This window comes from Pristiophorus japonicus, chromosome 13 (assembly GCF_044704955.1).
Source record: "Pristiophorus japonicus isolate sPriJap1 chromosome 13, sPriJap1.hap1, whole genome shotgun sequence".
Lineage (NCBI taxonomy): Eukaryota > Metazoa > Chordata > Chondrichthyes > Pristiophoridae > Pristiophorus > Pristiophorus japonicus.
Window position 1 is genome coordinate 116348200 of NC_091989.1, and position 105361 is coordinate 116453560.

At 45.0% G+C, this 105361-nt stretch overlaps 3 protein-coding genes and 1 non-coding gene across 6 annotated transcripts; 2 read left to right on the forward strand and 2 right to left on the reverse strand.

Moving 5' to 3' along the window:
- Positions 1-10699: 10699 nt before the first annotated feature.
- trnal-cag (transfer RNA leucine (anticodon CAG)) lies at positions 10700-10782 on the reverse strand. Its single transcript has one exon. It is a non-coding gene; the product is annotated as a tRNA-Leu (tRNA).
- Positions 10783-10824: 42 nt separating this feature from the next.
- tmppe (transmembrane protein with metallophosphoesterase domain) lies at positions 10825-45830 on the forward strand. Of its 3 annotated transcripts, none has more exons than XR_011596349.1 (6): positions 10825-12178; positions 20256-20366; positions 29077-29242; positions 33932-34071; positions 37095-37308; positions 43833-43920. XR_011596349.1 is itself a non-coding variant. In XM_070897915.1 (5 exons), the coding sequence occupies exons 1-5, from the start codon at positions 11470-11472 to the stop codon at positions 44021-44023; spliced, it is 1317 nt and encodes a 438-aa protein (XP_070754016.1). In that variant the 5' UTR covers positions 10825-11469; the 3' UTR covers positions 44024-45830. The 3 variants fall into 3 exon arrangements, 1 of the variants encoding a protein (XP_070754016.1); XR_011596348.1 differs by having other exon boundaries at positions 37095-37319; positions 43833-43907; XM_070897915.1 differs by lacking the exon at positions 37095-37308 and having other exon boundaries at positions 43833-45830.
- On the reverse strand, positions 13455-13983 carry LOC139278256 (small ribosomal subunit protein uS17-like). Its single transcript, XM_070896903.1, has one exon. It carries the CDS (start codon positions 13974-13976, stop codon positions 13500-13502), a length of 477 nt encoding a protein of 158 aa, XP_070753004.1. The 5' UTR covers positions 13977-13983; the 3' UTR covers positions 13455-13499.
- A 1550-nt stretch (positions 45831-47380) lies between the features above and the next one.
- Positions 47381-93446, forward strand: tgm2l (transglutaminase 2, like). Its single transcript, XM_070896904.1, has 13 exons — positions 47381-47393; positions 47623-47802; positions 48251-48493; positions 68357-68475; positions 68578-68706; positions 74816-74993; positions 77540-77681; positions 79768-79871; positions 82973-83215; positions 84823-85089; positions 87151-87311; positions 89631-89767; positions 92878-93446. Exons 1-13 carry the CDS (start codon positions 47381-47383, stop codon positions 93026-93028), a joined length of 2067 nt encoding a protein of 688 aa, XP_070753005.1. The 3' UTR covers positions 93029-93446.
- The last annotated feature ends 11915 nt before the right edge of the window (positions 93447-105361 follow it).

Here is a 105361-nt window from a genome sequence, read left to right on the forward strand (position 1 = left end):
ACAAAGAGCTAACCGATAATGATTGAAGTAAAATTGAACGGCGTGCCGGTATCTATGGAATTAGATATGGGTGCGAGTCAGTCAATTATGAGCCAGAGGACTTTCGAAAACCTGTGGGACACCAAGGCCGTGAAACCCAAGCTGAGTTCAGTAAATGCAAAATTGCGTACCTACACCAAAGTGTTCATACCAGTGATTGGCAGTGAAGCAGTCAAGGTGTCGTACGATTGGATGGTTCATGATCTATCGCTGTGGATCGCTCCAGGCAGTGGTCCAACGCTGTTCGGCAGGAGTTGACTCGAAAAAATTAAGTGGAACTGGAACGATATGAAAGCTTTGTCATCAGTGGATGACGCTTCGTGTGCTCAAGTGCTGAGCAAATTTCCCTCGTTGTTTGAACCGGGCATCGGTAACTTCACGGGAGCCAAGGTACAGATCCACCTGGACTCGGATGCAAGACCCGTCCATCACAAAGCCCAGGCGGTCCCGTACATGATGAGGGAGAAGGTCGAAATCAAACTGGACAGACTCCAAGGTGAGGGGGTCATTTCACCAGTCGAATTTAACGAATGGGCTAATCCCATTGTTTCTGTGCTAAAGAGTGATGGCACTGTCAAGATTTGTGGAGCCTACAAGGTTACGATCAACTGAATTTCGAAACAGGATTAGTACCCATTACCAAAGGCTGATGACCTATTTGCAATGCTAGCCGGGGGAAAGTTGTTCACCAAATTGGATCTGACATCGGCCCATATGACACAGGAGCTTGTTGAATCATCGAAGAAACTTACATGCACCAATACGCATAAAGGGCTGTTCATTTACAACAGCTGTCCTTTCGGAATTTGCTCGGCTACAACCATATTTCAGAGAAACATGGAGAGTTTACTGAAGTCCGTCCCTAGAACCATGTTGTTCCAAGACAACATTCTGGTCACAGGTTGTGACACTGCCAGACACCTGCACAACCTGGAAGAGGTTCTACGTTGTCTGGACAAAGTGGGGGTCAGGTTGAAATGTTCAAAGTGCGACTTTATGGCACTGGAAGTCAAATTCCTGGGAAGGAAGATTGCTGCAGACGGCATCAGGCCTACGGACTCAAAAACAGAGGCCATCAAAAATGCACCCAGACCCCAGAATGTGACAGAGCTGCGTTCATTCCTTGGTCTTCTCAACTACTTCGGTAATTTCTTACTTAAATTGAGCACATTATTAGAGCCACTGCGCATGCTGCTCAGAAAAGGTGACAACTGGGTTTGGGGTGTATCTCAAGATCACAAGTTAGGACCTGGACCAGCCAGGATCCGATCTTATTGGTTGTAAAACGTTGCGTCCTTAGTGGTGATTGGTCGGCCATTCCCAGGGAAGTGTGTGATGAGACCAAACCTTACAACCGTTGCAAAGATGAACTATACATTCAATCTGATTGTTTGCTATGGGGTAATCGTGTTGTTGTGCCCAGGGAGAGATTTGTACGGGATTTACACAGTATCTATCCCGGTATTGTGATGATGAAGATCATTGCCAGATCTCATATTTGGTGGCCTGGCATTGACTCTGATTTGGAGTCATGTGTGCATCAGTGCAACACTTGCATGCAGTTAAGCAATGCACCAGTGGAATCTCCGCTAAGTCTGTGGTCGTGGCCATCCAAACCGTGGTTGAGGATCCACATCGACTATGTGGGTCCTTTCCTGAGCAAAATGTTTTTGGTGGTGGTGGATGCGTATTCCAAATGGATAGAATGTGTAATCATGTCATCCAGCACATCCACAGCCATCATTGAGAGCCATCGTGCCATGTTCGCCACTCATGGTCTGCCTGACATCATTGTGAGCAACAACAGATCGTGCTTCACAAGTTTGGAGTTTCAAGCGTTTATGAGACTCAATGATATCAAGCATGTAAAATCAGCACCACTCAAATCCACTTCCAATGGGCAAGCGGAGCGGGCCGTCCAAACCATCAAGCAGAGCCTGAAACACGTAACTCACGGTTCTTTGCAGACTCGCTTGTCACGCATACTGCTTAGTTACAGGACGAGGCCTCACACGCTTACCAGGGTCCCCCCGCTGAACTGTTGATGAAGAGAAGTCTCAAGATCAGGCTCTCGCTTGTCCACCCTGATCTTAATGATCACGTTGAAAACAGCCGTCAACATCAGCAGTGGTATCATGATCGCACTGCCGTGTCACGCGACATCTCTATTAATGATCCTGTGGATGTGCCAAATTATGGTCAAGGCCCCAAGTGGGTCACTGACACTGTTACAGCCAAGGAGAGTAACAGGGTGCTTATTGTCAGGCTCACTAATGGGCAAACATGCAGGAGTCACATTGATCAGACAAAATTGCGGCACACAGACGAACCGGAACAGCTTGAAGAAGACACTATCAATGACCAACTGATTCATATTCAGCCATCAGAAGACCCTGCTGTTGTCAATGAATTTGGACCAGCAATCCCCGACATGGATACTGCCACTCCCATTAGATCGGCTATCCAGCCTCAAGTCATGAATGACTCGGAGAGCTCACCCAGATCTCGAATTGAACTGAGACGATCAACTAGGGAGCGGAAAGCCCCGGATCGTCTCAATTTGTAAATAGGACTGATACCAAGATCTTGAGGGGGGAATGATGTAATGTATGTATGCCTGGGTTTACCTGCCACCAGGGGGAGTGACCATCGGAGGTCATTGGGCCACAGACACATACGTGCAGCCCTTATATATAAAGAAAGCATCCATGTTTAATCCTCACTTTGAGAGCTAATAAACTAGAGTCAGGTCGCACCTGATTGAGTTCACGGTACTAAGCCTATTGAGTTATTGCATATGCAACAAAAACCTACCTCGTTGACCTGCCCTCATTTCTCCTTATGCTCGGTGTCAAATTGTGTTTTATAACGCTCCTGTGAAGCACCTTGGGACGTTTTACTACATTAAAGGCGCTATATAAATATAAGTTGTTTGTACTGAAGCCCACTGTGCAATTGCTTCTCCATTATAGTTGCTATCAACATAGCCCCACATTGTGTGGTGGCTCTTAAAGTCTCTGAGATGGATGTTGATGAGGAGAGAACGGTGTGTCAGGCCACTGTACGAGCAGTGGTTTGTAGATATTGGAGACTGTTAGTTCTCCTACATGTATTTCTGTGGTGAAAACTCTGGCAGTACTGGTATGGTTGAGTTCAGTGCAGCTTTCGATGCCTTATTTGACATAGCACGCCAGATCATATTTAGAATGGTTATTGCAAGCGATTAGGTCAAAACCTGTAATGCGCCCTCTTGTGTCAACTGGTGGATGTATTTAATGTGTGTGTTTTCCAAAACCAGGACATCAACGCTGTGTTTCTTGAGTAACATTTCGAGATTCTCATACTTTGAGCGAGAGATGCCTTCGATATTAAGCTGGCATATTCAGATGGTTGGGCCTACTTGTAGTTTTCTTTGGTCCTGAAGAAGACCGTTTGATTTGCTACTCTCGTCGGACGGTTGATTTAACAACAAGTTTGGTGTCCTTTGAGAAGATCACATAAAAGGGTGGGTGGTTATAATCCACCCGCATAATCCATAAGCTAGGCTTCTATTCCTTTGAATATAGAAGGTTAAGTAGTGATTTGATTGAGATTTTTAGGATTGTGAAAGTCATTGATAGGATAGAAACTTTATTCTGCTGGTGAGCGAGTTTGGAACAAGGGGACATAACCTTAAAATCAGAGCCAGGTTATTCAGGAGAGAAGTTAGGAAATTTAGGTACACAGAGCATAGTTTACAGATGACACAAAACTCAGAAATGTACTAAAAAGTGAGCAGGATAGCAACAGACTTCAGGAGAACATAGACAAACTGGTGAAATGGGCAGACATGGCAGATGAAATTTAACACAGAGAAATGTGAAGTGATTCACTTTGCTGGAAGAATGAGGAGAGGCAATATAAACAAAATGGTACAATTTTAAAGGGGTATAGGAACAGAGGTGTCGGTACACAAGTCTTTGAAAGTGGCAGGTCAAGTTGAGAAGGCTGTTAAAAAGGTATACAGGATCCTTGGCTTTATAAATAGAGGCATAGAGTACAAAAGGAAGAAAGCTATGCTAAATCTTTATAAAATACTGGTTAGGCCCTAGCTGGAGTATAGTGGCCAATTCTGCGCACCAACATTTAGGAAGGAAATCAAGGCCTTGGAGAGGGTGCAGAGGAGATTTACTAGAATGATACCAGGGATGAAACTCCTGAGAGTGGAGAAGGTTATGGAGAGATTTGATAGAGGTCTTCAAAATCATAATGGGTTTTGATAGAGTAAATAAGAAGCAACAATTTCCAGTGGCAGAAGGGTCAGTAACCAGAGGACACAGGTTTAAGGTGATTGGCAAAAGAACCAGAGGCGACATGGGGAAACATTTTTTAACAGTGAGTTGTTATGATGTGGAATGCACTGTCTGAAAGAGTATTGGAAGCAGGTTCAATAGTGACATTCAAAAGAGAATTGGATTAATACTCAAAAAGGAAAAATGTGCAGGGCTATGGGGAATGAGCAGGGAGTGGGACTAATTGGATAGCTCTTTCAAAGAGCTGGCACAGGTACGATGGGCTGAATGACTTCCTTCCGTGCTGTATCATTTTATGATTCTATATGACTTCTTCACGCAGTTCTGAAGAAAGGTCACTGACCTGAAACGTTAACTCTATTTTTCTCTCCACAGATGCTGCCTGACTTGCTGAGTATTTCCAGCATTTTCTGTTTATGTAGCCAGTCTAATATGTGAGGGCTTGTGCTGAGGGAGATGTCTCCAGGCAGCTGTGGAGCTGATTGGATCGTGGTGGTTAAAGACCAGGCTAGGAGCCAGCAGAGGTGCAGAGTTCAGTTCAGGAGCCAGAAAAGGAGTAGGGTTTGAACCAGGTGCTGTCAGAGAAACTGGTTATGGAGCAGGAGCCAATGGAAGTTGATCAGCATTTTCTGTTTTTATTTCAGATTTCCAGCACCTGATATATTTTGCTTTTGTAAGGAGTTATCAGGACAGTTTGGTCAAAGAGGCAGGTTTTAAAGAGGATAGAGCGGTGGGAGTAAATTCCAGAGTTTAGGGCCTTGGCACAGCCATCAAGGGAGGAATGCAAGAGGCTAGAATTGGTGGAGCTCAGAGAACCCAGAGGGTTAGAGCTGGAGGAGGTTACAGAGATAGCGAGTAGCGAGGTCATGGAGGGATTTGAAAACAAGAATGCGAATTAAAAAGGAGGTTCGTAGGGTCTTCTGTTGGGCCAGCTCATGAAAGGAAGAGGCACTCTTTCCTTGTCACAGGGGTCAGGAATCACTCCTGAACTCCAGTCCCAACACCTTGAGATAGCAGGCAATGGGGAGTGTCTCGGGTTCAGGGAATCCAAATCATGTTTGATGCGGTGCAGTCTGACTTCAAAGATCTACATAGTAACGTTGCATCTTTGCATCATATGATACCTTGACCGGAAGAGATGAGAATAAATGAATTCTCTTAAAACACTCTCGCATGCCTACCTTACGCTGCAGTTCAGTAATTGACATTCACAGGGATCCATGGTACGGGTGGATATAAAGGCAAGGCTTAAAGGTCTGCTAACCCACTTTACTGCCAAGTTCCTGTGTAGAATAAATGTTAAAATGATTTAAAAAACCTAAATATTCCTCAAATAGTGGTAGAAAAATTCCATATAGTTAAGGTAGAATTTCTGATAATTGATTGGAAATTTTAAATAAATTTACAGGAATGTCATAATTTTTAACGTTCACATAAGATTATCACACATCAAGGCCATAGAATATGTTCCCTAATGTTTCAGTAAACTACCTGATGTTGACTGAGCCATTCACACCCAGATTATCCTCAGTTCGATCCCTGACTTGCGCTGATCTCACGCAGGGTAGTGGGGCTGGGAGCACTGCAATCTGGTTGTGCCACTGGGTTAAGAAGGAAAATACATGGCTATGGTTCCCATCTTGATCGATACTACCAATTCCTGCTGGAGATATACTAAGTGCCTTTGTGAGAATATTGGCTGAGGACAAGATTAGGCTCAGCTGTGATGGCTTTCATGGTTCAATGCCTGGATTCACACAGAAATAATACAACTTGGATGAGGGCTGACTGCACCCTCAGAGTTTACCCAAGCAGCCAGTGAATTTGAAATATTATCTATTTTGAAATCAAATTGACGTGATGTAAAAAAGTATGATAGAAGAAAAGGCCACAGGCCCATTACACCTGTTTGTCCACAGACCATGTAAGAGCCCCTCGGCCATGGACTAAATTGGGGATGTTCAAGATGCAGAACATGGGCCACGAACACCTGTTAGCCAACCCATGGATCCTTTCAGCTTTATGCATTAGTATGCTCGGCTAGTAACACTGTGAGCTTGCTAATCTTTGCCCAGGTTTTGTTAACACTTTTTAAAAAAGGAGGGAAGAGAGAAAACAGGGAATTATAGACCGGTCAGCCTGACATCGGTAGTGGGTAAAATGATGGAATCAATTATTAAGGATGTCATAGCAGTGCATTTGAAAAGAGGTGATATGATAGGTCCAAGTCAGCATGGATTTGTGAAAGGGAAATCATGCTTGACAAATCTTCTGGAATTTTTTGAGAATGTTTCCAGTAAAGTGGACAAGGGAGAACCAGTTGATGTGGTATATTTGGACTTTCAGAAGGCTTTCGACAAGGTCCCACACAAGAGATTAATGTGCAAAGTTAAAGCACATGGGATTGGGGGTAGTGTGCTGACATGTATTGAGAACTGGTTGTCAGACAGGAAGCAAAGAGTAGGAGTAAATGGGGACTTTTCAGAATGGCAGGCAGTGACTAGTGGGGTACCGCAAGGTTCTGTGCTGGGGCCCCAGCTGTTTACACTGTACATTAATGATATAGACGAGGGGATTAAATGTAGTATCTCCAAATTTGCGGATGACACTAAGATGGGTGGCAGTGTGAGATGCGAGGAGGATGCTATGAGGCTGCAGAGCGACTTGGATAGGTTAGGTGAGTATAATGTGGATAAATGTGAGGTTATCCACTTTGGTGGTAAAAACAGAGAGACAATTATCTGAATGGTGACAGATTAGGAAAAGGGGAGGTGCAACGAGACCTGGGTGTCATGGTACATCAGTCATTGAAGGTTGGCATGCAGGTACAGCAGGCGGTTAAGAAAGCAAATGGCATGTTGGCCTTCATAGCGAGGGGATTTGAGTACAGGGACAGGGAGGTGTTGCTACAGTTGTACAGGGCCTTGGTGAGGCCACACCTGGAGTATTGTGTACAGTTTTGGTCTCCAAACCTGAGGAAGGACATTCTTGCTATTGAGGGAGTGCAGCGAAGGTTCACCAGACTGATTCCCGGGATGGTGGGACTGACCTATCAAGAAAGACTGGATCAACTGGGCTTGTATTCACTGGAGTTCAGAAGAATGAGAGGGGACCTCATAGAAACGTTTAAAATTCTGACGGGGTTAGACAGGTTAGATGCAGGAAGAATGTTCCCAATGTTGGGGAAGTCCAGAACCAGGGGACACAGTCTAAGGATAAGGGGTAAGCCATTTAGGACCGAGATGAGGAGAAACTTCTTCACCCAGAGAGTGGTGAACCTGTGGAATTCTCTACCACAGAAAGTTGTTGAGGCCAATTCACTAAATATATTCAAAAAGGAATTCGATGAAGTCCTTACTACTAGGGGGATCAAGGGGTATAGCGAGAAAGCAGGAATGGGGTACTGAAGTTGCATGTTCAGCCATGAACTCATTGAATGGCGGTGCAGGCTAGAAGGGCCGAATGGCCTACACCTGCACCTATTTTCTATGTTTCTATGTTTCTATAACCTAGAATTTATAACAGTCTGTTCGAATGGGTGTACAAGTTCAGTGCTACTGGCTCAGTTGAGCCCAGCTAAATTTTATATTAGCTGTTTGGCATGCTTAAAAACCTTTTGAAAAATAAGTAATTTTCTGAGCAATATTTCCACATTGTGTGTGTGTGTAGACCCTATGTGCCATTGCATGCCCTAGCCACTTTTGACTCTGGTTTTCTATGTATTCCTGCTCTCTGCCATTCCACTATGTGGCAGGAGCTTCAGCCACCAGAGACAAAATCCTGTCTGTGATTGAATGGGCCCTGCAACTTCATTAACGATGCAATCTGTGGTGTGAGTTTACTACTTTCAGAGGTATATTCCATATTCCTAGAGGTTTCACTCGGAGTGGTGAGAAATCATGGGCATAAACCTAAATTCTGCCATTCCAAGTGACTCTATTTTTATACTTATTTCAAAAATCTGTACCTAGTTGGTTATAAGAATAACAGGATAAGAGGGGAATTTATTTTATGCAGCAATTTGTTACGATCTGGAATGCACTGACTGAAAGAGTGAAGGAAGTAGATTCGATAGTAACTTTAAAAAGAGAATTGAATATATACTTGAAAAGGTGAATATTGTAAGGCTATGTGGAAAGAGCAGGGGAGTGGGATTAATTGGATAGCTCTTTCAAAGAACCGGCACAGGCACAATGGGCTGAATGGCCTCCATCTAAGAACATAACAAAATCAGGAGTAGGTCATATGGCCCTTCAAGCCTGCTCCGCCATTTAATACGATCAATGCTGATCCGATCATGGACTCAGGTCCACTTCCTGCCTGCACCCCAGAACCCTTTATTCCCTTATCGGTTAAGAAATCTGTGCTGTATGATTCTATATGAGCACTTCTTAATAAGAACATAAGAAATAGGAGCAGGAGTAGGATATGCAGCCCCTCGAGCCTGCTCCGCCATTTAATACGATCATGGCTGATCTGATCATGGACTCAGGTCCACTTCCCTGCCCGCTCTCCATAACCCCTTATTCCGTTATCATTTAAGAAACTGTCTATTTCTGTCTTAAATTTATTCAATGTCCCAGCTTCTACAGCTCTCTGAGGCAGCGAATTCCACAGATCCACATTCTCTGAGAGAAGAAATGTGTCCTCATTTCAGTTTTAAATGGGCGGCCCCTTATTCTAAGATCGTGACCACTAGTTCTAGTCTCCCCCATCAGTGGAAACATCCTCTCTGCATCCACCTTGTCAAGTCCCCTCATAATCTTATACATTTTGATAAGATCACCTCTCATTCTTCTGAATTCCAATGAGTAGAGGCCCAACCTACTCAACCTTTCCTCATAAGTCAACCCCCTCATCCCTGGAATCAATCTAGTGAACCTTCTCTGAACTGCCTCCAAAGCAAGTATATCCTTTCGTAAATATGGAAACCAAAACTGCACGCATATTCCAAGTGTGGCCTCACCAATACCCTGTACAACTGTAGCAAGACTTCACTGCTTTTATACTCCATCCCCTTTGCAATAAAGGCCAAGATTCCATTGGCCTTCCTAATCACTTGCTGTATCTGCACACTATCCTTTTGTGTTTCATGCACAAGTACCCCCAGGTCCCGCTGTACTGCAGCACTTTGCAATCATTCCCCATTAAAATAATAACTTGCTCTTTGATTTTTTTCTGCCAAAGTGCATGACCTCACACTTTCAAACATTATACTCCATCTGTCAAATTTTTGCCCACTCACTTATCCTTTTGCAGATTTTTTGTGGGTCCTCCTCACACATTGCTTTTCCTCCCATCTTTGTATCATCAGCAAACTTGGCTACGTTACACTCGGTCCCTTCTTCCAAGTTGTTAATATAGATTGTAAATAGTTGGGGTCCCAGCACTGATCCCTGAGGCACCCCACTGGTTACTGATTTCCAACCCGAGAATGAACCATTTATCCTGAATCTCTGTTTTCTGTTCGTTAGCCAATCCTCTATCCATGCTAATATATTATCCCTAACCCTATGAACTTTTGTCTTGTGCAGTAACCTTTTATGTGGCACCTTGTCAAATGCTTTCTGGAAATCCAAATACACCACATCCACTGGTTCCCCTTTATCCACCCTGTTCGTTACATCCTCAAAGAATTCCAGCAAATTTGTCAAACATGACTTCCCCTTCATAAATCCATGTTGACTCTGTCTGACCGAATTTTGCTTTTTCAAATGTCCTGCTACTGCTTCTTTAATAATGGACTGCAGCATTTTCCCAACCACAGATGTTAGGCTAACTGGTCTATAATTTCCTGCTTTTTGTCTGCCTCCTTTTTTAAATAGGGGCATTACATTTGCAGTTTTCCAATCTGCTGGGACCTCCCCAGAATCTAAGGAATTTTGGTAAATTACAACCAATGCATCCACAATCCCTGCCGCTACTTCTCTTAAAACCCTATGATGCATGCCATCAGGTCCAGGGGATTTATCCATCTTTAGTCCCATTATCTTACTGAGTACCACCTCCTTAGTGATTGTGATTGTGTTAAGTTCCTCCCCCGCTATAGCCCCTTGACTATCCACTATTGGAATATTGTTAGTGTCCTCTACTGTAAAGACTGATACAAAATATTTGTTCAGAGTTTCTGCCATCTCCATGTTCCCCATTACTAATTCCCCGGTCTCGTCCTCTAAAGGACCAACATTTGCTTTAGCCACTCTTTTCCTTTTTATATACTTAATATATTAACACGCATACAAAACCTGCTATTAATTTGTAATGTTTCTCATTATTTGTCAAATATTATCGATATATTCCCTATATTTAATATATGTTAATAATTGTGGGTTTATCAACTACATTTGAGTAACAAAAGAAAAATGTAATGTCAGAAGTGGGATTCGAACCCACGCCTCCAGAGGAGACTGCGACCTGAACGCAGCGCCTTAGACCGCTCGGCCATCCTGACTTACGATAACAACCTTTTTGGAAATCAATTGAGAAAAGCAAACCGGAACCATTTCACAGCGGGAGCTGAAGAATGAATTGTAAAACCATGACACATAGAAAGCAACGTGTAACCCACCATCTACCGCTGATTCTAGTTTATTAAAAAAAAATGCTACATTGGATATTGGTTGTTTGGCGGGCTTTAAAAAAAAAACTTTTGAAAATAAGTAATTTCCTGAGCAGTATTTCCACATTGTATGTGTGTGTTTATTTTTTAAAAATATAATGACGAGTCCTTTCTAACAGTGCAACGTATCTGTCATTGCAAATAATATGAGTTGCCTCGCCAGCTTTGTGTTTACAGGGCTATGAGGAAGGAAGGTGGAGCAGGACACATACGGTCGCCACCCACCGCGTTACTCTGCTGTCGGAACGCGGCGGCGCGGCCGGGCAACGTTCGAATGGAACGTCCCTCCATTGTCGCGAGTGAGCGTGGCCCGGGAATGGAACCCCGGCGCGCGGCCACTCCGTGTCCCTGAAGCGCTGTGGGGGATCTCCCGGGGGCAGTCAATGCACGCTGTCTCTTCTCGGTTGGCAGAAAACGAGCAAGTAGCGGATCTGGCGAATTTGTCCCTTGTGCAATCGGCGAAAGGGATTTAAAGAAATCCAAGACTGCAAAAAAAAAGGGAGGGAGCCAACAACAACAATGCTGGCATTCGGCAGGTTGTCCTGGGAGATCCGCGTGACATTGGGCGCTGCTGTGGTCTTTTTCTCCATGGTCATCTCCAGGAGCATGAGAGACTATTTCGATCAACCAACTCTGTTGAAGTTGTTCCGGGTCCAGTTTCTGCTCTTTATCAACACGCTCATGTCAATCGGATCGCGCTACATCTGGAAGCGGACAGTGTGGAACCTGCAGACTTTGTGCATCGTCTCCTGTAACAGCTCCAGGTGTTTCACCGGCTGGAAGATCATTATTGCCCTTTTTCTACTTCTGGCTCATTCCAGTTTCATTTCACTGCTGACTTTGGTGTCGGAAGAACCTCACATCTTTTCTTTGGTCTCCTACACCTGCCTAGGAATGTACATTTTCCTCATTTTCAGTCTTGTTGTTTTAGGGCTTGTGGAAAAGGCCCAGAAGCTGATCACCTGCAGCCGGGCGGCGGCATCCAATCACAATCGGAACGCGATCAAAGTTATCCTGGCCCTCCTGTTCACTCTCGCCTGCACAGTTGTGGGGCTCCTCAATGCACTGCAGCCTCCTCTGGTCAAACGGTTGGAAATCCCTATCCACAAGCTGCCACCGTCATTCCAAAATTTGAGGATGGTTTTATTGGCTGATATTCACTTAGGGCCTACAGTAGGAAGGACCAAACTTGAAATGGTTGTGAAGATAGTTACTGATCTAAACCCAGGTAGGTTACATGATTGACTCCAGCCTTAAGCGAGCCAAAGGGTGCAAAGCCCCACTTGTCAATCACCCGCCCCCGAAATCTGAGTCATGATGCTTAATATGACATGGTATGTGCCCTCTTGCTTCACCATAAACAAATAAGAACATAATGTTATGTATGGAGAAAGAGTCAGACTGAACACTGTGAGCTCACAGTAACGTGTGACCGTAGTCTTTTATTGCAGGTCTCAAACCTGTGAGGCCTCCTTAAATACCTCCCAAGGGATTATGGGATCCAGGAGATGAGCCCTCTGGTGGCTGTACAGAGTAAATACAAGTTAACATATATAACAACACTCCCCCGCCACCCTCCCCCAAGTTAATAGTGTAACTATTTACAATATGAGTCGATCTGAGGGCCTTCTTGCCCTGGTTGATCGTCTCGGTGTGAAAGCTGGCATTGTTGGATCATTTGTTGAGCCCTCGCTGGGCTGCTATGCAGCTGGCCTTGCTGGGCTGGCTGGTGTGGATGATGCGTTCTGCTTCGTAGTCAACTGTAGTGCCGGTTGCCACTGGTGTGTATGTTGGGGGATCAAAAAAGGTAGGGTCCAAGGTGGGTTGCTCAGGATAGTCTGTGAATCTGAGTTTGATTTGGTCCAAGTGTTTCCGGTGAATGAGTCCATTTGAAAGTTTGACCCGAAACACCCTGCTCCCCTCTTTGGCCACGACAGTGCCGGGAAGCCACTTGGGACCTTGTCTATAATTCAATACAAATACAGGATCATTGATTTCAATCTCGCGTGACACATTTGCGCTATCATGGTATGTACTTTGTTGAAGTCGCCTGCTCTCCACCTGTTCATGTAGATCAGGGTGAACTAACGAGAGCCTTGTCTTAACCCCTCTTTTCATGAGCAATTCAGCAGGTGGGATCCCAGTGAGCGAGTGGGGTCTCGTGCGGTAGCTAAGCAGGACTCGGGATAGGCGAGTCTGCAGTGAGCCTTCAGTTACCCTCTTCAAGTCTTGCTTGATGGTTTGTACTGCTCTCTCTGCCTGACCATTGGACGCTGGTTTAAACGGGGCCGATGTGACATGTTTGATCCCGTTACGGGTCATGAATTCTTTGAACTCAGCACTGGTAAAACATGGCCCGTTGTCGCTCACCAGGACATCGGGTAGGCCGTGTGTGGCAAACATGACCCGCAGGCTTTCAGTAGTGGCAGCGGACGTGCTAGCCGACATTATCTCACATTCAATCCACTTGGAGTACGCGTCTACAACCACAAGGAACATTTTTTTTTCCACAAAGGGTTTATTGTGGTTAATTCACCTTACAATCACACTTAGAATTTCTGGAACTGTTTCTTGGCTCCAGCAGCCTTGGTGACTTTGAGGACATTGAAGTGCACGGCCTTGCTGAGGGGCCAACACTCCCCCACAGCCACACTGTCTCCATTCTGCACATCCCTGAAGCAGGGGGACAGGTGCACAGACATGTTCTTGTGTCGCTTCTCAAAGTTGTTGTATTTCCTGATGTAATGCAGATAGTCCCTGCGGATCACGATGGTCCGCTGCATCTTCATCTTGGTCACAACACCTGACAGGATCCGTCCTCGGATCGACACGATCCCGGTGAACGGACACTTCTTGTCAATATAGGTTCCATCGATGGCCTCTCGCGGAGTCTTGAAGCCCAGGCCCACATTGTGATAGTAGCAAGGAAGCTTGTCCTTGCTGCCCTCCCCCACCAGTGCTCGCTTCTTGTTCTGGAAGATGGTGGGCTGCTTCTGGTAAGCTCGCTCGGTCTGGGTGTCCGCCATGTTGTTGTTACCCAAGAACGGGCCTGCATAGTCGACATGTACCCTAGAACACTGTTTGGAGGACCAAGACCATAAACTTAGCGGCGCCTCCCTGAGTACGTTGCTTAACTGCGAGCATGTATTACATCTGTGAACGCAGGACTCTAAGTCCGCATCGATACCGGGCCACCACACGTGGGATTGGCTATCACTTTCATCATTATGATGCCTGGGTGGGTATTGTGGAGGTCATTGATGAAGGTGTCTCTGCCCTTCTTGGGGACCACGACTCGATTGCCCCACAGAAGGCAGTCTGCCTGTAAAGACATTCATCTTTGCGTCGCTGGAACGGCTTGATCTCTTCCTGCATTTCCACTGGGACACGCGACCAGCTCCCGTGAAGGGGTCCTGGTTCGTCGAGGTTTTGATCTGCTGGGCAGTGACGGGTGATTGCTCACTCTCAAATGCTTCCATAACCATGGCTAAATCTGCGGGCTGCGCCATTTCCATTCCCGTGTGGGCAATCGCAGCCTACTGAGAGCAGTTTTCTGTGCCTGGCCTGTGGCGGATGGCGTAGTTATATGCGGACAACTTGAGTGACCATCTCTGGATGCGGGGCGATGCGTTGGTATTTATCCCTTTACTCTCGGAAAACAGGGATATAAGTGGCTTATGGTCAGTTTCCAATTCGAATTTTAGCCCAAACAGGTATTGATGCATTCTCTTTACCCCATAGACTCACACTAACGCTTCTTTTTCAATTATACTGTAGGCTCTCTCAGCCTGAGACAGACTCCTGGATGCATAAGCAACCGGTTGCAGTTTCCCCAAATCATTAGCTGTTGCAATACACACCCGACGCCATATGACGACGCATCACATGCTAGTACCAAACGCTTACATGGATCATACAACACAAGCAATTTGTTTGAGCATAACAGTTTTCTCGCTTTTACAAAGGCATTTTCTTGGCTTTTGCCCCAAACCCATTCGTCCCCTTTTCGTAGTAAGACATGCAGTGGTTCTAACAGTGTGCTGAGACCCAGTAAGAAGTTACCCAAAGTAGTTCAGGAGTCCCAGAAACGACCGCAGCTCCGTCACGTTCTGTGGCCTCAGTGCGTTCTCGATTGCCTCCGTCTTCGCGTTGGTGGGCCTGTTGCCGTCCGCCGCAATCCTCCTTCCCAAGAACTCCACTTCAGGCGCCAGCAAAATACGCTTTGAGCGTTTTAACCTGAGCCCCACGCAGTTGAGTTGACTCTGAACCTCCTCCATGTTCTGCAGATGCTCGACTGTGTTCCTACCTATGACCAAGATGTCGTCCTGGAAGACCACGGTGTGCGGGACCGACTTCAGTAAGCTTTCCATGTTTCTCTGGAATATCGCCGCCGCTGATCGAATTCCAAATGGGCATCTGTTATAAATAAAAAGACCTTTGTGCATTTGATGCAGGTGAGGCCCTGCGATGATTCCTCCAGTTCCTGCGTCATGTAGGCTGAAGTCAGATCCAGCTTCGTGAACGTCTTTCCTCCCGCCAGCGTTGCAAAGAGGTCGTTGGCCTTTGGTAGTGGGTCCTGGTCCTGCAGGGAGAAACGATTGATAGTTACTTTGTAATCGCCACAGATTCTGACGGTGCTGTAGGACTGGGGCAATAGGACTGGCCCACTCGTGAAATGATGCCCTCTCTTTGCAGCTGGTCTAGCTCGATCTCTACCCTTTCTCTCATCATGTACGGAACGGCTCTCGCCTTGTGATGGATGGGTCGCGCCCCCGGAATTAGGTGAATCTGCACTTTTGCTCCTTGGAATTTCCCGATGTCTGGTTCGAACAGCAAAGGAAATTTGTTTAAGACCTGGGCACACGAAGTGTCGTCAGCGGGCGATAGTGTTCGGACGTCGTCCCAGTTCCAGTGTATCTTTCCCAGCCAGCTCCTGCCAAGCATCGCCCGGTACCACCCAGAGTGGTAGCTTGTGCACCGCTCCATCATAGGAGACTTTTACAACAGCACTGACGATTACGGGAATCAGTTCTTTTGTGTAAGTTCTTAGTTTAGTGCGAACTGGAGTTAAGACTGGCCTTGAGGCCTTGTTGCACCACATTCTTTCAAAAGTCTTTTTGCCGATGATGGACTGGTTCGCGCCTGTGTCCAGCTCCATTGACACCGGGAGTCCATTGAGTTCAACATTCAGCATTATCAGGGGACAATTCGTGGTGAATGTGTGCACCCTATGTACCTCTGCCTCCTCGATCTGAGGCTCTGGTTCTTCATGATCCTCCGTGGATCGGTCCTCCTCTGCAACATGGTGGTTTGCAAGTTTAACAGGATTTGCAGCTCGTCTGCACATACGTTGGAGGTATCACATTGTTCCACAGTCCTTGCAAATGCATCCTTTGAATTGGCATGAATGGAAATGATGATCACCCCCGCAGCGTCAACAAGATGTTAATGGCCTTGCATTCATCACCCTTGATGGTGGACTCTGAGACATCTGTGGACGTGCAGCTGCAGGCATGTGTGACCTGCACTGTACGTTGCGATTCGAAAACAACATCACTTTGTTCACAGTACTTGTAGCAGCACTTGTGTGCTGAGAGATTTGCTTCATATTGTCACCGGTGGCAATGAATGCCTAGGCTATCGCTATGGCCTTACTCAAGGTTGGGGTCTCTACAGTCAAAAGTTTGCGAAGTATGGTTCCGTGGCTAATGCCAAGTACAAAAAAGTCTCTGAGCATGTGCTCCAAATGTTCTTCAAATTCGCAATGTCCTGCAAGGCGTCTTAGCTTGGTGACATAACTCGCCACTTCCTGGCCTTCAGACCTTTTGTAGGTGTAGAACCGGTACCTCGCCATCAGAACGCTTTCCTTCGGATCCAAATGCTCTCGGGCCACTGTGCACAAATCATCGTATGATTTCTCCGTGGGTTTCGCTGGAGTGAGCAGATTCTTCATGAGACCATACGTTGGTGCCCCACAGACGGTGAGGAGGATCGCCCTTCATTTGGCAGCATTCTCTTCCTCATCTCGCTCGTTGGCCATGAAGTATTGGTCGAGTCACTCCACAAAGGTTTCCCAATCATCTCCCTCCGAGAATTTCTCCAGGATGCCCACTGTTCTCTGCATCTTTGGGTTTGTTTTCTGTATCTCGTCGCCAGTTGTTATGTATGGAGAAAGAGTCAAGCCGAACACTGTGAGCTCAAAGTAAAGTGTGACCGTAGTCTTTTATTGCAGGTCTCCAGAGTGCCTCTCCAACCTGTAAGAACTCCTTAAATACCTGTGCTCCCATGGGATTGTGGGATCCCTTGAAACTCCAGGGGATGAGCCCTTTGGTGGCTGTACAGAGTAAATACAAGTTTACATATATAACACATAATATTTTGTATCTGTCTTGACAGTAGAAGATGCAAAAGCATATCTAAAATGGTGGAGAACCAAGGGTCTAATGAGGATGAGGAACTTAATGTATTTCATATAAGTAGAGAAAAAGTACTGGTGAAACTAATAGGACTAAAAGCCAACAAATCCCCTGGACCTGATGGCCTATAACTATTTTGTAAAAAACAAATAATCAAGTGCCCCCTGATTAAAGTGGGGGGGCGGGGGGAGCACACTCCAAAATCTTTTCAAGTGCCTCCCTTTTTTTGGTTTTCTATTTTTTTTTGAGGGCCTAAAGCACCGATTATACAAGTCTCCCTGGCTAAAAGGGGCGGTGGAGGGGGTGGCACTAAAACCGACAACTTAAACAAATTAAACTTTAGACGTTAAAATCAAATTAAAATTGCCGGGGGTGATGATGCACTCCTGTCCCTCCGGCGCCCATCTCTCGTGGAAAGCCGCAAGTGTACCGGTGGACACCGCGTGTTCCATCTCCAGGGACACCCTGGCTCGGATGTGACCGCAGAAGAGAGGCAGACAGTCGGGCTGAACGACCCCCTCGACCGCCCGCTGCCTGGGTCTGATGGCCCCTTGGCCATGCCCAGGAGCAGTCCTACGAGGAGGCCTTCCCCTGATGGCCTACATCCTAGGGTTCTAAAAGAGGTGGCTGCAGAGATAGTGGATGCATTGGTTTTGATCTTTCAAAGTTCCCTAGATTCTAGAACAATCCCAGTGGATTGGAAGGTAGCAAATGTAACACCGCTATTCAAGAAAGGAGGGAGAGAAAAAACAGGGAACTACAGGCCAGTTAGCCTGACATCAGTCGTTGGGAAAATGCTGGAATCCATTGTTAAGGAAGTGGTATCTGGGAACTTAGAAAATCATAACATGATTAGGCAGAGTAAACATGGTTTTATAAAAAGGAAATAGTGTTTGATAAATTTATTAAAGTTTTTTGAGGATGTAACTGGTAGAGTAGATAAAGGGGAACAAAATGTAGTATATTTGGATTTCCAAAAGGCATTTAATAAGGTGTCAAATAAAAGGTTATTATACAAGATAAGGGCTCATGGGATTGGAGGTAATGTATTAGCATGGATAGAGGATTGATTAAGGGACAGAAAACAGAGTAGGGATAAACGGGTCTTTTTCAGGTTGGCAGGCTGTAACTAGTGGGGTGCCGCTAGGATCAGTGCTGGGGCCTCAGCTATTTACAATCTATATTAATGATCTAGATAAAGGAACCGAGTGTAATGTATCCAAGTTTGCTGATGATACAAAGCTAGGTGGGACAGTAAGCTGTGAGGAGAACACAAAATGTCTGCAAAGGGAAATAGATAGACTAAGTGAGTGGGCAGTAAGGTGGCAGATGGAGTATAATTTAGGGAAATGTGAGGTTATTCACTTTGGTAGGAAGAATAGAAAAACAGAATATTTTTTAAATGGTGAGAAACTTTTAAATGTTGTGTTCAGAGAGATTTGGGTGTCCTTGTGCAAGAAACACAGAAAGCGAGCATGCAGGTACAGCAAACAATAAAGAAAGCAAATGGCATGTTGTTCTTTTATTGCAAGGGGGTTGGAGTATAAGAGTAAGGAAGTCTTGCTACAATTGTACAGGGCCTTGCTGAGACCACACCTGGAATACAATGCACAGTTTTGGTCTCCTTATCTAAGAAAGGATATACTTGCCTTGGAGGCGGTGCAGTGGGGGTTCACTAGATTGATTCCTGGGATGAGAGGGCTGTCTTATGATAAGAGATTGAATAGAATGGGCCTTTACTCTCTGGAGTTTAGAAGAATGAGAGGGGATCTTATTGAAACATACAAGATTCTGAAGGGGATTGACAGGGTAGATGCTGAGAGGTTGTTTCCCCTGGCTGGAGTGTCTAGAACTAGGGGGCACAGTCTCAGGATAAAGGGTAGGCCATTTATTACAGAGATGATGAGGAATTTCTTCACTCAGAGGGTTTTAAATCTTTGGAATTCTCTGCCCCAGAGGGCTGTGGACACTGAGTCTCTCAATATATTCAAGGCTGAGATGGATAGATTTTTGGGGTCTAGGAGAATCAAAAGATACAGAAATCGGGCAGGAAAGTAGAGTTGAGGTCAATGATCAGCCATGATCTTATTAAATGGCGGAGCAAGCTTAAGAGGCTGTATGGCCTACTCCTGCTCCTATTTCTTATGTTTTTATGTCTCTTGACCACTACTTCAAGTCCACCTGGCTGTGGGATGTTGGTCCAGTTACAATTTAAGGCTGCACTCTCTATATGTAATCCTAGATGGGAAGTAGGCCATTCAACACAGTTGGTGGGGGGGGTGGGTACAAGAAACTAAATAATCCCTGTCCACACCTGTCATCCACACACCTGCATTTTTGTGATGTTTTTGCCTTCCTCCATTGTTACGGTGCACTGCAGCCAATTGTAGTGCTTCTACAGTTGCCCTTGTTGAGATCAATTACTCAACTAACTCAGCACAGATCAGGGATCAAACCTGGGACCATCCTGGCCTGTATGACTCAGTTCTACTCTGATTTAGAATAGAGGGCAAGAGAAACTTCTTAGCACAGAGTTGTGAGGCTATGGAATTCACTTCTCGGGTTAGTTGTTGAGGTAGAAACCCATGTCAACATTCAATATCAGAGTGGATAGGTGAATGAAGGGATATGGGAACAGAGTGAGTAAATGTGATTGGGATTATTTTCTCATGGGGAGGTGGGTAAATGCCACCATGGACTGGTTGGGCTGAATGGCCTGTTTCATTGTTGTACTTTCCATATCTAACTGGGAAGTCAAGTAAAGTGAAAATAATGAAGGTGTTATCCAGTTCTCTTGACACATTTTGCAGTAAATAGAGTATTATTTAGATTGTCAATTTTACGCTTGTGATAAAGCAAACATTATCTAAATAATTTCATGATTTTCAGATATCATTGTGATTGTTGGTGACCTCACAGACTCTCAGGTGGTCAACCTCCAAACAGCCATAGAGCCACTAAGAGAGCTGACGCCAAAATTGGGGACATACTTTGTTACAGGTAAAAGTTCTCTTTATTTAATAAGTGACAGCCATGTAACCACATATGTGTAAACTTGATAAAGGCGAATCCTTGGTAATGTACGAATTAAGCATATGGATCATTATTTTCAATGTCATAGTACGCAAGATGAAAACTTGCAAAATCAGTTAGTCCTGGACAGCAGAACATTCCCTGAACCTGCCAGCAGTCTAAGGGTTAATCATACTCAAATCCCTACTCACCAATCAGTGAGTAATTTGTAAAACATTTTTCCATACAGGTGTGTTGTAACTATATAAAAACTCGAAGCATACGGTATGGATTCTACAATGTAAATCAAATAGCTAATGTTAATTACTACTAAGGAAGAATGATTACCAGTAAAAGGTGTTTGGCACTGGGAGGAAACTTTCATCCAGAAAAATAAAGCTGATGAAAACCCTACAGGCCTCTATGTTTCCACTGTTAGGGTAGCCATGGTTTAGCACTTTGCTGTTTGATTACTGCAACAACTGCGGCGAATGTGTCAAGTGACCCGGAAGTCAACATGCAAGCTTACAAATGCAATTTTGGGCTCTGTCTAGTTAACATTGACCTGCGTGAATTTGGAATTGCTTGCTACACTTGATGACCATCTAAACGAACCTATTTTCATGCAGCTAGCCCCAGGGGCCAGTGACCCGAAAAATGTTTGTCTTCCACTTAGAATCTTTCCTGACTGTTCCAAAATAAATAGAAGCTTATGGAATTAACATTCACAATAGCCTGTCTTTCGGAGTGTGTAATGTGCTCTTGGATGTCAGGCATCATGCCTGTTTCAGCTTTTGAGTTTTCTTCAACCTGTAGGATAGTATATAATATAACAAGTTAACAGTTTGATATGGGTAAGTGAGTATCATGGGTTAACTAGTATAGGGGGCTATAGTGAATGTGTAGACGGGGTTGGGAGGGGGCGAGAGAGAGAGAATGAATCAATCTGAAAGCCATAGATATATCTGTGCCAAAACAAACCACTTGAGCAAGGGTTAAATGCAGCTGTGTAGATGTAGGGAAATAAAGCGCTCACAAGGATCAAAAAAGACACTGCTTTTCATCTTACTATTTTACTAATAAATTCACAAAAAACTTAAACTCCACTTGGATATGTCAGGTAAATATGAGTATTGGATGATGCCTGTTACTCATTTTTTAAATTCACTAATCAGTGAGTAATTCGCCATATCTAGATTCCCAATGAGCCACATGTGGCTAATGTATTGGGCAACACTGCACTAGGTGGCTGTTCCGTCCTAGAACTCCAATTGCAGTAATTAACTTTTAGGCTGGATATATGCTGCAAGCTTTGAAAACTCCTGGAGGGGGTATCACAACTCCGGGCTTTAGTACTGGTGGCAGAGTCTGGCACTTACTGCCACTTTTGCAATGATGTCCACCCAAAGCCACTTTGCATCTATGTAAGAAAGGCACTATAGCTGCAACTTTAAGCAATCCTATCAATTTCGCAAATAGCCGTTCAACCTACTGGAGATCTCTTTACTGTGGGCTCCTAATATTAAAGGATTGCACACAAAGAGCTGGGAGATTAGTTCTGTATTTTGTCAAATTGACATACAAGTTCCTATAAGCTTTACTTTTAAAATAAAGGGCAGCACTTTATTGTAAATCTACCTGGAAACACCAGAAGGACCTTGCTGATTAAGTTGAATGAAAATGCTTCATTTTTCAATTGAAATCATTACCGGCCTTTCTTTTCTGAGTCATTTATTCCTACAATTATATTTTCCTTTTCATTTGAAAAGTATTTAGTTGTTGAATGATACCACTGACAGATCGAGATTGTTATGCAATGACCTGAAACTGACCAATATGCAGTTAGCTCTGCCTCTCATTTATACTTCCCTTCATTTTTGGGTTATTGAGAGATAGTGAGACGATGCACAAATTAGTAGGGTTTGACATTTTGTCTGTATCCATGTTTGCTGTGCATTTCTTGTTAATCGTATAAATCCCCACAGTTCCTTGTAGTGAGTGATGTTTAGTATTTAACCATGTGAATCTCCATAGCACCGAGCATATACTAAATGTATGAATCACTGTAACACTGGGTATATAACCAAATGAGGGAATCCCCATAAAACTGGGTGTATACTAAACATGGGATCCCCTTAACACTGGGTGTAAACTAAATAAAGCGATCCTCTTAACATTGGGTGTATACTAAACAAGTGAATCCCCTTAACACTGGATGGATACTAAACGTGGGGATCTCCATAACACGGTGTGTACTAAACTGGGGATCACTGTAACAATTGGTGTATACTAAACGAGTGAATCCTCTTAACACTAGATGTATACTTAACACTGGGTGTATACTAAACAACAACAACTTGTATTTATATAGTGCCTTTAACGTAGTAAAAGGTGCCACGGCGCATCACAGGAGCGTTATAAGACAAAACAAATAAATTTGACACCGAGCCACATAAGAACAAATTACGGCAGATGACGAAAAACTTGGTCAAAGAGGTAGGTTTTAAGGAGCGTCTTAAAGGAGGAAAGAGAAGCAGAAAAGTTTTGGGAGGGAGTTCCAGAGCTTCGGGTCCAGGCAGCTGACGCATGGCCACCAATGGTTCAGCAGCTATAATCGGGGATGCTCAAGAGGGCAGAATTTGAGGAGCACAGACATCTCAGAGGTTGGGGAAGGGGGTGGGTGAGGCTGAAGAAGATGGGGAGGGGCGAGGCCATGGAGGGATTTGTAAATGGGGATAAGAATTTTGAAATTGAGGCATTACTTAACCGGGAACCAATGTAGATCAACGAGCACAGGGGTAATGGGTGAGTGGGGCTTGGTGCAAGTTAGGACACGGAAGGAAAAAAACAAGAGTATCCCCGTAACACTGGTAAATGAGTGAATCCCCTTAACACTGGGTGTATACTAAATGAGGGAATCCCCTTAACACTTGGTGTATACTAAACATGGGGTTCTCCGTAACACTGCTTGTATACTAAACGTAGGGATCTTGGTAACACTGCGTGTATACTAAACTGGGGATCACTGTAACACTGGGTGTATAATATGAATCCCTGTGAATTTGGGAATACCATGTATGTGCTGAATATGCAAATCCTTATAGCACTGTGTTTATACTGAACTTTAATTCCACAGATCTCTGTAGCATTGGATTTATATGCTTAGTGTACCTGTCAGACTGGAAGTAGAATCCGAGTAATTATACCCATCAGTCGCTGAATATGACAATTTTATCAGTGAAAACCCTTAAATTTATTAAAATTCAAATTCTAAACGTGAAACTTCATAAAATCCACAAGTCAGGAGGGCCTTTATATTATGAAGACACAATACAGGTACAACATCTCAAATCCAGCTGTCCGAAAATCGAAATTGTCCAAAAACAGATATTTTTGAGAAAATCCCATTTGATAATCAGTAAAATAAAATCCGGAATTATTGTCTAAAAACCGACGGGCTGGACTAGTTATCGGCTTCGCTGCTATATTTTAAATGGCGCATGATCGGTCCAAGCCTTGCCAAATGATCCTCGACTAGTCCCGACCCGACTTTGTCTGTCTCAGTGGTATACGTACGCTCTTGATTTTCAAAATCCGTAAAAATCCAAAAATTGGCACTGTCTCGGTCCCAAGGGTGCCGGACTTGAGACATTGTACCTGTATTATAGAATCAGAGGGCCCAAGTTTCGGCCTCAGTTGCTCCTGATTTTTTGGAGCAACTGGTGTAGAACGGAGTATCTTAGAAATTCAAATTCTCGGCATTTAGTTTGCTCCAGTTCTAGTCAGTTGGAACAGTTTCACTTTGGAACAGAATCTTTTTTTCAAAAGGGGGCGTGTCCGGCCACTTACGCCTGTTTTCAAAGTTTCGGCAGTGAAAACTTACTCCAAACCAGCTTAGAATGGTGTAAGTGAAGATTTTTGTACGCTCGAAAAAACCTTGTCTACACTTTAGAAAATCAGGCGTAGGTTACAAATCAGGCGTAGAGATTGGGGAGGGGGGTGATTTAAAGGGAAGTTTACAAACATTAAACACTTCAGTTTTACAAATAAAGAGCCATCATCAATAATAAATGATAAAAACATCAATAAATCAACCAATAAATCAATCAAAAAAAATTAATAAGAAATATTTTTTTTAAAAAATCAATAAATAAAACATTTTCTACTTACCGATTGCAGCACCGGGAGCCCTCCAACAGCGTGCTGGGATGCCCCCCCCCCCCACAGTGTGTCTCTGTCAGTGTCTCTATCTCTCTGTCTGTCTGTCTGTCTGTGTCTCTCACTCTCTGTCTGTCAGTGTCTGTGTTTCTGACAGTGAGGGGAGAGGGAGGAGGGGGGTAGAGGGAGAGAGGGGGGGCATGGGGAGAGGAGGGGGGGAGAAGGGGGAATGGGGGAGAGAAGAGGGGGGAGAAGGGGAAGGGGGGAAGGGGGCGGAGGAGGAGAAGGGGAAGGGGGGAGGAGGAGAAGGGGAAGGGGGGGAGGAGAAGAAGGGAGGGGAAGGGGGGAAAGGAGAAGGGGGGGGGAGACTGAATGGGCAGGGCCCGTCCCCAGCACCAGATTTACAGGTAGGTGGCGTTGGGTCGGGTCGGGTCCGGGGGGGGGGGGGGTGGGGGGTGGCGGTCGGGAGCACGGGTCGGGTCGGTGGGGGGAGGAGGGAGGGAGGTTCGTGTCGGGGGCGGGGGGAGGGAGGTCAGGTTGGGTCGGGTCCGGGTGGGGGGGTGGGTGGGTCGGGAGCACGGGTCAGGTCGGGGGGGTGTTGGGAGGGAGGTCGGTTCGGTTCGGTTCGGGGTCGGGGGTGGGGGGGTGGGGGAGGAGCGTGGGTCGGATCCAGTCCGGAGTGTCGGATCAGGTCCGGTCCGGGGGTCAGGGGGAAGCGGGAGTTGGGTCGGTGTCGCGGTCGGGTCCGGTCCGGGGGCGGGGGTGGTGGGGGTACGGGGGAGCGGGAGTCGAGTCGGGTCGGGAGGAAGCAGGAGCTGGGTGTGGGAGGAGCCTTATTCACGCAGCCCCAGTGAGGCCATTCGGCCAGGGCTAAGGGCTGCGTGCTTTGGGCCCCTCCCACACAGTTTTGGGCGCCTGGAGCTACTGCACATGCGCGCCCACTGTAGCGCGCATGTGCAGAGCTGGGCGCGCATGTGCAGAGGTCCCGGCACTGTTTTCAGCGCAGGGACCTAGCTCCGCCCCCTACAGCTCGTGCTGCACCGCGCCAAGGGCCAGAGGACCAGCAGGGAGCCGGAGAATCTGGAAGTTTTTTTTAGGCGCACTTTGTGGCGCGAAAAATGGGCGTCCAGGTCCGCGGCCCGAAACTTGGGCCCATACAGTACAGCACAGAAGGAGACCATTCAGCGCATTGCATCTGTGCCGGCTCTTTTGAAGAGCAATCCAGTTAGTCCCACTCCCCCGTTCTTTCCCCATGTAATATTTATCCAATTCCTACTATTGAATCTGTATCCATCCCCTATCAGGCATTGCCTTCCAAATCCTAACCACTCGTTGCAGAAAAAAGTTTTTCCTCATGTCGCCTCTGGTTTTTTTGGCAATCACCTTAAATATGTGCCCTCTGGTTATCGACCCTTCAGCCATTGGAAACAGCTTCTCTTTTTATTTACTCTATCTAAACCCTTTATGATTTTAAACACCTCTATCAAATCTCCACTTGGTCTTCTCTGCTCTAAGGAGAACAACCCCACCTTCTTGTATTCACTGGAGTTCAGAAGAATGAGAGGGGACCTCATAGAAACATATAAAATTCTGACGGGGTTAGACAGGTTAGATGCAGGAAGAATGTTCCCAATGTTGGGGAAGTCCAGAACCAGAGGTCACAGTCTAAGAATAAGGGGTAAGCCATTTAGGACCGAGATGCGGAGGAACTTCTTCACCCAGAGAGTGGTGAACCTGTGGAATTCTCTACCACAGAAAGTTGTTGAGGCCAATTCACTAAATATATTCAAAAAGGAGTTAGATGAGGTCCTTACTACTAGGGGGATCAAGGGGTATGGCGAGAAAGCAGGAATGGGGTACTGAAGTTGAATGTTCAGCCATGAACTCATTGAATGGCGGTGCAGGCTAGAAGGGCCGAATGGCCTACTCCTGCACCTATTTTCTATGTTTCTATGTTTCTATGTTTCTCCAGTCTATTCACGTAACTGTAATCCCTCATCCCTGGAACCATTCTGTTCCTTCTCCAAAGCCTTCACATCCTTCCTAATGTGTGGTGCCCAGAATTGGACATAATACTCCAGCTAGGGCCGAACTAGAGTTTAATAAAGGTTTAGCATAACCTCCAGGCTTTTGTATTCTATGCCTCTATTTATAAAGCCCAGAATCCCATATGCTTTATTAACTGCTTTGTTAACCTGTCCTGCCTCCTTCAAAGATTTGTGCACAAACACCCACAGGTTTCTCTGTTCTTGCACCCCGTTTAAAATTGTCAGTGTATTTTTCTTCCACGTAACTCCTCATCCTATATTGCTGTATGTTAATGGTGTCCCATTGCTTTGGACTGTTGTAGACCTCCATTTGACTTCGATGGAAGGTTTCCCTTTCTTACCATCAGAATGATCAGTGGCGGTCTGTATAAGGGGCGATCGACCCATGATACCCGTGTTACACCTGCAAGTTGGAAAATCTACCCAAGTAATTACATAAGAAATAGGAGCAGGAGTAGGCCATACGGTCCCTCGAGCCTGCTCCGCACTTTGCAATCTTTCTCCATTTAAATAATAACTTGCTCTTTGATTTTTTTTCTGCCAAAGTGCATGACCTCACACTTTCCAACATTATACTCCATCTGCCAAATTTTTTACCCACTCACTTAGCCTGTCTATGTCCTTTTGCAGATTTTTTGTGTCCTCCTCACACATTGCTTTTCCTCCCATCTTTGTATCGTCAACAAACTTGGCTACGTTACACTCAGTCCCTTCTTCCAAGTTGTTAATATAGATTGTAAATAGTTGGGGTCCCAGCACTGATCCCTGCGGCACCCCATTAGTTACTGATTGCCAACCAGAGAATGAACCATTTATCCCGACTTTCTGTTTTCTGTTAGTTAGCCAATCCTCTATCCATGCTAATATATTATTCCCAACCCCGTGAACTTTTATCTTTTGTAGTAACCTTTTGTGTGGTACCATGTCAAATGTCTTCTGGAAGTCCAAATACACCACATCCACTGGTTCCCCTTTATCCACCCTGTTCGTTACATCCTCAAAGAATTCCAGCAAATTTGTCAAACATGACTTCTCCTTCATAAATCCATGCCGACTCTGCCTGACCGAATTTTGCTTTTTCAAATGTTCTGCTACTGCTTCTTTAATCATGGACTCCAACATTTTCCCAGCCACAGATGTTAGGCCAACTGTCTATAGTTTCCTGCTTTTTGTCTGCCTCCTTTTTTAAATAGGTGCATTACATTTGCAGTTTTCCAATCTGCTGGGACCTCTCCAGAATCCAGGGAATTTTGGTAAATTACAACCAATGCATCCACAATCCCTGTTGCTATTTCTCTTAAGACCCTAGGATGCTAGCCATCAGGTCCAGGGGATTTACCTGCCTTTAGTCCCATTATCTTACTGAGTAATTCTTTAGTGAGGAGAAAATTCTTCACTCAGAGAGTTGTTAACCTGTGGAATTCCCTACCGCAGGGAGTTGTTGATGCCAGTTCATTGGATATATTCAAGAGAGAGTTAGATATGGCCCTTACGGCTAAAGGGATCAAGGAGTATGGAGAGAAAGTGGGAAATGATCAGCCATGATCTTATTGAATGGTGGTGCAGGCTCGAAGGGCCAAATGGCCTACTCCTGCACCTATTTTCTATGTTTCTAGTGCCTGACCCGATGTTGACACCGGAACAGAATTGGGATCGAGAAGCCGAGAAATGGAGAGGGAAAGGAGGATGTGAGCATGCAGCTTGCAGCTCTTTGTGCCATGGTTAATGCTGTTAGAAATTGGAGAGGAAATGTACAACTGTTTTTTTCCATTTTTTTATGTCTTTAAAGTAGAGTTTTAATTAGCTCCATAAGGTAACATAATAATACCATTAATATGTAAATGGTTTTGTCACTGAATGTAGCCACAGAGGATAGTTGCACTTTTTAATCATTTACTGATAATGCTTGGTGAATAGTGATATTATCGGAGTGTTGCACAAAGAATTAAGTTCTGCCAGAGGGCGACGCAGAGCAAAAGATTTCTCTGGCAAGGAGAGAGGGACAAACAATGGGGAAGTCACTTCACTCACTCCCCACAGCTCTTGGCATCTGGACCGGGAAACAGGTTGCTTGGTGTGTGATGCGAGGAGAAAATTAAATGTCTTTAAAGATGGGAGAACATTTACATTTAGCAATTTAATTTAAAGATTAATGTTTTCTATTTATTATAAAGGCAGAAGAAATGCTGGAAATACATAGCAGGTCAGTCAACATATGTAGGACTCAACACTTCAAGTGGAACCCTTTATCAGAACAAATGAATGTTCCTATCCGAAACGTTAACCTGCCCTGTTTTTCCCCGCCAATGCTCAACGACCTGCTATATATTCCCATCCTGTTCTGTTGTTATTTCAGATTTTGGTGTATTCACAGGTATTTTCTCCCCCTTTATATCTCTGGCGTTCTGACCTAGTTAATTTGAAGCGGTTTATGGAAGTGTGGCTGAACAAGCAGTAGTAATGTGCCTACCATCTTTCTGAATGACTCCCAGGTAACCACGACTATTACAGCGCCGACATCGCCAACTGGTTTAAGCATCTGCTGACATTAAATATCCGGCCGCTCCACAATGAACACGTCAAGATTTACAGCCCCACCGAGAACAAGAGCTGGTTCTGTCTGGCTGGGGTTGATGACATCGAAGCAGAGATGTTGCGGTAAGTTCTTCATTTTTCCACCCTGGCACTGTGTACTCAGCCCTTGTGGAATGTGTTCCAAAGGCTTGGAATGTAACAGCTTTTCTGAGAAAGTCAAACACTCTGGCACAGGGTAGCTGTCCTCCTCCCTCCCCTGAGCGACCAAAGAGTAACATATAAAAAGCAAATGGGAACCGTTTATCATTTTCCCTTTTCCCAGTCACTTGTTCACTGAACCTCGATGGAGGATTGTGTAAGGACAATCAGAGTTTTGTAAAAGTGGAATTTTGTAGATGTCCTTTTCTTGACTGATGAGGTTTAAGCCATAGGCTTTATATTTATTCCATTATGATTCAGACCTCCTACTTTGAAAAAAAATGCACAACTTTGGGGGTTCTGCTAATATTTTTTTCTGAGAGAGTGGTTAAGAGGACAGGCATAGTGCCATTAACCCACAGGTTGGAGTGGAAATAGAAAGCATTGAGGTGAAAAAGCACAGGCCACAAAGTGTTGTGTCCCAAATTATAGCTGCACGTGTGGTTGCTGTTTGGTTATTCAAGTGAGGATGCATTATATTCCATTCTGAGTGTGAGACGTTCTGAGGGAATTTGGAGCTGATTCAATTCTAAAAAAAATCTTGTGTAAATACGGCTGACCTTTCAGTTTGAAATTTGACCCCAAAAATGGTTGGGAATTTTGTACTTCCAGTGTGTTAACCATTGAAAATAATATTTAAAAAAGAATCCTATGAGTATCGGGTCACTCTGAAACCATGCGATAATATTGCATAAAAACACAGAAATCAGATTGATGTGAAACATAGAAACTATGGCCCCAAGTTTCCACATGATTTGCTCCTGATTTTTAGGAGCAACTGGTGGAGAACGGACTATCTTAGAAATCGCAATTCTCCACATTTAAGTTTTCTGCAGTTCTAGTCATGTAGAACAGTTTCACTTTGGAACAGAATTTTTTTTTCAAAAGGGGGCGTGTCCAGCCACTGACGCCTGATTTGAAAGTTTCCACAGTGAAAACGTACTCCAAACTAACTTAGAATGGAGCAAGTGAAGATTTTTGTAGGCCTGAAAAAACCTTCTCTACACATTAAAAAATCAGGCGCAGGTTACAAATTAGGCGTCCGGAACGAGGTGGGGGCGGGGGAGGGAAGTCATTACATTCTACAATAAATCCTTAGTTATACTTATACAAATATTATACAAATAATTCCAACCTGAATAAAAATTGATAAGCAAAGAAAAGATTAAATAAACCATGTTCCTACCTGTGTGAAAGTGCTTCAGGCAGGGAGAAGGCTGCAGGAAGCCTCACAAGTTGAGGCAGCCGTTCCCGACGGCAGCGGGGGAGGAGGCAGCTGTTCCCGACGGCAGTGGGGGGGGGGGGGGAGGAGGCAGTGAGGGCCCGACCGACGGCAGCGGGGGGGAGGCAGGGAGGAGGCAGCTGTTCACGACGGCGGGGGTGGGGGAGGAGGCAGTGAGGGCCCGACCGACAGCAGCGGGGGGGAGGCAGGGAGGAGGCAGCCGTTCCAGACGGCAGTGGGGGGGGGGAGGCAGTGAGAGGCTGCAGGAAGCCTCAGAAGTTGAGGCAGCCATTCCCGACGGCCGGCGGGGGCGGGGGGGGGGAGCCCGTCGGGAAACGGCTGCCTCAACTTCTGAGGCTTCCTGCAGCCTTCTCACTGCTGCAAGAAGCCTCAGTGCTGATCATGGAAGGGCAATGTGGTTTTATTAAAAAATGTTTAAAATTGAACATCTACGAAGAACTACAAAAATGGCCGAGTGCCAATGTTTCCTTCACACTGCGCGTGCGCGAACGCTCCAACGCGCACGCGCAGGGTTGCCGGCACGAAAAAAACTCATTTAAATGGTACCCGCCCCCTCCTACTTACAAAATCGGCGCGAGTGGTAGGCTCCGCCCCCTGGGCGCCGCACCAAGCACACATCGAGCTGCAAAGCGCTCGAGAATAGCGCGTTTTTTTTCAGGCGCCGTTTCCGTGGAAACTTGGGGCCATAGAAAATAGGTGCAGGAGTAGGCCATTCGGCACTTTGAGCCTGCACCACCATTCAATATGATCGTGGCTGATCATTCCCTCAGTATCCCTTTCCCGCTTTCTCTCCATACCCCTTGATCCCTTTAGCCGTAAGGGCCATATCTAACTCCCTCTTGAATACATCCAATGAACTGGCATCGACAACTCTCTGTGGCTGGGAATTCCACAGGTTAACAAGTGAAGAAGTTTCTCCTCATCTCAGTCCTAAATGGCCTACCCCTTATCCTAAGACTGTGTCCCCTGCTTCTGGACTTCCCCAACATCAGGAACATTCTTCCTGCATTTAACCTGTTCCGTCCTGTCAGAAACTTATATGTTTCTATGAGATCCCCTCTCATTCTTCTAAACTCCAGTGTATCAAGGCCCAGTTGATCCAGTCTCTCCTCATATGTCAGTCCAGCCATCCCTGGAATCAGTTTGGTGAACCTTCGCTGCATTCCCTCAATAGCAAGAACGTCCTTCCTCAGATTAGGAGACCAAAACTGAACACAATATTCCAGGTGAGGCCTCAACAAGGCCCTGTACAATTGCAGTAAAACCTCCCTGCTCCTGTACTCAAATCCCCTAGCTATGAAGGCCAACATGCCATTTGCCTTCTTCACCGCCTGCTGTACCTGCATGCCAACTTTCAGTGACTGATGAACCATGACACCCAGGTCTCGTTGCACCTCCCCTTTTCCTAATCTGCCACCATTCAGAAAATATTCTGCCTTCGTGTTTTTGCCACCAAAGTGGATAACCTCACATTTATCCACATTATACTGCATCTGCCATGCATTTGCCTACTCACCTAACCTGTCCAAGTCACCCTGCAGCCTCTTAGCATCCTCCTCACAGCTCACATTGCCTCCCAGTTTAGTGTCATCTGCAAACTTGGAGATATTACACTCAATTCCTTCATCCAAATCATTGATGTATATTGTAAAGAGCAGGGTTCCCAGCACTGAGCCCTGCGGCACTCCACTAGTCACTGCCTCCCATTCCGAAAAGGACCCGTTTATCCTGACTCTCTGCTTCCTGTCTGCCAACCAATTCTCTATCCACGCTAGTACATTACCACCAATACCATGTGCTTTGATTTTGCACACCAATCTCTTATGTGGGACCTTGTCAAAGGCCTTTTGAAAGTCCAAATACACCACATCCACTGGTTTTCCCTTGTCCACTCTACTAGTTATATCCTCAAAAAATTCCAAAAGATTTGTCAAGCATGATTTCCCTTTCATAAATCCATGCTGACTTGGACTGATCCTGTCACTGCTTTCCAAATGCACTGCTATTTCATCCTTAATAATTGATTCCAACATTTTCCCCACTACTGATATCAGGCTAACCGGTCTATAATTACCCGTTTTCTCCTCTCCCTCCTTTTTTAAAAAGTGGTGTTACATTAGCTACCCTCCAGTCCATAGGAACTGATCCAGAGTCGATAGACTGTTGGAAAATGATCACCAATGCATCCACTATTTCTAGGGCCACTTCCTTAAGTACTCTGGGATGCAGACTATCAGGCCCAGGGGATTTATCGGCCTTCAATCCCATCAATTTCCCCAACACAATTTCCCGCCTAATTAGGATATCCTTCAATTCCTCCTTCTCACTAGACCCTCGGTGTTCTAGTACATCCGTTAGGTTATTTGTGTCTTCTTTCGTGAAGACAGAACCAAAGTATTTGTTCAATTGGTCTGCCATTTTTTTGTTCCCCATTATAAATTCACCAGAGTCCGACTGCACTACTCTTTTTCTCTTCACATTTCTATAAGAAGCTTTTGCTGTCAGTTTTTATGTTTCTATGTATGGTAGGGCCCTGTGTTGTAGTGCCAGTGTGCTTCATTCACTTTGGGGTACATGGATGCAGGTTTGATTGTCCCAGCCAGTTGAGTTTCTTATCTCAGCCATGGCATTGAACAATGGCTCAGGGGAGCCAGACCTGTCACCCCGGTGTAGTGAGTGTTGTACACTCCACCTCTGAGGATCAATTCAGAGCAGCAATGATATCGACCTGGGGCAGATTGGCAGCCTTCATGTTTCCATACCTGAATTGTCTGTGGAGAGGGGGAAATCGGGAAAATGAGAAGGTAATAAATAAATACTATGGGATTAACGACATGTTGTTTGGCCTGTACAGAAGGCTGTAATGTGCTTCTTTCTTTAAAGTACACAAGCGACTAGAAAGAACAAGATATCAGGAGAAAGTCTTTGCTTTCCACTAGACCAATCCGTGATCGACTTAGGCAAAATTCTAATGAAAATTTTTTTAAGTTTAAACAAAAGTTAGTATTTCAAAAGAACTAGAAAATGGAAAGCATGAAACTGACTCCGAAAGAACTGAGAGGTGATTAAACAAACACTGTACGTCTCTATCTCGCTTTCCTCCTTTAAGACGCTCCTTAAAACCTACCTCTTTTCTGTCGTAGTTTCTTCTTATGTGGCTCGGTGTCAAATTTATCTGTTTTGTCTTAAAACACTGTTGTGAAGCACCTTGGGACATTTTACGATGATAAAGGCGCTATATAAATAAATGTTGTTGTTGTACATCCTACAGTAGAAACACAGACACAAGAGCCGGCCAGATCACTCTACCCAGGTAATATTCATCACCTTCCTATAAGCTCACGGCCTGACTGTTGCTGTTTGCTGTGCAGGTATCCGGGACACGGTATGGACTTAAAGAAAGCGTTGGATGGCTGCAGCACCGAAGATGCTATCGTTCTGCTGGCACACCAGCCAGCAGCTGCTAAACGTGCCCTACAAAGCAGGCCGGACATCAGCCTGGTTCTCTCTGGTATGGACATCCTCCATTATTACCTGTTTAATTGTGCCCTTTACTGAAAAAATAGCTGATGTAACAATAGGAATTTGTTAAAACAACATCTAAAATAGTGTTTGTTAGAATCAGTATTAACCTTCAACCTCCAGGAATGCAAGTAGCAGCCATTTGAATGCTGTGATTTCTCTATCTGCTTCCAGTAACATTACTTTAAGGCAAAAAGCCTCCAGAAAGAGTTTTATATAACCTCCGGCTATGTTGTCATTCTCCATAAACATGTGACAAAGTTTTCATAAAGACTTTGGCACTTAAATTTACTTTGGCCCCATAAAGTTGTTAATGCTGTTGTCTGATATGGCCATTTAAATAGAGTGTGTTTTCTTCACACACAATCTCCATCTTTGTTCAGATGCTTATCGTTTTGATGCTGAAGTCCTGCTGTAGGACTTGAGTCCATCTCTGTGTTTGCCAAGCTGTCCACTTGAGTGCCTTCTGTTGTTTGTAGGCAGAATAAAAACGGCCCAGATTTTGCTTTAAGATTAACGGTGAGGCTATCGGCGCTGACAGCAACTTCCAGAGTCTGCACATGCACATTTAAATGCAGAAATCAGGAAGTTGCTGTACGATTTGCTCCACTCCTCCACAAGCTGCGCTCAATTGGTATCTCACTGAGAGACTCGGCATTGAAATCCAAGTTGCAGTACTTGCCCAATAGTTACCCACTGAACATATCAGAAAAGGTTAGGGCTGGTGCATTCAGTTGTATGTGAATTTTTAATGATGTGCGAAGTCTAAAGGCCTGAACTTGGTGGTCTTACTGCCCATTGCTGCCGGCTGCCGCCATGTTTTTTGAGTGGTCTCCCCTCGGTGCCATTTTTAAACTTTTTTGAGCGGCCTCATTAAGGGTACAACTCAACGTTGGCACAAATGGACGGAGCGTTGGTGATGCACGCATGCAATCAGGGTCCTATGTACACTATAAGACCCTGATTTTCATATTACAAGTGCCAACCCGCCTGAAACAGGCGGCAATTTTGGCCGCACTTCTCTGGACCCCACCCAAGATGGTGGCGGTCAGAGCGGCAGCATAAACCGGGTGGTAAATGACCCCAATGCCATTTTCAGGTCGCTACCTGCTGCCCTGTTTAATTCAGTCAGAGACACTTTGGCCCCAAGTTTCCACATGATTTGCGCCTGATTTTTAGGAGCAACTGGTGGAGAACGGACTATCTTAGAAATCGCAATTCTCCACATTTTTTTTTCTGCAGTTCCAATCAGTTAGAACAGTTTCACTTTGGAACTGAATTTATTCTTCAAAAGGAGGCGTGTCCGGCCACTGACGCCTGATTTCAAAGTTTCCACAGTGAAAACGTACTCCAAACTAACTTAGAATGGAGCAAGTGAAGATTTTTGTAGAACTGAAAAAACCTTGTCTACACATTAAAAAATCAGGCGCAGGTTACAAATTAGGCGTCCGGAACGAGGTAGGGGGGGGGGGGGGGAGGGAAGTCATCAAATTCTACAATAAATCCTTATTTATACTTATACAAATATTATACAAATAAATCCAACCTGAATAAAAATTTATAAGCAAAGAAAAGATTAAATAAACCATCTTCCTACCTGTGTGAAAGTGCTTCAGGCAGGGAGAATGCTGCAGGAAGCCTCACAAGTTGAGGCAGCCGTTCCCGACGGCGGGGGGGGGGGGCCGGGGGGAGGATGGAGTGAGGGCCCGACCGACCGCAGCGGGGGGGAGGCAGGGAGGAGGCAGCCGTTCCTGACGGCAGGGGGGCGGAAGAAGGCAGTGAGAAGGCTGCAGGAAGCCTCAGAAGTTCAAAAATTAAACAGCTACAAAGAACTACAAAAATGGCCGAGTGCCAATGTTTCCTTCACACTGCACGTGCGCGAACACTCCAACGTGCACGCGCAGGGTTGCCGGCACGAAAAAAATAATTTAAATGGTACCCGCCCCCTCCCACTTACAAAATTGGTGCGAGTGGTAGGCTCCGCCCCCTGGGCGCAACGCCAAGCTGCCATGGAGCTGCAGGGCGCTCCAGAATCACGCGTTTTTTTTCAGGTGCCGTTTTCGGCGCGAAAAACGGGCGCCCAGCTCGGAGGGACGCCCGTTTTGTAGCGTGTGGAAACTTGGGGCCTTAGTGTGTGAAGCCTTGCTCCTGGCATTTTATGCAGCTGCTTTACTCGCCTCTTGAGTCAGAAGGTTGTGGGTTCAAGTCCCACTCCAGGGACTTGAGCACATAAAACTAGGCTAACATTCCAGTGCTGAGGGAGTGCTGCACTGTCGGAGGTGCTGTCTTTCGGATGAGATGTTAAACTGAGGCCCCGTCTGCTCTCTCAGGTGGATGTAAAAGATTCCATGGCACTATTTCAAAGAAGAGCAGGGGAGTTATCTCCAGTGTCTTGGCCAATATTTATCCCTCAATCAACATAACAAAAAAACAGTTTATCAGATCATTATCACATTGCTGTTTGTGGGAGCTTGCTGTGCGCAAGTTGGCTTCCCCATCACAACAATAACTACACTCCAAAGGTACTTCATTGGCTGTAAAGCGCTTTGAGACGTCAGGTGGTCATGAGAGGCACTATATAAATGCAGGTCTTTCTTTCAGGGGCACACTGTTGCGGTATGTTCCTGGTATATCCAGAAACATCTGATTTAAGTGCCAGCAACTCTTGCTGTGCTGCCCCAGGCCACGTCTGTTTAGTGTTGGGGAGAGTGGACTTTGTTATGGAGTAGAAGACCTCACTGAATCCACACTTGCCGATGTGGCTTAGCACTATACTGAGTTCAGAAGAAACTGATGGATTTAGGTTACAGGCTGGAAGCAGGACTGCAGTGCTCTATCCCAGAGCAGATATAAGCTGTGTGAAGCATTGAAGCTATCAATAATGGCAAGTGTATCTTCTCTTCCATGCAGAGTCCTGCTTTTCCAGTCATCCTTGCAACTTGTTTAACAAATTAACAAATCAAGGGGCTCAGGGTCTGTGACTGAAGAGTTTATGTGCCTTGTGGTTTACAGGTGACTGCTTTTCTTTTGAATGTGGAGGAGGGGGACCTTTGTGAGAACGGGAACTAGGAGTGGAGGTAAATAAAATGTGCGGCAGAGAAGACCCGAGACCGGAGGAGGCGGACCTGTGCGAGAACGGGAGCTGGGAGCAACTCAACAGAGGCAGAACTTAAAAATAACATCACAGTATAAAAAGTGATGTCGGCACAATGGAAGGAGCTGATTGGTGAGTAGCTGGTGAGTGTTTTTTTTTAGGTTTTAGGTTTATTTCTGCTAAGTTAGTTCTTCGCCTATAAAATAGAGACATGGCAGAGTAGCTCAGTCCCGTGGAGTGCACATCCTGTGCCATGTGGGAAGTCCCGGATGCTTCTCGTGGCCTAGACGACCAGGTGTGCAGCAAATGTCGCCTGCTACGGCAGCTCGAGATCCGTGTTTCGGAGCTTGAGCGGCCGCTGGAGTCCCTGCAGTGCACCCGCGAAGCTGAGCACTTCATGGATAGTACATTTCTAGAAGTGATCAACCCGCAGCTTAAGACTGTGCCGGCAGAGAGGGAATGGGTGACCGCCAGACAGAAGGGGAGGACCAGGCAGGTAGTGCAGGAGTCCCCGGAGTGCATCACGCTCTCCAACCAGTATTCTGTTATGGTTCCTCTGGGGAGTGCAGCCAGAGCCAATTTCACAGCACCACAGGAGAGCGGGCAGCAGGAGAAGAGTGGAAGAGCAATAGTGGTAGGGGATTCAATAGTTAGGGGAGCAGACGGACTTAAACTAGCTTGGCAGGGGGATGGGAACCTGAGAGTAGATTCAGAAGGGAGAGAAGCAAAGCTGGAATTGGAAAGCAGAAAATTAGAAAGTGAATTTGGAAGGTAGAGGAAACAAAGGCTAGAAATAGACAACAAGGGAGTTTGGTAGTGCTAAATGGTGTATACTTCAATGCAAGAAGTCTAAGGAATAAGGCAGATGAGCTGAGAGCACAGATAGACACTTGGGAGTATGATATTATAGTTATTACTGAGACATGGCTGAAAGAAGGGCAGGTATAGCAGCTCAACATTCCTGGTTACAGGGTTTTCAGACGGGCTAGAGAGGGAGATAAAAAAGGAGGGGGGTTTTAAATAAATAATTACAGCTGTAAGGAGGGATGATATGTTAGAAAGATCATCAAATGAAGCCATATGGGTTGAATTGAAGAAAAAAAAGGGACGATCACACTGCTGGGCGTGTACTATAGACCCCCAAACAGTCAGAGGGAGTTAGAAGAGCAAATATGTAGACAAATATCTGAGAGATTCAAAAATTATAGGGCGGTAATAGGGGATTTCAACTACCCTAATGTTAACTGGGATAAAATTAGTGTGAAAGGTATAGAGGGTGCAGAAATCCTAAAATGCATTCAGGAGAATTTTTTTAGCCAGTATGTAGCAAGCCCAACAAGGGAGGAGACAGTTCTGGACTTAGTTTTAGGGAATGAAGCTGGGCAGGTGGAAAGGGTATCAGTGAGAGAGCATTTTGGTGCTCGTGATCATAATTCAGTTAGATTTAGGGTAGTTATAGAAAAGGACAAAGATAGACCAGGAATAAAAGTTCTCAATTGAGGGAAAGCCAATTTTACTAAGCTGAGATGTGATTTAGCTAAGGTGGACTGGAAACAGCTACTGGGAGGTAAATCAGTGTCCGAACAGTGAGAGACATGCATGGAGGAGATTGCGAGGGTTCAGAGCAAGTTTGTCCCTTTTAAAGAAAAAAGGTGGGACTAACCAAGCTAGAGCCCCTTGGATGTCAAGGGATATATAGGGTAGGATAAAGAAAAAAAAGAGAGGCTTATGACAGATACCGAGGACTCAATACTGCAGAAACCCTGGAGGAGTATAGAAAGTGCAAGGGTGAAATTAAAAAGGAAATTAGGAAAGCAAAGAGAGAGCATGAAAACATTTTGGCAAGTAAAATCAAGGAAAACCCAAAGATGTTTTTATAAATACCTGTACATTAAGACCAAGAGGACAACTAAAGAAAGATTAGGGCCTATTAGAGACCATAAAGGTAATCAGTGTGTGGAGGTGGAAGACATGGGTATGGTTCTTAATGAATACTTTGCGTCTGTTTTCACAAAAGAGAGGGGTGATGCAGGCATTGCAATCAGGGAGGAGGAGTGAGAAATATTAGATAAAATAAACATAGTGAGAGAGGATGAATTAAGGGGTTTAGCAGCTTTGAAAGTGGATAAAGCCCCAGGCCCGGATTAAATGTATCCCAGGCTGTTAAGAGAAGCAAAAGCGGAAATAGCAGAGGCTCTGACCATCATTTTCCAATCCTCTCTGGCTACTGGTGGTACTGGAGGACTGCTAACGTTGTACCGTTGTTTGAAAAGGGAGAAAGGGATAGACCGAGTAATTACAGGCCAGTCAGCCGAACCTCGGTGGTGGGAAAATTATTGGAAAAAATTCTGAGGGACAGGATAAATCTTCATTTAGAAGGACACAGATTAATCAAGAACACTCACCATAGATTTGTTAAGGAAAGGTCGTGTCTGACTAACTTGATTGAATTTTTTGAGGTAACAAGGAGGGTTGATGTAGTGTATATGGATTTTAGCAAGGCTTTTGATAAGGTCCCACATGGCAGACTGTTCACGAAAATAAAAGTCCATGGGATCCAAAGCAAAGTGGCAAGTTGGATTCAAAATTGGCTCAGAGCCAGGAAGTAATGGGTGATGGGTTTTTTTGTGACTGGAATGCTATTTTCAGTGGGGTTCCGTAGGGCTCAGTACTAGGTCCCTTGCTTTTTGTGGTAGATATCAATGATTTAGACTTGAAATATAAGGTGTATGAATAAGAAGTTTGCAGATGATACAAAAATTGGCTATTTGGTTGATAATGAAGAAGAAAGCTGTAGACTGCAGGAAGATATCAATTAACTTGTGAGGTGGGCAGAACAGTGGCAAATGGAATTCAATCGGGAGAAGTGTGAGGTAATGCATTTGGGGAGGGCTAACTATGCAAGGAAATACACATTAAGTGGTAGGACACTGAGAAGTGTAGAGGAACAAAGGGACCTTGGAGTGCATGTTCACAGACCCTGACAGTAGCAGGACAGGTAGATAAGGTAGTTAAGAAAGCATACAGAATACTTACCTTTATTAGCCAAGGCACAGAATACAAGAGAAGGGAGGTTATGCTTGAACTGTATAAAACACTAGTAGTTAGGCCACAGCTAGAGTACTGCGTGCAGTTCTGGTCACCACATTACAGGAAAGATATGATTGCACTAGAGCGGGTACAGAGGAGATTTACGAGGATGTTGCTGGCACTGGAGAATTTTAGCTATGAGGAAAGATTGGATAGGCTGGGATTGTTTTCTTTGGAACAGAGGAGGCTGAGGGGAGACCTTATTGAGTTGTATAAAATTATGAGGGGCTGAGATAAAGTGAATAGGAATGACCTATTTCCCTTTGCAGAGGGGTCAATCTAGATTTAAAGTAATTGGTAGGAGGTTTAGAGTGGATTTGAGGAGAACTTTTTTCATCCAGAGTGGGTGGGGGTCTGGAACTCACTGCCTGAAAGGGTGATAGAGGCAGAAACGTTCACCACATTTAAAAAGTACTTGTATGTACACTTGAAGTGCCATAACCTATAAGGCTATGGACCAAGAGCTGGAATGTGCTAGACTGGATAGCTCTTTGTCAGCTGACGTGGGCACGATGGGCTGAGGCGGCCTCCTTCCGTGCTGTGAATTTCTGTGCCACTTCTGGTGACACCCACTATTGCATCGGTGGTCATTGATCAGTTTGAGTTTTTCTCGGTATCCCGAAAAACTGATGAGGTACAAAGAGGCTGGAAGCACAGTGAGAGACCCAGAGCCCTTGCACAGTCCTTGACTTGATATCAAAGTGGAAAGGCCATCATGATAGTCGCAGGTTTAATTTGCTCTCCCCAGAATAATGTTGTGATGAGTGTTAAGGTGACTGGTGTACTTCTGTCAATGCAGACTAGTCACTGAGGAGGGCAAATGTTCAAGATCATTTAACAAGTGATCTTCAGAGTGTAGCCTTTCAGAGCAACAAGCATTTCCTGCAGGTGTTGTCACTTTTGTGAAGAGTGAGGGTCAGTTGTTGTATTTCACAAACTGTTTGTAGCTTTGAGTCATTTATTGAGTTTAGAAATATTAATTTTGAGCCAGTGGCAGTTAGGAAAGAATGTGGAGGGGAGAGAAAGGATCCCACTGCGGGTTTAAACAGCTTTATTTTAAAATAAAGTGTTCATTTCACTGGGACAAAGAGACTTCTTTTTGAGAAACCTAAGTTAAGGGACAAGACCCATAGTGCAGTACACCACAGTTAAAAAGAGTAGGAGAGAAGACAAAATAAATGTCGAAGTACTGGCTGAATGATGCCAAATTTGGGTTTATAAACATAGATTGTAGGGTAAAGGAAAGACTGAAGGAGGCGAGGAATTTCATATTTCAAGCTTCTAGGAAAGAATAAGTTATCATAGGAGTCAATGCAATGAGTCTTGATTTCAACAGAGGAGGAGGGAGAGCTTCAAGAATAGGGTATTTGGAACTTAAATTAGAGAGGAAGACCTGCTGTTAATCATGAGCTGTGTTCTGAAAATCAGACACTGAGGATGATATTTGTATGCCCATTGCCCTGTTATGCTGGAAAATGGGACAGTAGTCAGACAAACGTTTTTAAAAACCAAGACCCTTTCATTGGCCACCCAACACCCTCCTGACTCCATTTTCGAGCGGGCTTCAAAATGGGTGACCTTGCTCCTGCCTGAAACAAGTGAGAGCCTTATTTCAACACTTAAATTGGGCCCCTACGTGAATTCAGTGGACCAATTAGCGAGGCGTGCATCACACATGCCCTGCCCATTTGTCCCTGGTGTGGAGCAGGCGCAATCAGCAGTCCTTAAAGGGATCACTGCAGGCCACTCCTCAAACAGGCCAAATTAATTAAAATTGCCCCCTATATCTCCAATTCTCCCCATGATCCCCAACCGTCTTCCACTCAAAATGCTGATACTGGCTGTACCAGACTGCTGGGAATAGCCGCCTTGACTGGCAGTGGCCTCATGTTTAATAATAGAATCTAATAATGTCAGAATATTTCTATGCACTGAAATGTGACAGATACTATGGCGGGATTACATACTGCTGCTTACGTAGCGCTGATTTACAGATCCACTCCTCACACTGATTTCACACATACTGACATAATGACTTCTCTATGGTTGTCAGCATTCAGACACTAGCATCAAGTGCCTATTAAGCTAAAAATGACTCGAAGAACTGCACTCTTGTCCACCCATTCGGCCTATATTAAAGACTATAATTATGTTTCCACTATTGCTAAATAATCTATGCAACTAAAGATCTATTATTAATTCACCTCTTCCCCCATATTATAAAGGTTTAAATTTGGAAACGGGATTCAGCTGTCCCATTGTGCAGTTAGCAGGAAAATATATTGGCCCAGAAATTCCACTTTCTCCTTCCCTCGGGCATTCGACTAGATTTTAGAAAAAAGATGCCCACCTACCTGAAACTGTTGCGCACACGCGAGATCCCTCTCCTGACTGTGCGTTGGGACGTGCGCAGGCCTGGAGCTGGAGTCACATGTCTCTGGGCAGCCAATCAGGTGCAGTATATTCTCCTTCATTGTAATAGGAGTTTCGTAAGACTGAGTCAGTGGAGGCCTCAGGACCGGGATCTCTCGTGGGCCTAGCAGCTTCAGGTAAGTGCGCTTTTAAAAAATGTTCTCTCGATCCTCTCGCGGGAAGCAGCCGACCAGGATTTCTGGGCCATTATTTATGATGTGTAACTAGGAATGCCTGTAGATGCAGGAGCATTGCTCTCCTCCTGATTGGGAGTGCAGTGCTTTACTACTGGTGTTATTGGGCTCTTCTGCCCCCTGACCCCTGGGTTGGTTGATGTAGAATTTATGAACTTGACTAAATCATTAGTTTAATGTTGCATTTATATTAAAGCAAGAACTTGCATTTATATAGTGCCTTTCACAACCTTGGGACATCGCAAAGCGCTTCAGAGCCAATGAATTGTATTTTGAAATGTACTCACTGTTGTAATGTCGGAAACATTTCTGCTTGGATCTCCTGGTGTCGTGTAACCTGTTCTATTTGCATGGTGGGCAGATTCTGCAGCAGCAGCAACAACTCTGTGCATGTGCCGCTCTGCGAAGGTTTGTGAATTGCAGTTTCTGTTTCTGGCCATGACCTTTCCTCCGATGGCTGACGAGGGTCTGTAGAGGGCAGTAAGTGGGAAATCACAGTACCTGTACTGACCTGTGGGTGTGGATTGCTCACTTGGCTGACTCAGGGCCGGAAAGAATGGCAACTAAGGGTCTTCACAACTTTGGTCACAAACTGCTTTTGAATGGTCCTCCTGGGATCATCCCATACAAAGCTTGCTTCTCCTATGGCTTGTCTCTTGTGAGTTCAACTCCCTTGTAAATAGAATGATGATTGCATGAAATCCAGATGTATGTCGATACACGGTGAGTATATACAAGATTGGTTGCAAGCGCATCACTCACGAGGGAAGAAATCTAAAACATTTTGAATCTACAAGGCTAATAATGCACTCTGTATCTGTGAAAAGTCTGTGCATCATTGGTGTAGTGAGCATGTATTCACCACTTTGATTAAATTATTTTAATTCTGAAAATCTTCCTGATTTAAAATTATTAGTACAAATTTAATATCTAATTTATTTCCATTATTCCTTTCAACAGGTCATACCCATGCTGGACAGATTTTTCCTCTGTCAATTGCTGCTTATTTTTTGAATTCATATTTTGAAGGTCTTTACAAAACTGGTGAGAACAGTTTCGTGTACGTAACTCCTGGGACAATTTACTACGGGATTCCAATGAGACTTGGAAGCAGAGCAGAAATAACAGAAATCGTTTTTAAGACTGGTTAAACTGGTTATCATGCTGTAGGCCCACCTTTTAATGACCATGAATGTTATACATCGGTGTGTTTTGGGCAATGAGTTTCAAGAATGCGTAGGTAATCTGCTTGTATGATGATAAATCTCCCGAGTTAATTGTTTTTGAGCAGATCTATATACGTTTTGCTAATGACTGCACAATTGTCACTGATTGATCCCTTTTAAGACTGCAGTAGCAGTGGGCGAGGAATAAACATCCTTGCCCATTTTCTGTGGTCTCTAGGTGACATGGGTGACCTGTGTTTGAGAGGGTGGCTCCTGGCCTCCGTCAGTGATGATTTGAGGAATGAGTCAGAACTGCCTGTGAATGACTCTCCAGTCTTCATCCACTCAGTGCCAACCTCCAGGAGCGGCTGAGTCCAGCAACTCGATGTGTGGAAGATTCTGGGTGCAAACCCACGCCTCACCAATCCATGGCACTGAAAAAGTGTTAAAAAATAAATGGATAATTTTCAGTGCCTATTACGATGTAATCTTGCTGTGCGTTTTTTATTCTCACTTTGCTGACCTCCATTGAAGTCTAAATTAAATTGCCGGTATGTTGTTCCCTAGTTTTGTATGTTAATTTTTCATTCGAATTTGTTATTTGTCAAAATTACCACAATTGTTATTGCAGTTTATTAATGTCCTAAATTACTGGTAATCTTATGAATTCCTCGACATGTGACGTTAATTACTGTATTATTCGACTGAAGTTATGTAAATGTTAGAGCGACGGTTCCTCTTCTCTTGAAGTGATTTCTAAACATCTGTCCTGACTTAATACCTCTGAATATTGTTCAATCTCTGAGAAATGCCTTGCAATTTAATCACAATATGTAACATATTCCATGCTTCCTGAATGTTAAAGCCTGTTAATACTGTATTATCGTTGCATCTTTTAAGAAGATTTTTGTCATACCATTCACTTTTTGAGAAAGTGTTTGCCACTTTAGTTGGTCATATTTAAACTTGTGTAAACTTGTCTCTTTTAGTGCCTGCTGGAGTTTGCAGTTGCTTGTCCCCTGCAACAAGCAGTCTGTGAACATCTGAGTAGAATTACCTGACTGGATGTTTTAAATCCAAATGAAGAGCTCTCAGCAACCAGGCAAAAGCATAGGGAAAAAATGAGAAGAACTACAATCTACTCCTGGTCACTTGAAGTTTTTTTTTTAAATGCTTAAAATTTGAATTATCCAATAATTTGCAAGTAGAAAAAATGAGAAATTGGTGCCAAAAAATTGAATTATCAGCTGATCTGAACGAAGCAACTTTGAATTAAAGATGTACACTTTTAGTAATTTTCAACAGTTTAATCAACCAATAGAGTGGGTGGGAGAGGAAAAAATGAAAAACCAGGAATCCTGTAAATCTGAAATAAGCTCGAAATGCATAGCAAGTGAAAGTGCAAAGATGGGTGAATGTCTCAGATACTACATCTTTCATCAGGGCCTGGCTGTTACTTTCAGAAGAGACACTTGGTGTTTTTAAAGCAGCTTCATTCCTTTTTTTGCTGTTAGTCGCCCTCAGTTAGGTACAGAACACAGACATCCTTTGTGCACCATGGGGAAAGCAGAATAAACAGACCTAATCTAATATTTGGACGTAGCAAAGTTCTGGCACTACAGCATTTTTTTTTAAAAGACATCGTTTAGATTGGTTACATCTAAAGGCTGGTCCTGAAATGCTGTGGAACTTAACAGTGAACCAAATATGATTAGCAGAACTGTTGGATTTGTGATCGTTTTATCCTGTGGAATCTTGTCCTTTTCTGTTTAAAGATTAATAAATTCTATTCTACCAAAACAAAACGGCGTTTTCCATTTCCAAAATGGGGTTTGTTACCGTTAATCATTTAGCCATTTTGGAAAATTGAGGTGACGTCTGTGAGCTGGATGTTAATAAAGTTAGACACTCCGTGATAATAAGGTACGGTTGAGGGTGTATTATCTGATAGTCTTTTTAAAAGGGAAGAGTGAAGCACATTTTAAGGGACCAGTGATATTTAAGGTGGCATTGCTGGCTGGCTGGAGGATTTGTCATCCTTCAGTTTCTACTGCTAATTTGCCAGAATAAAAGACTGAACACAAACCATTTGAGACCCATAAGGATAATCCTGCTGCCCCAGCAGGGGTAACCTTTCCAGATTAATAGTCTGAGCAGTCTGCAGCTACCCTTTCTTTCCTATGGTCTTGCACTCTTATTTCTCAAACAGCGTACAGTAGGATGCATTTATTCACCAACTTCAGCCTTGCATCAAAGCAGTTTCGATGTAAACACAGAAACACATCGGTGATTTGACTCCCTGTTGCCTTGAACACACAAAAGTGAAACTCTTTTTCCACCCTCCACCCCAATTTGGGAGATTCAAACATAAAATGCAGTTCTCCTGAGCAGTGTAAAGGTAGTTTTCATTACCCAGCAAACCTGAGGTTGATTTACTCTCAGTGGAAAAAGTGGCCGAGTTGGGGCAGGGGGTGGGGGGAAAGAGAGGGGAGACAAAGTGGGTGGGGTGGGGGGGGGGTGTAGAGGGGAGACAATGTGGAAGACAGTTGCTTTGCCACAGGGGTGAATGAGGTGGAGGGGGGGCGGGGTTGCAGGGAGAGTCACCAGCTCTACTAATGCTGTGACAGTCATAGCTCCCAGCCAAAGGCTGCAAGCAGATTGCCTTCCCACCTGCCCTATTGGCTATGAAGTGTAGGATGGGGAGCAAATATTGATGCTATTTTAACAGAGTGTGATGCACAAAACTAACTTGGAACTCGCACTGCTGGATTGTGATGTTTTGGAGCGTATTACTAAAATCACTTGGCTCTCATTAACAGTCCCATATGTGAATTTCCCTTGTACTTCAAATATTCTCTTGTCTCTATTTATAACCAACACAAATGGATTTTCAAATATTTGATTTATTGGGTGCTTGCAGATGGAGGTGAGTGCTGCTGTTAGTGCAGAAAGAATTGCTCAGGAAGTCTTCTGGTATCATGCCAGGAGAATACCCAGCCCACCAACACCTCTGTGAGTGAGTGTGTGTATGGATGGTTTCTCCTTCTCCAGGCTGTGCTATTCCAACCTCATTGGCTGCCAGTGTTGATGTTAAATTGAATTCTGAGGGAGTGAAATTGCATGAGCTTTTCGTTTCCCCTGGGGGAATTCCTGTGTCAGTCAATGAGGCAAATGATTACTATAGGTCCCTTTGTGCACACGTGGAACTGATGGGCATATATGTTGGGGAGGTTGTCACTTGAGATGGTATCTGGATGGACATGAAACGACACCTTTTCCACCTGAAGAGTGGAGCGCAGCAAGCTAAAGTGGGGTGGGCAGCTTCAGTTCTGCATAGCGAATATGGCAACAAACGGTAAGATTTAAAATACGACTCAGTAACAAAACACACAATACAGTTTAAAATTCATTTTTCTGAGTAAAATGGTTACTTAATAGAGGAAAACGATTTGCGATAATTCGATTTATTAAAGATTGTCGATAATTAGTTTTATAGGAAACTCTTAAATTGTGTTTTATTACCCTGTAACCACTTTTATGAATGGAACGGTTAAATGTAAACGTTGAATGTTTTCCCATAGCAGACCTGTTCTTGGGAACGGTGGACATGCGGTGTGAGGCCAACAACACTGAGCATCACACCATCGGAATTGACACGGGCAGGCTACTGGTCCGGAGAGGGCAGGAATTCCGCCTGAATGTGGCACTTCAACACCGAGCACTCCTGAAGGGCGAAGACCAGCTCGCAGTCCTTCTCGACACAGGTTTGTGATGGGATTGCATTTCAGAACTAACTCGTTCAGACTCTTCCCCCGTCAAGTGTTCACAGGACACCTTTCCTTTGACTTGCAGTTTCAGGCTGGTCAGTTTCCATGTTAGGGATGTATTTCTGGGTCTGGTCTAGAAAAGCGTTACTGTTTTTTAATCGGTGACTCCTCGTATATGTAACCTTCTCTCCCGCCCTATTCTACTTTGATTTAAAGATAGATCTAGCAATTTTTGTAAACCGAGAATCGGAGGGATGATATATTTAACATCTGGATAATGAAATTACGACGGAACATTTAGTTAAAAGTATAAAAAGTATGTAAATCGAATCATTGATTGAATACAATTTAATTTCGAATCAAACTTTGATAATCTAGATGTGACTAACTTTCAGTGTAAAGTTTTCAGCCCCATGTACTTGGATAATTGTGATCATCTGTACAGGACCCGCGCCATCAGAAGCCGACGGGACTCGAATTAAAGTGCTCAACTCCAGGGTGAAGTGGGATAGATGGACATTCAGTTTGCAGTCGACTCCAGGACACGTCCACCTGGCTGTGCACAGTCCACCCAGTGCCTGCATCGGCCACTATAAAATCCATCTGATATTCTCCCCGAATGCAGGGCAATCCATTCAACAGATCACTGCAGGAGATTTTCATCTTCTCTTCAACCCCTGGTGTCAAGGTAATTGTCCGCTTAGCCTTTGCGTAAAATATATGCGTGCTTGTCTTTGAAACGAGTACATTTAAAAACAATTGATAGCTTATTTATCTCCAAGGAATACTCATATCTTAAACGTACAATAGTTATTTTTAAGCGTATATCTGTGGTTTTCATGTTTTTCCTGTGGGGGTGGAGGGGAACTCCCCTTTAAAAATTCTCAGTCAAAACCCCGCCAAATATCCACTCACTCCCAAGAACCCCCGACCTAACTTTGGAAAGAGGATGTCAACTCCCCAAAGAAAAACTGTAATACAGAAGAATATATAATACAGAATTTTCCAAGCATTGTGCTTACAGAAAAGAATATTACGGGTCCCACATAGACAGAAACCCAATGATCTTACTGACTCTCAGAACCCACCAACAGTTTGCAAACCTTGAGTGTATTGTTTTACCTCTAATCTGTTAGTTGATAGTATCTAGTCTGAGTATCAACATGTAAATGTTACTTTTATTGACTGGAAGTTAACATTTGTTAACATTAATAATTGCATGGTAATGTTCACTGTCCTACTATTGCACTATGATAAGCAGATCTTCATAACTGAATAACCCTTTTTACTTAAAGATCCAATATGCATTTTGTAACTAAAATGTCCAGCACGTTCATATTAAGCTGTGCAAAATGGAACTTTGATAGTTTTGCCAGAGCTTCTCCTCAAATAAACAAGAATTTAACTGGAAAAAGTTAGGAAAGAAAAAATGTGGCTGTTGGGGAGGATATAGAAATGTTGGTAATAATTTGTTCTGGGAGGAATCCACCGTGACATTCCTGCCAGGCGCATCGAGTGCTCTGTGAATGTGGCACTTGTGAGCTGCGAATCCAGTAAAACAGAACATTGCTGTATTTGTTTTAGTAAAACACCCTTTTGCTTTAGAATGATGATATTGAAGAAAGTAAGAATATGCATTTATTTTGCACTTTTCACATCCTCCGGGTGTCTCAAAGCATTTCACAGCCAGTGAGTTACTTTCCAAGTATAGACACTGTTTTAAGGGTGGTCAAGGCAGCCAATGTGTACACAGCAAAGTTCCACAAACAGCAATGGATAAGTGATATTTATTATCTAAAGAAAATGAATTAATTAGTTCAGCTGTTTGCTGAGTAGTTGCTGGTTGTGTTTTGCTAAGGTTTAGAGTTTATTTTTGCTTGATAGCTCCAAGTCTAAATAGAGGGATTGCAGGGCAGTTCAGCCCCATGGATTGTAGATCCTGTGGCATGTGGGAAGTCCCAGGTGCTTCCCACAGCCAGGAAGACCACATGTGCAGGAGATGTCTCCAGCTGCACCAACTCGAGCTCCGCGTTTCGGAGCTTGAGCGGCGGCTGGAGTCACTGCGGTGCATCCGCGAGACTGAGAGCTACGTGGATCGCACATTTCTAGAGGTGGTCAGCCCACAACTTAAGAATGTGCAGGTAGAGAGAGTGAGTGACCGCCGGACAGAAGAGGAGGACTAGGTAGATTGTGCAGGAGTCCCCTGAGTCCATCTCCCTCTCCAACTAGTACTCTGTTCTGAGTACCGGTGGGGGCGATGGTGCCTCTGGGGAGTGCAGCCAGAGCCAAGTCCACAGCACCACGGTTGGCTCAGCTGTATGGGGGGAGGAGAAAGAAGAATGGAAGAGCTATAGTAGTAGGGGATTCAATAGTAAGGGGAATAGACAGGCTTTTCTGCAGCCGTAGACGTGACTCCAGGATGGTATGTTGCCTCCCTGGTGCCAGGGTCAAGCATGTCACCACGCAGTTGTAGGGCATTCTGGGGGAGAGGGTGAACAGCCAGAGGTCGTGGTCCATATCAGGACCAATGACATAGGTAGAAAGAGGGATGAGGTCCTGCAGGCAAAGTTTAGGGAGCTAAGAGAGAGATTAAAAAGCAGGACCGCAAAGGTAGTAATCTCCGGTTTACTCCCGGTGCCACGAGCTAGTGAGTACAGAAATATGGGGATAGAGCAGATGAATGTGTGGCTGGATAGATGGTGCAGGAGGGAGGGCTTTAGTTTCCTGAGGCATTGGGACCGCTTCTGGGGGAGGTGGGACCTTTACAAGCCAGATGGGTTGCACCTCAACAGAGCCGGGACCAATATCCTCATGGGGGGGGGGGCGGGGTTGCTAGTGCTGTTGGGGAGGGTTTAAGCTAGCTTGGCAGGGGGATGGGAACCTGAGAATAGATTCAGTAGAGAGGGGAGTAAAGCTGGAATTAGAAAGCAAAAATGTAGAAAATGAGTTTGAAGGACAGGGGAAACCAGCAGGAAAAAAGGGTAAAAAAACAAATTTTAAAAGCTCTTTGTCTAAATGCACATAGCATTCTTAACAAAATAGATGAGTTAACGGCACAAATAGATACAAATGGGTATGATCTGATAGCCATCACAGAGATGTGGTTGCAAGGTGACCAGGACTGGGAACTAAATATTCAGGGGTCTTTGACAATTCAGAAGGACAGACAGAAAGGAAAAGGAAGTGGGGTAGAACTGTTAATAAATCAGTGTGTTAGTGGGAAACAATATTGGCTCAGAGGATCAAGAGGTTGAAAAGGAAAAAGTCGCTGGTGGGCGTAGTCTGTAGGCCCCCTAACAGTAGCTACACTGTTGGACGGAGTATACATCAAGAAATAATGGAGGCTTGTAAAAAAGGAACGGCAATAATCATGAGTGATTTTAACCTTCATATTGATTGGACAAAGCAAATTGGCCAGGGTAGCCTTGAGGAGAAATTCAGAGAATATATCCTGGATAGTTTCCTTGAACAGTACGGATGGAACCAACCATGGAGCAGGCTATCTTAGATTTGGTACTGTGTATTGAAACAGATTCATAAATGATTTTGTAGTAAAAGATCCTCTAGGAATGAGTGACCATAACATGGTTGAATTTCAAATTCAGTTGGAGGGAGAGAAAATTGTTTCTCAACCAATATCCTAAGCTTAAATAAAGGGGACAACAAAGGTGTGAGGGCAGAATTGGCAAAAGTAGACTGGGAAAATAGATTAAAGAATGGGACGGTTGGTGAACAGTAGCAGACATTTAAGGAGATATTTTATAACTTGCAATAAAAAAAATCCCAATGAGAAGGAAAGACTGTAAGAGAAGGGATAACCATCCGTGGCTAACTAAGGAAATAAGGAAGGGAATCAAATTGAAAACAAAGGCATACAATGTGGCCAAGATTAGTGGGAGGCCAAAGGATTGGGAATTTTTTAAAAGCCAGCCGAGAACGACTAAAAATATGATTAAAAGAGGGAAGATAGATTATGAAAGTAAACTAGCACGAAATATAAAAACAGATAGTAAGAGTTTCTACAGGTACATAAAAAAGAAGAGTGGCTAATGTAAATGTTGATCTCCTGGAAGTTGAGACTGTGGAATTAATAATGGAGAACAGGGAAATGGCAGAGACGTTGAACAAATATTTTGTATCGATCTTCACGGTAGAAGACATGAAAAACATCCCAATAGTGGATAATCAAGCGGCTATAGGGAGGGAGGAACTTAATATAATCACTATCACTAATGAAGTAGTACTAAGTAAAATAATGGGGCTATAGGCAGACAAGTCCCCTGGACCTGAAGGCTTACATCCTAGGGTCTTACGAGAAGTAGCAGCAGAGATAGTGGTTGTAATCTACCAAAATTCCCTGGATTCTGGAGCGGTCTGGATTGGAAAACCGCAAATATAACGCCCCTATTTAAAAAAGGAGGCAGACAAAAAGCAGGAAACTATAGACAACTTAGCCTAACATCTATTGGGAAAATGCTGGAGTCCATTATTAAGGAAGCAGTAGCGGGACATTTGGAAAAGCATGATTCAATCAAGCAGAGTCAGCATGGTTTTATGAAAGGGAAATAGTGTTTGACAAATTTGCTGGAGTTCTTTGAGGATGTAACGAGCAGGGTGGATACAGGGGAACCAGTAGATGTGGTGTGTTTAGATTTCCAGAAGACGTTCAATAAGATGTCACATAAAAGGTTACTCCACAAGATAAAAGCTCACAGGGTTGGGGGTACTATATTAGCATGGATAGAGGATTGGCTAACTAACAGAAAACAGAGAGTTGGGATCAGTGAGTCAATTTCCGGTTGGCAAACAGTAACTAGTGGGGTGCCGCAAGGATCATTGCTGGGTCCTCAATTATTTACAATCTATATTAATGACTTGGATGAAGGGACCGAGTGTAATGTAGCCAAGTTTATTGATGATACAAAGACGGGTGGGAAAGCAAATTGTGAGGAGGACACAAAAAATCTGCAAAGGGATATAGACAGGCTAAGTGAGTGGGGAAAAAAATTAGCAGATGGAGTATAATGTGGGAATATGTGAGGTTATCCACTTTGGCAGAAATAATAGAAAAGCAAATTATAATTTAAATGGAGAAAAATTGCCAAGTGCTGCATAACAGAGAGACGTGGGGGTTCTTGTGCATGAAACACAAAAAGTTAGTATGCAGGTACAGCAAGTAATCCGGAAGGCAAATTAAATGTTGGCCTTTATTGCAAGGGAGATAGAGTATAAAAGCAAAGAAGTCTTGCTACAACTGTACAGGGTATTGGTGAGGCCACATCTGGAGTACTGCATACAGTTTTGGTCTCCGTATTTAAGGAAGGATATACTTGCATTGGAGGCTGTTCAGAGAAGGTACACTAGGTTGATTCTGGAGATGAAGGTTCACCAGACTGATTCCCGGGATGGTGGGACTGACCTATCAAGAGAGACTGGATCAACTGGGCTTGTATTCACTGGAGTTCAGAAGAGTGAGAGGGGACCTCATAGAAACGTTTAAAATTCTGACAGGTTTGGACAGGTTGGATGCAGGAAGAATGTTCCCAATGTTGGGGAAGTCCAGAACCAGGGGTCACAGTCCAAGGATAAGGGGTAAGCCATTTAGGACCGAGATGAGGAGAAACTTCTTCACCCAGAGAGTGGTGAACCTGTGGAATTCTCTACCACAGAAAGTAGTTGAGGCCAATTCACTAAATATATTCAAAAGGGAGTTAGATGAAGTCCTTACTACTCGGGGGATCAAGGGGTATGGCGTGAAAGCAGGAAGGGGGTACTGAAGTTTTATGTTCAGCCATGAACTCATTGAATGGCGGTGCAGGCTAGAAGGGCTGAATGGCCTGCTCCTGCACCTATTTTCTATGTTTCTATGTTTCTATGAGGGGGTTGACTTATGAAGATAGATTGAGCAGGTTGGGCCTATACACATTGGAGTTCAGAAGAATGAGAGGTGATCTTATTGAAACTTCTAAGATAATGAGGGGGCTCAACGAGGTGGATGCAGAGAGGATATTTCCACTCATAGGGGAAATTAAAACTAGGGGACATAGTCTCAGAATAAGGGGCCGCCATTTAAAACTGAGATGAGGAGAAATTTCTTCTCTTGAGGCTTGTAAATCTATGAATTCTCTGCCCCAGAGAGCTGTGGAGGCTGGATAATTGAATATATTTAAGGTGGAGATAGACAGATTTTTGAGCGATGAGGGAGTAAAGGGTTATGGGGAACAGGCGGGGAATTGGAGCTGAGTCCATGTGATCAGCCATTATCTTATTGAATGGCGGAGCAGGCTCAAGGGGCCAAATGGCCTACTTCTGCTCCTATTTCTTATGTTCTTATGTTCTAATAAATGGGTAAGACATACAGACAGACACCGATGGACAGGAAAAGATGCACTGGTCCATCCATCCATCCTGGCCCGTTGTCGCTCACCAGGACATCAGGTAGGCCGTGTGTGGCAAACATGGCCCGCAGGCTTGCAGTAGTGACAGCGAACGTGCTAGCCTACATTATCTCACATTCAATTCTGGGAAAAGAACCATGTCTTAACATCTAACCTAGTTCTGGCCTTGCATAACTTGAGATTGTGACCCCTGGTCCTCCCTAATCTATTCAGTTGAAGCAAACTGGCTACACAAACACAATCTATTCCCTAAGTCCACACTTCTCCAAAGTGCAGAGTCCCACTCTTTGAGCCTATCCTGGTAACTAAGGTGCTTGAACGTAGGAGAAAAATGTAGAAAGCTAGTCACATACTGTACAGGAGTGGCCTCTATTGTAGTTTCATGGGGCTCAATTTTGGCCAGGAGTTGCTCTGGTTTTTTTGGAGTAATTTGACTTTCTTGAGTATCTTAAAAATCCCTATTTTGTACATTCAATTTATGCCAGTGTAAGTGAGTTAGTTACGATTTTAAAAGTTTTTTTCCCTCAAAAGTGGGTGTTACCAGCCATTTAGGCAACTTTGGCCAGCTAATAGTTACTCCAGATCTATATAGGCCAGCGTATGTGGCTGTTGTGTATGGAGAAAGAGTCAGAATGAACACTGTGAGCTCAAAGTAAAGTGTGACCGTAGTCTTTTACTGCAGGTCTCCAGTGTGCCTCCCCAACCTGTGAAGCCTCCTTAAATACCTGTGCTCCCAAAGGATTATGGGATCCCATGGGACTCCAGGAGATGAGCCCTCTGGTGGCTGTACACAGTAAATAAAGTTTACATATATAACAACACTCTTTTCTCCCCACCTCCCCCCCCCTCCCCCCTCCCCCGGCCAAAAGTCAATAGTGTAACTATTCACAATGTGAGTCGATCTGGGGCCCTTCTTGCCCTGGTTGATTGTCTCGGTGTGAAAGCTGGTGTTTTTGAATCGTTTGTTGGGCCCTCGCTGGGTTGCTGTGCAGCTGGCCTTGCTGGGCTGCCTGGTGTGTTGGGCCCTGCAGGGCTGCTGTGGATGATGGGTTCTGCTTTGTGATCAACCGTGGTGCCGGTTGCCACTGGTGTGTATGTTGGGGGATCAAAAAAGGTAGGGTCCAAGGTGGGTTGCTCAGGATAGTCCGTGAATCTGAATTTGATTTGGTCCAAGTGTTTCCGGTGAATGAGTCCATTAGAAAGTTTGATCCGAAACACCCTGCTCTCCTCTTTGGCCATGACAGTGCCGGGAAGCCACTTGGGACCTTGAGCATAATTCAATACAAATACAGGATCATTGATTTCAATCTCGCGGGACACATTTGCGCTATCATGGTATGCACTTTGTTGAAGCCGCCTGCTCTCTACCTGTTTGTGTAGATCAGGGTGAACTAACGAGAGACTTGTCTTAAGTGCTCTTTTCATGAGCAGTTCAGCAGGTGGGATCCCAGTGAGTGAGTGGGGCCTTGTGCGGTAGCTAAGCAGGACTCGGGATAGGCGAGTCTGCAGTGAGCCTTCAGTTACCCTCTTTAAGCCTTGCTTGATGGTTTGCACTGCTCTCTCTGCCTGACCATGGGACGCTGGTTTAAACGGGGCAGATGTGACATGTTTGATCCCGTTACGGGTCATGAATTCTTTGAACTCAGCACTGGTAAAACATGGCCCATTGTCGCTCACCAGGACATCAGGTAGGCCGTGTGTGGCAAACATGGCCCGCAGGCTTTTAGTAGTGACAGCGGACGTGCTAGCCTACATTATCTCACATTCAATCCACATGGAGTACGCATCTACAACCACAAGGAACATTTTACCCAAGAACGGGCCTGCATAGTCGACTTGTACCCTAGACCACGGTTTGGAGGGCCAAGACAATAAACTTAGCGGCGCCTCCCTGGGTACATTGCTTAACTGCATGCATGTATTACATCTGTGAACGCAGGACTCTAAGTCCGCATCAATACCGGGGCACCATACGTGGGATCTGGCTATCGCTTTCATCATTACGATGCCTTGTTGGGTACTGTGGAGGTCATTGATGAAGGTGTCTCTGCCCTTCTTGGGGACCACTACTTGATTGCCCCACAGAAGGCAGTCTGTCTGTATGGACATTTCATCTTTTCGCCGCTGGAACGGCTTTATCTCTTCCTACATTTCCACTGGGACCTGGACCAGCTCCTGTGAAGCACACAGCTTTTGACTAGAGATAATAAGGGGTCCTGGCTTGTCCAGATTTTGATCTGTTGGGCAGTGATGGGTGATTGCTCACTCTCAAATGCTTCCATAACCATAGCTAGATCTGCGGGCTGCGCCATTTCCACCCCTGTGGTGGGCAATGGCAGCCTACTGAGAGCATCGGCGCATTTTTCTGTGCCTGGCCTATGGAGGATGGCATAGTTGTATGCGGACAACGTGAGCGCCCATCTCTGGATGCGGGCCGATGCATTGGTATTTATCCCTTTACTCTTGAAAACAGGGATATAAGTGGCTTATGATCAGTTTCCAATTTGAATTTTAGCCCAAACAGGTATTGATGCATTCTCTTTACCCCATAGACACATGCTAACGCTTCTTTTTCAATCATGCTGTAGGCTCTCTCAGCTTTAGACAGATTCCTGGATGCATAAGCAACCGGTTGCAGTTTCCCAAATTCATTAGCTTTTTGCAATACACACCTGACGCCATATGACGACGCATCACATGCTAGTACCAAACGCTTACATGGATCTTCCAAACAAGCAATTTTTTTGAGCATAACAATTTTCTCGCTTTTACAAAGGCATTGTCTTGGCTTTTGCCCCAAACCCGTTCACCCCCTTTTAAGACATGTAGTGGTTCTAGCAGTGTGCTGAGACCCGGTAAGAAGTTACCAAAGTAGTTCAAGAGTCCCAGAAACGACTGCAGCTCTGTCACATTCTGTGGCCTCGGTGCGTTCTCGATTGCCTCTGTCTTCGCGTTGGTGGGCCTGATGCCGTCCGCCGCAATCCTCATTCCCAAGAACTCCACTTCAGGCGCCAGGAAAACGCACTTCAAGCGTTTTAACCTGAGCCCCACACGGTTGAGTTGACTAAGAACCTCCTCCAGGTTCTGCAGATGTTCGACTGTGTTCCGACCTGTGACCACGGTGTGCGGGACCGACTTCAGTAAACCTTCCATGTTTCTCTGGAATATCGCCGCCACTGATCGGATTCCAAACGGGCATCTGTTATAAACAAAAAGACCTTTGTGCGTGTTGATGCAGGGGAGGGCCTTCGATGAGTCCTCCAGTTCCTGCGTCATGTAGGTTGAAGTCAGATCCAGCTTCGTGAACGTCTTTCCTCCCGCCAGCGTTGCAAAGAGGTCATTGGCCTTTGGTAGTGGGTATTGGTCCTGCAGGGAGAAACGATTGATAGTTACTTTGTAATCGCCACAGATTCTGACGGTGCTGTATCCCTTGAGGACTGGGACAATAGGACTGGCCCATTCGCTGAACTAGATCGGTGAAATGATGCCCTCTCGTTGCAGCCGGTCTAGCTCAATCTCTCCCCTTTCTCTCTTCATGTACGGTACTGCACTCGCCTTGTGATGGATGGGTCGCGCCCCCGGAATTAGATAGATGTGCACTTTTGCTCCTTGGAATTTCCCGATGCCTGATTCGAACAGCGAAGGAAATTTGTTTGAGACCTGGCCACACAAAGTGCGTCAGCGGGCGATAGCGCTCGGACGTCGTCCCAGTTCCAGCATATCTTTCCCAGCCACCTCCTGCCGAGCAGCGTGGGACCATCGCCCGGTACCACCCAGAGTGGTAGCTTGTGCACTGCTCCATCATAGGAGACCTTTACGGTCGCACTGCCGATTACAGGAATCAGTTCTTTCATGTAAGTTCTTAGTTTCATGCGAACTGGAGTTAAGACTGGCCTTGAGGCCTTGTTGCACCACAACCTTTTGAAAGTCTTTTTGCCCATGATGGACTGGCTCGCGCCTGTGTCCAGCTCAATTGACACCGGGAGTCCATTTAGTTCAACATTCAGCATTATCGGGGGACAATTCGTGGTGAATGTGTGCACCCCATGGATCTCTGCCTCCTTGATCTGAGGCTCTGGTTTGTCGTGATCCTCCATGGATCTGTCCTCCTCTGCAACATAGTGGTTTGCAGGTTTAGCAGGCTTTGCAGCTTGCTTGCACACTCGTTGGAGGTGCCCCATTGTTCCACAGCACTTGCAAACGTACTCTTGACGGCATGAATAGAAACGATGATCACCCCCGCAGTCGCAACAAGGTGTTAATGGCCTTGCATTCATCATCCTTGATGGTGGACTCTGAGTCATCTGCGGACGTGCAGCTGCAGGTATGTGTGGCCTGCCCTGTACTTTACGATGCGAAAACAACTTCACTTTGTTCACAGTACTTGTAGCAGCACTTGTGTGCTGAGAAATTTGCTTCTTATTACCACTGGTGGCAATGAATGCCTGGGCTATCGCGATGGCCTTGCTCAAGGTTGAGGTCTCTCCAGTCAAAAGTTTGCGAAGTATGGTTTCGTGGCCAATGCCAAGTACGAAAAAGTCTCTGAGCATGTGCTCCATATGTCCTTCAAATTCGCAATGTCCTGCAAGGCGTCTTAGTTCGGTGATATAACTCACCACTGGCCTTCAGACCTTTAGTAGGTGTAGAACCGGTACCTCGCCATCAGAACGCTTTTCTTCGGGTTCAAATGCTCTCGGGCCACTGTGCACAAATCATCATACGATTTCTCCGTGGGTTTCGCTGGAGAGAGCAGATTCTTCATGAGACCATACGTTGGTGCCCCACAGACGGTGAGGAGGATCGCTCTATGTTTGGCAGTGCTCTCTTCCCCATCTAGCTCGTTATTCACGAAGTTTTGGTTGAGTCGCTCCACAAAAGTTTCCCAATCATCTCCCTCCGAAAATCTCTCCAGGATGCCCACTGTTCTCTGCATCTTTGGGTTCGCTATCTGTATCTCGTCGCCAGTTGTTGTGTATAGAGAAAGAGTCAGACTGAACACTGTGAGTTCAAAGTAAAGTGTGACCGTAGTCTTTTATTGTAGGTCTCCAGAGTGCCTCTCCAACCTGTGAAGCCTCCTTAAATACCTGTGCTCCCAAGGGATTATGGGATCCCTTGGGACTCCAGGGGATGAGCCCTCTGGTGGCTGTGCAGAGTAAATACAAGTCCACAAATATACCAACCATTTAGTTTCATGGGCTCAATTTTGGCCAGGAGTTGCTCCGGTTTTTTTCGAGTAACTTGATTTTTCTTGAGTATCTTAAAAATTCCTATTTTGCACATTCAATTTGCACCATGTAAGTGAGTTAGTTACGATTTTTTTAGTTTATTTTTTTTCTCAAAAGGGGGCGTTACCAGCCATCTATGCCAGTTTTGGCCATTGAGGCAACTTTGGCCAGCTAATAGTTACTCCAAATCTACTTAGGCCAGCGTATGTGGCCACTTCAGAAAACCCTTGCGGAGAGTTAAGAAATCAGTTCAGGTAGGTACATCGGAGGCCATTCGACCTGCAATAGGGGTGGGAAGGGAAGTGGAGAGGACCTGCACCTAAAGCACCAAGACTTACAAAGCACTAAACAAAGCACAAAAAGTAATAAACTTTCAATAACACATAAAAAATAGAAGTCCTACCTTCAACTTAAAACTCAGCCCAGGAAGGAACGGGCCGACCGGTGCGGGAGGCCACTCGGCCTGGGCTAGGGGTGGGACAACAATGCACCGGGAGGCCACTCGGCCTGGGCTAGGGGTGGGAGCGATTGAACTGCTGACATTGGAGCACACAGAGCGGCTGCAGCAAGCAAAATCACCAGACAGGCTGCAGCAAGCAAACTGAGAAGCTGGGGCGGGGCGGAGAGAGAGGGAGAGAGGTCACAAGACTCAAGGGGCGGTGGGGGGGGGGGAGGGGGAGGGGGAGGGGAGAGAGGTCCCAAGACTCAAGGGGAGATGGGGAGGAGAGAGAGGTCACAAGACTCGGGGTGGGGGGGCGGGGCGGGGCTGCGAGGAAGAGGGAGAGAGAGGTCACAAGACTCAAGGGGGGGGAGGGGGAGAGATGAGGACAAAAGACCTTTGGGTGTGGTCCATTATCATACCTTGGCGGGAGGGAGAGAAAGAGAGAACTGCGAACCGGTGCTGCCTGCTTTCCTGCCGTTTTGACCTTCTTTGAAAGTTTAACTTTAACTATGGAGGCAGTACTATCAATGCCATACCTTTTCCGAGCATTCTGCATCATTGTGCTATGTAGGAGACATAAAAACATAAACATAGAAAATAGGTGCAGGAGCAGGCCATTCGGCCCTTCGAGCCTGCACCACCATTCAATAAGATCATGGCTGATCATTCACCTCAGTACCCCTTTCCTGCTTTCTCTCCATGCCCCTTGATCCCTTTAGCCGTAAGGGCCATATCTAACTCCCTCTTGAATATATCCAATGAACTTGCATCAACAACTCTGCGGTAGAGAATTCCACAGGTTAACAACTCTCTGAGTGAAGTAGTTTTTCCTCATCTCAGTCCTAAATGGCTTACCCCTTATCCTTAGACTATGTTCCCTGGTTCTGGACTTCCCCAACATCGGGAACATTCTTCCTGCATCTAACCTGTCCAGTCCCGTCAGAATTTTATGTGTTTCTATGAGATCACCTCTCATCCTTCTAAACTCCAGTGAATACAGGCCCAGTCGATCCAGTCTCTCCTCATAGGTCAGTCCTGCCATCCCGGGAAACAGTCTGGTGAACCTTCGCTGCACTCCCTCAATAGCAAGAACGTCCTTCCTCAGGTTAGGAGACCAAAACTGAACACAATATTCCAGGTGAGGCCTCACTAAGGCCCTGTACAACTGCAGTAAGACCTCCCTGCTCCGATACTCAAATCCTCTAGCTATGAAGGCCAACATACCATTTGCCTTCTTCACCGCCTGCTGTACCTGCATGCCAACCTTCAATGACTGATGTACCATGACACCCAGGTCTCATTGCACCTCCCCTTTTCCTAATCTGCCACCATTCAGATAATATTCTGCCTTCGTGTTTTTGCCACCAAAGTGGATAACCTCACATTTATCCTCATTATACTGCATCTGCCATGCGTTTGCCCACTCACCTAACCTGCCCAAGTCACCCTACAGCCTCTTAGCATCCTCCTCACAGCTCACACCGCCACCCAGCTTAGTGTCATCTGCAAACTTGGAGATATTCCTTCATCTAAATCGTTAATGTATATTGTAAAGAGCTGGGGTCCCAGCACTGAGCCCTGCGGCACCCCACTAGTCACTGCCTGCCATTCTGGGAAAAGGACCCGTTATCCCGACTCTCTGCTTCCTGTCTGCCAACCAGTTCTCTATCCACGTCAGTACATTACCCCCAATGACAATTGATTAGAGCTCATCACATCAGGAACATCAGAGCCCATAGGCTGCTGGGCAGGAGGCCTTACCCACCTCGGCAATTTCGAGTCAGGCGTTTGTACCTGGACCTGAGTGATGCAGATTGTGTCAGAAGGCTGCGTTTCCGCAGAGAAATTGTTTGTGAGATCTGTGAGTTGTTGAGACCAGACTCACAGCCGAGAAGCGGCAGATGGACTGCTTTGTCAGTTGAAATGAAGGTTACAGCTGCACTTTCCTTCTATGCCTCGGGATCGTTTCAAGCTATAACTGGAGATGTGTGCGCCATCTCTCAACATGCAATACATATCTGCATTCGTCAGGTCACAGCTGCACTGTATGGGTGGAGGAATAACTTCATCAAGTTTCCAATGACCGCCCAAGCAATCCAAGACAGGGCTGTGGGGTTCTCAATGATTGCTGGCTTCCCAAAGGTACAGAGCTGCATTGATTTTACCCACATCGCCTTGCAAGTACCTTTGGAGGATGCTGAGCTGTTCAGGAATAGAAAAGGCTTCCACTCCATGAATGTGCAGCTCGTGTGTGACAACATGCAATGCGTCATGTCAGTCGATGCAAGATACCCTGGCAGCACCCATGATGCGTTTATCCTACGCGACAGCGTTATATCTGACATGTTTGAACAGCAGCCAGAAGGGCAGAGCTGACTACTGGGAGACAGGGTACGGCCTCGCCACCTGGCTCATGATGCCCCTACACGTAACCCGGACGGGAGCTGACCGTGAATACAACATGTCGCACATCACGACACACAGCATCATAGAGAGGACCATTGGCATCTTAAAGCAGCATTTCTGATGCCTGGACCATTCCGGAGGCTACTTGCAATACTCTCCTGAGATTGTCGGTCAGTTCATTGTTGTGTGCTGCATGCTGTATAACTTAGCTTTCATGAGGCATCAGCAGCTGGTAGTGGAAGAAGAAGACCCACCTGCGGTGAAAGTGGCTGATAATGATGTGGAAGATGCAAGTGTCGAGCAGGAGGAGGTGGTGGAGAAGGATGATGACGAGGATGAGGAAACCATGCAAGTGCCTGAGGCCGGAGCACGATGGCGGAGGAGGACGGCCACCGTGCTCCTTTAACGATTGCTCGAGCCTTGCGCCAGCAGCTCATCCGTGAACGCTTTACTGATGCCTGAGGGCTCAGCGACAACTATTCCACGTGGACATGTTTATTTTTTGGAGCTGTTCCGTAATGTTGTGTTGTGTTAATGGAACATGATTCAGTTTTAATGTAAAATATATTTTATTCAAAAGTTTACAATGTACTTAACTTTCGTGTAATAAAATAATTCTTGTATCGAACTTAAACTTTAAGATGATTTTAAGGGCCCAAGTTTCGGCCTCAGTTGCTCCTGATTTTTTGGAGCAACTGGTGTAGAATGGAGTATCTTAGAAATTCAAATTCTCGGCATTTAGTTTGCTCCAGTTCTAGTCAGTTTGAACAGTTTCACTTTGGAACAGAATTTGTTTTTCAAAAGGGGGCGTGTCCGGCCACTTATGCCTGTTTTCAAAGTTTAGGCAATGAAAACTTACTCCAAACTAACTTAGAATGGAGTAAGTGAAGATTATTGTCCGCTCGAAAAAACCTTGTCTACACTTTAGAAAATCAGGCGTAGGTTACAAATCAGGCGTAGGGAATGGGGGGGGGGGGGTGTTTAAAGGGAAGTTTACAAACATTAAACACTTCAGTTTTACAAATAAAGAGCCATCATCAATAATAAATGATAAAAACATCAATAACTCAACCAATAAATCAATCAAAAAAAATTAATAAGAAATATTTTTTTTTAAATCAATAAATAAAACATTTTCTACTTACCGACTGCAGCACCGGGAGCCCTCCAACAGCGTGCTGGGATGTCCCCCTCCCCAGTGTGTCTCTGTCAGTGTCTCTATCTCTCTGTCTGTCTGTCTGTGTGTGTCTCTCACTCTCTGTCTGTCAGTGTCTGTGTTTCTGACAGTGAGAGGAGGGGGTAGAGGGAGGGGGAGGGGGAGGAGGGGGGTAGAGGGAGAGAGGGGGGGCAGGGGGAGGGAGGCAGAGGGGGAGGGAGGGGAGAGGGAAGGGGGAGAGAAGGGGGGGAGAGAAGAAGGGGAAGGGGGGAGGAGAGGGGGAAAGGGGGGGAGAAGGGAGGGAGGAGAAGGGGAAAGGGGGGGAGAAGGGGGGGGAAAGAAGGGGGGAAGGGGGGGGAAAGGAGAAGGCAGGGGGGGGGGTAAGGAGAAGGGGGGGGAGAGGCTGAACGGGCCCGGCCGGGCCCAAGACTTCGGGCAGGGCCCGTCCCCAGTACCAGATTTACAGGTAGGTGGCGTTGGGTCGGGTCGAGCATGGGTCGGGGTCGGGAGCGCGGGTCGGGTCGGGGGGGGCGGAGGGAGGTTGGTTCGGTTCAGGTTCGGGGGAGGGAAGGAGGGAGGGAGAGGGAGGTCAGGTCGGGTGGGGGGAGTCGGGTCTGTGTCGGTGTCGGATCCAGTCCGGGGGCGGGGGGGGGAAGCGGGAGTCGAGTCGGGTCGGGAGGAAGCAGGAGCTGGGCATGGGAGGCAGCCTTATGCACGCAGCCCCAGTGAGGCCAATTGGCCAGGGCTAGGGGCTGCGTGCTCCGGGCCCCTCCCACACAGTTTTGGGCGCCTGGAGCTACTGTACATGCGCGCCCACTGTAGCACGCATGTGCAGAGGTCCCGGTACTGTTTTCAGCGCAGGGACCTGGCTCCGCCCCCTACAGCTCGTGCTGCGCCGCGCCCGACTCAAGAGGACCAGCAGGGAGCCGGAGAATCTGTAAATTTTTTTTAGCCGCACTTTCTGGCACGAAAAACGGGCATCCCGGTCCGGCGCGGCCCGAAACTTGGGCCCATAAAGTTGTAAATTTACATAACTTACAAAAAACTTTCAATTTGAAAACAGTTACAACAGTAACATCAACAACAACAACAACAACAGCAGCAAAGAAAGGCTGCACCCATCTCTGATCCACCTTAGTCTAACACTGCCTGTCGCATTAGGTCTTGGACTCTCCATCACCCCTGCCCGCAGGCGGTGGCGTAGTGTATTTGGGCTTGGTACCAAGCTTAGTCCTTCTAACATCTCGGTGAATGTGCACTTCTTCATGGGTGGTTGGTGGGGGCCCCAGCTTAGGTCTCTTCAGGGGCTGGTGTGGGGATTGAAGTGGGAGTGGCAGTTGATTCTGTCAATGGTGCATGGCCTACGTGTGTTCCCTTATTGCAGCAGCTAACTCACACATGCACTCCCTCATGGCCTGTGTCATTGCCAGTGTCGTCCTTTCCACTATCTCTGACATTTCTTTCCTCATGGACACTATTCCCTCACTGATGTTCCCGGACATCGTTCCCATTTCCCGTGCCATTACTGTTACTTATCCCGACAGTCCCGCTACCTTATCACTCACCCCACTGATGATGTCCAGGAGTGATCGAGTAAGGTCAATGCTCTCCCCACTCAGTGCCATGATCTGAACCACATCTGTTGCATCCTGCACCTCAGGAGAGCGTGGTCGATTTCTCCTTCCCCTTACCCTGGGTCTGCCTCGCGTCACCTCAGTGGGAGGCACAGGCTAGGACGGTGGGGCCCTGGATCCCACTACCATTGGGACCCGCAACCTCGGACGGTGGAGCCCTGGGTGTTCCATGCTGCATCCCACCACCACTGGGACCCTCAACCTTGGATGCTGGGAAACCATGGAATGTCGCACCAGAACTCAAACCACTAATCATGGATTGACTAAAACCAAGCAATGTCGCACCTGAAATCAAACCACTAGTCATGGAAGGGGCTCCCAATGCCAACTCCATTAACACGACCTTCTCCATATTCAGTACAACAGTGCCCCCTTCATCCATCTCCAACCCCTCCCCCTCCACCCCCTCTCCTCCCCCGCCCCCACGTTGGTCTGCAGGGTTGGCTTGGAAAATGTTCTCGTGCTCAGGTTCATCCGCGTCTGAATCTTCTTCTGGATCTTCACGATTGGCATCATGTTCTGCAAAATATAACAGTGCAGTCAAATGGTTAGCAGCATAGGAGAGAGCAGCATGGGTGGCATGAGTAGGCTCACACATAGCAGGCCAGGCAGCAGGTTGATTTGAAGGGCCACGATGAATTTTCAGGACTAACTCTCTCCCTCGAGTGTGGGCCCAGCTTGTGCAGTACTGATTGCTTTTCTCCAGGAACGACCCATCAAAGCAGCAACCATCTCTTCCGAGGGTGTCAGTGGGTATAGATTTGGTAGGCCTCCTCCTGTTCGATTTCTTTCCCTTTTTGATGTGGGACAATTTCGTCTGCAAAGATGAAAATGCAACTTTTTAGAAAGGGTGCCTTTCTGCTGGGTGGGACATATACAGCTGGTCACATTTACAATTAAAATTGCATTGAATAAATTAAAATATTTGTTACACTAACTACTTGACCAAGGTCCTGCCATTTCTTTTTACATTGGCTTCCAGATCTCTTGGTGTTCACCAATGCACAGAAATCTACTGCAACTTGGTTCCAGCGTTTCTTCATTTCTTTGGGTGGCACTTTTGTGTTTTGTGCGGCACTTTTGTGTTTTGTGCGACCTCTGCTGGTATCCAGCTCCTGCCATCTGTTCTCAGTGACATTAACTAGTATCTCCACTTTGTCATGCACGAAATTCCTTGTTCTTGGTGTACATTGCTGCATTGCTACATTGCTGCAGCTGCTCTGAAACACTTGCAGCATTTTTCCAATGGTCTTAGACACACAGTGACTTTTCCAAACACACAGTCCTTATTTCGCATGCAGCAATGATTTTCAGAAATACAACACTCCTTCTGGCACTTTTGCAGGCATGCAGCACTGATATTAACAGAGCACTGCTTCTTGAATTCGGCAGTTAATTTCGTTCCACTGCACTCCTTCAGGCACCAAAACACAAGCAGCTACGATTGCTTTTAAAAATGTCCGATTGCCAACTTTCAGCGCTACTGCGCGTGTGCGGACATCGCGACCCGACTCCAAAGCGCATGTGCAGACGTCCTGGCACTGTTTTCAGCGCAGGACGCTGGCTCCACCCCCGACTTGACTGGCCACGCCTCGCGACTACAAGGAGGAGGCCGGATAGCGGCCAAAGTGGGGAGGAATTTTTTTGGCGCACTTCTGAACAGAGAAAAGCAGCGCATCTCCGGAGAAATGCGCCGAAAAAAGGCATTGGCCAAAATTGAGCCCATGATAACTGCATAAGAAAAAGTTGGAACATTTTTCTTTACTGAGAGAAGAGATTCGCAATTCAGTTACTTAGCATCTGTGTGCATATCTTCAGAGAATGTAAGTGCAGTGTTCACTGTGTGCTGTCAAATGGCTCTGAGAAACATGTCTAGGTCATTAGACCGAGCTTTACCGTCTGCGGGAATATACTAGATTCTAAAAGTCCCCACAATCAAATCTGCACAGCACACTCTTTCACATATTGCAGCTCTCCGTAAAAATAAGTCGTTCTAAACATTTCATTTATGAAAAAGAATTTAAATGAGCTGGTCATGCCAAGAACTATCTCTATATATAGAAAATTTATGCAACTGGGAACAGTGGAATACTCAGAATATCTTTGAGTGCCAAGTACCTTGAAATCCTCAAGCAACTTAAGGGCCTTATTTTTTAAATGTCGTGATTTTTTATGCTCATTTTAATGCCAGACACACCATGCATCTTGGCATTAAAGCCCAGTTTAATGGTACTAATGCCACATTTCATTTTCTGATCATGTTTTTAACTCGGTGGTAAATGGTTGCCACCAGTGGACTAAAGATGGCAACTTAGCAAATCATTCGGGCACAGATCCTATTAATTTAAACAACTCTGCCGTTTTGGGATATAGCAAAGCCTTTACATCACCTGTGCTATAATATTTACTTCCTGAATGGGGGAAGGAGTCTGATAACTTTGTTTCATATTCAATAGATATGTTGTATATAAATATGCAAATACTGAATGCAGTTGTAGGATGCAGTGATAAACTACTAACCTGAGGAGAAATAATTTATTACAAACAGTAGCAATTATTGAGCTTAGAAAACCTGGCACCTTTCAACTTTTTGCGCAAACTAGCACATTCTTTGACTGCAACAATAGCAAGTTGCACTTGCATATCCCCTGTAATGTAACAAAACGCCCCAAGATATTTGACAAAATGGAGAATGAACCTGGAGTAAGAGAATAATTAGCATAAGTGGCTAAAAGCACGGTAGAAGAGGCAAGTTTTATGGAGGCTTTTGAAGGTAGGGAGACATCTAGCAAGGGAGGGGGGTTTAGGGATGGAGTTTGAGTGTGTGGAGTGATGGGGAAAGAGGGAGGGAATGTAGAGCAGATCAGAGTTGTAGACCAGAATGAGCCAGGAAGAGTTTGCAGGAGTAGGGTGAAGTGAGAGCAAGGAGGCAGTTCAAAACATAGGTAAGGATTTTGAAATAAATGCACTGGGTGACGGGCACACTTTTCAGCCAGAACCACGAGGTCGCAATCGGGAACAGGAACCCTGCTTATTATGTTTCCTCCATCCAGCCCAGGATTGCTCCATTCAATTGTAGCACCTCCTATGGTAACCAGGAGATGAGCTAATTCCATAGAGACCAGAGATTGAGCCAGGTTGAATGGTGCATTAACCCAGTGAGTCAGTGGGAAGCTGGTCCGTGAGTATACCTCTAATATGCATTTGTGGACAATAAAGTGCAAATGAAACAAAGCACTTAAAAGGAAGAATGTAACATTGTTTGGAATTTAAGTTGTCTATCCCCTCAGAGGATGCTGTGTACCTGCCTGATGAGGACCTGCGGGAGGAGTATATTCTGAATGAGAACGGACTGCTCTACCATGGCTCACATGCCAACATCTATCCGCTACAATGGAATTTTGGACAAGTAATATGACCTTTTAAGTTTTTCACAATCTACTCACCATTTTTTCTAGTTTTAGCACAGTTGCTCTGAGACTTAGTACCATTTTGTGTCCTGTTTTTACAGTTTGAAAAAGATGTCATCGATATTTGCTTTCAAATTTTGGACAACAGTCTATCTGCTCTGAAAAATCCATTGGTTGATGCTCTGAGGAGAAACGATCCTATATATATCAGCAGAATAGTGACTGCTATGGTGAGCTTGGAGATGCCTGATATTGATTATGTAACTTTCTGTTTTGTCTTAAGGGGGACATGGGCCCTGAAATTCCGGCCTCCCTGGATCCGTACAGAGTTCCTATTGACCCGGGAAGACATCGGAAATGCCAGTTTCCAGAGCGCAGTGCGCATGCGCTGGAAACCAGCATTTCCAATCTGTCAAGTTTCTGGCTTGACAGATCCTAGCCAGATCGGGTGCGAGGGCACTTGTAAGTGTAAATTTCCGATACTTACGCTTATAAATGTCCTCAAAAATCTTGCGCCTGAAAAAGCAGGCGCATAGCCTACTTTTACAAGTGCAAGCGTTTTAAAAAAACACAAAAACATCTAAAAATAAAGTTATTAAAACATATATTATCATTAAAAACCCTCCCCACAATGGTAAGTTAATTTTAAAAAACTTTTTAATAAATCAGGAAATTATTTTTTTGTTAAGACATTAATAACTTTAATTTAAATGAATGTAGTGTAATTATTTTCTATTTTTTACTACTGTTTTGGGTGTTTGGGGCTGTGTTTTGGATGTTTTGGGTCCGTCTATCACAATCATAGTAATAGGAGTTTAGGACCCTGCGGATCTCCTATTACTACGATACCTTATGTGATTGGCCGCCCAGAGCTATGTGACACCAGCTCCAACACTGTGCACATCCCCATGTGCACGTGCTGCGACGGGCAGGCCACAGGCTCGGAAGTGCGGACATGGGCAGCAGCTGAAGGTAAGTGCGGATTTTTTCTCTAAAATGCCCGCGGGAAGGCCAAACCGGAATTTCAGGGCCATTGTTACCTGGTAAAATGGCTTGCAAGTCATTTTAAGTGAAGTCTGTTGTTCTGGCCTCTGTGTTGAGAATACAACATTATCTCATTCAATCCAACACAACAGATATAGTCTCGAGTTATGCTGACTGCAAAAACAATTGTATCTGTAAAATATAAATTAAATTTGGGTAGGGTGCTGGATACTTGTGGTGAACAGTTCCCCTGCCCCCCCCCCCCCCCACAACATTTGGTTCCTTTTCCTCTTTCCACCCTCTCCACCCCCGCCCCCCCCCCCAACCATGGTACAATCCATTCCCCAGCAGTTGACCTAATCAAAGCCAAGCTGCAATTGTCTGCACAAGGTGACCAGCCTGTTAAATCTATTTATTTATCCCCATTATCCCTGTTATGTATATAAATATGTAATACTTGCCACCCCAGAGGGTGCAACTGTTGGAGCCCTAATGGTCACCTGCACACACATGCAGAGCCAGTATAAAAGGTTGGCTGCCATGTTGTTTAGGCACTCTGGAGTTGTAATAAAGAAGACTAAGATCACACTAAGTTTAGCTCACAGTACTCAGCCTCGTGGAATTCTTCTATACACAACAACTGACGACGAGTAACAGAATACGAACCTTCACGCAACCATGGCTGCTGAAGGAATATTAGAGAGATTCGTAGAGGGTGATGATGATCCATTGAGCAGTTCGACCAACTTCGTGGTCAATGAGCTGGAAGGAGACACTAACGCGGAATGATGGAGCTGTGCACGACCTATCATTGTGGATTGTTCCAGGCAATGACCCAATGCTGTTCGGCAGAAGCTGGCTCGAAAAAATTAGATGGAATTGGAACGACATCAAAGCACTATCTTCAGTGGATGACACCTCGTGTGCTCAAGTGCTGAGCAAGTTTCCCTCGCTATTCGAACCAGGTATCGGCAAATTCACAGGTGCCAAGCTACAGATCCATTTAGGCCCCAATGCACGGCCCGTCCATCACAAGGCTCGGGCGGTTTCGTACACGATGAGGGAGAAAGTCGAGATCGAACTGGACAGACTCCAACACGAAGGAATCATATCGCCAGTTGAGTTCAATGAGTGGGCCAGTTCAATTGTTCTGGTGTTGAAAAGCGATGGCGCGGTCAGAATCTGCGGAGACTACAAGGTAATGATTAACCGAGTCTCACGACAGGACCAGTATCCGCTGCCCAAGGCATGACCTGTTTGCAACGTTAGCGGGGGGGGGGGGGGGGCGCGGGAGAGTCATTCACCAAGTTGGACCTAACCTCCTCCTGCATGACACAGGAGCTGGCTGAATCTTCGAAAAGACTGACATGCATCAACACACACAAAGGGCTGTTTATATACCACAGGTCCCCTTTCGGGATTCGCTCGGTTGCAGCCATTTTCCAGAGAAACATGGAGAGTTTGCTGAAATCTGTTCCACGCACCGTTGTGTTTCAAGACAACATCCTGATCACTGGTCGTGACACCATCAAACATCTACACCACCTGGAAGAGGTTCTAAGTCGCCTGGACAGAGTGGGACTCAGGCTGAAATGCTCCAAATGTGTTTTTCTGGCACCAGAAGTTGAATTTTTGGGAAGAAAGATTGCAGCAGATGGCATCAGGCCCACGGACTCAAAGACAGAGGCCATCAAGAATGCACCCACACCACAGAATGTGACGGAGATGCGTTTGTTCCTGGGACTCCTCAACTATTTTGGTAACTTTCTACCTGGGTTGAGCACGTTGTTAGAGCCTTTGCACATGTTGCTATGTAAGGGTGACGACTGGGTTTGGGACAAATCTCAAGACACAATCTTTGAGAAGGCCAGGAACCTGCTATGTTCGAATAAGTTACTTGTACACTATGACCCATGTAAACATTTAGTGCTAGCTTGTGACGCCTCGTCGTACGGGGTCGGCTGTGTGTTACAGCAAGCCAATGTATCGGGCAACCTCCAATCGGTTGCATACGCTTCTAGAAGTCTGTCTAAGGCTGAGAGAGCCTATGGTATGGTCGAGAAAGAGGCGTAGCATGTGTATATGGGGTTAAGAAAATGCACCAATACCTATTTGGACTTCGGTTTGAGCTTGAAACTGACCACAAGCCACTCAATTCGCTGTTTTCAGAGAGAAAAGGTATAAATATCAATGCTTCGTCCCGGATCTAAAGATGGGCACAAACATTATCCGTTTATGACTATGTTATCCGTCACAGAACAGGCACTGAAAACTGTGCCGATACTCTCAGCCGGCTACCATTACCCACCACCTGGGGTTGAATGGCGCAGCCCGTAGACTTGTTACAGGTCATGGATGCTTTTGAGAGCGAGGGGTCACCCGTCACAGGTCATCAGATCAGGACCTGGACCAGCCAGGATTCTGTGCTATCATTAGTAAAGAGTTGCGTCCGAAATGGGAACTGGTCGGCCATTCCCGGGGAAATGCAAGATGAAATTAAGCTGTTGCACCGACGTGAAGATAAAATGTCCATCCAGTTGGATTGTCTCTTATGGGGTAATTGCGTGGTTTTGACAAAAAAAGGCAGGGAAACTTTTATACGCGACCTACACAGTACCCACCCAGGCATTGTCATGATGAAGGCAATTGCCAGGTCGCATGTTTGGTGGCCGGCATTGACTCGGACTTAGTATCATGCGTGCATCAGTTGCTCGCAACTGAGCAATGCACCAAGGGAGGCTCCAATGAGTCTGTGGTCATGGCCCTCCAAACTGTGGTCCAGGATCCACGTAGATTTTGCCGGCCCCTTTCTAGGAAAGATATTTTTAGTAGTTGTGGACGCTTATTCCAAATGGATTGAATACGTAATCATGTCATTCAGCATGTCCACAGCCACCATTGAAAGCCTCCGGGCCATATTCGCCACCCATGGCTTGCCCGATGTCCTTGTCAGCGACAATGGACCGTGTTTCACCAGCTCGGAATTCAACGAGTTTATGACCCGCAATGGCATCGAGCAAGTCAGGTCTGCTCCGTTTAAGCCCGCGTCTAACGGTCAAGCAAAGCGGGCAGTCCAAACAATCAAGCAGAGCATGAAATGCGTGACGGATGGCTCCCTACAGACCCGCTTATCTCGCATTCTGCTCAATTACCGGACGCAACCCCACTCGCTCACCAGGGTTCCTCTGGCAGAATTGTTAATGAAGAGAGCCCTTAAAACCAGGCTCTCCCTAGTCCACCCGAATCTTAATGATCACATGGAAACCCGGCGACACCGGCAGAACATGATCGCGCGGCTGTTTCACGTGACATTGATGTTAACGACCCTGTATTTGTCCTGAATTACGGTCATGGTCCCAAGTGGGTTGTTGGCACTGTTTCGGCCAAGGAAGGGAATTGGGTGTTTATAATCAAACTGTTAAATGGCCAAACGTGCAGGCCAAATTGTGACTTACTGACAACCAGGAACGACTTGAAGAGGACATCACCGTCGACGATCCACCAACACACACCCAACGAACAATCAACCTCGCTGTCAATCACGAGGATGAACCCACCATTCCTGACAGTCCGGTTAGACCAGCCGCGGTGCAGTGCAGCAATGGTCCAGCCAACTCACACACGCCAGGGTTTAAACTTAATCGATATAACCAAGGAGCAAAGGGCTCCGGATCGTCTCAACTTGTACCAAAGACTTTAGGGGGGAGTGATGTTATGTATGTAACTATGTAATACTTGCCACCAGAGGGCACGACTGTTGGAGTCCTACTGGTTCACCTGCACACACATGCAGGGCAAGTATAAAAGGTTAGCTGCCATGTTGTTTAGGTACTCTGGAGTTGTAATAAAGAAGACTAAGGTCACACTAAGTTTAGCTCACAGTCTCGTGTTCTTCTATACATAACAATCCCTATTGTGAAGTTCACCATTGTCACCACCTCTCAATGGCTTGGCTGAAAGATGAACCTCTAGCTTGTGAAATGGTGAGTGTAAACCTCGCCACTCAATAGCACAGGACCATAGCGAAGAAATGTTTCTTGTTCTTGTAGCTGAAGAAAGCTTGGCTTTTGCTGTGTTGTTTTTGGCCGTTATCCCTGCTGCTGTCCTCTGTGTGTTCATTTTAACGCTGTTTGTAGCCTTAAAACTAACTAGCATACAGAGTAAACAATTCATTAAAAGTAATGCACAGAGGAAAGTTTGTCTCTTATTAGTATCAGGCAGCCAGTCAACTATGTCCTAGACCAGCAGCAAAATAAGGTAAGCATTGTCTGACTCAACGGTAGAATTTACAATCTTTTCTGAAGCATTAAACGGCATGTAAATCTGTTGAAAAGAAGGAAGCCAAGACCTTTAAGTATAAAAGATCCTTTTTAATGACCCCAAAAAGCGCAACTGAAGTTTGGCATGTATTGCATCCTGTACACAATCTGAGACTGACTGTAGCCAAGAGAAGTTGACTATGGATATTACCCAACACTGGCACAGTATGGAACAGGCCAGGCAAGTTCAGCTTTTTTTGTTCATGGATAAAAGTCACCTGTATTATTATTCATTAAAACCAATATATATAATGTAGCTCATTTCAGGTTCACTTTATCCAAACTACCTCTTTGTCAAAGTGATTTGGAGATTAAATTTGCTTAACTAAAGCCCTGGCTTCATCAAGAGACTTTGCCCTGGATTTTCGGATCGTTTGCGACCCGGTTTTTGGCACTCCGCAGCGTAAAATGGTCAGCTGTTTTTCGCTGGGTCGCAATCTTTCGGTCGGGTTAGAAGCACTACCTGGGAGAGCTGCGCTGGGTGTGTGACGACTCTCCTTGCGACACTGCTGCGAGTTTCCACTCGCACCTGATCCGTACGCTGCGAAACGCGCCCCGCGATGACCTGCCAGGGAAAACACAGCGGTGCAGCCCTGCCGGCAGCGGTGAGTGAGATAAACTGCAAAAAGGGCAAGTTGCAGTTTTTCTTTTATTTTTTTTGTAACGATTTGAATTGTAAGGGTGTTGCCAATGTTTTTTGAATGTTTCTGTGAATTTATTTTGTGATTTTTCCCCTCCCAAGACCTCTCTCGGAGCGCTCCTGACCCCGCACTAAAGTTGACGAGATTCCCGTTTTTGCGCCACGAAAGGAGTACAACGCCTCCCTTTGCATGCCCCTGGCGTAGGGCCCAAATGACAAAAATTAATCAATTAATCGCTAACGTTAATCGGGCAGTAAATTTCCCGCCCCGAAAATGGAGAAGTAGAAAATCCTGCCCCTATTCTTTAACAGAAGATTGATTGTATACTTCTAACTATTTATTTGTTTATTAAATTAATGAAACAAGGACTAGATCTTTTATTTTCCCCTCCAAAGGTGAATGCAAATGATGATAAAGGTGTGCTTTTGGGAAGGTGGGATGGTAATTACTCCGATGGGATCGCTCCCACCAGATGGACCGGGAGTCTGCCGATTTTACGCCTGTGGAGCAGTTCTGGGGCTGAAAAAGTACGATATGGGCAGTGCTGGGTCTTTGCTGGTGTAGCTTGCACAGGTAAGATGCTGCTAGCTTCCTCACACCTCTCTGATGCACCCGGGATTCTGTGTTTCTCTTTAGATGCGTTAAAGATGCCCTTTTAATGCAAGCTGTGTTTGTTGCTTTTGGAGGCATTTATTTGCTGAGACACAATCAGACATGAAGATTTTAATTATTTCTCCTCCTCCTCAAGGAACTTCACAAGTAAGACCTAATACTGTGCATGGAATGTATTACAGACAAAACTCCATAATAGCTATGCACCAAGATTCTTCTGTTCTTTCCTTTAACATCTTGACACAAGCATTCAAATCAAATGACACACTGCACAGATTTGTGGTGATACTGACCACTTGCTCAGCTCATTCATGCACATCATGGGGTAGAAATTTGTCTTGGGCGATGGTGCAAAACAGGCGATGTTGCATTGGCCGCCCGTTATACTGATAGTCGGTTCTGTTGAAGTCAGTGATGCTGAATATCGGGCGGTGCAGTTACAGAGCAGCCCGTGCGATACCGCCTGCTTTGCATTACCCCTCAAGGTGAAATTCTACCCCCGAAAATGTGGCAAGTGAGGTGTAATTGTTCGGGTCCGCTCAGTCATCACAATGTGCCACCTAGTCTGGCTTTTTTTTGTAACGTTGAATTGCTGTCCTCGCACGACACACAGTGGGCCCAAGTTTCGAGCCGTGCCTAGAACGGCGCAGTCCCGACCTGGACACATGTTTTTCGCGCCACAAAGTGCGCCTAAAAAAATCCTCCATATTCTCCACCTCCCTGCAGGTCCTCTGGCCCTCGGCGCAGCGCAGCAGGAGCTGTAGGGGGCGGAGCCAGGTCCCTGCGCCGAAAACAGTGCCGGGACCTCTGCACATGCGCGCTACAGTGGGCGCCCGAAACTGTGTCGGAGGGACCCGAAGCACGCAGCCCCTAGCCCTGGCCGAATGGCCTCACTGGGGCTGCGTGAATAAGGCTCCTCCCATGGCCAGCTCCTGCTTCCTCCCGACCCGACTCGACTCCTGTTTCCCGCCTCCGGACCGGAACCGACACCCGCTCCCCCCTCCCGCCCCCGGACTGGACCCGACCTGACCTCCCTCCCCCTGACCCAAACCGAACCGACCTCCCTCCCACCACCCCCCCGATCCGACCCACCGCCACCTACCTGTAAATCTGGTGCTGGGGACGGGCCCTGCCCAAAGTCTCGGGCCCGGTCGGTTCAGCCTCCCTCCCCCTTCTCCTTCCCCCCCACCCCCCCAATCTTCATCTCCCCACCCAATCTCCTCCCCCCCCATCTCCTTCCCCACCCCCCATCTCCTTCCCCACCCCCCCATCTCCTTTCCCCCCTTCTCCCCCCCTCCCCCTTCTCCCCCATCCCTCCCCCTTCCCTCCCTCTGCTCCCCCCCTCTCTCCCTCTACCCCCCTCCTCCCCCTCCCCTCGCTGTCAGAAACACAGACACTGACAGACAGAGAATGAGAGACACACAGACAGACAGAGAGATAGAGACACTGACAGAGACACACTGAGGGGGGCATCCCAGCACGCTGTTGGAGGGCTCCCGGTGCTGCAGTCGGTAAGTAGAAACTGTTTTATTTATTGATTTAAAAAAAAATTATTTCTTATTAATTTTTTTTGATTGATTTATTGGTTGATTTATTGATGTATTTATCATTTATTATTGATGATGGCTCTTTATTTGTAAAACTGAAGTGTTTAATGTTTGTAAACTTCCCTTTAAACACCCCCCCCCACTATTCCCTACGCCTGATTTGTAACCTACGCCTGATTTTCTAAAGTGTAGACAAGGTTTTTTCGAGCGTACAAAAATCTTCACTTACTCCATTCTAAGTTAGTTTGGAGTAAGTTTTCACTGACGAAACTTTGAAAACAGGCGTAAGTGGCCGGACACGCCCCCTTTTGAAAAAAAAATTCTGTTCCAAAGTGAAACTGTTCTAACTGACTAGAACTGGAGCAAACTAAATGACGAGCATTCCGATTTCTAAGATACTCTGTTCTACACCAGTTGCTCCTAAAAATCAGGAGCAAATCATGTGGAAACTTGGGGCCAGTAAGTGTAGAAATTCCCAGGATTGATTAGGTGTGTTACGCTGCAGCAGATTACTTGTCCTAATCTGACTGGCCCCATTGCACTTGATGCATTCGTGCTAAATTCTTCTTGTTCATTTTTTTATTTCAGCTGTTAAAATAATCAGGCCAACGTCAAGAGTCTGATCCCGTCCTACACAGCATTCACACACGGGCCATCCCCTGATGGAGCTCAATGGATAGTGATCAGAAGCAGGAACCCTGGCTTATTATTCGCCTCCTTTACCCCCAAGGTTGCTGAGACCAATTTGTAGCATCCCTACAGGCGCCCCAGCTGAGATCAGCAAGCAACAACTAGGCCAGGGATCAAACATTAGGCCCCCCTGGACTTTATGGCTGAGTTGCTCACTGGCAATGGCTTTACTGAATGAGTCATGGGGAAAGCTCTTACAAACTTGACAGTGCCTTGAATTGCTACTTTGAAGTGGATTCATTCATCACCATACTTTTATTTGTTTTCCAGTTCTGAGGTGCTTGGGGATCCCGAGTCGTTGTGTTACAAACTATTTCTCTGCTCATGACACTGACGGCAATCTCAAAGTGGATCAGTATTATAGTAGTGAAGACTACTCACGCATGCCTTCAAAAAGGAAAGATATGGTGTGGTATGTGCTAGTAATTATTACCTTCCAGTGCTTGTTCATGGACACTACATATACCCACGGCCGTGACATAGTTCTGAAAGAATATAAAGTTAGTGCAAATCTCCGCAGTATTGTGTACTTCGGGGTTTTTGCTTCAGAATAATATTTACTTTATCCCATTTCCCTTTTTCTTACTGTTCCCCTTGATCTGTCATAATTTCTAATCTGTGGTCTCCTCTGTGGTCTTAAAAGAGCACTTAGCGAGGGCCCAACAGGCGATACTAATGTGGTTACTCTCAAATAAAAATAGTGAGTGAGATATCCTCTGGCCTAGACGTCAGAGAGAGACATCCTCTGGTTTTAGTGTTGGAGAGACTCCACCCTCCACCCTCCTGCCCCTGCTTTCCTATTGGATCGATTCCCACTGGCCTTGGCAGAGAAGAAACTCCACTCCCTCGTGGTTGACAAACTCCCTCTAACCTTCAAGAACCTCCAATTCTGGCCTCTTGAGCATCCACGATTATATTGCTCCACCATTGGCGGCCGTGCCTTCAGGTGCCTGGGTCCTAAGCTCTGGAATTCCCTCCCTAAACCACTCCACCTCTCTTTCCTCCTGTAAGATGCTTCTTAAAACCTACCTCTTTGACTAAGCTTTTGGTCATCTGATCTAATATCTCCCATGTGGCTTGGTGTCAAATTTTGTTTGATAATTGCTCGTGTGAAGCACCTTGGGATGTTTTACTATGTTAAAGGTGCTGTATAAATACAAGTTTGTTGTTTATGTAGAGGATACTTCCCACCCCCCACCTTGAGCATAGTGGAGACCCCCCTCCTCCTCGCCAACCTTCATATTAGAGAGACAACATCTAACCTTGGTGTAGGAGAGACTGCACCACCCCTTCCTCCTACACTTTGGCATAGGAGAGACCCCCCCGCACCCCCGCCATCTTCATGTTGGAGAGACTCTCTAACCTTGGCTTAGGGAGACTTCACCACCCCCTTACTGCTTTGGTGTTGGGGAGACTGTCTCAACTTTGGCAGTACGGAGACTCCTCACCTTGGTGTCAGAGAGATTCCCTCAGCCTTTGATGTTGAAGTATGACGTTTCTGTTGGGACAACCCACACTTGCACCTGTCTTTATAAACAATTTCTTTGAAGAGTTACTGTAAGCAGACTGATTTCAAATCTGCAACACTAGAAACATAGAAACATAGAAAATAGGTGCAGGAATAGGCCATTCGATCCTTCGCGCCTGCACCACCATTCAATAAGATCATGGCTGATCATTCACCTCAGTACCCCTTTCCTGCTTTCTCTCCATATCCCTTGATCCCTTTAGCCGTAAGGGCCATATCCAACTCCCTCTTGAATATATCTAACGAACTGGCATCAACAACTCTCTGCAGAAGAGAATACCACAGGTTAACAACTCTCTGAGTGAAGAAGTTTCTCCTCATCTCGGCTTACCCCTTATCCTTAGACTGTGACCCCTGGTTCTGGACTCCCCCAACATTGGGAACATTTTTCCTGCATCTAACCTGTCCAGTCCCGTCAGAATTTTATATGTTTCTATGAGATCCCCTCTCATTCTTCTAAACTCCAGTGAATACAGGCCCAGTCGATCCAGTCTCTCCTCATATGTCAGTCCTGCCATCCCGGGAATCAGTCTGGTGAACCTTTGCTGCACTCCCTCAATAGCAAGAACGTCCTTCCTCAGATTAAGAGACCAAAACTGAACACAATATTCCAGGTGAGACCTCACCAAGGTCCTGTAAAGCTGCAGCAAGACCTCCCTGATCCTAAACGCAAATCCCCTAGCTATGAAGGCCATCATGCCATTTGCCTTCTTCACCGCCTGCTGCACCTGCATGCCAACCTTCAATGACTGATGTACCATGACACCCAGGTCTCGTTGCACCTCCCCTTTTCCTAATCTGCCGCCAGAAGTCTGAATCAACGTCCTTATTGTTTGCCGTCAGGTCACGTTTTAATATTTTGTTGGCTCATAACTGCCAGCACTCCTCCATATTAATTGCTGCATGTCTGGTTAATCAGGTTGAGTAGTTTTATTGCAACAATTTCACATTAATACACTGTTGCACACAGGAACTACCACTCCTGGCTGGAATCATGGATGACCCGTTCTGACCTTCCCCCTGGTTATGATGGATGGCAAGTCTTGGATCCTACTCCACAAGAAAAGAGTGATGGTAACATTAGAATTGAAGTATAATAATTTTATATGGAGTCCATGCTGACTCCACATCAATTAGTATTTGGCTGTGAAAAGGATCAGCAGAAGATCATGCTACACCAGGACAGAATGAGAGCCCTGATTCCTGCTTTAGCTCTGAATGTGAGATTCAAGCAAAATCACCTTGACTCATAGTGCTACACCATTCCTCATGGATCCATTCTATGTCTGCAGCCTATCGCTCAAGATATTAGAAACTACGGGCCCAAGTTTCCACATGATTCGCGCCTGATTTTTAGGAGCAACTGGTGGAGAACGGACTATTTTAGAAATCGCAATTCTCCACATTTTTTTTTCTGCAGTTCTAGTCAGGTAGAACAGTTCCACTTTGGAACAGAATTTTTTCTTCAAAAGGGGGCGTGTCCGGCCACTGACGCCTGATTTCAAAGTTTCCACAGTGAAAATGTACTCCAAACTAAAGTAGAATGGCGCCAGTGAAGATTTTTGTAGAACTGAAAAAACCTGTTCTACACATTAAAAAATCAGGCGCAGGTTACAAATTAGGCGTCCAGAACGAGGTGGGGGGGAAGGGAACTCATTAAATTCGACAATAAATCCTTATTTATACTTCTACAAATATTATACAAATAAATCCAACCTGAATAAACATTTATAAGCCAAGAAAAGATTAAAGAAACCATCTTCCTACCTGTGTGAAAGTGCTTCAGCCAGGGAGAATTCTGCAGTTGTTCGTGCCGCTGAGCGAGAGAGGGAGGGAGAGAGGGGAGGGAGGGGAGAGAAGGGAGGGAGGGAAGAGGGGGTGGGGGGTCGGGGAACAGGTCGGGGAGGAGCGGGCCTCGGGTGTCGGGTCGGGTCTGGTCGGCGGGGGGGGGGGGGGGAGCGAGTGTCGGGTCTGGTCGGGCGGGGAGCAGGAGCTGGCCGTGGGAGGAGCCTCATTCACGCAGCCCCAGTGAGGCCATTGGGCCAGGGCTAGGGGCTGCGTGCTTCGGGCCCCTCCCACACAGTTCGGCGCCTGGAGCTACTGCACTTGCGTGCCCACTGTAGCGCGCATGTGCAGAGGTCCCGGCACTGTTTTCAGCGCAGGGATCTGGCTCCACCCCCCCCACAGCTCGTGCCGGCTGCGCCGAGTGCCACAGGACCTGTAAGTCGGTGGAGAATACCGAGGATTTTTTTAGGCGCGAAAAACGGGCGCCCAGCTCGGAGGGGCGCCCGTTTTTTTTCTTGTGGAAACTTGGGCCCATAGGAACAGGAGTAGACCATTCAGCTCCTTGAGCCTGTTCTGCCATTCAATTAGATCGTGACTGATCTGTATCTTAACTCCGTCAACCTGCCTTGGTTCCATAATCCCTTAATACCCTTGCCTAACAAAAAAACTATCAATCTTAGTGTTGAAATTTTCAATTGACTCCACAGCCTCAACAGCTTTTGGGGGGGGGGGGCGTGGGAGGAGAAGAGAGTTCCAGATTTCCACTACCCTTTGTGTGAAGAATGCTTCCTGACATCACTCCTGGACAGCCCAGCTCTAATTTTAAGGTTATTCTCCCTTGTTTCTCGACTTTCCCACCAGAGGAAATAGTTTCTCTCCATCTACCCTATCAAATCCTCTAATCATCTTAAGCAGCTCAATTAGATCACCCCTTAATTCTCTACACTCAAAGGAATACAAGCCTAGACTATGCACCTGTCCTCATAATTTAACCCTTTTCGTCCCTGTATCATTCTGGTGAATCTGCCCGACGCCCCATGTTGCAGTTTGATGAGCCTTAAAGTTTTGAAGTACTTCCCCAATTTTCTGCTCCCCATCTGCTGAAGGCACTGACTTATGCAGTGGTGGGTTCACCGGGACCAATGGCCCTCTGGCAGCTTGCCCAAATAGTCATTTTTAAGCTATGAGCCTTGTCATCAGGCTACACGAATCTGAGCTAAACCAATCCTGTCCTCTTCAGACATCTGAACATCGTCCCAGCAACGTTCACTGGAGACCAATCAGGAGCTGAAACCCTTGATAATACTTTTCTCCACCTCCTTCCTGGCCCAGGGGCACTGAAGAAGATTGGTAATCTAACTGAAAATTAAAGACTGCTCTACCTATCGAGGAAATTCACCGGGGAACTAGATTACAATATATTTATATTACAATTTTATTTGAGGTGCTGTAGCCTGTGACCTAAAGTCAAAGTGGCCTGAAACTGGTTAAAATATTCAGCTTGAAGCAATAATCCCACCCGTACTGGGAAATGCCTCATTGCATCTGCAGTGATAAGTGTGGAAGAGGAGACACTCCCCCACCAAAAATAAATAATAGAATCATGGAAATTTTAGCAGAGAAGCTGCAATTTTGGTCATCAGCCCTGTGTCACATGGCTAACTGCTCTTACCTTGTACCTTTAAGTATTTTTTTTCAAGTGTTTATCTAATTTTCTCTTAAGTGTTATGATTGCCTTGGTTTTACTAGCCACTTGTGGTAAATCCCATGTTGTAATTAAAAACCCTTCCAATCTCCTCTTTTTTTTGTGTTGATGGTACATTTACTGTATTTATGCCCTTTCTTGCTTACCATTAGAAATAATCTTTCTCTATTTACCCTCTGTTACAGTATGAGATAGCTACAAGTGTGATTCAACTTCTTGACATTGTACAGAATGTTTTATTTTATGTTTTAAGTTTGAGTTTAGGATTTTAATGTCCATTTTCTGCCGCCTTCTCCTGAAGATACAAGCTGGGTACAGGTCCGTGGGCACCAGCAGCACTCCAGTATCTCACCAATTGGCATATCTTCATGTGTGAGCTGAGCTCTGTTTGGGTCGCAGTTGGGATCCCACAGAGTCCCTGGATTGCAGCGTGGGAATTAGTACGGGTTCACATTCCTCATCTCTATAGCAACTTCTGTTTGAATGCTCGTGTGGAAGTTGGATATGGATGCTTTTGGGCTCAACTCAAACTTACAGTCTAGGCCCAACCATGAAGAATGTCCACTTGGGGGAGGCAAACTTCATCACCAGTCACAATCCTCAGGAGAAGAGCAGGACAAAAGTTACAAAGAGTCCAAGAAAACTTTCCTGCAGTACCCTTATAGTGGTGTTCTCGTCCCATTAGGCATATTCTGCTGCGGTCCTTGCCCCGTCAAAGCAATAAAAGAAGGTCATGTGGATGTGAAATATGACGCTGTGTTCATCTTCGCCGAGGTCAATGCAGATGTGGTTTACTGGTTGGTGAACAAAGATGGATCGAAAAAAGAGCTGGGAGTCAAACAGCACCAAGTGGGAAAACTGATCATTACAAAAAGTGCCTATACCGATAAAAGAGAGGATATTACTCATGATTATAAATACCCAGAGGGTATGGGATTTTTACTGATCACACTAATAATAAAATGGAACTTTTATGTATTTTCTAATGTTCTTTAGTGAAAGTTCTTCATTTTTTTGTCCCTCATCCCTGCCACCATATACACATAGGTTAGCTCCCAGAGATCTGGCACTGTTGTTCTGAACTTTGATGTAAGGAGGTCGAGAAATGGGGCTAAGCAATGACTTTACCTCTGGAGTACTTTTTACTTTCCTAGTGAGGAAGCACTGGCCCTTTTTTCATACCTTCCGCAGTAAAGACTCTGCTCTGAGCCATTGCTCAGTTTGGACTCTGTGTGAGTGACATTGTGACTGTGTGAAGTCCCAACAAATGCACACAGCTCTTAAACTGTGCTTTTCATCTTTTCTCAATCAAATTCATCCCTGCACTTTTCTCCTGAAGGCCCAACGTCATGATGGGCAAGGCTAACAGAGCCCTCCTTTGCCCAAATATGAGCCTAGAGAGTAGGTTATTCGGCTTTGCAGCAGCCATGTACAATCCTCACCTGAACTCCACACGCCTACTTTCAACAGCAATCAGCAAAGCTGGCTTCTAGTTTTAACCCTTCCAAGACACCAGAGACCAATGTTGCACTCCCTATAGTCCTGCCACCCTCGCTGAGATCGAGACTAAATCAGCCCAGACCACAAATCAAACCTAGGACATGCTTGGTCTTTATGGCCCAGTTGCACACCAAATGGTGGATCAATCCACTCAGCTGCCAGATTGCAGGAATTTAATTTTATGAATCTCTCTTGATATTGGTAATTCAATATTGGTAATTCAATATCTGCAATTCTATCTGCCCCCAAGTAGAAAAGTTAATATAAATATCAGTGTGGTAATTAAACAAATCAGCATAGAACAGCTTTATCCTGTTTTCAGACCAGCGAGAGACTTTCCCCTCTGATCAGATCATGAGCTCTGTTTAGTACTGTACTATAGGAAGATAATTGTCATTGTCCAAATCAGATGGCCATTTTAATGGACGCCATTGTCATCATTCTGTATTTATGATGGTATCAGTGTGCGATACCTTCAATTTGATGGAAACTGGGGGAGAGTGGGCTCTATTCACAAAGTTCTGCAGACACTGTGAATATTATCTCTTTTTTAATTTTTATAAATGTGGTTTTGTTTTAATCCCAGGTTTAGTGACTGGTTATTATTCTTGGTTTTGTAATCACTGAATCACTGGTGGTCTTGTACAAAACTAAAAGGTACTAATCACAAAATGGCCAAAGCAGAATAATATGGAAGTAATTGTAGCAACTGATCACTTGAAGTTGTATGTAAATTAGGCCAAGGTGATTTGAAGACTAGGCTCAACATGTTGAAGAAACAACTGCAGTTGCACGTTAAACTGTTTCATGATTATTGCGGAGCGAGCTGTAATTACACGCAGTATTGTTTCTTAGTACATTTCAAAGTGACAAACAAATGCACAGTTTGGGATTACAGGGTCTTTGTATCACTGTTTCCTGATCAAAGTTGAGAACACTCCTGATTTAAGTTATGCAGGGACTGTTTCCATCACACAAGCTCTTTAACTTAACCTCCCCTACCCATCAGTGTGAATAATGTCCGCCTTTCCACAGGTTCTACAAAGGAACGGGAAGTCTACAGCAAAACAGGAATGAAAATCAAATCTGCCAACACACAGCTGAAAGATTTAAAAATCAGTATTAAACATGCTCCACCAATCCTTGGAAGCGATTTTGATGTCTACTTCAGTGTTGCTAACCATGGTTTTATGGACAAAGATGTCCATTTGACCCTATCTGCAACCACTATAACATACAATGGGGTAATTTTAATGGAATTCAGCAAGAGGTCAACTACATTTATGTCAAAAGCTGCCACAGGTAATTGCTGTTTTCTGTAAAATGTTGATAGGTATATGTTGGTTCATTATCTTGAAATGGCTGCATCACTTTGGTCAGTGCACCAATCTGAGGTCCTGCAAGGTTGTAAGGACATAGGGTGGGTGAGTTTCTCATTTTTTCTGGCAGGGAGGTAATGTGGAGGCCAATGCGTCCTCATAGAGAAAGGGAAAAGTTGGATGGACAAGGCACAATAGCTGTTCTCTTGTAGAGGGCAGTTCTGAAGTTAGTGCTGGCCTGGTATCGAGTGTCATTTCTAGTCCGAAGCTGAACCCTACCACACTGAGGCGTAATTGCTGTGCCTCTGTGCCAACTGCATGGGTAGAATATTTTTCATTAGTCTGTGATGATGCTAACTTATCACATTTGACAAGTAATTGAAAATGCTGCATGGTTGAATAAACTACCGACAATCACTAATACAAAAGCAAAATACTGCAGATGCTGGAATCTGGAATAAAAACAGAAAATGCTGGAAATCTCAGCAGGTCAGGCAGCATCTGTGGAGAGAAAGCAGAGTTAACGTTTCGGGTTGATGACCCTTCATCAGAGTTCTGATGAAAGGTCATTGACCCGAAACGTTAGCTCTGCTTTCTCTCCACAGATGCTGCCTGACCTGCTGAGATTTCTAGCACTTTCTGTTTTTATTACCGACAATCACTGTCCAATCTCACACATGAAGAACTTGGGTTGCCAGAACCCCAGGCGCAGCATGAGTGACTTCCTTCAGGAGAGGATGGCTTAATGGAGAGTGTAATGTATGCACCTGTGAGTATGCTCACAGGTTTGTTGATCAACTAAAATAGTTGTAGAGCTTTTGAAAGGGGCACTTGATTATTGTTCTACCAAAATAGTCGTAGAGCTGTTGAATTGTGAGCGGTTTAGTCAGTCACGTGATGTTCACAAGACTCAATAAAACCCCAGTCATTTGGGTTTAGGGGATCCACGATGAGGCAGGTGGTTGTGAGCCTGGTGGATGAACTGGTAATGTGTAGTGTGATTGTTAAACCTTTGTTAATAAACCAACCAGTTCTTATTAGCAATGTGTTGTTATGAATTCTTAAGCAAAAAACCCATGAAGCAAATACAATATAGGGAGAAATTGGAGAAGGAGTTGAAGAAAAAATAAAGTTTTGTGCTATCTTACTTGTTCCTTTTCAGATCTTCTTGCAACAAGACTCGGAACTTCTTTTTTAACCTTCCCTAGCCTGGAGATACTACGTCCAATTGTAACATGCCTCGGCTAGGTATTGAACCTGAAATCTTCCTGATTTTTTAAATATATATACTATAGATAGCTCAGTACCACATCACACAACCATTGATTTAAACAACTTTTGATTTACTATTTCCTATTAGGTTTATATATTGAGAGTATCCCGAGGAAGCGACTGGAGCCTGCTTTATGAGCATTATAAGCCGACTGAACTAATTTTTTTAAAGCGAAAATGTATACTTTTTTATAGTAAAAGCATACTTCTTCCTCTGAGCTATAATAACTCGCTATGACAATATCAAAGCCCTCAATTACCATTTGCCAAGTAAGGACTTGAATGAACTGTTTTCTTTCTATGATCTAATCTGCATAAATTGTTCAGTGAACGGTCTGATGTGATCAGTAAACATTACAACTGGCTCATGAACAAGGGGCAGATGGAAGAACGTCTAGCCATGTGAGTGACATAGTGAATTGTGCCACAGAGTGGTGGGATGCTGGCTCAGACCCATACTCTACTACACGGTGCCATGGCTGCTACTGAGCTGAAGCCAGACAATTCTCCACTGTGGGGGTGGGGGCCGGTTGCAGTGTTATTCTGGGCTGCTTTGGTGCAACTCCTATCCTAGTTGCTAATCAGGCCGCCCACAGCCACCCCTCTCCCTTTTAGCCCTGAGAACTCATAGCATGGAAGACTATCACAATTTTATTTTTATGTTTTGCTCTGGTTTATTTGTAACCCATTTTTACTACATTCAATGGCTTCAAAAGAAAGCTGGAGTGCTTTTGTGTAACAAACTGTGTTCATTTGTTTTTGCTTTTATTAGTGCATAAAGAAGTTCTGAGACTGAAATACAAAGACTATGGTGAACATCTCTCTGAGCACAATTTGATTCGACTGACAGCCATGCTCAAATCTAAAGGCACATCTGACGTGAGTCTTACGGAGTGCAACGTTGCTCTCAACCTGCCTCAGCTTGCTCTGAAGGTAAATGCAAAACCCCTCAGAGTTGTAAGAAAAACAGGTTTATTTTGTCATTGAAGAAAATGAAAAAAGAACTTCGGGTTTGAAATGTAATTGATGTTTAAGCCAAGCGGTGGACACATGTTCCCCCTTATCTCACTGACAGCATCCTGCTCGCACGAAGATTGAGGCTTTGTATTGACTAGTGGCATCCTCTCCTTCTATCTGTGTTACCAGCTTTGCAGAAGGGGCACCCAGATCGGATCAGATCAGAGCGCGGTTGGTGCTCCGAGTGCTTGGCTGCACTGCACCTTCTCAAGAATGCAACAGTCCAGATGGAAGATAAAACCAGTAAAAAAAAAAGTTCAATCTTCAGGCATATCTGAAAATTTTTTAATTATTGCAAATTTAAGTTAATTTAAACAGGACTATCATCTGATCAAGAGTACAAAGCTAAAGAAAAACACACAAGAGATTGATGCATTTAATATGAAGAAGCATCAGCATCCATTTCCCTAGGTGCTTAAGTTAGTAAAAAAACAAGTCATAGAAGACCTCCAGCTATGGTTATGTGTTGCTTGCTCCTAATAATAGCAGAAGTATTACTATCATATCAGGAGTATTACAAAAGAGAAACAAAGGCACTAATGATGCCCATAGAGGACTGTGTTGTGCATTGGCTTCTGGAAAGCCTAAAATCAAGCCCAGCGCTTTTAAAATCAATGTCAAAAAGCACACACAGGGCCCACTGGCTGAATTGGGATCTCCTGAATTTTCATTGAACTGTTTGCCACAAACATTGTCCAATACATGGTAGAATTAATGAATTCTGGGAGATTTATTTATACCAGTTAAGTGTGTCATTAATACTTGAGAAGTGGTAAAAAGATAATTATCCCATTATAAGCTGTTTTTTTTTTGTAATAATGATGAAATAGTATTTTTAGGAATTGCAGGTTTTGAAAAAAGTTTGTTCCTGCAATTTTGTTAGGAGTATATTAATTTTGATGATAAAGGGCATTTGATCCTTTTTTAAAATACTGGAATAGTAAAGTCAGGCCCATTATATGGAAGGACCTTTTGAAGTCAATTGTTATTGCTGATTTTAAAAATCTGCGTTTGAAAGAAAAACTTGCATTTATATAGCACCTTTCATGATCACTAGATGTCCCAAAGCGCTTTACAGCCAATGAAGTACATTTGAAGTGTAGTCACTGTTGTAATGTAGGAAATGCAGCAGTCAATTTGTGCACAGCAAGTTCCCACAAACAGCAATGTGATAATGACCAGACAATCTGTTTTTTTTTTTAGTGATGTTGTTTGAGGGATAAATATTGGCTAGGATCCCGTATCCCCAGTGTCTTCCATGGGATCTTTTACATCCACTTGAGAGGGCAAACGGGGCCTCAGTTTAACGTCTCATCCCAAAGATGGCACCTCCAACAGTGCAGCACTGCACTGGAGTGTCAGCCTAGATCTTTGTATTCAAGTCTCTGGAGTGGGACTTGAGCCCACAACTTTCTGACTGAGGTGAGAGTGCTACCCACTGAGCCACAGCTGACTTTGTTCAGGTGCTTTCCAGTTTTTATTTTTAGCGTTAAAAACTTGGAGAAAATTCAGGGGAAAACCCAAAAACACCTCTGTAAATTCAGAAAAAATCATCAGTATAATTTGCAACTTAACTAAACCTCACAAAAACAAGCAAGGCCCCGGTAAACTAAATCGCAGCCCACAATTATTTGCACAACTCATATGCACCACATGTGTGGATCTCCAGGGCAGTTATTTTAGCAGTAAAATGCATTTATAGTAATAGTGAATGGACTGTGTGTTGCAAAATGTTGACTGCTAAAAGTAATGCTAACAGTAGAACATCACCATAATATCGACGAGCATAAATATCTTTAAAGTCTGACTGAAATATGAAATAGTTGATGCTAAAATGCAATTGGCCAGGACTCTGACAGAGTATTGTGATCATTGTATGCAGCATATCTATTTTAGTAATAACATAGCAGTAATTACTATCAAAGCTCTAATGTACGTTCTGACATTACGGATGTGATGCGTGCACATATGGGAACCTGATTTCCAATCAGGAAAACAGTATGAAACTTCAGGGTTTTTTTCCTCAAATTTGGGAAGAAATCAGTTTTTACCTATCCATGGCTCAAAAAAAAATTCAGGAATTTATTAATTGGTTAAAGCTGATTTTAAAAGTTCCTAATTATATGTTAAAAATCAGGCACTGATATAAAATGGAATGTTCAAGTGATTAATATATCTGATTGCACTACATGCATTAAAATATACGATACAAATTACAGTCTTTCCTCATTCTAGGTGGTTGGTGAACCAATCCTGTACAGAAAGCTAATGGTCCAAATAAAGTTTGCAAATCCTCTTCCCATCACATTAACTGGAGGCATCTTTAGTGTGGAAGGCACTGGACTCACGGATTTACAGGAAATTAAATCTCCGTGAGTAACATACATAACATTTCAGTAAATGTAAGAGATGTTTACAGAACATGAATGTTGGATATTGTGCAACAACTATTCATGGTCAGATGCTCACAATTTGTTACCAATGTTACTAATGTTTAATGATAGAAAATAATACTTTTAAAGGTTATCCTTCTTCATATCACAGTCAAATAATACAAACCATCTTATATCTCTGGAATGTTGCAGGTTAAGAGTTCCTGTGTCTCTGGGATGTTGCAGGTTAAGAATCCCGGGGGGGGGTGGGGGGTGCGAATGAGGCGCAAACGACTTTTCACCCAGGCGCGGCACCTCTAACAACTCCCGCTAAATTCCGCAGGAGTTCGGCGGCGATGATGCCGCCATCGCCAGGCACAGCACCCCATTTTCGGCCTGGAACATAGATTCGGTATCGGCCCCTGAAGCTGTGCCGGGCAATGCCAACAACAGCTTCAGGGGGCGTGTACATGGCAGCCGGCTGCTCGCAGGGCACTAGTTAAAGGGGAAGTGGCGTGCACGTGAATAAAAAAATTGGCCAACTTAATTGTTGTGGCCCGTTGCCTCCTTGATCGCAGGGTCCGTGCCGTGATCTGGCAGCCTGGCACTCCGCTTGAGTGCCAGGCTAATGGCACGGCACCCAACTCCCGGTAGTCCAGGTAGGGCCCCGCAGAGTCTGCAACTTGGTCCTCCCCTTTAATAACGCAGCAGCACTACACGGCCCAGTCCGTAGCACAACGGCGTACTTATTTCGCTTCCACCCCATTAGTGCCCCAGAGAGAAAATGTAGTGCGTTTTTTTGCACTCCACTTCCTCTCTGGGGCGGTAACCCCAATTTCGCGAGTGGGGTGGGACTTCTATGCCTGGTGCAGGAAGTCCTGCCTCACAGATGTTACCTCTCCCAAACAAGGCGCTGTGCAATTTCCCAGCCCCTGTGTCTCTGGGATGTTGCAGGTTAACAGTTCCTGGTGTCTATGGGTATTGCTGGTCATGGGTTCTTGTATGTTTCAGGGACAGTGCAAGTTAACAGCGCCACCTGTCGGCCGTTACCTCAGTAACTGAAGGTTCATATAAACATAGAAATTTACAGCGCAGAAGGAGGCCATTTCGACCCACTGTGTCCACGCCGGCCGATAAAGAGCCGCATGGCCCTCAGTCAGCAGCCTTGAAGGTTACATATAAACCTATGGACAATGAACAATGGCGGAAAGGCAAATTCAGTGAGATTTGATTGCCAAAAAGAGTATTTGCATCATAATCAGCGCAAATTAAATTTCCACTTTGTACATGTGTTAGAGGAAATTTCCTGCTGAAAGTGATATAGTGACATTACAGAGATAGTTTTGGAAATACCAAGTTAAAGGGAAATGTGTGTGCTGGTAAATGATTAGCAGTTTATTTCAGCAGGATTGGAAACAATACATGCGCAGCAATGTAAATGGTGATGTTCTGTTGCTGCATCGCCAGTCGTATATGAGCTTAAAATATATAAATTAAAAGCTTATATTTTTAAAATGACTACTTGGTGTGGTGGGTTAGACACTGCCCTTTCTCCTGTGGAACCCAGGCTCAAATCCAGGTGCGATGGAAATGACCTTTTTTCTGCCGCTGTCCCAGTCCGATGTATCTTTAAAATTACCTTTCTTAAGCGGATTACTTATCCCCCGGCATCTGTCAATGATGCTGTCTGATTGGCCTCCAGAAGCTGTGTGTCGGTGCCCTGGAGTGACTCACTCTCCAGATATTTTGAGTATTATCTTTAATTGTTCTTCAGTTACATCACACTGCACATTCATACAGTGTTATCATGGATCAATGCACAGAATACAGAACCAATTATTTGTTGTTGTATGGAAGTGCTGACCACTTGCTGCTGTGATAGCGCAGTTGAGATTGAGAATTCACCATGTGGAGAATCATGGACACAATACCAGTCACATTGTTCGGCACCAGAGAACTGAGGCCCTCCGCCACCTCTATCCTGCCACACACACTGCAATGGGGCTCATGCTATTTTGCCACACACATTATAGTGGAGTATTGGGACTCCGTGCCACCTGCATTCTGCCGCACACATTGGAACAGGGCACTGAGACCCTATGCCGGCCTATGCTGGTGACACGCTGCCAAAGGTTCACATTTTCCCGGTGATTTATCTTGAACTGTTTTCACAATCGAAGATTTCCACCATCTTTTTCTTCATGTTTTCTCGTTATCACAAAGAACGCTGTAAACATTGTGAGGGAAGAACTGCAGCAACAAAATTACATTTGAAATCTAAGGGCCAGGCACAGCAGGAAACCAGAAGAGTTTGAATAACTTTGTCATATCTCGTTACTCTGTTATAATGAGCTCTGCAAACAAAGCTGCCCAGCTTTTACTCTCGGGTCAGACTCCGCAGACTGCCACCCGCAGTCTTCCAGCAAGAAGACAGTAGCTGCACCAAAAATGAGAGAGAAGACCAAAGTATCCAAAGTATCTTTATTTCTGATTGAACTTTGTGCCTCCTTTGATCCAGTTTCCACCCTCCCCACCCCCATCCTGTTTTTAAAGACGATCAAACAAAAGGCAGCTTCACTGTTGTACTGATAACTTCAATACTTCTCAGTTGGGCCATGGTAGAATTAAAATAATACATGATTTTAGGTGCTAAAAATGAGACATTTCATGTCAATGTGAAAAGCCAGTTTAAATCAATAAGCATCTGATACTGGAATATTTTCATTCTAGGTTGTTTATTCCCAGCTTCCTCCGGGAATGCCACACTAATAGACTTTCAAAGGAGCTCGGAGAGAGGCCTTTCGTTGGGCTCATCCTTTCAATATTTACATTCTCTCTGGATTTTTCTTCTCACTATTTCCCAGTATGTATTTTGGATGGAATCTGCATGTTTCCGATATAATGATAATCGGATAATTGCAGGCAGTCCTACACAGAGTCACATGGGTACCTGCCCTCTCACACATCAATCTCTGCAGATCAAATGTGGGCCATTTGGCCATTCTACATGCTTTCAACCAGGAAGGAACCAGGTAGGAACCTATTAAAAGAAACCCACTTTTACATTTCTCTTATTTCTGTTTATTTCTTCTTTTTTTAAATAAATATAGTGCTGCAGCAATCCGCCCCGGACACGAAGTTGTGGTGAATGTATTCTTCACGCCTAGCAAGACTGGCTTACGGAAACTGATGGTGGATTTCGACAGCAACAGACTCCGTGATGTTAAAGGTTCCGTCAACATTATTGTCAGGCGGGCTTAGCAAACGGTCACTGGTATTTTATTAAGTATTTTAATCCATGGAGGAATCAGCTAGGAATCCTGATTCCAATATAATATTTGGTTGCTAGATTTATAACAACATAAGAACATAAGAATTAGGAGCAGATGTAGGCCCTACGGCCCCTCGAGCCTGCTCCGCCATTCAATAAGATCATGGCTGATTATCGACCTCGACTCCACTGTCCCGCCCGATCTCTATATCCCTTGATTCTCCTAGAACCCAAAAATCTATCTATCTCAGCCTTGAATATATTCAGAGACTCACATCCACAGTCCTCAGGGGCAGAGAATTCCAAAGATTCACAACCCTCTGAGTGAAGAAATTCCTCCTCATCTCTGTCTTAAGTGGCCTTCATATTCTAATGGAAAGTATATTTTGTACTGAAATAATGTTTAATATAGTCACTACTTATGCTGGCTTTATTGTATTAAGGCAGAAAACAGTTATCAGCCTACATGCATATTATTATATTTGCTTAAAACTACCAAAGAACTATTGATGTAAAGAGTAGAAAAAACAGATAATAAACTTCCTTCTGACATTTGTGAGTCTGATGATGCAGAAAATGACACACTTACAGGTAGATAGAGAATGGAAAGGCACTTTGCATCATCAAGGCCAAGGACGGCTGCAACCAGGAAAGCTCCTGCAGAGCAACCAAGCTTCATGGGTGTCAGCATGAGCATCAAGTTCATCTGTGACTGTTTTGGATTTTCCCTCCCATGCGAAGCTTGACAAAGATGTGCAAGCAATGAATGGCACATGAATGAAGAAGCTAAGAGTTAAAAATAATCAGGTACTTTATAAAGAAACTTGTTTGTGTATATTAATGGGGAAGTAGACAAAGCTATGTATATGTAGATATATATTTGTCGCCATTTTGTGGTCACGCTTTACTCCAATATGAATGTTTTCCTTTTTTGTTATACTTATTTCTTTCATCCTCCTTAACCCAGGAGTGAAGAGGCTCTGAATTCCTCCAAAGCCCCAATTGGGGGTTGGAGAACAGAACTAAGTTGGATAGATGCAAGAAACCTTGTGGAGTGGAACAGTTCTGACATTTTGCATCTTTTAACCGAAAACAATCAAAATACCTTTATATTAAAAAATCTTATTTTTCTTTCTCTTCCGTGCTGAGTGGCAACCCATTTCTTCTACTGCTTTTACATCTAGCAGCTCATGGTCTGGGTTGTTGCCACAGTAAAGACCCATTTTAAGTGGACAGGCTGTTAGCCTGACTCACAATTGCCCAGCAGGATAACCATCTAGATGCGATGTCACCCCACTCCCATGACAGGCAAGTACCCCGATGTATGTCAACCCACTATTCCCAGACCCGAACTCGTGTCTCTGCTTGCTGTCTGGAGTGGGGCTCGGATCCATCACCTTCCGACTCAGAGGTGGGAATGCTACCACCGAGCCAAAGGTCACTCTCATATTAAAAGGTATTTGAATATAATATTTTATATGTTAGTATTGTTTCACAATAGAATGGGCAGCTTTAATTATTCAAGCATGAATCAAATTTTCTTGCAATATTTTGATATTAAACCGGCTAGTTTAATAAATGTGACCAATCTAAGCACTATCTGTCGCAATAGAATATGTACATTTGAAGTTAAATACTAAAGGCTCATCATCAATGTACTTATTAAATAGATTGTTTGTTGTGCAGCAGTGCTGTAAGTAATGTGATATTTGTGTGGTTTAATGCTTCTCTTTAACAAGCAGCATCTCTGGGGGAAAAGAGTTTATATATTTGTGAATGAGGTGGCACATAGAAACATAGAACATAGGTGCAGGAGTAGGCCCTTCGGCCCTTCAAGCCTGCACCACCATTCAATAAGATCATGGCTGATCATTACCTCAGTACCCCTTTCCTGCTTTCTCACCATACCCCTTGATCCCTTTAGCCGTAAGGGCCACATCTAACTCCCTCTTGAATATATCCAACGAACTGGCATCAACAACTCTCTGCGGTAGAGAATTCCACAGGATAACAACTCTCTGAGTGAAGAAGTTTCTCCTCATCTCGGTCCTAAATGGCTTACCCCTTATCCTTACACTGTGTCCCCTGGTTCTGGACTTCCCCAACATCAGGAACATTCTTCCTGCATCTAACCTGTCCAGTCCCATCAGTATTTTATATGTTTCTATGAGATCCCCTCTCATTCTTCTAAACCCCAGTGAATACAGGCCCAGTCGATCCAGTCTCTCCTCATATGTCAGTCCTGCCATCCCGGGAATCAGTCTGGTGTACCTTCGCTGCACTCCCTCAATAGCAAGAACATCCTTCCTCTGATTAGGAGACCAAAACTGAACACAATATTCCAGGTGAGGCCTCACCAAGGCCTTGTACAACTGCAGTAATACCTCCCTGCTCCTATACTCAAATCCCCTAGCTATGAAAGCCAACATACCATTTGCCGCCTTCTCTGCCTGCTGTACCTGCATGCCAACTTTCAATGACTGATGTACCATGACACCCAGGTCTCGATGCACCTCCCCTTTTCCTAATCTGCCACCATTCAGATAATATTCTGCCTTCGAGTTTTTGCCACCAAAGTGGATAACCTCACATTTATCCACATTATACTGCATCTGCCATGCATTTGCCCACTCACTTAATCTGTCCAAGTTACCTTGCAGCCTCTTAGCATCCTCCTCACAGCTCACACCGCCACCCAGCTTAGTGTCATCTGCAAACTTGGAAATATTACTCTCAATTCCTTCATAGAAACATAGAAACATAGAAAATAGATGCAGGAGTAGGCCATTCAGCCCTTCTAGCCTGCACCGCCATTCAATGAGTTCATGGCTGAACATGCAACTTCAGTACCCCCTTCCTGCTTTCTCGCCATACCACTTGATCCCTAGTAAGGACTACATCTAACTCCCTTTTGAATATATTTAGTGAATTGGCCTCAACTACTTTCTGTCGTAGAGAATTCCACAGGTTCACCACTCTCTGGGTGAAGAAGTTTCTCCTCATCTCGGTCCTAAATGGCTTACCCCTTATCCTTAGACTGTGATCCCTGGTTCTGGACTTCCCCAACATTGGGAACATTCTTCCTGCATCTAACCTGTCTAAACCCGTCAGAATTTTAAACGTTTCTATGAGGTCCCCTCTCATTCTTCTGAACTCCAGTGAATACAAGACCAGTTGATCCAGTCTTTCTTGATAGGTCAGTCCCACCATCCCGGGAATCAGTCTGGTGAATCTTCGCTGCACTCCCTCAATAGCAAGAATGTCCTTCCTCAAGTTAGGAGACCAAAACTGTACACAATACTCCAGGTGTGGCCTCACCAAGGCCCTGTACAACTGTAGCAACACCTCCCTGCCCCTGTACTCAAATCCCATCGCTATGAAGGCCAACATGCCATTTGCTTTCTTAACCGCCTGCTGTACCTGCATGCCAACCTTCAATGACTGATGTACCATGACACCCAGGTCTCGTTGCACCTCCCCTTTTCCTAATCTGTCACCATTCAGATAATAGTCTGTCTCTCTGTTTTTACCACCAAAGTGGATAACCTCACATTTATCCACATTATACTTCATCTGCCATGCATTTGCCCACTCACCTAACCTATCCAAGTCACTCTGCAGCCTCATAGCATCCTCCTCGCAGCTCACACTGCCACCCAACTTAGTGTCATCCGCAAATTTGGAGATACTACATTTAATCCCCTCGTCTAAATCATTAATGTACAATGTAAACAGCTGGGGCCCCAGCACAGAACCTTGCGGTACCCCACTAGTCACTGCCTGCTATTCTGAAAAGTACCCATTTACTCCTACTCTTTGCTTCCTGTCTGACAACCAGTTCTCAATCCACGTCAGCACACTACCCCCAATCCAATGTGCTTTAACTTTGCACATTAATCTCTTGTGTGGGACCTTGTCGAAAGCCTTCTGAAAGTCCAAATATACCACATCAACTGGTTCTCCCTTGTCCACTTTACTGGAAACATCCTCAAAAAATTCCAGAAGATTTGTCAAGCATGATTTCCCTTTCACAAATCCATGCTGACTTGGACCTATCATGTCATCTAAATCATTGATGTATATTGTAAATAATTAGGGTCCCAGCACGGAGCCCTGCGGCACCCCACTAGTCACTGCCTGCCATTTGAAAAGGACCCGTTTATCCCGATTCTCTGCTTCCTGTCTGCCAACCAGTTCTCTATCCATGTCAATACATTACCCCCAATACAATGTGCTTTAATTTTGCACACTAATCTCTTGTGTAGGACCTTGTCAAAAGCCTTTTGAAAGTCCAAATACACCACATCCACTGGTTCTCCCATGTCCACTTTACTAGTTACATCCTCAAAAAATTCTGGAAGATTTGTCAAGCATGATTTCCCTTTCAATAAATCCATGCTGGTTTGGACCAATCCTGTCACTGCTTTCCAAATGTGCTGCTACTTCATCTTTAATAATTGATTCCAACATTTTCCCCACCACTGATGTCAGGCTAACCGGTCTATAATTCCCTGTTTTCTCTCTCCCTCCTTTCTTAAAAAGTTACATTAGCTACCTTCCAGTCCATAGACTGCTGCAAAATGATCACCAATGCATCCACTATTTCGAGGACCACTTCCTTAAGTACTCTGGGATGCAGCCTATCAGGCTCTGGGGATTTATCAGCCTTCAATCCCATCAATTTCCCTAACACAATTTCCTGACTAATAAGGATTTCCTTCAGTTCCTCCTTCTCACTAGACCCTCGGTCCCCTAGTATTTCTGGAAGGTTATTTGTGTCTTCCTTCGTGAAGACAGAATCAAAGTATTTGTTCAATTGGTCTGCCATTTCTTTGTTTCCCATTATAAATTCACCTGATTCTGACTGTAAGGGACCTACGTTTGTCTTCACTAATCTTTTTCTCTTCACATATCTATCGAAGCTTTTTCAGTCAATTTTTATGTTCCCAGCAAGCTTCCTCTCATACTCTATTTCCTCCCTCCTAATTAAACCCTTTGTCCTCCTCTGCTGAATTCTAAATTTCTCCCAGTCCTCAGGTTTGCTGCTTTTTCTGGCCCATTAGGGAATAGCAAGAAGTAATTGTAAATTCCTACGACATTTGGCCCTGCTAGTTACTGAGTGAACAAAAAGGTGTGGAGAGTTTGTATTGGGCAGCCAGTGCCTCCCCCATAGGGAAATGCTCAACAACCTTGCTCCAGCACGTGATTAACTCTGCATTTCATTTCCTGCATACAAAGGACAGGGGAGACACTGGGCTCCATCATCTCCGACAACACAGCTGAGTGAGGAATTCAACATAGTGGAATATTTAGTTGCACACTCATCCTATCAGTCGGTAGCATTATTACCTTTCACCAGTACCAAAGCAGACAGGAAGTGGGATTAGGGTGGGGGGATGATGTATGTGTTTTTGTTCCATGTTTGTGGATAATGTTGCTAAGAGACAGCATGTAGACGAAGAAGGGAAGCGCCAAGGATAGATCTTTTGGGGTCTCCAGAGATGGCAGTGTGGAGGTGGGAAGAGAAGCCATTGATAGAGATGCTCTGGATATATCTATCTGAAATAGGTCATTACATGCAATAGGGATAGGAGATCTAGGGTGCATTACAGGAAATGGGAAGAAACAGAACTGTGATTTAACAAATCTCAATCTACAAATTGCAGGCAATTATTATCTAATTGGGGAACTAAAATCTGAAAAATAGGTGACATGTACAGCGGTAAATTACTCATAGATGCAAATGATCAAATAGTTTTAAGAACACAATCTCCTATGCTAGTTTTGAACTGAATCCACTCAATCCATTTCCTTACATAAGAACTTAAGAAATAGGAACAGGAGTAGGCCATTTAGCCCCTCGAGCCTGCTCTGCCATTCAATAAGATCATGGCTGATCTGATCCTGGCCTCAACTCCACTTCCCTGCCCGCTCCCCATAACCCTTGACTCCCTTAACGTTAAAAAATCTGTCTATCTCCACCTTAAATATATTCAATGACCAGCCTCCACAGCTCTATGGGGTAGAGAATTCCAAAGAAAATTACATTCCAGTGTGCAAAATAGCTGATTCCTCCTGGATCATTCTGAAAGATAAACACAAGTAACAGACCAGCATTTATTCCATACTTCTTGTGTTTAAGCAATGCTGCGATCCAACATTATTCAATTCTACAAAGAACTGCTGCACTTGTTGTCAATGGCCTCTGTCCTAAAACACCAATAGCTTTAAACACGTTCAGTCTCGAGAATCACAGCACTTAAATTTAAATAAAAAAGATTTTGATTGATTGCCACTTCATAATGGTCACATTTAGGCGATGTTGAATCTCCGCATCAATGTCTGCCTTTGTTGACAAGAGGCTCCCGAGGTATGGGAAGTGGTCCACGTTGTCGAGGGCCGCGACGTGAATCTTGATGACTGGGGGACAGTGCTGTGTGGCGAGGACAGGCTGGTGGAGGACCTTTGTCTTACGGGTGTTAAGCATGAGGCCCATGCTTTCATATGCCTCGGTGAATACATTAACTATCTCCTGGAGTTCAGCCTCAGAATGTGCGCAGACGCAGGCGTCATCCGTGTACTGCAGTTCAGCGACAGAGGTTTGGGTAATCTTGAACCTGGCCTGGAGGCAGCATAGGTTAAACAGCTTCCCACTGGTTCTGTAGTTTAGTTCCACTTCAGCGGGGAGCTTGTCGACAGTGAGGTGGAGCATGGCAGCGAGGAAGATTGAGAAAAGGGTTGGAGCGATGACGCAGCCCTGTTTGACCCCGGTCCCGACGTGGATTTGGTCTGTAATGGATCCATTGGTAAGGATCACAGCCTGCATGTCGTCGTGGAGCCGGTGAAGGATGTTGACAAACTTTCGGGGGCATCCAAAATGGAGGAGGTTGCTCCACAAGCCCTCACGGTCGACAGTGTCAAAGGCCTTTGTAAGATCGAAAAAGGCCATGTCTAAGGGCTGGCGCTGCTCCCTGCATTTTTCCTGCAGTTGTCGTGCTGCAAAGATCGTAGTTCCCCATAGGGGACAAAATCCACACCGTGACTCCGGGAGGAGCTCCTCGGCCACGGGGAGAAGACGGTTGAGGAGAACTCTAGCGACAACCTTCCCAGTGGTTGATAGCACGCCTGAGGAAAAGAGTGTTTGAAGACCAGGCCCTCAAACCTACCACCAAGCTCATGGTCTATGGGGCTGTAGTAATACCCGCCCTCCTGAATGGATCAGAGGCATGGACGATGTACAGAAGACACATCAAGTCGCTGGAGATATATCACCAATGATGTCTCCGCAAGATCCTGCAAATCCTGGGAGGACAGACGCACCAACATCAGTGTCCTCGCCCAGGCTAAGATCCCCAGCATTTGAAGCACTAAACACTCTCGATCAGCTTCACTGGGCAGGCCACTTAGTTCGCATGCCAGACACGAGACTCCCTAAGCAATTGCTCCGCGGAGCTCCTTCACGGCAAACGAGCCAAAGGTGGGCAGTGGAAACTTTACAAGGACACCCTCAAAGCCTCTCTGGTGAAGTGCGACATCACCACTGACACCTGGGAGACCCTGGCTGAAGACCGCCCTGGGTGGAGAAAGTACATCCGGGAGGGCGTTGAGCTCCTCGAATCTGAATGTTGCGAGCGTGAAGAGGTCAGGCGCAGGCAGCAGAAGGAGCGTGTGGTAAATCAGTGCCACCCCCCACTTCCCCCGACGAATATCTGTCCCACCTGTGACAGGGTCTGTGGCTCTCGTGTTGGACTGTCCAGCCACCAAAGAACTCACTTTAGGAGTGGAAGCAAGTCTTCCTTGATTTCGAGGGACTGCCTATGATGATGATGAATGGTCACATTTATATGTTTTTTCCTGTATAGTTTTTGAATGCACAAGAGAAGGCCAAGAAACCATCCAGCACCAAGTATGGTAGAATAGTGGAACACGAGTTCAAATCCCACCATGGCTGTTTGAGAATTAGAATTCAACTTAAAAATACATTTGGAAATAAACAGCTGGTATCAGTAAAAAGTGATTATGAAGCTGTTGGGACTGTCCTAAAGTCCCCACTGGTTCACTAATGCCCTTTAGCGACATTACCTGGTCTCATCATCATCATAGGCAGTCCCTCGGAATCGAGGAGAACTTGCTTCCACTCCCAAAGTGAGTTCTTTGATGGCTGAACAGTCCGATACGAGAGCCACGGACCCTGTTACAGGTGGGACAGACATTCATCGAGGGAAGGGGTCGGTGGGGCTGGTTTGCCGCACGCTCCTTCTGCTGCCTGCGCTTGACCTCTTCATGCTCTTTGCATTGAGACTCGAAGAGCTCAACGCCCTCCCAGATATACTTTCTCCACCTCGGGCGGTCTTCGGTCAGGGTCTCCCAGGTGTCAGTGGTGATGTCGCTCTTTACCAGGGAGGCTTTGGGGGTGTCCTTATAACGTTTCCGCTGTCCTCCTTTGACTCGTTTACCATGAAGGAGCTCCACATAAAGCATTTGCTTAGGGAGTCATGTATCTGGCATGCGAACTATGTGGCCTGCCCAGCGAAGCTGATCAAGTGTGGTTAGTGCTTCAATACTGGGGATGGTAGCCTGGTCGAGGACACTGATGTTGGTGCGCCTGTCCTCCCAGGGATTTGCAGGATCTTGCGGAGACATCGTTGGTGATATATCTCCAGCGACTTGAGGTGCCTTCGATACATCGTCCACGCCTCAGATCCATACAAGAGGGCGAGTATTACTACAGCCCTGTAGACCATGAGTTTGGTGGTAGATTTGAGGGCCTGGTCTTCAAACACTCTTTTCCTCAGACGGCCGAAGGCTGCACTGGCGCACTGGAGACGATGTTGAATCCTCGCATCAATGTCTGTCTTTGTTGATAAGAGGATCCCGAGATATGGGAAATGGTCCACGTTGTCCAGGGCCGCGCCGTGGATCTTGATAATTGGACGGCAGTGCTGAGCGGCGGTGACAGGCTGGTGGAGGACCTTTGTCTGGCCTATATGTGACTCCAGTCCCACACCAATGTGGTTGACAACTGCCCTCTGAAGTGGCCTAGCAAGCCACTCAGTTGTAACGAACCCAGGGTATCGAGATATGGGCAATAAATGACGGCCTTGCCAGCAATGCCCATATCCCGAGAATAAATAATAACACAAATAAATGAATCAAAGAACTCAATGTAGATTCTAAAGATTCCTGCTTTTAATTTAATCTGACGGGAACCTTTCTGGATATGCAGTGTTTTCCTTTTCAGAGACAGAATGGTAATTCAATTCATTATGATGTTTCTGAAAAAGCTTCAGCAAATGCTGCTGCAGCTATCATTTGAGGGGAAATAACTCCATTATGATACAAATGCAACATTAAAAATTAAATTCACCCTTTCTCTTCATATGAGGTACACCTTGTTGGCAACCAAGTTTAATAGTTTGCTTCCAGAACTATGTCCTATAACCATTTAAATCCATTTAGAATGGCAGGTTAATAATTCCCTTTCCCAAAAAATCAACATTTAATGAATTACTGCTATTCTTGATAAATACCTCATTAATTAGAATCGCATTTCTGTTAAATTCTAAACGCTTTTCTCCAATTACTTTCAGATGATTACTCTCTTGGATATATTGACACCATCCCAAATGGCTTCAACATCTCACCAACACAAAACAGCTTCTGAGCTGCCCTAACTACAAAGTCATTTTCACAAATTAAAATGTGATAAAGTACTGACGTGTTCTGTGCTTTTATCAGTTACAATGTTACGCAACTTAAGAGGTCAAAGCTACACGGAAAATGAATCTTCTCATTCCTTTCACTTATAAAGTTGCCTCACAATTATCCATAGCATGAATCATCTTGTCGCTGAGTAATAGGCTGACAGCTCTCAGCATTTCAAAACATGAGCTATTTGATATATGCACAGAAGCAGCGATGGGATTTTTATGTGCAAACCAAATGTACTCTGACTCACTTGGCTTTCCACAAAAAAACCTGGTCACGTTACCAAGAAAACAGTTGATTTTGGGACGGCTTAAATTGTCCCATAATGTATCATGGATCACCTTTTCTGCTCATTCCCTGAAAGATTGCATATGTGCAGAAGACAGGTTGCATTACAGGGCAACTTAAGCTGATTCCGAATCAGGTGTTTTTCAGACTCCAAAGAAACACCACAGATGGGGGGGGGGGCTAGAAATTATGATGTCTGCACAAAACAGTGAATGGTTGGTAACTATGACTATCAGGAACGCATTCCAAAAGTGGATCACTCTGTGTGAACAAGAACTTCCTCATAATTGTCCTCAATTTGTCTTTTATGAATTTGAACCTGTGTCCCCTTACCCTACTCTTGCAATTCACTTCAAAATAATTTTCTGCATTAACTTTTTCCATACTGTGAACTATCTTGTATGCTTCTATATGATCACCTCTGGGACGTGTTGAAGGCTGAAAAGCCCATGTTTCTCCAATCTTTCCTCATAACTCAGACTTCTGTCACTAGGGACCAGTCTCATGACTCTTCTCCGTACTGCCTCCAATCCTTCAACATCTCCCTTGTGTTTTGGTGCCTAGAGCTGGACACAGTACTCGAGGTGTGGTCGGAACAGAGCACTATACAGGTTGATCATGACTTTCCCTGACTTGTATTATCTTGATTTGGCTAAGTCGATTGCTGCTCTGCATTTGCTGCATCTGTTGAGTCTATTAAGATTGCTAGGTCTTTCTTAATTTAATCCTTTAATTATTTCAGCACCGTTCTTGGAGTGCGTTCCTTTCTGTGTGTAATGCGTTGCACTGTCTGCATTAATTGTCATCTGCAACTGTTCTGTCCATTTATATATTTTGTCAACCGTTGTAATTTCTGAGTTGCCTCCTTTGATTCTACTGTTCTTCCTATTTTGATATCATCCTCAAATTTAACCAATTCGCATTGAATCCAAATCATTGATGTAAATTGGAAATAGTAGGGGTCCTGTTGCTGATCCCTGGAGTATGCTGTTTAGTATTTCTCTCCATCCTGAATAAGTGCTAGTTGTTTTCTACCCGTCAACCAATTTCTTATCCATTTCCAAGATTTATCCTGATTCCCCACATGCTTCAAGCTTAACTAATAGCCTTTCATGTGGAAATTTATCAAATGTCTTTTGGAAGTTCAAGTGCAACATGTTGTCGAATTTACTTGGGATGCCACCCTTCCCCAGTTCAATCAAAAATGTTGTTACTTTCAAATTGAATCAAGTTTACAATCATTTTAATAAACAGTTCAATTGGAGAGAGCCTGCAAGCCCCCATCCTGGGGAGAGTTTCAATGCCACTGGTGTCGGGGCATTTATGCAGCACAAATTAAGTCACTTCACTGACCTGTATGTCCCATGATTCAGTGCTCCGATCGTCAGTTGTTGCAGCAGAAACATGGCTGCCTATAACGGCAATCATTTATGTTGCTATTGACAGTGCCATTGTTGTCAGAAGTGTAAGCTAAGGCTGCTTCTTTTGGTGATACTCTGCCTCTAGCAGCAGTAATGTTACCTTGCCTACCTTGCTTCTAATATCAGTGTCAAAGCAACAATAAAGTTAGTGCTGAGTGGGTGGCTTTGGAGGCCACATTTCTAACAGTCAGGAAGTGAGCAAAACATTAATCATGTCTCTTGAGCCATTGTGGTTTTGTTTTTATCATGAAGCAACAACTCAGAAAAGGCCAACCAAGACAAAGTCACGAGCAGCTCCTATCAACAACCTCTGAAGAAACATGACTTTACAGGCCTACTGTATGGCACGCCTGGCCCCAAAGGACTAAAACCTCCTTACTACCCTGTGAGCCAAAATGTTTGAGCAGTTATTTAAAAATAACAAAGAATGTCTTCAGCGGGCCCCATGTCGGAGTTGAGGCAAATCACTGGCTATTGGTGAGCAGGAGTGATTAAGCAACTGTTCTCTTTTTTCAATTCAGTGACTAGTCAGAAACTATGCCTCGCCGCAGTGCAACAGTTGTACAAGCTATCACGGATTTTGTTGGCAAATTTACTTTGAGGTTTGTTTATGCACTAAGTGGGGCATAAAGCCCACTCGGAGGCAGGTGGGTGTGAGACATCTTGTTCTGTGACTGCGGTGATTGATTTTGTTGCTAGCAGCTTTGGAATGGTGACGTTGGCTGACTTATTCTGTATGTCCTGATTCTCAGGGGAAGTGCTGTACCTCCACCTGCTAGCTTCCCAGGTGACCCTAACCAAGTTCAAGAAATCACATGCTTAGATCTCAGATCTTGCCACACAGAGTATCTGCACATTAACCTGTTCCGCTCCTGTGCTCTTCTCTGATGCTTTGCACTTTTTATT

What these genes read in the sequence shown, in the direction of transcription:
- LOC139278256 (XM_070896903.1), bottom strand. Translation starts at nt 13,976, where the DNA reads ATGGCGGACACCCAGACCGAGCGAGCTTACCAGAAGCAGCCCACCATC.
- tgm2l (XM_070896904.1), top strand. An exon ending in TACAATGGAATTTTGGACAA is followed by an intron (nt 68,476 to 68,577) that starts GTAATATGACCT and finishes CTGTTTTTACAG; the next exon opens with TTTGAAAAAGATGTCATCGA. An exon ending in AAAAGGAAAGATATGGTGTG is followed by an intron (nt 77,682 to 79,767) that starts GTATGTGCTAGT and finishes TGTTGCACACAG; the next exon opens with GAACTACCACTCCTGGCTGG.
- tmppe (XM_070897915.1), top strand. Translation starts at nt 11,470, where the DNA reads ATGCTGGCATTCGGCAGGTTGTCCTGGGAGATCCGCGTGACATTGGGC. An exon ending in GGGGACATACTTTGTTACAG is followed by an intron (nt 20,367 to 29,076) that starts GTAAAAGTTCTC and finishes AATGACTCCCAG; the next exon opens with GTAACCACGACTATTACAGC. An exon ending in CATCAGCCTGGTTCTCTCTG is followed by an intron (nt 34,072 to 43,832) that starts GTATGGACATCC and finishes TCCTTTCAACAG; the next exon opens with GTCATACCCATGCTGGACAG.